This window comes from Lygodium microphyllum, chromosome 27 (assembly GCF_053477565.2).
Source record: "Lygodium microphyllum isolate KBCC chromosome 27, Lygodium_microphyllum_v1.1.10, whole genome shotgun sequence".
Taxonomy (NCBI): Eukaryota; Viridiplantae; Streptophyta; class Polypodiopsida; order Schizaeales; family Lygodiaceae; genus Lygodium; species Lygodium microphyllum.
Genome location: NC_141161.1, coordinates 85,523,723 through 85,666,466, shown reverse-complemented (window position 1 = coordinate 85,666,466; position 142,744 = coordinate 85,523,723). Strand labels below are relative to the sequence as shown.

General features: G+C 41.2%; 1 protein-coding gene across 2 annotated transcripts; it reads right to left on the bottom strand.

The window, feature by feature from the left end:
- Nucleotides 1–45,630: 45,630 nt before the first annotated feature.
- LOC148012559 (K+-H+ exchange-like protein) lies at nt 45,631–122,888 on the bottom strand. Of its 2 annotated transcripts, none has more exons than XM_087669002.1 (9): nt 122,605–122,888; nt 122,452–122,516; nt 122,205–122,303; nt 122,083–122,130; nt 109,256–109,325; nt 102,391–102,462; nt 53,286–53,381; nt 46,178–46,320; nt 45,631–46,042 (listed from the first exon to the last, which is right to left on the bottom strand). In XM_087669002.1, exons 1-9 carry the CDS (start codon nt 122,791–122,793, stop codon nt 46,039–46,041), a joined length of 786 nt encoding a protein of 261 aa, XP_087525128.1. In that variant the 5' UTR covers nt 122,794–122,888; the 3' UTR covers nt 45,631–46,038. The 2 variants fall into 2 exon arrangements, with proteins under 2 accessions (XP_087525128.1, XP_087525127.1); XM_087669001.1 differs by having other exon boundaries at nt 46,178–46,329; nt 122,605–122,885.
- Between the last annotated feature and the right edge of the window lie 19,856 nt (nt 122,889–142,744).

Sequence of the window (142,744 nt, the reverse complement as noted above, 5' to 3'; positions counted from 1 at the left end):
CGAAGTGGCTTAATCTGAGATTTCTGCACCAAAACCTGCCATATTTGACTCTTCCAGTAAGAGTAGTTGGTACCATCCAACTTTGTAATGTTAAAGATGGCACTATCATGCGAAGATGACGCCATTATGCAGGCTGGAAATGCCTAAACAGTCCAAAACTGCTTGCTGTTTTACTGCAGAAACTGCCCAAAAATGACCAAAACGGGGTCCAAAGGGTGAGCAAAGTGTGCCAAAAGTTGCTGCCCACTTAGTACTAGGTGCGGTACACCAAATCAGGATATTTGAGCATGAAAAGTACACCTCAGTCCACCAATAACTGCTTGCTGTAATAAATTGCAGGTATGCAGTCTAGAGAGCAAACTGTCCCAAAATAGGATCCAATGTCAAGCAAACAATGCTAGGTCCAAAGCCGGCATGAAACGGACATAAGCAAGGCCAATGACAGTGAAAAGAACATGAGCTCAACACCAAGCATGTCAAAATAACATCTGCCAGTGAAAGGCACACCCCAAGACACTCTAGGCAAAGTGTTCCTGTAACTGCCAAAACCTGACACAAATAGGTATCTGCTCAAAGAGAAAGATCCAAATATGAGACTCAGCTCATAAGCATCCTGTGAACCAAGAGTACATCAATGCATATCCATAAAGATCGGAGTATGATCCCAAAGTCTCAATGTGTATGTAGCTGCTCAAGACATAAACTGCTCCAAATACATGTAAGTGCTCCAATAGCATGCAACTGTCAAAGGTCAAGAAAGCATGTAAAATGCTCCCACTGGCACAAAAGGCGTATAAAGCGAGCTCAGAAGCTCAAACAACCCAAGAGAAAGCACCAGTGATAAGTGACCCTGTCAATGCATCAAGCGCATCCGAGAGAGCATGACATACATGAAGCACCGGTCGTATTAACCATGAAGCAATACATAAGCCCAAATAAGCTCTCGGTCAACTCAATGACATCCAAATAGCAACCAAGATCAGTGATCAAGTAAGCCGGGAATGCTCAAATACATCCAAATCCAAGCTCCAAATGTCGGTATGGCATACACGAACCAAATAGCATATGTCACGAACCAAAGCATGTAATGCAAAAGCCTAACTGTCAAGCAGAGACATGAGGCATAGGCGGTCCACGAGCATGCCGAGTCGGTCCAAATGCCAGTGAAGACGGAGCTAATGCGAAGCTCAAAAGCATCCCATAATCTCATACATATGCTCCAAGTCGTCCCCAAATGTCAGAGATATCATGCCAAAGCTCAAAGCATACATCCGGTATCGGTAGGTAAGTGCCAAAGCATGTAAAGTACCTTCAGCCCACTGTTATTCCAGCATGTATTTACTGTTCTAAACAGTAGATTTCAGCCCCAAATTCAAGCCAAAATCATGGTCAAACCAAATGCATACATCCCCAATACATCCGGGTAGGAAGTAGACCGCATACGGGCATCAAACAAGGTAACCGGAGTAGAGTATAAGCATTAAATGCCAATGCCAAGTGTGGCTGCCCTGTTTCCAGCACTCAAGGGCAAGGCCCTGATGAAGCTCAAGAAGGCCAGGATGGAGCTCGGGAAGCCGGGGAGAGTCGGGAGCTCAAGAGGTCGGCTATGGCTGCCGGGATGGAGACCCAATGCGTGAAGCGAGTCGATGCGAAGGTCGGGAAGCACCGAGTTGAGCTCAAGCAAGAGAATGCCAAGCTCTGATACCAGTTGAAAGGTGAGAAGGATCGAAGCTTGCACGCGAGCTATGGCGGGAGAGCAAGAGCAAGAAAGAGAGAGACAAGAAATGGAAACTCCAACAGTCACAATGTGTGACCGGGCCTTCCTTTATTCAAACTGTCACTAAAAGAATAAAGAATAAAGTGACGTGACGGGCGCCCGCCACCTGCAGTGTGCAGTGGCGGGTACTGTCAGTGTAGTAATACACGGGGCGGCACGGCGGAGGCGCCTTTACCCCCAACAGTTCTTCCCAAGGAAGCCTCTGAAGCGCATTGGTTTAATACAATGCTCAAAGGGGAAGGTACTATCGACTAGATTTACTATGGAAGTAGTGAGTTCTTTGAAGTGGTTTTCAACAAGAGAGAGGTAACATAGAAGGTGCAAAACAAGGGGTGTATTTTTGGGGAACTTGATTTGGTCTATGTCACCCCATGGCAACCAGTGGAGATGGGCCAAGATCACCTTAGGAAAGATTGCCCAATATGAGTTGAATTTCCTAACTTGCTTGAATACCTTTGGAATTTCCTTCTAGATTTTGCAAAACAATAATTGTTAACCCTCAAAAGAACAAAGTGGAAAATCTGAAAAATCTAAAGTAGAATACAAGGCCAAGGCAAAAGTAAAATGAAAGACGAAGGCATGCCAAGAAAAATCTAGAGACACAAGAAGTGCAAAAAAGTCCTAAATCAAGGAGAGAGGCACACGAGAAAAAGCGCAAGTCGGTACTTTTGTAAAAGAACGCAACACGCACCATGATTTATTTTATAAAAGAGTGTCAGGTTTTCACCCGTGCAAATTGTAAATGGTTAGAAGTATGGGTCGAGGCCATGCCAATAGGGAAAGAGGAGGTGTAAACCCCAACTCGAGATGGAAGCAAATGAAGTGGAATGCGGACGAAATGGAAGAAGCAAGATGAAGAAAGCAAAGGCGCAAGGGCGGCCTCTAAAATCAAGTGAAAAGCAAAAGCACATTTTTAAAGTGAAAGGCGTCCCGGAACTTTTGTAAAAGAGTGCAAGGCTCCCTCCTATGCAAATTATAAAAGGGTAAACAGGCATAGGCTAAAGAAATAGACCAAGTAGAAAGGAATGGGAAAGAGGACCTTGCCACAATGACACGTCATGTAAAAAAGGGGATGGGTGTCCATGGGATTTTTGGGCATGTATATAAAGTTCAAAAAGTGAATGAGAGCTTATTCTTTAGTGTGTGGCAACAAGAGACTCTTCTTCTTGTCTTCTCTTTGCTTGCTTGTGTGTGCTTGAGAGAGGGAGTGTGAGAGCGTGAGGGAGTGAGTATGTGAGGGTGAGGGATAAAGGAGATGAAGCTCTACACTATCTCCTCTCTTCTTCGTCTTCTTCTTCTTCTTGCCTCGCCCGAGGCTATGGAGGATGCAGCTTGGAGGTGGAGGCTTGAGGATGCTTGAGCTTGTATCAAGAATCATGGAGCTACCAATGTGCTTAAGGGAGAAGGCAACTCATTTGAACATCGATGTAAGCTCACTACACCCCAGTAGGATCGAAGGCACGTCGGCTAAGTGAGAGATAGATATAAGTGCTCGCTTGAAATGCTTGAATGAATAAGCGGTCCGTGGGCCTTGGTGATTGAGCGCGAGCCCCCTTCTACGAGAGGAGAAAGGTTGGAGGAATGGGCCAAGCACGAACCAAAAAGGGGAGACCGCCCAAAGGAAATTAGGGTTAGGGTTTTGTATTAAAAGGCAAAAAGTGAATGAAGAAGCTCATTATTGTGTGTAGCCAAAAGTACCTCTCTTCTTCTTGTTCTTGCTTTCTTGAGCTTGTGCTTGAGAGAGGAAGTGTGAGAGTATAAGGGAGTGAGTGTGTGAGGGTGAGTAACCGTGGTGGAGAAGCTCTCCATATTCTCCTCTCTTCTTCTCTTCTCTTCTCTTGCTCGCGACAATGGAGCTTGGAGCGTGGAGCTTGGAGCTTGAGGATCAAGCTTGCTTGGAGCTTGCACTTGGATCATGGAGCTACCGGAGTACTCGGGAGAGGAGGCAACTCAATCAAGCATGGATATAAGTTCACTACACCCATAGGTTGAGAGCACGTACACTAGGTGAGAGATAGCCATTACATTCAGCTTAAAACACTTAAAACAATAAGTGGTCCGTGGGTCTTGGCAGTCAAGCGTGAGCTCCCACTACATTTTGGTTTCATTGATGGGACCAATGGATTCAATTTGAGTCTTGACTACTTGTGTGCTCCGAATCGAGTATTGAAGTAAGGTTTTCCTCGAACCAGTGCTTGAGGTAGATAGGTAGAAAGCGAGGGAGTTTGAAGAGGTATTAAATCTCCTTAGCAAGTAAGTTTTTGGTTTTTTGGATTTGGAAAAGTGGGTTGGAGTAGTGTAGGTCTTTGCTTTGTGATTTGGATGCATTAGGATAAGAAAACATAAATTAAAAAAAGAAAAACAAGCATTAGGGTTTTTGCTATCATAATAGGATAAGGGGGTTTGATTTGTTTGTGGATTTGTATTTTGGAGTTTATTTGCTATTCCAGGTGTATACAATCCTTCATTAGGATCTATTCTTACATTATGGAGGTTTGTGTGACTCCTCATAACCAAAATCATTAGATTTGAGTTGATTTTCATCATCCTTCGAAACTTGTTTGTAGGAATCGAACACTGTTTCTAGAGTCCGATTCCCAGAATGGGACTCAGACGCAGGTCTGATTTCCAAAATCGGACTTAGACAGTTTGATTCCTAGAATTGGACTCCCAGAATTAAACACACCAAAATCGGACCAAACCAACCTATAATCGGACTAACCGAAATCGAACCACTCGGACTCGAACCATTCGATCAGTTGATCGGACCAACCCAAAATCATACGTCTGATTCTGATAATCGATGTCCAATTCTGATAATCGGACTCCTGGGAATTAGACCTCTAAGAATTGGACAGAAAACTGTTAAAATTGGACAGGTGAACAAAATAAAAATTTGACACGTCTAACCCTTGAAACTGACCCAGAGACCATATAGAGCCGAAAGTACATCATAGATCTATCACTAGGTTGAAATCTAGGGCAAGTAGTTCGAAACTTGGCTACAAACTATCCTTCAAATCGTGCATGGTATTTAGCGTAACGGTCTTACAGGCCGGGGGGACTGCCCCCACCCCCGCAGAGGGGGCTCTACCCCCTCTGCACCTTCCCTAAGTAGGCTGGAGAGAAAACATATGCCATGAAAGGTCCTCCAAATTAGATCCTAGTATGGTAATGGCTCTACACAAGCATAAATTCTCACTTGCAAAACAACAACCAAAGCCCATACCCAAACAAAGACAAAAAATACCCTTGAACCTCAATGGGCCAAACTAGGCAATAAGGGCAAAAAGGCCATACCAACATCAAGCTACAACTGTGAGGATAACTAGATATGACAATCCTGATGATAGATGCACCTTGAAGAACGATACTGCACAGATGACCCAAGACATCAGTAGAGAATCCACATCTAGTTGTGCAGTTGGGGACTCAAAGGCATGTATCAAAATGATTAAACTTATAAGCCAAGGCCCGGAAGATAGAGACATAGTACCACCTGCTAAACCACTTCTATCAATTGAAGGCTAGATCGTATCAAAAGCGAAGAAGCGCAAGAGGAAATCTAAACGAAAATCCAAGTCTTGAGTCAAAAACATTGGAGTGATTGAGTCCCTTATGATTGAAATCAAAAAACCAAACATGACTATTCGAAAGGTAGATACTTAGCCTAGAGTACTTAGTAAGCGGATATCATTAGATGTAACCATCAAGTGTGTATAAAGACCACTAGTGCCCAAGGAGGCTTTGACTTCCCAAGAGGATAATGAGCACCACAGATGCAATATTACTCATGGTAAGGCAGATTGCTCAACAAAGCAAATGGCAAAATCATCCAACAACCACGAGCAAATCTTCCAGCACTAGTGCCAAATCCATCTCGGAGTCCCAAATCTCCTACACCCTCTTTCTCTAAACGGACAAAAGAAGCACAATAATAGTTGACAAGTACAGCTGTTGAATCCCAATGTCTATCTCTATCTGAGCTTCCAAATATCTAAGATGCGGGACATGACACCACCTCTAATTCTTAGCCTTAAAAAATGCATGTGCAATACACTGTGACTAGCTCAATCTACACAAGTGAATGCGCAAAGGACAACAAAAGACACAACTGCTTCTAATTTGCTTAAGGACTTGACATCGTAGTCTACCAACAGTAGCCAATCAACTGAACTAGCCGCTACTACTTCCAATCACAACAATCATAGCCTTTGACCATGACGATACCCCTTGCGGAATGTGTCCTTAGCAATTCACATGCGGAAGAGATGTTGCAACCAACATCCTTGACACCTCTAATACTTGTGAAGCACCTAAATCCTAGGCTTGAGGAGAAATCTCTTGAAGATTTGGCTAAAGAGATAGCACATCTGACCAATGAACCAAAGATGAAGTGCATGATGAAGCTCGATCACAATTTGATAGCTATCACACGTGCGTACGTCCACGTGGACATCCAAAGGCCAACACTAGAGCACACAAAGCTCATAGATAAACCCCTGACATGGGATGAACAACAACATGTTTGCTCCCGCTATGTAGCTGTCTTGCTAAAGAAGTCATAAAGGACATCCCAAAAGCCACAACTAGAGAATTGTGCTTGATACCCTCACTCTATTCTACTCAATGTGAGACAAATAAGGAAAAGATCGAAGCAATTAAACGAAAAAGGAAAGGATAAGGTAACTTTGTGCAAAAATGGTACTCTAACCAACGTTTGGCAGAGCTGAAATTGGCCATCGACTAATGACACTTGCTGAGCACATGAAAGCCCTTTGGACATCAGTACATGATCCCATGTACGTTTCCCTAACCTCATTAAGAGTGTTGGAAATGGTCCATGAGGTCTAGCTTTCTGCCATTGTCCAAAAATATCCCTTGTATGATAAATTACTTCTAGAAGAAGATCTACACGTGGCTAGCAGGCTAGGAGTAGGGAGCATGGTACTTGATGTTAGCGCATATTTCTTCTGCCTCACTCAAGACCCTACAATCCTAAATCTCTATGTTTCCCATCAATATAACCCTGACTTCTTTAGTTGGTTTCATCAAAGCCTACATGACAAGAACCCTAAACCGTCCCTTGGTTCTACACTAGAGTCGCCTGAACCTCCAAAGCAAGAGAAAAACAACTCTAAACACAACACCCACTCTGATAAGAAACAATGGAGGCATGTTCCAATGGGTAAGGACAAGAGTTTAAAGCAAACACCCAACCGAAAGCAATTGCCAATGCAATTGGATGAGGGGCTAAATGGAGGGGGATTAGCTGAAGAGCTAGACTCTCCAAAAAGAGAGGCAGTTGCACCCTCACAACCTAGCGAAGTTGTTCAGTAAGTCGTGATTATGTCCCATGAGGACACACTAGAAAAAGAGAATGTTGAGGCCCAACCAAGCACATCAATGATTCACCTAGTTCAAGATCTTGAGTCTTAAAAGGATACACCTCAATTGCCCAATAAAAAGAGGAGAAAACAATGGCATGTGCAAGTGGCTATAGACGCCAAGAAGATTGAGACCAAGAGTGTTGAAGAGCTGAGGAATAAAGCATCGAGTCCACCCACAAATGAACCCATTCCCATCTCTCCTAACGGCAATGAAACCTCAAACACATTCGTGTATTCTAATAAATCAAAGCAACCATTATCATCAACGATTGCTTACAACACTCAATCCACTGATAATAAAACTTACATTGACCAATCAGGAGTGGATACAACATTGTCACAACAGGTTCATGAAACTATACCAATCACATTCGAGGAGAACCATGACACAATAGTAGCAAAGCCTGAGGAGAAACACAAAAACCTCGAGGACATAAGCAATCCTAGCATTGACCAATCTTGCTCATCTAGGCTTGAGCCCCCAGCTATGCTAAAGCCTAGGGAAACTCCCACAACCTTGCATGAGATAACAATTGAGGAAGCCCTCATAGAACATATAAGTGTCATAGAGTGCTTGACTGAGTTGGATACTAGACTCAAATTATTTGCATGTGCCTACATCCTTAAAGACATGGGCACATTCCCTAGGGAGCAGCTTAAGGAATCTTTGCCATATCTGCTATCCTAGGAAGAGCCAAAATATCTTAATGGGCACTATGACAAGCTCCTACATGAATGCATGCAACTCATCTTTGATGAGGAAGCCAACAAACTATGCTTAACTGTGACATTCAACGAAGTGCTTTGCTAACCAAATCTCTTAGAGATAGAACAACTAAAGCGACAATCAAAGGGTCGAAGTTGATTTGAAAATTTTTTGTTTGAAAACCACGCTACAATGGTCAAATTTAAAGCCCAAATTATGAGAGTCTCAAAGGAGTGACTGGCTAAATGGCAGTCTCAAAGAGACCCGACCTATGTGATGCCAACTTCCTTTTGAATATTGACTATTGTTCGAGGTATGGACTTAGCTGGAACTAGCCAAGAGAACTCTTTGATTGATAAATTCTCACTGGGGAGGAGCTACATGTTGCCAGTAGACTCAAATGAGGTACCATGCTACTTGATGTTGCAAAATCTATTGTTACTGAGTAGGCTCCCACGATTACTGGATATGTATGCCACACTCCAGTACAATCCTAAGTTCTACAATTGGTTTTTATCCTCATGAAGTGACATGGATTCATAAACATGTACATAAATAAACAATGTGTTTTGTGATGGTGTATAACTAATACCAAAAGAAGCAAAGCCAACACACACACAAGCAATGATAATCAAGCGCAGTGATATGCATCGAAGTCAACACTATGGGATTCAAATAAGTGATGTCTTTTTGAGCTACACCTGTTCATTATGGTTGAAGCATATGACTTGCATGTACTCTCACGAGTTGCCAATTGAATGCAGGACGACACATGTCTTTGTATGAAAGACTTCAATGTCCAAGTCACCAAAAGGCCACCAACCCCACAAAGAACCATTATGGAGAAAGTAACAGAAATACTAAGAAACAAAGAGCCATGATAGAAGCCCCGCTCTGGAAGAGAAAATCACCCCTTGTAGAAAGCACACATTGCATTTGAGCATGGCCCAAAGCATAGTCATTGGCTACTCTCTCTTTCTTGGCCAAACTCTACATCCAGGTAGGAGCCACACTCTCAATAATGACAAACGTTTCTTCATCAACTAGGATTCAATTCACCAGATGCTCTATCCCTTGTCCATGCACAGGTCACTCCAGTTGCTACCTCAATTGGTTCAAAATCTCACATGTTACAAAGAGGTTTGCAAAATCTCAAGTGTATCTCTTCATCTCAACAATCGTTCCTCTAGCATCAAGGCTAGTAACACAATCATCTTTGTAATATCCATTTTTCACAGCCTTTGGATCTTGCCTTTTTCAATCCAAATGAAAGGTTGATTTGCCTCAACGTATTATATTAATTGTATTCATTTTATCCAAAAAAAGAGAAAACAAAAAGGAAAAGCCTTTGGTCTCGGCTTAGCTTTTAGAGGTCATCTGTGTGTCTTTGCTCTTCTTCCATGCTTTTTCCGCTTTTTCCTTCATTTCTGCCATTTTCTGCCATCTCGACTAGGGTTAACACCCATGTGATCCAAAAAAGGTAGCTATGCATGTGTGCCTACCTATCCTTCAAAACTAATCATGATTTTCTACAATATCAATGCATGAGAGTGTGTCTGTGTTACAAGTGTGGGGTGCTTTTATTACACATGGACCAAATGGCACCTGTGTGAAGTACCCAATTGCATGTGGTGCACCTCCTTAGTCATGTGTGAATGAATTGATTAACCTACAAGGCTCCATTTGATTATATTTTGATTACATCTCCTATGAGTCCTTGACGCCAAATTGTTTGAATGACTCAAGCCTTGTTCCAAAGGCTCACAATATTTCACATAGTGAAGGAGGGACATGCACCCAAAAATTAAAGTTTTGGCTCTATGGCAACAATAGCATGCTACCTTATACAAGGATAGTGTATCAAACACATTATCCTTGATGCAGTAGAGGCAAGGCTAGTCCTCCTTACACAAGAAAGAGTGCACTAGAGGTATGGAAGAAGATTAGTGGTGGAGTACTTGAGTAGTGGTGGAGTACTCAAGTTGAGATAATAGAGGATGGTTGGATGCCCTTAAATAGAGGGTTAGGCATGTGTTGGAATGTAGCTATAGAAGGGCTAGAAGAATAAGAAAAAAGTTTCATTGTTAGAGTGCATATCAAAGAGATCCCATTAGTTTTTATATTGGGAGCCATGAAAAATGTGTGGAGACTACATAACACAAAGGGATGGCAACATATAGAATAACTATAATTAAGTGAGCTAAAACATAGGTGTGAGGGTTTTTGTAGTACACTAAAGTGGTGGGAACAAGGGTAACATGAAAAAAGCTATCATTACATTATTCATATGAGCTTGTGTTATGAATAGCTACACATATCAAGTGGGAGCAGCAATACCTTGCAATTAAGAAAAGGTGCTTCATATGAATGTGTAAGATCATCACAAAGAAGATCAATGTGCAACAATCAATTATTAAGGTGGTGCTAACAAGTGCCATTGACTAGATTACAACTCCATTGAGTTATTAAAAAGCTCCCATAATGAGCTTTTTAATAACTCATTATTTTCATGAAAAAAAACCTTCCCAAAGTGTGTTGGGTGTAGTACTGCCCTACAATTAAGCACAAGATGATTAAAATAAATGCACAAGATCATCATCAAGATGATCAAAGGGTAGTACTGGTCACAAGGACTGTACTAAGAAGCATCATCACTTGGATTAGGACCACAAAAAAGTAACATGTTGAAAAGTAAAGGTAGTGCTCTGAGCAAAACAAAGGGGCTCCTTCAATCCAGTGGTAGTGTAATAAGGGCATAAGCCTAATCAGTCTTAGAGGCCGCATCTCCATAGCATATTCAATCATAGTATATGTTTGTAGATTTTGAGTAGATCCACAAAATCTACAGATTGATAACTTTCAACCCTATACTGAAGCCATAAGTGCTTCATAATATTAGAGAGCATACATAAGAAAATACAATAATGCACTATAGTAAACTGTTTAATTTAGCCCATAACGAAATTACAGAAGTAGGCCTAAAGGGAGAAGTATATAAACAAATTTCCTAAAAGAGAGAGGAATGCTCATGAAGAGCACTGCTATCCGGGGGAAGGGGAAGAATAGCCCAAGCCATCATTACATTAGTTATTCATGTTCAATAGAGGGAGAAGGTGAGGGAGTTTATCAAACTCACCTCCATGTATGCTTCTCCAAAAAGCAACATACTATGTGATAAGATCTTTATAAAGGGATGAAACCCTAGGTTAGCAACAAAGAGGTTGTGTTTTTCTTTTAGTTTGACTATGCCTTAAGAAAGAGCTTGGATAAATAGGGTTTTGTAAGACAACCATTTTAAAAAAACCATGCAAAGGGTATAAGTATTTAATGTTTGTTGTCATGGAGCACACTTCTACATTGATAATATGCATTGTATCTCTTTCTTAGATATGAATTATATGGAATAACTTTATAGGAACTCTAAGGGTTCAATGCCTCACAAAGGCCCATGTATATTATGCTTTAAAGTAGTCATGTACAAGGTCGAAAACCTCACTATGCTAAGTAACCTAGGATAAACCAACTTGTCAAGTGTTTATATCTATAGGTTCCAAAGCATGGTTGAAACCAATAATGTGTGCAAATAAATCCTCTTTCTTGAGACTCAATAATGCCACTGTGCTCAAATCATAGGATCAAAAGATTTATCTTCAATATTGGGTGCTTCATGTCCACATGTTCCTTTTGGAGTACTAAAGTAGCAAGGTCAAGATGATCATGCCCACATGTTCCTTATGGAGTACTCAAGCCACAAGATCAAGATGATCATTTGCAACTTTAACCAAGTTAAAGAGTTTCATGAATTACTATATTTTATCCAATCAAATGACAAAAATGGTTATAGCCTCTGTATCCATAATACCCAACATATCTTTCAATCCCATGTAAAGCTTAGATCTCAAAACAAATAAATAATGGTAATACCAAGCCAATCTACAATGCTCCACATTGCAATATGCATGAACCACAAACTATTGCAAAAACTATCCACCATGTAAGAGAGACATAAGTCTATATATTCAAGAATTTGAAGAGGAAATATATAAAACTACAACTTAGTGGCACTATCCTATTTGGTCAATTCATGTATAGGAATATTGTATTGGAATAGTTATTGTATGCCATGCATCTTCACCTAAAGGGGAAAAAAAGGATATAGGGTTTGTGTGCAATATAAATTGTGGCACAAAACCCATGTTGAGTGTGCACACAATTTGTCCCAAATAGTGCTATGTAGTTTTCTTTAATGCTCAAGATCAAACAACTATAGCACCAACATAAGCATATGAATTGAAAATCTATGTAGAGAAGATGGGAGCTAAGGTTGAGACTAGTTTGGCTTATCTAGGCAATTGCAAGAAATCTGTATAAAATTTCACGTGGATTGAAAATTGCTAAAAGGTTTAGCTTATAGAATAAAATTTATTGTTTTAGAAAAATTATATATTTGGAATAGTCAGAGGACAAGTTTAGACAAAGCTTTGAAGACGCCAAAGTAAAAAGGTAAGAAAGCTAAACCTTGTATCGAAATAATACTTGATCTAGTTGGTGGGGAACCAAATAGAGATGAAATTGAGTTATGCCATATACAAGAAAATGTCAAAGATTAGGTTTCTTTAGTTTTCTTTTAGTTTTGAGTTCACACAATTACTATTTGTGGGAGCTTTCGCTCAACCGCCAAGACCCTCGGACCGCTTATTGTTTCAAGCGTTCCAAGCCGAGCACTAATGGCTACCTCTCACATAGCCGACGCGCCATCCATATCTACAGGTGTAGTGAGCTTACCTCCATGCCGTTCGAGTTACCTCCTCTTCCGCGCACTTTGGTAGCTCCACGATCCAAGTGCAAGCTTCAAGCAAGCTCCATCCTCAAACTCCACGCTCCAAGCTCCATCACCGCGAGCAAGAGAAAAGAAGAGAAGAAGAGAGGAGAAGATGGAGAGCTTCTCCACCCCACGGTCCCGCACCCTCACACACTCACTCCCTCACACTTTCACACTCCCTCTCTCAAGCACAAGCTCAAGCAAGCAAGAATAAGAAGAAGAAGAAGAAGAAGAGGAGAGCCACTTTTGGCCACACACAAGAATGAGCTTCTCATTCACTTTTCAACTTTATATACAAAACCCTAAATCCCTTTTGGGCGGTCATCCCCTTTTTCCCTTTTTTACATGGCCAGCCGTAGCCTAGGCCATTTTCCCCATTGTCCTTCTATCTTCCTAGCTTCCTTTCCACCGCCCATCTACATTTACAAATTGCACGGGTGAGAGCCCAGCGCTCCTTGAATCAAACCATGATGCGCTTGCGCTCTTTTACAAAAGTTTTGACTTGCGCTTTTCCTTGTGCGCCTTTCTCCCTTATTTAGGACTCTTCTCCTTGTGCGTCTTTGTCTTCCGTTTCTCTTTGCCTTGGCCTTTGTCTTTGTCTTCTGCTTTAGCTTTTCCGGATTTTCCACCTTTGTTTATTTGAGGGTTAACATTACCCCCTCCTAGACGAGTGCCAGTCCCATGGCACTCACCGGCGTAGGTAGCAGGCTGTAGCATGCACCGAAGACATGGTGACAAGGATGCCTATGGTTTTTGTGGAGGAGTGTTGGTGGTGGTGTGAAAGAAGGTCCTGGGGGCCTGTTGGTGGGTTAAGTGGTAGGTGGTAGGGCGATGGGAGTTGGTGGTAGGGTTTTTTTTTTTTGGATTGCACTGATGGAGTACAAGTGGCGGTTTGTTGGGGATTCTGTACATGCTGGTTCCCGGCAGGCTTACAGGGTGATAAGGATAGGAATTCAAAGTTGAGTGTTAATGAAGAGCGAACGACACCTTCGTTGGAGTCTTCAATACCTGCAATTGAGAACCTCTCATGTGGTCTCTCCCGAAGGGGTAGTGCTAGTTTTCTTTTCATGCACAAGATATATTTGATTAGTTTGGGGGACAGGTCGAACGCGAAGCCAGCTGAGAGTATTGTCCTGCACTTGAGGACTCAAACTATGTATATACTTCGGTGCAGATATTATGTTAGTGCTCGTACATACTTAGATATTACGTAGTTAGAAGACGGTGGGCTAGTTTCTCGTAACGATGTGTGGGTGAAGCAAAGTTGTCCATGTTGAGAAGAAGTACATGGAAGGTATATGAGACATCCTTTGCATTGTGACTGCACGTCGTAGCATAATTGAATACAGGGACACCACACTTTCGGTAGCTGGGAGCTATTGGACTTGCTTGATGATGACGGTGCACTTTTCATGGCTAATCGTGTGGTGCTTACCACCACTGATTGCAATGGTACTAAGACAGTTAGAATTGTGCAAGTCGGTCAGGGTGACAGGTCTAACCATAGACAAGACAAGCTCCCTAGGTATGTCCTGCCCTTGATGTGCCCTGAACAATTGTGGGTGATGCCAAAGGGCTAGGGGACTAGGGACGGAGCCAGTTGATCAAGGTCACTAGACGTACCTAATTTGAGGACCCCTAGGTGCAGTGTTGTGATCGTGGGTGCTTTTTTTTTTGTGTCTGAGTACAACCATTACAATATGTTGAGGCTATCAACCTTTCAATGGATTGGAAAATGTCAAGCTTCGAGGGCTTAGGAAATGGACATTAGAGTGATGATTGTGCCCTAGCCTCGTTGTTAGAGGAGCAGTTGTTGAGATGGGGAGATACACTTGAGATATTGCACACTTCCGTGCGACACACGCGATGTTGGTACAATTGAGGTAACGATTGTCATAAGCCAACTATAGAGCTTGACCCAGAAAGGGGCATGGCTAATGAATGTGCGTTGGGCCATGCGATGTGGTTGGTCGGCAAGGGTGATTTTTTGCTTTCGGCAGCGTGGCTTTGTCGCAGCTCTTCGTAGGGTCAATGGTCTGGCGGTGATCGGGCACTGAGCACTTTCGCACAAGGACCTGTATTATCCTGCATCCACTTATCACTTCATGAGAGTATATGCTCGCTTGTGTTAAATGCATCGAACGAATGCAATCATGATAAGACATAATTTTTCAGAATTCTATGATGTCCATTGGGATGCCTATTTCATAGCTTGTTAAGGTCGCATACATTAACGAGAAGTAACGAAAATGTGTACAAGTGGGGATGTCCCTTTACTCATCAAAAACAAAATTTTTTGGCATACTGACTTGTCGAGCTACTTGTACATTGAGGGATTCAGTCGATAGGTACGAGGCGGGGTGAGTCCGGTTGGCTAGGCGACCGGGACGGTGCTAGTGCGGGGCTCTCGTGAGGCTGGGCGGGGAATATGTCGGCCGGGACATGAATGGTGTAGTCCCAGGCCGTTGCCATTTCCAGAATGTCTTTAAACAATTTATTAAATTCTGCCCTATCCCTGGCCGCTTTGTCACTTCGTGAGCACCTGGTACCCGAGTGTGCGTTGGGGGTCTGTGCAACTGGCGTTGCCACATGCTGTGCGTTTCTTTGAGTCACGATATTCTTCGACCTTCGTCCGGGACGGTGTCGTTTAGGGCCTCGCTTCTTCGCGTACCTCTTGAGGGTGGGCACGTAGCGCACCGGTGGAGGGGCACGTGCCGCACGTTCCCGTCGACTGCTACGGAGAGCGTCCTTGCAAGCTAGCTGTTTTTTGGCTCTCCATGCCTTCCTCGTAGGGGGACCTGTAAGATGCGAATGAAGGATTAGGATTTGTTTCATGATAAGATCCTTTATATGTAAGGGATTATGTTGGGTCGTCAAGCGCATAGGACGAGAAGGGGAGGGTTAGTGCATGCAGTGATTGTTATAGAGGAATGGCCCCCGTGATGTATATTTAGCCTCCTGCCATTAGCAGATCTTGGTTCATGCCGAGTTACGTCGGCTGGCGGTCACGGTTCTAGGCAGGGCTCCTCCTCGGAAGGGTAGACCGGAAAGGGAAGAGGGTGCATAATAAGGGACTATACCCTGTCTACACCATCAGAGTTGTTGGTCAAGGCTCCCTAGGGCGGTAATGTGGGTTGCATGCCCTTCACTTGGAGATGGGGATGGTCACACGGCTTTTAAATGCGTGATGAGAGGAGGATTTGAGAAGCTTAGCCTGTCCGACCCAACTCTTCTCCCTGCGCTTGACTATCATTGCTTGTGTGTGTTGATGTTGTTTATACATGGTGACACAAACATCAGTGTTTATTTATATACATATTTATGGATCCATGTCACTTCACTAGGATAAGAACCAATTGTAGAACTCAGGGTTGTACTGGAGCGTGGCACATGCATCCAGCACTCGTGGCAGCTTACTTAGTACCGATAGATATTTTGCCACATCGAGCAGCATGGAACCTTGTCCGAGTCTACTGGCAATGTGTAACTCCTCCTCAGTGAGAACCTTATCAATCAAGGAGCTCTCCAGGCTAGTTCCAGCTAAGTCCATACCCCAAATGCAAGTTAGCACTCGAAGGAAAGTTGGTGCCACATAGGTTGGGTCTCTTTGAGACCGCCATTTGGCCAATTGCTCCTTAGAGACTATCATGATCCGAGCCCCTAGTTCGGCCATTGCAATACGGTTTTCACACCAACGCTGTTCAAATTGACTTCGGCCCTTTGTTAGTCACTTTAGTTGCTCTATGTCTATGAGATTCGGTCGGCAGAGCACTTCATTGAATGTGACCGTTAAGCGCAATTCATCGGCTTCCTCGTCAGCGAAGAGTCGCATGTGTTCATGCAGAAGCCAATCGTAGTGCTCGTTAAGATGTTCTTGCTCCTCCCAGGATAGAGGGAAGGGCAAGTAATCTCCAAGCTGCTCCTTGGGGATTGTGCCCACGTCCGCAAGCACGTAGACTTGTGCGAACACCTTGAGCTTAGCATCCAACTCAGATAAGCATTCTGTGACACTTCTATGTTTAACGAAGGCTTGCTCGGTTGCCATCTCATGCAAGGTTCTAGGAATTTGTCCAGGCTTTAGCCTAGCTGGGGGTTCAAGCCTAGATGAGCAAGATTGGTCAACGCTAGGATTGCTTATGCTCTCAGGGATTGTGCATTTTTCCTGAGGTTTTGCTGCTATTTTGTCATGGTTCTTCTTAGATGTGACTGGTATAGATTTGTCACCCTGTTGTGACGATGTTGCATCCACTCTTGATTGATCGACGTGAGTTTTATTGTCGGTGGATTGTGTGCTGAAAGCAACTGTTGATGGCAACGGTTGCTTTGATTTTTCAGAGCACACAGATGTGACTGAGGTTTCACCGCTATTAGGAGAGACATCAATGGGTTTATTGGTGGATGGATTTGATGCTTTGTTCCCCAACTCTCCATCGCTCTTGGTCTCAATGCTCTTGGGGTCCATGACCACCTGTGATTGCTGTTGCCTTCGTTGTTTTCTCCTCTTTTTCCTGGTCAGTGAAGGTGCATCTCTCAACGACTCAGGACCCTGGGCTAGGTCAACCGTTGATGTGCTTGGTCGGGCCTCAACAGTCTCTTTCTCTAGTGTGTCCTTATGGGACATGGCCATGGCCTGTTGAATAGCCTCGCTAGGTTGTGAGAGCACAACCACCTCCTTTTTCGAAGAGTCTAGCTCTTCAGCCCACTGTCTTGAGTTTAACTCCTCCAACCTAGGCTTTAGGCGCTTTGGAAGTGCTGGAGTTGTCAATGAAGTTAGTAGCGACACCTCCTCCACAGGTAAACTGCTAAGGACATGATCTGCAAGGGTCATTGTCACGGCCAAGGGTTGTGACTGCTGTGATCCTTGGTCAAAAGTAGTAGCCGCGAGTTTAGTGGGCTGGCTACCCTTGGTGAATTGCGGTGTCAAGCCCCTGGGGCGATCGGAAGTGGTCACGTCTTTTGCTGCCCTTTGATCACTCATCTGTGTAGATCGAGCATGAGTTGATCTAGTCACATTAGGTTGCTCAGGCATATCCTTGGGTTGAGAGCTACAGATGGCGTCATGTCCCTCCTCTTGGATATTTGGAAGCCTCGATGGAGATAGAGATTGGGAGTGAGCAGCCGCCATTGACGACTGCTATTGTGCTTCCTGTATCCGTTTGGAAAAAGAGGATGTAGGAGATCTAGGACTCTTGGGTGGACTTGGCACTAGCTAAATGATTTGCTCAAGGCTATTAGACGATTGTGCCATTTGCTTTGTTGAGCGAGCAGCCTTGCCATGAGCAATGTTGTGCCTATGATGCTTATTCTCCCCTTGGAAAATCAAGGGCTCATTGGGCACTAATGATTTTTGTGCATGCTCAATGGCTACATGTGACATCTATCTATTAAGCATGCTAGGTTGATTCTCTTTCTTTTGAACAATCATGTCTGGTTTGTTGCCTCGAGACCTAGAGTTTCTCTTGGATTTCCTCCTGTGCTTCATTGCTTTTGATGCACTCTGGCCTTCCGCTGATGGAGGCGATTTAGCAGGGGATTTTGGTACCCAAATCCCTCGGTTACCCGCATAATACCCTTGAGCCAGTAGCAACGCTTTGGATATCCATCGCGGCGTTGTATTGACTCTCCGTCGATGCCTTTTTCTATAAGGCATGGTCTTCTTTTGGGGTCTTCTACGATATTTGTAAGTCCAAAGCTCGTCCTTGGCATTGTCTCTTGACCTTCTTGGTTTCGGCATGGCTTCACTCACTGGTTTTCGTTGTTCGACTTGCGCTTGTATTAACTCTTCCAACAAGTCCCCGCTCTCGTCAGCAGGCTTGACTGTCATGTCAGCACCTTGCTTGCCTTTCCCTCGAGGTTCTATGAGGTCACCCTTGCTAAAGGTCGTGACTATTCTCACACCCGGTAGTGTCAGGTGTATCCTCTGTGCTACATAGTCAGCCTCACACTTGGTCACCCTTTTGAAGGGTCTTCCTAGGAGGGTTTCTTTCCCGCAGCTAGCACTATTTGGAGGAACATGAAATAGGATAGGCAAGCTTTCCGTTTCAATTGTCGCAAGGATTTTGCACTTTCCTATGAGTGCTTGTGGGTGTCCCCCATAAGGGTTAAGAGTTGCACTAGTCGGTGTAAGCTCTGGTTGGCCTAGTAGGGTCCATAATTCATAGGTCAAGATGTTAAAATCTGATCCTTCATCAATCAGAGCATCGATAGTATGCTCTCTTTTCGTGGTGAGTTTGACCCTAAGATAAGCAAGTGGTACTATGTCTTCATCTTCTGGGTCTTGGCTTGTCAATTTAAGCCTTCTGACAGATGCCCCTGAGCCCCCAACTACACGACCAGATGTGGATTCTCCACTGGTGCCTTGGATCGTCGGTGTAGTGCTATTCAAGGAGCATTTATCATCAGGACTGTCATATCTAGTCATTCTCACGATTGTAGCTTGATGTTGTTGCTTTTCGCCTTGACTAGATGCAGTCCGAATGCAACACGTATGTGTTTTTGCGGTGTGGCCTTTTTGCCCCTGTTGGCTAGATGGGCCTATTGAGGTTCTAGGGTCTCTGTTGGTCTCTGTTCGGGCAGGGGCTTTTGGTTGCTCTTTAGCCAGGACGAATCCATGCTTGTGTAGAGCTATTGCTACGCTAGGGTCCAATTTGAAGGACCTATCACGACGCGCGTTTTCTCTCCAACCTACTTGGGGGAGGTGCAGAGGGGTAGGGCCCGCTCTGCGGGGGTCCTCTCCTACTGGTGGGGTCCTTGAGTGGTTTATTTGAGTGAGTTCCTTCATCGAATACAATCCTCAATTTATGACCACTCAACGTGTGTGTCCTTTCCTGTGCGCTTGTGCTCAATCTGGCTTTCAGTTTCCTTAAGTGTACTTCAAGTGCAAAAATTCAGGGTGAGTGTGGCAACTAATTTCTAAGCGTCTTATGCATTCTCACGTCGTTTTAGCCTGATGGGTTTGTTGGTCAATTTTCTGGTCGTCTTGGCGGGTTCAGCGGCTTTCTAATATGTTGCAGCGTTCGTTTTTGGCCAATCAAGTTTTGCAACTTAGCGGCTTGCGTCTAAGTCTCTGTGTCTCGCAATTGCCTACCTTTGGCTGCTAAGTGGCTGTGTACTACAATCTCTCTTATCACGTGTGCCAGAATCAAGTTCTGAATGCCCGAAGGGTTTCGACAAGTTGCGCTAATGCGTGTTTGTAGGGTCGAGTCAAATTTCTGACAGATTTGACAAAAAGTTGCATTCGGACCAACTGGTCCAAATTGCAGGGTCCGAGTGGGTCACTCGGACGGGCCAAATGGCACAGGGTCAAGGGCCGAATCTCGAGATCTAACTAGGACGATTTTTATTCGGACGGGCCGAATGGCAGGTTCGGACAGGATAATTCGGACGGGTTGAACCACAGTTGGCCGAGGGCCGAATTTCGGGTGTGGCCACTGGCCGAATGTGCCACGTGGCAAAGAGCTTGACTCGGACGGCCGAGTGGGTTGACTCGGACAGTTGCCTCGGACGGTCTGAGGGCCGACTAGGGTTTCGGACCGAGTGGCCGAATGGTAAGGGGCCGAGGGCCGATTCTGGGACTCGGCCCAGAAGCGACCGCTCGGACGGGCCGAATGCAGTGCGACGAAAATAGCGCGATGCCGATCTTGCTCGATTCTTGTGATTTACTCAACCATTCCAAGCACGAACCTCTAGGTCCTATCTAGAATGATAGGGGAAGGGTTTTATGTACCTAGTTAGCGCAGTAGGCTCGTCAATGGCTAGATCGGGCAGATCGTGCAATGGCTCCCTCTCTCTCTCTCTCTCTTTCTCAAACTGAACAGTCACAAATGAGCTCTCCCTTGGCCTCCTGGCTCTTATACCCCTTCTCGGGCATGGTGTTGGTGCCCCCAATCACTCACATGCCAATCTTAGGCATCACTAGCAAGCGTTTTTGTCATGAAGAAAAATACAACATTAATATTTGCACCTGGATTAATTCCAGCCTTTGTAAATTCAGCCCTAGCCTATGTGTACATGTGTGAACAGCCCTTAAGTTTGGAAAGAGGGTTAGAACAAAAGGGACTAGAGGCCAAAGGCAAGACATCTTTTGATCATTCAATAATCTTGGCTTTACCATCTTCTTGGAGTTAGCTTCTTCTTAGTCTATGAAGCACTCAGCCATGGCCATCATGTATTCTTGAATCCCCAACCATTAATACATGATGAGGATGTCTTGGTGCAATAGATTTGTTAATTCTTTGTTGTAGCTTAGTTAATTTTCAATTTCAGTTAGATTTCATTCCATGGTTGATTGCTTTCTTACATTGGTATCAGAGCAGTAGCTTAGATCCTTGCAGAAGTCATTTTCAAGTACTAGATTCAGTTTCCTAGGCTAGGGAGAGCAAACCATAGTTAGGAATTTGAGTGACAGGACTTGACAGGACATGAAGGCTTCAAACCGGAGTTACATGTGAAGGTCTGCTACAAACAGGGATGAAGATGATGATTCTTGGCATTACCAATGGAAGAAATGGCGGGCTCCAGCCAAAATAGCAAGTCGTGATCAAGATTTGAGCCAAAAATTGGGGTAAGTGGACAAACTAATGGTTACAAGACTTAGAGGAAGGAAAAGTTAGAGTTACTTTTCATGAAACAAGGGTTTCTTCTCTTTTCCTTCAAGCTGTCCACAAGAATCCATGGCCAAGACAAGATCAGATCTTCTCTTTCTCACTCCTATCATGAGAATGGATTACATGACCTTCTTCCCTGTTTCAGGAGCTTCATTTGGAGTAGCTAATATAGCTACTTAGCATTGTTTTGGATTTTTCATACGTGAGTATGTCCTCACGCTGTTTGCGCCGCCTGCACACACTCCCCTACTGCATGGAAAATTCAGAGATATGATGGCCTTTGAGCATTGCTAATGATCCTACTAACCCTGGGCAAGAGGTCTCTCACAAGCTTCTTCAAGATTCTTACCATTTTGGAGTTTTCCCTCTTCTTCAAAACCCTGGCTATGGCAGTTTGGGACAGCATCAAAGATTCCTGAAATTTTTGAAGCAAATCATGGGGCTATTGTGGGTAAAGCATCTCTGAAGCTTCCTCAACCATTTCCCCTCAAGAATCCATCAACATTGGACCGACATTGAAGGAGATTGAAGCCAATGGAGGTCTAGGTATTCAATGGACAGCATGAAGCTTTTATGCCATTAAATTTTGGCATTCCCTCTCAAATTTCGGGATCTCTTGGACACATTGAAGCCCTCTCTATTACCTATTGCAACCTACTTCAAGTAGAGAAGGTAATCGGTCTTCATCAACCCTCATTTGGAGCATTCATGGAGTCATGGAGCTTTCATGGGATTAATGAAGCTGAAGCTTATCAAGGAAGGGATTATTCTTGAAGATTGAAGATCTCTTGGACTGATTTTAGAAAGATTATCAAGCTCAACTCACCTATGTTAAGCATTATGGATTGAAGGTCATTCCATCAACAATGCTCTTCTCCAATCAATCAAATGAGGTACTCTAATCACTCTTAATTTCTCTTTACATCCAATTGCTGATCTCGTTTCCAATTGTTGAAGAGAAATAAGAGGATTAATGAAGTTTTCATTCATAGCCTAATGCATTACATGAAGCCTATAGGTTATGTCAGTCATTGTCTTTACTAAACCTCTTCAATTTACTGAAATGGCCATCTCTAAATGTCTCAAACTCTTCCATAATGAATGAGCATTACCCATCTACTTTCATTCACTGAAATCAGTAATTTCTTGATCTTCATTACTCAATCTTTATTGCCTAACCCTGACATGAAATTGATTGCCTATTTTGCCTCTTGATCATAAGAAAATCATTACCCAATTGGTAAGTGAGAAAAGCTTTGTAAGCAGTGAGTCACTGCTGAGGTAAATACCTCTCCATTTCTCATTTACATTTCAGCCTTTTCAATTCCAATCTTGCATACCATGAAAGGGCAAATGAAAGGCAATTGTATTTCCTTCCTATTCCATGCATATCATACTGATTTTTAGAGCTAGAATTCACTTGCCATGTACATGCCCACGAGGAAAAGTGGATGCCGGGCGAGTTGGTAGGACAAAAGAGAGGTGACCCTCCCCTACCGACGAGGACCCTGAAGGGGAGCGCAACCCGGCTCGAGAGGGAACTTTGCAAACCCCTCGGGTCTCAGATCCCATGCATTTTTAAGTTTAGGTGCAGGTACAAATCTCAAAGGCACTTGAAATCAGCCTACAGCATGAGTTTATGGGCAGTGAGTTCTTGAGATATTGGCAAATGTATGGTACTCATGAATGTATGGCAAATGTATGAAGACATATGGCTACAGTAAAATGTATGCATCCTATGGTAAAGACACTATGGTTCAGCATTAAAGTTTGGGACAGAGTATGTATGCATACCCTCATTAAAGATTGCAGTCTACATTGAGTTAGATAGCCATTTTACTGATTACAGAGGTCATTTTCAGTATGGGCAGATGTATGAGACTCTCCTACAGGGTTATGAAGTTGGTACATGCTTGGTATTGATGGTACAAGTCATTAATTGACCAGAACAGGGTATTCACTGCCTGCAGGAATTTTCAGACAGCAACAGAAAATCCCTTACAGAAATTTTTGTACTCATCCATTTTCTGCACTTGATAGCTTGTTGGATAGAGGACTCTTCAAGCTTCGAATAGAGCCAAAGACCTCATAATTTGGATCTCTAGAAGTGAAGATAATCAAGTTTTTCTACTGCAGGAAATTCAGGACAGAAATCAACCCATGGCTAGGAATAAGAAGAGAGACCTTGTTTTGGATACTATCAATGAAGAATTGAAGGAATATCAACAAGAAAGGGGTGAACATCAACAGGAAAGGGGTGAACATGACACTTCTCAAGATGCCATTTACCGAATGCATTATGAGAACGAAGAGGTCGATGCAAGTTCCACCCACTCCCCTACCAATCAACCCATAGAGATGTCTCATATCTCAATGAATTCAAACAGTTTTCAACAATTGTCAAATGACATAAAGGATATGAAATCAGGCTTCGAGGGTATGAGGTTGGGTATTGACAAGCTTGTAGCACTTCTTGGTGAGAAAATGTTGCCTACAGCTAGTCTTAATGTCCCACATCCTCATATGGTTGAAGAACCACCTAAACCACCTACTCCTAAGGTGGTAGGTCAATTTGAAGTTGGAGAGTCATCTAAAGCTAAGGATTTTGTTCAGCCCACTTCACTTCAGCCACAATTCCATCAACAAAAGGGTCACTCTCAGCCACATGGGCAAGATCCTCAAGAGAGAGTGCAAACAAACTCAAAGCATGATGAAGACATCCATGGGTGCAACTCTTTCTACAAGCAATTTTACCCTCAAGCAAATGTTGGTGGCTATGAGCAAGGGCATGTTAATTCAGCCCCAAATGCTTATGGACAGCCACAACATAATTTCTCTACTCAAGTGCAGCCCAATAGGCCAAGTCCCATGTCAAATCATGGTTGGAATCAGCAAAATAATGGGCAGCAACCACCTTTCAACTCACCTATGCATGGACAACCTCCCAATGTGAGCAACACATACTTTCAGTCTCAAGGATATTATTTCCAGCCACAAAGTCATGGTATGCATTATGGACAGCAAACTCCTTATGCACAAGGGCATGGAAATAATGAATATCCTAGGCAAGGATCTTTTGGCAATTCTTTTGGGCCACAACACCATAGTGGGCAGCAGCACCATAATGGACAACCTCCTCAATACGAGAGAGAGTACAAGGAGAAAATAATTATCTCAAACTTCAAGGGAGAGAACCCTTCACCCACGGAGTTGGAGGAGTGGTTTGACAAGTTAGAGATGTATTTTTCCCTTTACCCAAGGCCCGAGAATGCCAAAGTAAAATTTGCAGCCCTTCATCTAGAAGGCTATGCTCACACTTGGTGGAGATATATGGCGAGGATGGGACATGACTTCTTGTCTTGGGATGCATTGAAAAATGCTATGATTGAAGTCTTTGTTTCCCGTATTGAAAAAGAGCGGTTAGAGAAGAAGTGGTATGCACTTGAGCAACGTGGTCTCTCGGTTAGAGAGTACTCAAATCAGTTTTTGAACCTTTCGATGTATGTTCATGGGGTCTCCGATAGTGCCAAGTTGAATAAATACATATTTGGTTTGGAACCTATTCTTTCTTCCGAAGTTGGAGCCATGAATCCTACATCCCTACAAGCTGCCATTCAATTGGCTGAACGTTATGGGCAGAAATACAAGGGTTTTCAGCCAAAAACAGGGCATTCTTTTCAGCCTACGTAGTTCCCAAGGACATCAGGCCATTATGCGCATGCTAAAATTGATTTTTAGCATATTGGGAAGCCATCAAATACTTTCAGCAATACCTACAGCAAGATACCCACTTTTCCTACTGTTTTGGGTCAAAACAAAGCAGTAATTTCAGACCTAATGCTGAAAATAGATTTGATGGAAAGAGGACTGATATAAGTGCCAAAACTTCAGCCCCTACTCAAGGCAAACATGTATCGAATGACAAGCTCAAAGATATGTCTGCTAAAGGACTATGCTATAAATGTGGAGAGAAATGGTCAGCCGATCATAAGTCCAAATGCAAGGCCAAAAATATGAAGATTAGCATGATCATCGAGGATGATTCCGATGTTGAATCTATTGAAGGAAGCTTGGCTCAGCTTGATGTCACAACAACTTAAGAAGAGGCGCATGAAAATGAAGAGAATGTCCATGATGAGTTCTATGATCCGATGGATGGGTTTCCTTTCGACCCGGGCGGTCATTATTTGGATGATGCATGGACTGATTTACATCCATCGCTATGTGCCATATCAAGTGATGCATGGAGTGGTTCAAGAGGGGATAATACCCTACGCCTTAAAGGTCAAATCAAGGGAAGGACCGCTCATATACTCATTGATACGGGAAGTACACATAGCTTCATTAATGCTAAGTCACTCAGTGGGCTGAAATTGAATACGCATGAAATGCCTACATCACTCAAAATCCAAGTGGCAAATGGAAATTTTGAGAAGAGCAATCAATGCTGTCCAAATGTACCTATCACCCTTTCCCCATTGTGCACTACATCGGTGAGCCTAATTGCATTAGAAATGGGTCCCATTGATATAATACTTGGCTGCAATTGGCTGAAATCTTTGGGCAGATTTACCATGGATCTCAACAACATGGAAATGGAGTTTAAATGGTGTGGACAACAAGTAACACTACATGGAGTTGAAAAGAAAAGAATGGAGATGATCAGCCCCAAGAAGGTTAAGAAAGAGATAAATGCAAAGGCATGTATGTTCACCATTCTTCTTTCCAAGATTGAAGAGGATCAACCCTCTTCTCCTACCAACAATATGGACCCATGTCTTTGTAAATTGCTGAAAGAATATGATGATATTTTTCAGCCACCTACCTCTCTTCCTCCCAAAAGAGAAGTGGATCATCCCATTGACTTGCTGCCCAATACAAAGCCCATCAACAAACCACCATATCGCCTCTCCAAAGTGGAAAGAGAAGAGGTAGAACGCCAAGTCAAAGAGCTTTTGGAAATGGGTCTCATTAAGGCAAGCCAATCACCTTTTGCTTCTCCAGTCCTTCTTGTGAAGAAGAAAGATGGCTCCTTTCGAATGTGCATTGATTACCGCGATCTCAACAAGGTCACTATCAAGAATAGGTATCCAACACCTAGAATAGATGATCTCTTAGATGAATTGAAGGATGCCAAGGTGTTCTCCAAAATTGACTTGAGATCGGGATATCATCAAATACGCATGAAGGAAGGGGATGAATTTAAAACAGCCTTTAGGACAGAGAGGGGTCTTTACCAGTTTATGGTTATGCCTTTTGGGTTATCAAATGCTCCAGCCACATTCCAGTCTCTCATGAATAAGATACTTCAGCCATTGCTCTTTAAAATAGTTTTGGTATTCTTGGATGACATTTTGATCTATAGCAAGAATAAAGAAGACCATTTGCAGCATGTAAAAGAGGTCTTTGACATATTGAGGATACACAAACTGTTTGCCAAGGCCACTAAATGCTCTTTTATGACAAAGGAAGTTGAGTACTTGGGTCATATAGTGGGAGAAGATGGAATCAAAGTGGATCCTAAGAAGGTTCAGTGCGTCAAAGAATGGCCTACGCCAACCAATGCCACTTCATTAAGAGGTTTCCTTGGTTTGTCATCCTTTTACCGACGGTTTATGAAGAACTATGCTCATGTTGCAGCTCCTCTTACCGATCGGCTGAAAAAGGAGGCCTTCTTCTGGGATGAGATCGCTGACAAGAGCTTTAATGAGCTGAAGCAATTGCTTGTTTCAGCACCCATACTAGTTTGCCCTGACTTCTCCAAGACTTTTACCATTTATGCAGATGCCAGTGGTAGAGGTTTGGGGGCAGTTTTGGTACAGGAGCATGGTGTCATTGCATTTGAGAGCAGAAAATTTGATGACAAAGAGAGAGAGATGCATGTTTATGAGCAGGAGATGCTTGCTATCTTACATGCAATCAAGAAATGGCACCACTACCTCTATGGGACACACTTCAAAGTCAAAAGCGATCATAGGGTCTTGAGATATTTTCTCTCGCAGCCCAATCTTTCTCCCAAGCAAAAGAGATGGTTGGCCACTTTGCAATCATATGATTTTGAAATATCATACATGGCTAGCAAGGATAATGTGGTGGCTGATGCGTTATCAAGAATGTGGGCATGCAGTCTATCTACTGTGTCTACCATCTATAAGGATTGGATTGAAGACATTCAAAAGGAATATGTGCTTGATGAGCATGCTGCCCATATTTTACAGAAATTACAGCAAGGGTGTGATGGTGAATTTCCTAATTTTAAAGTGCATAATGGCCTCTTATGGTTTAAGGGTAAAGTGTACTTGATTCCCAGCAGTAAATTCAAGCTGAAGGTGCTTCAAGAGATGCATTCATCGCCAATGGCTGGTCACTTGGGCCTTTTCAAGACGTTTGATAGAGTTCATCAAAGCTTTTATTGGAAAGGTCTATGGAAAGATGTTAAAGAGTATGTATCTCAGTGCTTGGAGTGTCAGCAAAATAAGGATTCCACTCTATTACCAGCCGGCTTACTTCAGCCTTTACCCATACCTACGGGCAAATGGACAGATATTTCCATGGATTTCATAACGGGATTTCCTACTACCAGTCATGGATGGAACAGTATCTATGTGGTAGTTGATAGATTGACCAAATCAGCCAACTTTATCCCAACTAAAGTCCAATTTTCAGCAAGGGAAGTCGCTAAGCAATTTATGGAAGGTGTGTTCAAACTACATGGTATGCCTATGAGAATAGTATCAGACCATGATTCGAAGTTTATGGGCAACTTCTGGAAAAGTCTATTCTCATCTATGGGTACTTTCCTCACTCCTAGCACGGCCTATCACCCTCAGACTGATGGGCAAACAGAGAGAGTCAATCATTGGGTGGAAGTGTACCTTAGGCATTATTGTCATGACACACAAGCTTCATGGGATCGTTGGATCCACCTTGCTGAATTTTGCTATAATAACACGCACCACATGAGCATTGGGATGTCTCCGTTTGAAGCTCTTTATGGGTATAAAGTCCAACTTCCATCAGTTTTATTCCATGAAGACATCAACCCACAAGCAAAGGAAGAGTTGGAAAGAATGGAGTTGCTCATGAGGCAATGCAAGGACGGCATAAGGAAAGCACAAGAGGTAATGAAGGTCTATGCAGATGAGAAAAGAAGACATTTAGACTTCAAGGTTGGAGATTGGGTATTTCTTAAAGTGCCCAAGACGCATTATGCTTCATTAAAGGGTGGGAATAATAAGCTTGCTCATAGGTTTTATGGGCCATACTTGATCTTGGACAAAATTGGAGAGCTTGCTTATAAACTTCAGCTACCATCTTCTACTAGAATACATGATGTATTCCATGTTTCACAGCTGAAGAAGTATGTTGGGCCCGATGTACAAGTATTGGAAGAGTTACCACCATTGGATGAGGCAGGACTGATCATATATGAACCTGAAAGCATTATTGGAAAGAGAGAGAAAGTTCTCAGAAATCGTACTCTCATTGAGTATCTCATTAAGTGGAAGAATTTGCCCATTGAAGAGTCTTCTTGGCAACCATCCACTTATGTCAGTAACTTTCCTTGGTTATTACAGGATGATATATGATGCAGTATGCAGTGACTGTGTAGAGACAGCTTGCTGTATGAAATTTCTGCAGACAATAAAATTGTCTTGACTTCATCAAAATTTGATTTTGATGTTATGAGGTGATGCTTGGGAGTGTATACTTCGTTTCTACACCTCATACGCCTCATTTGGACCAATATATCAAAAGTTATGGCAGTTTTAGTGAATCAGTCCTGTTTGGACATCAGCCAGTTTTCTCACAGTTTGGCATGCAAAAAGGTCTTCTTTTCATGAATAGTGCTTTTTTATCACTTGGAAGATGAATGGGCATGATTACTATCATCCTTGACTTGGATTTAGTCCATGACTTCTTGGTTTTGAGGACAAAGCCATCTTCAGGACGGGATGGTTTGTCATGAAGGAAAATACAACATTAATATTTGCACCTTGGATTAATTCCAGCCTTTGTAAATTCAGCCCTAGCCTATGTGTACATGTGTGAACAGCCCTTAAGTTTGGAAAGAGGGTTAGAACAAAAGGGACTAGAGGCCAAAGGCAAGACATCTTTTGATCATTCAATAATCTTGGCTTTACCATCTTCTTGGAGTTAGCTTCTTCTTAGACTATGAAGCACTCAGCCATGGCCATCATGTATTCTTGAATCCCCAACCATTAATACATGATGAGGATGTCTTGGTGCAATAGATTTGTTAATTCTTTGTTGTAGCTTAGTTAATTTTCAATTTCAGTTAGATTTCATTCCATGGTTGATTGCTTTCTTACAGTTTTGCTAATTCTTGCACGATTTTTGCCCTATTTTGCAACAGTAAACCCTGGTGCTTGTTTTCTTTATTTTTCCTTGTTTTCTCCTACTCTAATGCATCCAAATCACAAAGTAAATACCTACGCTACTCCATCTCTCAACATAAACCTCAAACAAAATAAAAACCTACTTGCCAAGGAGATCAAATACCATCTTCAACCCCCTCACTTCCTACCTATCTCAAGCACCGGTTCGGGGAGACCCTTACTTTGATGCTCGATTTGAAGCGCGCAAGCGCATAAGGCTTGAATTCGTTGGTCCCAGCAACGGAACCAAAATGTGGGAGCTTTCGCTCAACCACCAAAACCCTCTGACCGCTTATTGTTTCAAGCGTTCCAAGCCGAGCACTAATGGCTACCTCTCACATAGCCGACGTGCCATCCATATCTACGGGTGTAGTGAGCTTACCTTCATGCCGTTCGAGTTACCTTCTCTTCCGCGCACTCCGGTAGCTCCACGATCCAAGTGCAAGCTTCAAGCAAGCTCCATCCTCAAACTCCACGCTCCAAGCTCCATCACCGCGAGCAAGAGAAAAGAAGAGAAGAAGAGAGGAGAAGATGGAGAGCTTCTCCACCCCACGGTCCCTCACCCTCACACACTCACTCCCTCACACTCTCACACTTCCTCTCTCAAGCACAAGCTCAAGCAAGCAAGAAGAAGAAGAAGAAGAAGAAGAGGAGAGCCACTTTTGGCCACACACAAGAATGAGCTTCTCATTCACTTTTCAACTTTATATACAAAACCCTAAATCCCTTTTGGGTGGTCATCCCCTTTTTCCCTTTTTTACATGGCCGACCGTAGGCTAGGCCCTTTTTCCCATTGTCCTTCTATCTTCCTAGCTTCCTTTCCACCGCCCATCTACATTTACAAATTGCACGGGTGAGAGCCCGGCGCTCCTTGAATCAAACCATGATGCGCTTGCGCTCTTTTACAAAAGTTTTGACTTGCGCTTTTCCTTGTGCGCCTTTCTCCCTTATTTAGGACTCTTCTCCTTGTGCGTCTTTGTCTTCTGTTTCTCTTTGCCTTGGCCTTTGTCTTTGCTTCTGCTTTAGCTTTTCCGGATTTTCCACCTTCGTTCGTTTGAGGGTTAACACTATTGAAAGTGGAACCTAGAATAGGAAATATTAGGGACTATGGTTAACAGTTTGTGACTATCCAAGTAATTCCAAGCTTGTAACTCCTATTGTTGGGAATCTTTGGCTTCATTTGTAGAGCTGTGTCAATAAGCTAGGAGTTTCATTTTGTGACGCTATAAAGAAAAGCTATGTAGAGCACCATTCGATGCACAAACACATAAAAATACTCCCCATGGATTGGTAATTTTAACACCACAAAAACCAATGAAATTTGGCAACAAGATCTACTCTAACAAAAAAGCTTGTGTATACATATTGTGGACATGCATCATATGCTATAGCTCATGCAATAATTCAGGCCCAACTCTCTATGAATTGGTCGAGTCATGCTATATGTCATAAACATATAATTAAGCAAACCTTATTTTGTCTTGTCTCTTCATGTTAGGCAAAATTGAAGCTACAAAATGTTAAATAGATCCATGCACTCTAATACTGTAGCCATTTTCTATACTAGGCAAATGATCATCCATATTGGCCCCAAGTGACATAAATGCAAAAGGACCATTATATGCACATCCTTTTCAAAATAACACTATATCAATGCCATCCATCTAATAGATTGTGTGAAGGTTGTAGTTGAGATTGTGTTGATGATAAGATGCATGCTTTCATCAATGAGGGTGTGATAAAATTAGTGGCCAAAATTATGGAGCACACGAGGCCTAACCACTAGTACCCACTCATGATGCATAGCACTCCATACAAAGTGATGGCTAAATAAATAGTGATGTGCATCAAATGTCTGATGCCTAAGCTAGTTATCAACATGTAATATGGGTTATGCATGGCGAACGATTTCATGATGCTATCATGAACTTGGTCCTAGGGATCAATTGATATGAGAGTCTGTCCAATCCATAACATATGTCATAGGATTACCTAGTTGTTTGTTTTATAGGTCTTGCAATCAACAAGTGCTAGCACGTGCTTCAATTTCATGGTCATAGCACTGTCCTTAAATGTGCCATCATTTTTATATATTAATGCATTGAAAAGATCAATATGGCAAGATTTTCCCATTGCACCTCTCTTTTTTGTGCTAGTATAAAGCCCTTGCCTTGCACCCATAGTAGAAATTTGATTTAAGAGGGATGTAGTATATGGGGTGTTCTTGCTATGGAGATTGGTTTAGCATGTAAATGTTTTCTAATGACAATAACTCCAATACTTTTAGGGATGAGTGAATGTTCAAAAAGAATCTCTAGATGATTATGATGAATTTATTGCAATGTTCAAGTTCCAAAACTCATAAGAAAAAGACAGAAATTGTTATGCTTAGTTGGAAGTACACACTGGATTGAGTCAAAAAACTAGGTTTTAAGGAGTTCAAAAAGTATTCAATATTTGGTGTGCTTATTGGGGATAGGCATCCCCTTGAGTAGAGATTTGAATGGATGTAAGAAGGAACAAGTGGGAGGGTTCTTAGTTGGTCCAATATCTCACTTGGTTTCGGTGGCAAACAAATTATGGCAAAGAAGGGTAAGAGGACACCATGATGTACAAATCTTCTCATATCAAAGGAAAATATATTATATTCATTAATACTAATGATGGCATACACATTTGTAAATGAAGCACTTACCATCTTGTAGAACATGCTCCCAAAGCGACATCACAAATCTCCAAGTATGAAATTATAGCTTAGTCCCATTGTACACCTTATCTAAATTCTTGTTTTGACAAAAGGCAATAACCTCCATTGCTATCCAAAAATGATCACTGCAAGATAATAAGATGAGAATGGCATTATCAATCTTTTGAGAATGTGTGGAGCTATATTTCCTTCTATTATTTAGAATCTTTGGGGGGGGGGGGGGGGGGGGGGACAAATTTTTTCCTAAGGACAAGTGCTTGTTTCATCCTTATACGGGACACTTAACATGGTTGAGGCATAGTTAATGGCTGATACCACCTTGGCTTCCTTGTAGCTTTGTTCTTTGACACTAGCTTGATAGATAAAATGCCATAACTTCTCAATGCATTAGTACGTCAGCACATGAATTCCAACGATTTTACTAAAGTAATTAATCAATAGGCCATTAGGTCTTGGGGCTTGGTCCTTCTTTATTTTACTAAGGGTGAGTCCTTAGTGAAGGGTTTATCAAGAAGTAGAGCTACATCCTTGATTCTATTGGTTGCATAAGATCCAATAATTTTGCAACTCATCTTTTGTAGTCTTCTACCATCTCAAAAGAGGACCCGATGAAGGATGACAAATGCTTCATCTTCAATTGCTAGGATGGGATCCCTCTTATGCTTATCCTTTAGCATTTGAAAGAATGTTTGGTGCGAGGCCTCATTATGTAAGAGATTCCATGGCCTTAGTTGAACCTTTAACAATTGAAACTCAATCAACCTCCCAAGCTAGCATGAAATCTTTAATGTTCTGTAAGAGATGTAGAAAAATCCCATCCCCAAGATAGAGAAGACTAGAAGCAAGAATATGGCCTCTAATCAGCACTGATTAAATTGAAAAGATACCTTGCCTTTGTAGCTTTATGTCTCCCATGGCTCAAAGCCCATTGATAATAGAAATACATTGCCCCTAATTTGTAGTAGCTTGGTATCAGATAAGAAGCTCTTTCATGAATCTCTTTCATAACATCAATGAAAACAAATCATTGAGTTTTTTTTTTCCGTTTGGGGGGGGGGGGGGGGGAGGAGGGAACCTTTAAGAGTCCTTATATAAACTAGCCTACATGCCATCAATATAAGGACATAGTTAGAATCTAGGATCTTCCAAGGATATAACATACTTTATTTCAAAGGACAACCACTCACCATGTCCTCTTGTGTTGAATCAATTGAGTTTGGCTTCTTGCCATGTGTCACCTCAAGTGGTTACTGTACCACCTATGGTATTGATGCCTTGCCCCAAGAAATTAACCTCATCCACTAATTCCATTGTAGCATTTAATAATTGCCATTATGTCATGTCAATATCTGTCATGCCCCCTATTCCATGCAACCTATCAAATGAACTCTCAATCATGTTCTAGTCTACGTAGAGAATAGTTTTTCTCTGATCAACCATATTAGAAATCTATTCCTAGCAAGCAAACCTAATTTTGAGAAGTCTGCATACTATATTAGCAATCCACCATCATGCTAACTACAAAACACTATCTACATCATCTGCATAAAGAAAGATAGGCCTTTGAGAAGTCTTTGTAGCAATCAAGGTACCTCCCCTTCTTCTGCAATTGATGTCTATTATCAAAGGAGAGGCTACAAACATTTTGGCTCATTATTATGATCTTTCTAGAAGCCTATCCACAAATATATTGTTGTCAAACATTAGCATCTAGTTCACCCAAGGATGCATAGATTTTGGTGAAGTCATCTGCTTTCTTGCCAAATTCTTGAGGGAAATGTGTAACTCTTTAATGTCATGTTGACGACTTCTCTATTTTCCCTTGGGACCTTGGGAGTTTATCCCTAACCTTGAAAGGTTTGCTCTCCTTGAGGGAAGTGTGTAACTGTTTAATGTCACATTGTTGACTTCTCTCTTTCCCTTTGGAACCTTGAGGGTTCTTTCCTAACCTTGGAAGGTTTGCTCTTGACTCTATCATGCTCAGTAGTTTTGTTCGGGTTCAAAGGTCACCTATACCTATTCGCCTACATTTATTTTATACACAGTGCCACAAACCTATACACTATAGGTGGCGGTCGCCCATCATTGTCAGTTTATTATTTATTATTTCTATGACTATAGAATAAAGAACGATAGGTCACACATTGTGACTATGGAGTTCCCACATACTGCGTTTCTCTCTCTTACTTGAACCTCCATAGCTCTTGCTTCTACTTGGCTCTTACTTCTGCTCCACCTTTTCAGTATCAAAGCAAGCATTTGAGAAGCTTCACTAACATTCACTTTAGCCCAAGAACAGAGCTTCGTTTACAGTTTTCATGGTAGCCACTTAATGACGTATGCATCAATCCCATTGGTTCCCTAATCACTTCCACCCTTTCCAACATTGATTAAGACCCTTTAGGGATTTCTTTGAGCCTTGCCAAGTGATCATTGAGCTCATCCACATTGCAATGGATGATCAACAACCATCAATGTGATTTACACCTAATTTGTTGTCCTTGTTCTTGACATTCTTCATCTACTCCAGATCTCAAGGCTCATTGCTCACTTCCTTCCCACACTCCCTAACATTGAAGACTTTAACTTTGAGCATTATCTTGAGTATTTGAGGTTAGCCATTGACATATTGTTTAGGATAGACCTATGGTTCATTGTTGGGGTAGCAAGTAGTTTCTTGGTTTATGCATGATCTCATGATGTTTATGGGTCTTGTATATTATGCCTAAATGATGCATTGATGCTTAGAAACGGCTTTTGGATTGATTATAGCCTCTTTAGCTCAACATTTGAAGGGCTCTTTGCTATAATACTTTGTGGGTAGCAACCATTCACTGTGAAAGCTTATGTATTGAATGCCTACAAATGCTCTACTAATGCTGCATGGATGTATTGATGCTTGGTATTGATTATTATGCCTAGATATGGTTATGTTGAACTCTTTGGATACATATGTGCAATGGCCCTTTGCTTGAGTAATTTTCCACTTATGGGCTTGAAGACTTATTGTTGGTATATGTTCGTGGATGAATTGCTTTATGTCTTTGGGAACCCAGATGTTATGAGACATATGTATTGAGATTTACTTTGCTCTTAGGCATTCTAGATTTCCTTTCATGGGAGTGCTTTGATACTTTCATTGTATAGCATCTTGGGCTCTTGAATCACTGCAAGCCTCTTACATGATCATTGGTTTATGCATACACTGTCCTTGTTGTTGACATTGATGATTGTTGGCTGATTTAGCTTTGTCTTGTATGCCAGATCAAATGCATTTGTCAACTTGGGATGCACTCTTGGCTATGTACTTCACCTTCAATGTTCATATGCAGTGCTTTAGCTGTGGATTAGTGGATATCTCTTACTTTTGGAGATCTCTTATGCTTCCTTGAGAGTAGACACTTGTATGGCACACTCTAGTTCTTCTTTCTTGTGGAAAATAGTATGTTGGATCAATCTTCCCCCTTTTGTATGCTATTTAGCTTAGTTTTGAGATTGATTTAGTGTTATTTTAGTAGCACATACTCTCTTTGGTTTGGTAGATATAATGGTAGGTGTTTCAAATGCATCTAATGATAGTTCTATCTTTAACATAGAGAAGTTGGATGGCAATAACTTTTAATACTGGAGGACTCAGATTTGGTAGGTGTTAGTCATGGTATTATCTTTATCTTTTTTGCATTATCCTTAGTTTTTACCTTAGTTTATTTAGTACCTTAATGAGAATAGACTTTAAAGGTCATATGATATGTAATTATTGGAGGTTGTTCCAAGCATGGCCTAAAGGGGCACTTTCTCCATAATTCTTTTATGTCATTATGTCATGTTTTAGTAATATTCTATATTATTCAATTCTATTATGCTATCATAACTATTGCATGAAGTTTCCTTATGGTTTTGTAGTATTATATTTGAGTTTCATGTTCATTTCTTGAAGTTGCAAAGTTGTCCTCCACTACTTGAAATAGTAAGTTGTATTTTCTCATATAGCAAAGCATCCATGTTATGTATATGCATAGACTAGGGGCTATAACACTTGCCAATCCTGCCATTATCATCTTGAACATGTGGTTTGAAAACCAGTCAAAAACAACTTTATTTCATCAAAGAAATCTAGATTTCTTGTAAATCCTTGAAGTAGAATGATGCAATTATACTTTCCTATATTTCTGGTTTAAAACTTCATAAAAAATGGCCCTATTTCAAGCTACAATTGTAAATATCCTATGCAGCTTGAAGTAGTGAAACCTTTCCTAAAGTAGGAAGATGCAATTCAAAGGTTCAATTATGCATTTCAATTTCTAGGATGATGTAATTATTTTTTAAGATATTTTTTATTTAAAATTATAGCAAAAAGGACATTATTTCATGGTAGATATTTGAATTTCGTGCAAATAAGGTAACACTAGTAGCAATTATTGTAGAATGAAGGAGAAGAAGTAGCACAATCTTTATTCCTAGATGAGGATGAATTATCCATAGAGAGTTTCAAAATGCATTACCTTTGGAAGGATAGTGGAAAAGAGGAAGTAGTATTTTTTGCTTATTATACAATGGAAGGAATGTAATGCTAGACTAGTTTGATGAATAGCCTAAAGAATCATGTTTTCTTAGAGAACTCTAGTTCAAGTAGTAGCAAATTTGAAGCATGCCCTCCTATAGCGAGAAGCAAAAGTAATAGATGCTTATGCTTGCTATTGTAGAAAGTTTGGAGAAGCAGAGGTGAAGATTGATTATGGCATCTTGCAACGATAATGATGAAGAAAAAGATATAGAAGAAATAATTAAAAAGAAGAGGAAAAAAAACTCATTGCATGGTGAAAGGACATACACAATATTGATTGGGAAACTTGAAAAGAATAAGGCAAAGATAAATATCATACTTATTCACAAGCACTTGAAGGTTTGTACCTTATATTTTGTTACAATCATGATTTCTATGCATGGTTTTTCATGCAACCACACTCATCAGTATGTTTTGGGAAGAGTGCATATGGCAACAATTTTTTTTTGCAAAGCCTAAAAAGCATTGATGTTTCTGTAACCTTTAAGTTCAATACAATGGAAAAATCCAAGACAAAAAGGTGCAAAGTTTGCTTTGAGCATGGGTATACCTCAAAATTTTGTCCTTATGCTTATGAGCCTTGTGAAGAAGGAAAATCATGCAAGTATTTTTGCATGGTTGATTTATGCAAGGAGTTTAATGGTATCAATAAGAAGTTTTCAGCAACAACAAAGAAGGATTCAAGTTCCAAGATGGATAAAGCATAGGGAAATCTGATTTCTTTTGAGAATATTCTTCATGATGCTTATGAATGGCATGATGACTGTGAAGGAAAGAAAGTGAATTCTTGTTTAAGTGCTAAGCATATTGGGAGATTTCTTATACTAGTTGAAACGCTTAAGGAAATATATGAAGATGTTTGAGATTCAAGTTAAAGAGCCAAGGATCCTCGACTGCCCAAAACCCAACAAAGGAGCTTACCAATGGGAGAGTGGAACATTATATACCTTGCATCGAAATTCCTACAACAATAACAACAACCAACATTCTTATTGTTCCTATAGCAACAACTAGCATTCTTGTTGTTCTTACAATAGCAATCTATATTTGTGCAACTTGTAGAACAACAAGAAGTGCTACATTAAGCTTAAAATAACAAATACACTAGAAACTTAAAGATCAATAGCTTTTAGAACTTGAAAATCAATCATTACAAATTATTTCAGTTTGTATTGATGCTCAAAAATATTTTGTGAATGACGTAATGCATATTAAAGTCATGGAAGATTATGATGTAGATGAAGAAGCAATCGATGTGGCTACTTTTTACCATTGTAATAGTGATAAACTTATTCTATTATAGTTTTATACCTTTGCATGTTGAGATTGTAAAATATGTGGGACAATGTATTTTCATTTTAGTAATCTTGCAGGGAGACATTATCAAGCTTGCAATTAATGGTTTTAGGATTAGAATATTAACCAATCAGATTATGATGACCACAAGAATGATCCACAAGTTAGCAAGTCGAAGTCAATTTCCTTCAAGTAATCACTATAGTAATGCAAGCAAGATTGTAAGGTTTAATGGATATTTATGTGATGTGCTAGAAGTTTGGTGGGAACAACTATTAAGACTTTCAAATAATTAATTCCACTTGGTTTACTGACATACTGGTGGAAAAAATTGAATTTATTGACTTACTTTTATTAAAATAACTTACAATCCTACTGCAGGTAGTGTGGAATTTTCAAAGCATTACCGCAGTTCCATCGTAGGAAGTGCAGTCTTTTCTCATTTTGGAGAACTGTTCTCAAAATTGGTTGTTTTATGCTATTCTAGAAGATAACATTGGTCAATTTAAGGATTTCCTTCAAGTCTTCATTGTGCAACTAATGAATGTACTAGTTGGTCATGAGACTGAAGCTCTCAAAAGGCAAGTTGATAAGTGTGGATCTATACTACAAAAATGCATGGTAGAAAAACAAGTGCTCCATGATATGAATGTGGATCTTGATGGATCATTTTTTATGCATTCAAATACTACTATCGTGAAGAATTCTTTGGTGCGCTTATGTAAGACTAACTGATTGTTATGATGAATATAATGTCATAGGCGATCGATAGACCTTATGCTTTGGTGTAGTAGAGCTGTATGATTAAAAATTTAGAATCTTTTATCCATGAAAGGGATTCTTTGAAGGAAAGAAAGGATAGGTTAAAAAAAGAATATGAAAAAATGGTTATGGCTCTTTTTAATTGACAAAGTGGAAAGATAGTTTCACATGTTGCTATGCATGCTTTTGATGGATCCAAGTCTCATATTGATGAGGTGTTGTTAGATATAAACTAATAGGTGAAAATCAAATATTTAACTCTAGATAAGATCCATGAGGGGATTGTTATGACTTTGGCTATTCATGAGCCACATGGGGATGTTATGCCTCATGAGGTTTTAGTTTCATATTCTCCATGGAATGTATGAGTGTCATAGCTCATGAAAAATTTGGACAAATTGTTAGTGCTTGTTTTTTGTTTATCTCATCATTAGATGCATATGATTTTTTTTTTCATGGCAATCTCTTGAGTGAATTATGCAACTCTGTTAGAGGGCTATGAGCATCCTATTGGAAGGCTCCGCTTATTTTTCTATGTGTGGATTATTTCAAAGCACAATGCTTAGAGTAATGCATAACTATGTCTCATAAGATTTGTCTATGTTTTGATAAGGCATTTTATATTTGAAGGGTTTTAGGCATGGCTATTCTAGCCATCCACTAGGCTATGCTAGGTGTTAGGTATGGCATTAAGCATTATATTTATATTTTTTGTATTACCCTTAGTCCATTTAGTGCCTTTATGAGAATAGACTTTAAAGATCATATGACACGTAGTTATTGGAGATTGTTCCAAGCATGGCCTAAAGAGGTACTATGTCTATCTCATTTTTTTATCACACCCTATTGTAAAATGGGATTTTGCCACTACAAAATTGCTTTGACAGTTTGTGCCATCATTGTAATGTGTCTTTATGTCCTATTTCAATTTTTTGTTAGCTACCTCTATTATGGTGTCATAATTGTTACATGATGGTTTCTTATGGTTCTATATTATTATATTTGACTTTCATGCTCATTTCTTGAAGCATCAAAGTTTTCCTCTGCTACCTACAATAATATCATGTATTTTGTCATACAACAAAGTAACCCTATTATGTGTTATGCATAGACTACGGGATATAATAGTAGGTATTGGTGAAAAAGAAGCCAGTGCGACCATTGAAAACCAATGGTATAAAGCTAGAAGATTGGAATAAAGATGATTGGAAAGAGCTTGATGAGCTATGCAAGTCCACCATTATCTTGTTCTTGTCTAAGCAAGTTTATTTCAATGTTATTGCGACTAAAGGTGGTACTGATGATTTATGGAAAAATATATATGATGTCTATGACAAGCAAACTCCTACTTCACAGTTGTATTGGTTGAAGAAGCTTGTGGACCTTGGTATGAAGGAGGAAACTCTTATCTCCACTCATTTGAATGAGTTCGACTCCATTTTCAGCCAACTTATCTTGTAAGCCATTTAGTTTGAGGATAACATAATGTCTTCGTTCTCACTTGTCACACTACCTAAGTATTGGGAGACATCCATATTGCTATGAGTGCAAATCCTCTTGAAGATGGCTTTAATAGGATCATTAATGATAATTAGCTCAATCATTGCGAAGAAAGTAATAAAATAAGGAAAATATGAAACCTTCAAAGAAGCTTTTCCTACAAATGAAACACTACAAAACCCCATTCAATAAGCCCATTGTTCCTCATGTAGAAATACATCAAAACCACATGCGTTGGTATCTAAAAAACCAACCAAGGCAGGAGATTACATGGGTAGAATAGTCTACTAGAAACCATAAATAAAGTGAAGGATTGGGTAAAATAAATATAAAACTAGGTTTAGTAGGTGAAGAGATGAACAATAGGGATGAAGGGCTCTTAAGCTTGAGAATAGATCATGATAGAGCCAATCCTTTCAAAGACATTAGTAAAGAGCCTTACACAAGACATATCCCTTAGCACTACAACCATAGATGGCATAGATCAAATCAATTTCACATAGTAGAGACCAACTTGATAGTTCAGATTACTTCTACTAATGTCATTGTGCCATTAGGAATATTATTTAAGGGTAATCTAGCCATAGGCCTATAAAGTTTGGATAGAAAGTACACATGTAGTATAAATTGTAGAGAGAGAAATATGTTCTATCCTTCTAAATTCTAACACCAAGCCTAGGTGCATTAGTATCAATGCACTTTGGCAAGGTGTCGAGAGGCATATTGTACTTCTAGTCCTAGATTTAGGAGATACTACAAGAAAATGAACAATAGATTAAATTCAAGTGTTGGAGTTAGCATTGTCAAACAACGAAGTGCTAGAAGCATGGAAAAGTCTACATGTCAAGAAGTAAACTTTAACTTAACTATATCTATGGTTGATGGTTCAGATATAAAATATATATTTCCAATATTTTATTACATCCACATGTGGATGTTAAAACTTAATGCTTGGTGTATATTAATAAGACTAGGTTCAATTATACCTTCAAGTGAATTATGGGCGTAGCATTGATTGGTAAATGTGTGTTAACAATATTTCTAGTTGAGAGAAGTGGGTGGATGCTCAATGATCATACTAGGTATGACTAAGGTTGGACCTAGTAAATGGGATACTTCTCCGTTTTTATTCTACTTACAATTGGGATCCATGGATTTATCTTACTTTTCTACTCATATTATTGTGATACTTGCAAGAAATTCATTCATGAAAACCTAGAGATGTCATAATTTCACATGTTCATATTGGTAGTGATTCACATCAAAAGTAATTTTTGAAAATCCTTTCAAAGCTATCGTGAATCTGCTAGAAGCTTCAAGGGAGGAGTCTCAATGAGGAAACCTTATTGACTCATGTAAATCTTTAGGAATCCATAGAAAATGACTTGCATTTTTGTTTCACATAGCTTGTCAATTAGTTGAAAACCAATTGCATACACTTCCATCCTCTTCAAGCTACCTTAATGTTAAGATGGGGTAATCACCCTTAGATTACAAGAGAAATTGGTAAGCAAAAAGACCCATAGAGAAGTAGAACATGTGAGAGGTTTATAAGGAGAGATGGTAGAGGAAAACAAAGGATGGCCATGGCAACACCTCCCTCTATTATTGAGGATGTCACTAAATCGTGCTAGTATGACACACTCATTCTTATTTATTTCTTCAATTAAAAAGATTGAGTTGTCAATTTCTTTATTTAGTAAAGATGCTAGTAGAGTTGGCTTCCAAGAAGGTTACATATCATGATTAATTAGTAAATGGTCATTAAAGTTGGTTCGTCATTTTGTATAAGCTTCTTTTATGTGATTCCATGGGGTATTGTTTTTTTTATGCTTCAAATGAGTTAGCTTATTTAGAATCATGCCAAAATCACTTACGATAATGATAACTCAACACACATTGATACAATGAATGGATTATAGTGCAATAGTAGAATGCTAAACAAGAATCACATATTATTAAAGCTAGTGCATTTTTTGTGTGTATGATAGCAAGTTTCCTTCATCAAGATTAACAAAATTGATCAATCCTAGATGAGTTACTCTAAACCATAATGGTTAGATGTGTTTATTGATGGGCTAGCTAAGGAGTTAATAGAACTTCCATGAGGAGAGATACATCAAGACATTAATCAACACATGGTGCAACATTATATCCTAAGCAATCATATTGTATGATTGTACTTAAGAATCAAAGAGAAACTAAAACAATTGATTGATCAAGGATACATTCACCCTAATGCTTAATTTTGAGGATGTAATTTGTTTTTTGCAATGATTTTAATAAGTTTACTTCAAAAATGGCAAGCAAGTTACCACATTGGAGAGAGAGGGAGATGAGAGGTGGAGTCGAGAGGGATTGAGAGGTTCATGGCAATGGAGGGGAGATTGGCAAGAGGTCAATAGTAGTGGCACCACAACAAATGGCCCAGAGAAGCAAGATGTGGAGGGAGGTAGGTGGGGGCAAAGGGGTAGGAGGGTACAAAAGGGATTAGCGGGCATAGAGTTAGGTGAAGGGAGACAAGAAAGGGTACGAGAATGTAAGGACTAGTGATAAGATGTGGAGGAAGGTGCAAATATAGAGAGATGGAGGGAATCAAGAGGTAAAGAGATCTGAAAGAGTAAAGAAAGTAAGGTGGAAGCACACTAAGGGAGGCGATGGAGAGGTAGAGGAGGTTGGAGGGGGTGGAGAGCTAGGAAGGTGTAAGTAAAGGGAGCGAAGAAACTAGAGGGAGGTAGGTAAGGAGAGCAACATGTATGCATGGGCTTGATTCCTCTTGCTTTATGTGTGTGTGTGTGTGAGTTGTAGTTACTTAATGCTTCATTACTAATGGCACTACAAAGTATATGCGATTTCAAATTGGAAAAAAAAGAATACCATGTTACAAGGATATCAAACGCATGTATGGACCAAATGAAAGCACATCACGTTGAGCAAAGATTTAAAACTTTTTATATAGATAGTGTCTATCGAATTCAAGCTACAATAGTTCAAGGTAAATTCTACTATTCTACAAGCAATACATGAATGAGGCTTGCTTGTAGTCAACACTATATGGTGCATGTGTATGTGTTCATTTAAAGTATACCAAATACTCTTAACCACAAAATGCAAGTGCTTACATACTAGATATGACCTTTTCTTCTCAAGGCTTATGAGGAAGTCAAGACACGGTCTACTAGGGTAATTCTTTGTTTTTGCTTAGTAATGTGCACTATTTGCACCATCCTTCTTGGATATTACATTTATTTTATTTTTATGCACTTGAACCACAAGAACCTTGCAATCATTGTGTTGATTCTCTTTTATGCTTCCCTACATATTTCTACTCTAAACCTCACTCATCTTCCATCCATGTGTACTTAATTAGTGCTGATTCATGCCCTCTCCATCTCATTTTCAATTGTTCAAGGCATTCACACATGCACTATCTCTTAAGATCACTAGATCACACAAGATTTCAAATGGTATTTATCAAGATTGGATTAGCATAAGAGAAAGAAATAGATAAAGCTTCCATTATGCAAAGTGGATAACACCACATGGATCTATTCACAATTTTAGACTCTAAGGCACACAATGTACAAACTAGGTTTGTTGACTTTTTTAATAGTTAAACTCTATGTTTCCCTACACTCTTTATGAAATGAGAAGTAAAAGCTAAAACTTGCATAAACATCCAGTGAAGTATCAAAGCGATGATTATGATATCATGCAACAGCAAATCACAATTATATTTGTTTGCAATTGCAAAGCAACACAAGGCAAGTTTCCACTAAGCAAGTAATAGAGGCTTCAATGTTAAGCTTTATCACACAATCCAACATACTTTTAGTCAATGCCACAAACTAATTTTAGACTCCCCATGAAAAATGTACTCAATGAGAACCACATTCTCACCATCTTTGAAGCACAAGATGTAGATTATTAGCACATGATGCCTTATATATGTGGCCATCATCCAAATGCATATAGCTTGTCCATTTTGAAGGCCTCATGATTATTATTTATTGCAAGCAAACATCGATAGTTAAAGATCACCTAGTAAATGTATTAGAGAACCACAAAAATACAAATCGAGAATGGACCACTATTGTGAGTGCAATAAAATGCAATTCTCAATATCTATTACTTGCATGTATACATTGTATTTAAAATAAGCAATCTATATTCCAAATCATGTTTTGCATTTCAAAAATCCCAAAAACAATCTTGCATGTCACTATCAATACCTTAACAAGTATCTCACACATTACTTGCATCAACATAATATCATCTACATGTCAAAATGGGTAACATAAAGTTTTGTTCAATGGTAACAAGATATATGTTGAACTCCAATTTATGATATATTTTAGGCAATTAGTATGCCAAATTTTCATGATATTATCTTAAGAGGGGGACTTGGACAAGGCAAGAATTTCAAGATAAGATGAGTGAGTTGACATGGTCCATAGCAACAAACAATTCATGATAAGATGGATGAAAGGTTCATCCAACCTTTCACCCCTCGGTAGAAGGGTGGTAGTTTATCTTTTTAGACTCATTTACTGCCACCCATTGTGAACAAGGCGGTGATAAAAACACCTTTTTGTGTCACCCTTTATGAACCCACCTTTATATACAATATCAGCTAGATTCATTCACTAAAATGTTCATTTGAAATGTTCACAGAGAAAGAAAGAGAACTTCATGCACGTAATGGTCGTCTAGCATGCGTCCATGGCCGTGGCATGGGGTAATGAAAAGAAATACGTAAAATAAGCCCAAAAGATCAAGACCGTGCAAATTCGAGGCACGATTGGAATTTGGGGTAATTAAGGACGCCCAAACAATAATACTTGCATTCCAAATAAAACTGATATTGACACGTGGAGCGATTGCACGACGGCGAATATCAAAAGCACTCCCATTTTTCTTGTGTTAGTACTTGCTTCAAGTAGCGATGGCTTTGACTAACCGTTTCAAGATCATTTCTTGATTAACCGTTTTAAGATAGTTTGTTTTTGGGTGATCCTTGTGTCTGATCCATATCAAGATTTTGGAATTTGATTTCTGGGTTAACCAATTCTTGTTTCCAATGGTGGTATTATCACGGGCATTCCGAAATTGAGAATTTAGCTATTATTTGGAAACCTCCGATTACATACAGTATACCTCGCTCTTTTCTTTTTCGTAATGAGTAATTATATTATACCTCTCTCTCTCTCTCTCGCTCGCGCGCGCTGCAAAGCGCCTGAATCTGCCATGAACCACCTGGGAATATTGATAGCAGCGGGGTATCATCGTGTATGAACAAACGGGATTAGATTGCATGATAGCCTGCGTGTTTTGTATGGGCGCGCATGCAAATGGTATGTGTAATCCAGCATCTATTTTCAGTTAGCGATGGCTCAATCAGCAGCAACACCTTTTAGAACTCTAAACAAAACTTTTGAATGCATGGCGATGGTAAGCATTCCGTGGGGAGCCGCACTTTTTACTGTCTACACCTATCTGTATTCTCGAGTCATCTGTTAACATAATCACCCAAGACAGTGATGCGTTAGACATACAAGAACAGCACAGAGAGAGAGAGAGAGAGAGAGAGAGACCATTTGATATAATATAAATTACTCATTAAGGGAAAAAAAAAGAGACAGACTCACTTTTTCTCGCTATAGTCGCGCCACTTCAACATCTGTGTATAATCTAATCTTAACTGCTGACAAATGACTTCAATTGAAGAGTCACTTACAGCCTGCGTATGCGCTTGGGCTGGAGGCGCCAACCTTTCCAACGTCTCAGAAGGCTGAAATACCTTAAGGTCACAATGCAGGGAGTTATTTTCTTAGCTCATGTAACTCATGTTAAAATCCTAATTTGGGTTGGGTGGTGTTACCTATCACAATACATAAGAATTTTGAGTGCATAAGATGGCCACTACTGCTATAATTACGACGACACAATTTTGTAAACATGTCACGTCCTTAGCAATACGAATTATTGAGGTATCAACGACCTTAGATGTCCCCAAGGCGTTGCCCTCCACCTTAGGCTTTAACACACATCAAAGCAGATAGGACATTTTACAGTCATCTGTAACAGCACTGAATTGGAGCTCACAAGTTCAGATCAAGGTTGTCAGCTATGAACGGTACAATAAAATACAGTACTAATTGGTACCTTTAAGATTTTACAAGGTGCAATACAATATTAGTACCAAAAAAGCAATTAACTTGGTTATTTTGGCGTACAGATGATAGAACACATGTTAATAGCTAAAATAGCAATGTCACTTGAGTTTATAAGATAAACAGAAGTAGCCAGATGGGAGTATATGCATGATACATCATACAAAAAAGCAAGTGTAGGGTGGATGAAGAGTGAGGGTCTTAATTCTTTTTTCTTTTCTGTGCGCGCGCACGCATGTGAGAGAGAGAGAGAGAGAGAGAGAGAGAGAGAGAGAGAGAGAGAGAGAGCATTGGGGGGTGGGGGCAGCGCTGCTGATGCCTGCCCCAGGCCAGTCCTGCTGCCTTGACACCCTGCCCCAGGCAGTCAGTCCCACCGCCCTGCCCTGTAGTGGCCATTGCCACCCCAGGTCTGATCTAGCCACCCTGGGCCTCCAGCCTTGCTGGTTGCTGCCCCAGGCCTGTGATGCCTGTCACTCTTGTCTGCATATGGACTGCACGGATGTGTCTCCTGCGGTCAGAGATCCCAACAATGGATGTTGGAAGAAGACATGGTGCCCTACATTGACGAGATGGCTTCATCCCCCATGACATTCAGCCTTCTGTCAAACACAGCATGCATGAAGAGTTCTTGGCTGCCCTTGGGGCCCTCAGCCCAAGTGATTATCGGCTACACTCCTATGCTCGGGTGGCTTCTACTTTGCAAAATTTGCAAGAACCAAATTGGGAACAGTTGTTAGAGTTTGCTTACTCTCTTTTGGAGGAGTATGTCAAGCATAATCGTCGAGCTACCTACGCGGAGGAAGAGATTTTGGACACACATGTGAATAGTCAAGAGGTTCTTTGCTCCTTTCTTGCTTTTCATGAGCAAGGTGTCATTCTTTTCTTCACCAACTAGATTCCCATCCTGCCTAGGATTCATCAGTGGGGGCTGATGTCTCTTCTTTGGACTGATGGTGTGGAGGAGACATTCCCTAGTCTACGCCGTTTCTATGAGGTAGTGCTCCTTTCCCCTTCCACATGGGATTTTCTTCTCCATCAGCCGCCTCTCTTTTTTTATAAATAATTGGTGCATATTGTTTTGTGGCATCCAATGGTGGATTTCCAATGTTCTGCTCAAGCAAGCATGTCCAATGTTCCAATGGTATTTTGGTTAGTGGTGCTTCAGAGCATATTACATTTTGGGGGCTATTTGTCTCGTTGCAAGATGCAAGGGGGGGGACTGTTATTTGCGGCAATAATGCTTCTTACGCAATCAAAGTCATGGGTAAAATTCAAATTACTGCAGAAAATGTGGCATGTTTATGCTTAAGGATATCTTCATGTGCCTGGAATAAAGAAGAATCTACTTTCAATTTCAGCCAATGAAAAGAAGATAGCCAATGCAAATAATGTACAAGAACACAAGATCTGTTTGGATATACACCCACTTACGCATTTCTTGTTGGATGCTTATATGATCTTTCCTTGCATGTGCAATCCCCATTAGTGGCTAATGCCAAAGATACATGGTATTTTAGTAGTGGTGGTTCAAAGCACTATTTTGGGGGCTATTTGTTCCATTGCAAGATGCAAGGATTTTTTTTCTTTTTTGGGGGGGGGGGGGGGAGATCATTTGCAACAATAATGCTTCTTATGCAATCAAAGGCATGGGTAAAATTCCTATTATTGCAGTGAACATGGTATAGTTATGCTTAAGGATATCTTCATGTGCCTAGAATAAAGAAGAGTCTACTTTCAATTTCAACCATTGCATGTTCTAGTTTTATGGTTCACTTCCATATGGACAAATATAATGTCCATGATTGCAATGATGGGGATGGCATTGCTGTCTTGCACTTTGCTTCATCCTAAAAGCAAAGACATGATGCTTGATATTCGCTCTTTGGAAGCACCAACGAAAAATGTATGAGAGATGTATACTCGGGTGATGCATTGGGGTTCTTTCCCCAAAGGTGGACCTATGTGAGCTAATAAAAAATTACAGCTTGTTCACAATAATGTTTATAGCCCCATGTGCACTCTGAGTTACATCATTGATGCCTTAATACAACATCATTGGGTCTATGCAATGAAGCATAAGTCTAAAGTCTTTGCAAGCTTTCAATGCTTAAACATTTGGGTAGCAAGATGTAGTCATGTTATTGACCTTAAGGATGTACCCACATCAGAGACTCCATCAAGGATTTGGATAGAGATCATCCACACTCTCTGTGGGAGATGGGAGAGGATGCAAGGCAGCTTCGAGAGGATAATGAAGAGAAGAGAGAGACCTTCTTGTGAACATGGAACTTGGGCATTTTCTTTGATACTGCCCATCAAACGGTTTTGTATTTTATTCCACCAGATTGGTTGTTCACACAACCATCATACTTGTGATGTACCTAGTCAAACTTTGGAGATTTCCTCTACTTTTTGTTTTTTCTCACGTTTTTTCTCCAATGTGTTATTAGTGAATTTTTTTTTTCTTTATACAACAACAACAATGGGTGAAAGCTTGTCACTCTCCCTACTAGGGAAATAGGTCACAAGAATGCAATGCTTTCATGGTTGAGCACGTTATCTTATACCATATATACCTCAATGGAATGGTTGTGTTGAACACAAAAATAGGTCTCTTGTGAAGATTGCTATATGTATGTTTTCACACAAGCCACCACCAAAGTTTTAGTTACGTGGTATCATGCGCTCAATCATTGCCCCAACAAGGTATTGGGTGCATGTATTTGTATGAGGCTTGGGAAGGTCATAAGCCAATGTTCGCATACATGTGGGTGTTCAAATGTTTGGCCTATGCTTTTTAATGCGGTTACCACATGGACACACGCTTCCGAACAAAACTATCAAATAGATCATTCTTGTATACAATGCTGAAAGTTAAGGGTATCATTTGTACCAACCTTCCACAAACAAGATTATTGTGAATCAAATGTGGTATTCACAAAAATTCATCCCTTATTAGCAGCCTACTAAGGTGTTACAACAGCATAATCAGCAGCCTTTGCATGCTGATCAGCAGCCTGATTTGCAACCCATAGATGAGGCACTTGATAAGGATGTAGTCAAAGTCAAGACTCCATATGTGCAAAGTGGGTTTACAAGGTCAAACCCAAATTTAATGGTAGCATTGATCACCACAAGGCAAGGCTTATCACCAAAGGGTATGTCAGCATGGGATTGACTATGATGAAACATTCGCCCCCCCCACTTCATGTATGACTACCATTCGTAATGTTATCAATTTGGCTACTTGTTTTCAACGGCATGTGCATCAATTGGATGTTAAGACTACCTTTTTAAACAATGATTGTGGCTCCTAGGATATGCATTGAGGAAACACACAGCATATGACTATGTCACAAAACACAATGATACTAACACAAACATGCAAAACTCAAACCCTAAAAAGTAAAACTCAAAACTCAAACACAAAAACAAACACAAGGAAAAGGAGAGAGAAAAACACAGCTTTGAAGTGAATGAAAACTATAAATGAATAAAGAGCTTACATAGTGCCCAAGGCCAGAGCATTAGTGTCAAAGAGTGACATTCATCTGAGACACATCCCAAGTACTATAACCACCGGTCGAAGACGAGAGAGTGCTGAATAATGAAGGGCAGCAGATTGGTCACCAAAACACAGCAGTCGGAGGCTGAAATTTGGTGAATGTAGCAATGTAACACCAAAGAAGGCTGAAAACTAATCACTCGAGGTAGAGAACAATTAGACGACAACACGAGTGGTGTTTGCTGATCTAGATAGCCTATTAGCATAGTTGTTAGGTATGAAAGGTACGATACGGTACGGTACGATAAAATACGGTACTAAATGGTACCTTAAGATTTTATAAAGTACGGTACGATATTGGTACGATATTAGTACGATAAAAAAATAACTTGATTATTTTGGATAAAAGATAATAGAATAGATATTTCAAATCTAAATAGCAATGCTATTAGAGTATATAAGATGAGTACTTGAGGGTAACATGCCAAAACCTAATGCAGAATGCGCAACATGCGCTACTGCTACCTACAACTTATAACTACATAGATGGGAGTGGATACATCATACATGCATGATCATACAAATAAGAGAAGTGTGGGCCTGAGAGAGAGAAGGTTGAGAGAAATTGTTTGGATCTCAAATAACCTAATCTCATGGGAAAATCATATTAATATAAGGAGCATTTAGCTCGTCCCAAAGTGCAGTTCAAATGGGAAAGATACATCCATTAAGTTGGTACTTTATGGTACTAATATGTAAGGTATAGTACCTAAAGTATGGTATAGTATCGAACCTTTAAGTATGGTATAGTATCGAACCTTTCGTACGAGATACTAGTGCAACTAGAGAGAGGAAGAGGCTAGAGAGAGAGAGAGAGAGGAGAGGCTTGAGAGAAAGAGGGTGTGAGAAGCTTGAGAGAGAGAGAGAGAGAGAGAGAGAGGCTTGGGGGAGAAATAAGAAAGAAAGAAGAAAAAAGAAAATGAGAAAGAAAAAAAGAAAGTTGTAGACTTAAAGTAGTGGCCAAAAAGTGCCCATTTTTTCGTACTAAATCGTACGGATACGTATCGTACTGTACCGTACAGATCGTACTGTACAGATCAGTCCGTAGTACATACGGAGACAACCCTGTCTACTAGACAACAAAAACGGAGGTACTGTAACAATTGCCTGGTGGGAGAGATGGCAATAGCCTATTGCATGGCACTGGATGCTGAAACTGCAAGCTGATGAGGTGCTATGATGATGCAGCAAATGGAGACCTCCAAACAGTAAGGCAATGGCTAGAAACAGACCACCTAGGGCTGGACAATGATGGACTACAATTGATGAAGGTTGGATAGCAAATGGTACGTGGCTGATGGCTGAAATCTACACAATAAAGTGAGAAACTTGCATGAAAGGATGAAGATTGAATGGGGGCAGCCTATCTATTTGTAGATGTGGATAGACCCTCCTTAGGGTTTCACTGAAACTCTCCCAAACCGCACACCCTTTTTGTGTTTTTCATAAAATAAGCATGTTTGGGGTTGTTTAAGAGGTTAATCAGCATGTAGTGCATTACTTAGCTCAACATTTACATGAGGAAGTTTATCACACAACCTCCAAGGTTTGTTTAGAAAGGATAAGAGGGCAATGTTTGCCATTTACACAAGGCCTTATATGGCTTGAAGTAGGCACCTATGGCATGATATGAGAAGATACATGCTCATTTAATTGCTCTTGGTTTCAAAAATTCACCTATTGACAGCACATTCTATGTCCACAAAGATAGCGAGGGCTTACCGATTCTTATTCTTCGTATGGATCACGTATTGCAGCTTTAAGTCTGAATTACAGCACTCATTTGATGTCAATCTTTGGTCATTTGTACTATTATCTAGGGACTTGGCATTCAATTTGCTACAATTGAGGGGGGCATTGTCATAGCACAATCCAAGTACATTACACAGCTCCTTGAGCATTTTTAGATGGAAGACCACAAACCTATCTCCACATCACTTGAGACGCACCAAAGATTCACACTCCTAGATGCAAGAGATCAATTTAACATCTCTCTTTATCAATGGGCTATTGGTTGCCTACTCTATCTATACAACACAAGGCCAGATATTCAATTTGGGTATCTCAATTAGCACAATTTATGCACAGCCCTAGCACTAATCATTGGCAAGCAATTAAATGAGCACTTTGCTACCTTAAAGGCACTCACTCATTGGGCCTTCTATATCCTCAAGGCTCTTCTACTTGATTGCATAATTTTACCAATTGGGCTGGCTTTTTTGACAATAAAGTGTCCACCAATGGAAATTGTTTCATGGTTGATAATTCATGTATTTATTGGCTAAGCAAAAATCAATCTACAGTGGCCACATCCAACTGAAGCTGAATACAAGGCAGCATTTACAGCAACATTGGAATTTGGAATACATATGGCTCAAACACCTTTTGGCCAATCTTACTGTGGAATACCAGTCACCTACTCCTCTCTGAACTAACAAACAGAGCGCTATGGCAATCAAGAGGAACCCAATGTTAATGCTCGCTTCAAGCACATTGAGGTGTGTTACCACTGTGTCACAGAAAGGCTCTATGCAGGAGAGATCAGCTTGGTATATATGCCTATACATGACAACTTGGCAAATCTATTTCCAAGGCTCTTCCCAAAGAAAAGTTGAAGCCTTCCACAAGGCTTTAGGCTTACTACCATTTGGTGATTGATTTGTCATACCTTTACACCTTCATATCATTCACTCCAAGGGGGTTGTTACCCTTATTGTGTAAAGTTATTTCTACCATTTAAGCTACCAAAGAAGCAAGCCAAATAAACTCGATTGCATGTTCCGCAAATTTAGATTTAATTAGAAGACTGAAACTATGCAAGCAAGAAAGTATAGAATTGAAGGGCATACATGTATGTGCATACCTAAAGAGTCGTAAGGGGAAACTAGAATTATAAACCAGGTAAAGAAAAAGGATACAGGACTGATCATTTACCAATAAAAGTAAGCAGATAGAAAATTTTCTTTCATGCTATCCAGAAAACACCATTCTAGGTACGAAAGCATGCATATTGGATACCAGAATATAAGAGCTTTCTGATGTTGACTTTTCTGATGTTTCCTCCTCAGGCTTTGGTGAGTTAGATTCACAAAAGTTGAGAAGCCTCCTGCTACCCTGGACATCCAGCAATGTTATGTCTCAGCCATAAGCCGCTAATATTAACGTTTCTCATTCTATAAAAGTAGCATATGAAAACATAAAACATGATTCTCTACAGTTGCTCTAGATGAAAGTGCATTACACCAGATCAAACACTGCTGTCAGCAGGCACTGAAATGGAAAAGGAAAATATAGACCATACAGAAATACCACATTACGGTTATAAACAAGCCTCAACTCAGACAACATTGAAAATAGGTTTTATTCCATGTCCAACTGACCAATCGCTTCCCCTTCATGCCTCTTAGATAATGAAAAGGGAAATCATTCCCAATATGTATGCATAGTACCCCAAAATGGCGTTTAGGGGACATCGAAATAGTACAGCCATTTTGGACAGAAACAGTATGGCTGAAATGCAGTTTTTCGAAACACGCCCCCCCCCCCCCCCCCCCAGGCGGGCATGCACAGGGCCGCCCTAGAAGCCCAAATTTAACCCTGAGGCAAGACTAGATTGCCTAACTCCCATTTCTCCTCCATTCTTCACATGGCAGCCAGGTATCCCTCTCTCTCTCTCTCTCTCTCTCTCTCTCTCTCTCTCTCTCTCTTTCTCTCTCTCTCTCTCTCTCTCTCTCATCTTCCTGTGGATTGCCCTACACTTTCTCTCAACCCACCATAGTTGAATCAAGTGATCGGAGTTGATATCTTGAGAATTGAGATAGCGAGGAGATGGATCCATAGCACTAAGAAACATGTTTCTTTAAATTTGAAACTTACAAAATATTTCTTAAGTACGAAACGTTTCTAAGAGTAAAAAACGTGGGCGTTTTTTTATTTTTTTGGTGAGTTGGAACCCAAAACATGGTTTTTTAGACAAAAACTATTAGGCAATGTTAAACTTGATGATGATGATGTGTAATGACTCGTGAGGGTTCAAGATTTTTTACACGAGACTCATTTTTTTGTGATTTTGTTTAGTTATTGGACTTTGTCAATCTAATATCTATCCTTGTCTTGAGAGTTGAATATTATACGACTTTAGTCTCATTTATGAGTTATTTATGATATATTATGATTCATTATTGATTTTGACATTTTATCAATTTGTTTTGAAATGAGAATCATGATGTTGCAACTTGACTCTGTCCATATTGTAAATAGGCTATTTATATGTTAATTTCAATTTCTTTGTATGATATGTATTAATCATAACATTTGAGTTCTAAACCATAGTATAGCTTGTCCAAAGACTAACTTTGACATAAGTGACAAGTCAATAATGGATCATGGATATGTAACCTATTATCACTCAAGCTCAATTGGCCATTCTTTGTTTAAGAGAGAGTTCCGTAGAGGTTTAGAACCTCTTTCCCTAGTCAAAACTATGTAAAATCCCTATATAAAAAAACCCACGTTTCTTATTTTACCCCCTCTTGAAAGAAACTTACGAAACACGTTTCTGACGTTTCTAGCTACTATGGATGGATCCACCCACCATTCCCTCTAGGATTGAGGATGGACTTCTACCAGAGTCACTTCTTGTGTCTCTCTAATGGTGGATTCATTAATCGGCCAGCATACATGGACACCCATCTCTCCCACAGCATACGGGCTACTATTGAACAGATTTGTACCTCCTCTCATAGGCTACACATAGAGATAGGTAGATGGACAGATACCTAGAGGATAGGACCAACCAGCTTAGTGGCCAAGAACCTAAGATAGACAAGCATTACATACATAGATGTACAGTATACTATGACATATGAGGACAGTATCACTATCTCTTCCGTGATGGTTTTGAACCTCTACGTTGTGGCATGGAGTATGAGAGCCACAAATGCCTAGGTCTTTTCCTCTTGGACCTCCACAAGCACCACACAACACTTCTACAAGACGAGGTCAACTTAACCAAAGGAACCCACACAAAGAGCAACGACATACTCTTTTCACAAATCTAACTAAACGGTTGTTGTTTCCAACCAAACGACTATCGATGTCCACCCATCCAGTTGTCATACAGCATGCCACATCAGTATATTACTGTGTTTGCAAGCCCCATTTGCCGCCCTGCTAGTTTTCTCTCTCCTCTAGTTGTCACCATCATCATCTTAGCCTATGTTCACAGATTTTCTCTCCTCAAACTACATTTACAATACACACTATCTCTAGACTCACATTTGCATTAGATCTAGCCACACACGGGCTGTATTTACTATTGTTTGACACTCGAAGGCTGCCTTGCTACGATTTGAGATCCATTCTGAGTATGACACACTCTCCAACTCATTACCCCTACCTTGATCCTCGAGATATAGAAGTTTGAGGTTCACTATTCATTTACTGCATAGTATGTTTGCTACATAAGCATTGTATATTCAAGAGTCATATCACTTTTATTCTCTGTGTTCATTGTCTCTGAGTTACCCTAACCCTAAGTGTGTTCTTCTATCAGTTTGTGCTTTGTTGTACGGTCTTATTTGTGTTTCTGCGTTAGGAAATTTTCTTCACATGGTATCAAATCCGAGTTCTTTGAGAGAAACCTAGGCATTGATCTCAAAACTCTACATAAGAAGCAGGAACAACAAAAGAGCACATGACTTCGAACACTACTTCTGCACCACTTCTCACATATGAGCTTAATCCATGGACCTCACAACTTGCTTCACAAGCTCCCAACATAGCCGAATAGACATTGAACTACCATGGAGTTCCACGACCTTACAAAATCACTGTAGCTGAGTTTGATCTCATTTCGATGCATAGAGCCTAGCAACAGATAGAAGGTAAGTCTAAATTTCACCCTTTAGATTCGGTGCACCAATCTACTGACCGTGCAAGAAGGGTGAAATCTCCACTTAGGACTAGCCATCTGCAAGTGGAAACTCGCATAGAGTACACTCTATTGCCTTCATACTTATTCTCTTTAGTGCTAGGTATGTCTACCATTTCAAATTTTGTTAATGATGATTCTCCTTCTCCTATTGGTATGGATGATTTTGATGATGAAGCACGTATGCAAAACAGTTTCTGGTTTATGAGTAATGAGTAATAAGAAAGGCAGATATTTCTTTATAAACTCAAGACTAAAATAGGTAAGTAGTTGAAACAAGAAACTATGAGTACTCCTTTTCCTTTAAACAATTTTATCTTGAAATGTCAAAATGAAGTAGGTGCATCTTCATTATCGTCATTTCAATTTAATGCATTTAATAGACAAAAGCAACCCACATTATTTTCCATATCTACACCTATCACAAATCCATTTAATCTCCCTCTCATCCCACCCTCTTATTCCGCTACCACATCCTTTCAGCCTCCATTAAGTGCACAGCATGTTGCATCTCATATAGAATCACATGTGTTTTCATTCACCACACCAAGGAGTTTCTTCAAATTTAAGCACAGCCATTAGGACCTCATCTCTTCCTCAATCACGTGGTGTTCCGCCTTTTCCTCTTACACTTTTGAGATCATTGTAGCCTCGGTATTTCCCCTAATCTCTCCCAAATGTGGATCAATTGGTGCCACTGTTTGCCTCCATGGCATTACCTAATGGACCCTCTGGTCATTATGTTGTGTCCCAGTTGACATTTGGACAGGGCTTACGTGTCCTAGTGCCTCCACCTCCACTGACACCTTATGAAAACATTAATGTTCCAATGCCTCTACATCAATCGACACTCCTTGGACACTCACAGTCTATTATTGCCTATCCACCTTTTCCCTCTCCTTGTTCTTATCAAACACTACCACCATCTTATCCTCCACATCTTCCGCCAAGTATGCATTCAATGACAAGACTCATTTTAACAAGTCAAACTTTACAACTTGGTCAAACTTGATGAGAGATATCATTGACTCACAAAACCTATGGGATCTTGTGCACGGGTTGGAACCCCAACCCGATCTTGCACTTGTTGCATACAAGGTCGTCCGCTCATGGAAGGCTAGAAATATTGCCAGAGTTTCATTCTCAACTTCAACATTTTGACTTAGTGTCAGAGCGACGGGCACACTTGACTAACCGCTATGTAGCTCACGATAGGACCCGTCGAATAAATCTTGGCCATGAGCTTCAGAACTTCAAAATCTATGACTGAGATAACTTGAAACTCAAGTTAGCTGAGTATCGACGTCTCCTTGTTGAATTCTCCACTACAGGGACTTCTAAGTTCTTTGACGATCAAGTCACATTGTTTCTTAACAAGCTGCCACAAAATACTTCAATTTAGTGCAACAAGTGGTTTCTCCGCCCAATTTATCTACATTCTATGAATTTAAGTGTCATCTATTGTGTTATACACAACTGTTCCATCAATTTCATATGAATAATCTCACAAAGGGAGCTCTTGTTGTTGATTCTCTAAAGGGGTAGCAAGGGGAGGATAAACAAAATCAAACTTCAAATCAAAATCAAGCAAGGGAATCGCAAGGAAACTCCCAGTCTCAACTCAAACTCGGGTGGCAAAATATACCTAAGAAAAAGAGGTATTGTCAACATTGTCAAAAGGCTAGCCATTTTGATGATGAGTGCCGATCAAAGGCGAAAGGTGCAGCACCAAAACCCAAGTCACAGACCCCCTCCCTCAATCGGGCAACCCCCATCAAGGGAGACAGGGTGATGGCAAGGGACAGTGAAAAGTTCACAACCACACTACCACCGGTTAGCCATGTTAGTCAACAAAATTCTCAACTCCAAAGGGCTTGTCTGACTGGTCTGCAAAGGCCCACATCGTCTCTCTAGAGACATCCGATGCGAGTCTCATCCACATCTATGAGTTGCCTCTCAACGAGATTACCGCAAAGGCCCACCCGTCATAGCTGAGCACATCAATACCTGTTTGGATTGTGGACAATACACATCACATGACTCCTATAGAGGACATCTTCTGTACCCAAGCCTATATAGCCGAGCGAGTCCATGTAGAAAACAACTCCTCCATCAAGATCCAAGCTTAAGGTCGCATCATTTTTTCCACTGACAAAGGTCAAGATCTAGCTTCGTTCGACAATGTATACTATATCCTTCAACTTGGGGTGAATTACCTGTTCAGTAGCTTTGCTAGTTGGGGCGAGCAGTTTTCTTTATAGCAACCACAGTCGAGGCCCTTTGCTCTCATACTAGTTTAGTGAATCTCGTGGTGAGGCACAATCTAATGGCGTATACCACATGACTCATTTTCTTACCAAGTCGACAACCGAGAGCTCCATGTTCTATAGCTTCCAAGTATTAGCCACATCTCGGAAGCTTGCAAACAATGAGCATCTTTGGCATTTCAGCCTAATGCGTCTTGGCTATAACTCTCTTTATGAGTTCTCACTGTGAGATGGTTGGGGACCTTTCTCGTTTGAAGCTAGCTCAAGATGTCTATAAAGCATGTCAGCTTGGGAAGCAGCACCGTATCCCATTCCCTCCACAATCTAGACAGAGAGCTAAGGTGCCTCTTAGATTGATTCACGTTGATCTTTGTGAGTCAACATCCACTCCCATCGTGAATGGTACAATGTACTTCTTTTTTATAGTGGATGATCATTCGAGATACATATAGATATACTTTCTCAAGCATAAGTCCGATGCTTTCTCATATTTCTTTGCTTGGATGCTACTAGTTCAAAACCAGACGGGTGGTCATGTTGGTTGCCTAAGAAGTAATAGCAATGATAAATTCATCTCCCACGAGTTTTCCAAGTTTCTCCAACAACATGGCGTCTCTCGCAAGCTCACCTCTACCAACTCTCCCTCTCAGAATGGAGTCGTAAAGCGTAGGAACCGGACACTCATGGAAATGGCACACTCTATGTTTGTCGTAGTAGAGCTGCTTGAGCACCTTTGGATTGAGGTTGCTAACACTGCAATGTACATCCTCAACTAGTACCCAACTAAAGCTCTTTCTCAAAAGACCCCATACGAGGCATTCTTTGACTCTCGGCCTATCATATCCCACTTCTCAGAGTCTTCACGTGTCATGCATATACACACGTCTGATGATAAAATAGAAAAGCTCACTCCCTGAGCTGATCTTGTTATCTTTGTCAGATTTTCCTCCTAAGCGAAAGCCTATTGTTTGTTCAATCCTCGAACGAACAATGTGATCGTTAGGAGGGACATCATTTTTTACGAGAGGGATATCATGCAGTCCTCGGGGATTCTGATCCAATTCCTCCTTCCACATCATTAGAGATTGTGCCTACTGAGCCTAGTCTATTACCTGCTCATAACGTACCTGCGGATTCTTCAACTCCTAGGTTTCCCCTCCGCAAGATTCGTTACCACACTGGTACTAGTAGACCATGAGGGATTCGAGGATCTTACCACCAAATTTCACTCCAGAGGGACCCAAAAGATTTCCCTAGCTTGCACCTCAAGTATCATTTGCATCGCTATCTATAATTGATTACATAACGTATTCCGAGCTACATAGATGGCGAGAGGCTCTTCAGCACCCTCAATGGCAAGAGGCCATGATGAAGAAGCTAGAGAGTATTAATCGAAATGAGACTTGGACATTGACAGATTATCCGAGCCACACAAAAGTGTCGAGACAAGGTGAATTTTCAAGGACCAAGCTAAAGGATGACGGGACTTTAGACAAGTACAAGGCTCATCTTGTCATGCAAGGGTTTCAACAAAAGCGTGGCATTGATTATGAAGAGACCTTCGCATCTACTACACGGTTGACATCTTTTTTATTATTACTTGCGCTAGCCGCTCACCATGGTTGGCCGATACATCAAATGGATGCCAAGAGTGCCTTCCAGAATGATTATCTGGATGGGAAATTCTACACAAAGTAGCCAGCAAGATTTCCTTCTGCAAACCCAAGGGATAAGATATTCCGCTTGCAAAAACTCTTTATGGGATGAAGCAAGCACCCGGTCTTGGTTTCATAGGATGGACGAGTTTTTACAGACTCACGGATACTATTCTACCCCTTATGACCCGAACTTATATGTTCTATATACTGCGAAGGGGGTCAACTACATCCTACTGTACGTTGATGACTTACTCATCACATGCTCAGATTCTACTACCAGAGCAGAAATCAAGGCAAAGCTTAGTGCTACAGTTGAGATGACAAACCTCAATTTATTGTCTTACTTCTTGGAGATGGAGGTAGATTGATCTCGAGATTGTATTTTTGTATCACACCAAAGGTACATACTTCAAGTCGTAGAACCATTCACTATGGATCAAACACGACCAATGGCCAAGCCTCTCAATCCTATTGTCCAGTTGTCAAAGAATACCCTAGATCAGCCCTTTGATGCGCATATCTATAAGTCTGTTGTAGGAAAACTTCTTTGGTTAATTCATACTAGGCCAGACTTAGCTTACTCAATCAACATTCTCAATCAGTATTCCACAGCACCTAGGATATCACATTGGATTGCATGTCTTCATTCGTTGCATTATTTACGATGTACTTCTTCTTATGGCCTCACTTATGGTTATAGTTTATGTTTGTAGTGATACATTGATTCTAATTGGGTAGATCCTGACACCCGGTGTTCTCATGGTAGCTACCTCTTTACCTTGGAGATGGCTCCCATTTCTTGGTCCAACCGTAAGCAAGAGATGATGACAACTTCCACGGTCGAGACTAAGTACAAGACTCTCTTCAATAGCACCACCAAGGCCATCTACTTGAGGAGCTTACTAGCAACGCTTCACTTCCCTTGTGACTCTCCCACTGTTGTCTATTACTACTACTAGCATGTCATTACCCTTGCGGGCAATCCGATCATCATACCACGGATGTGCCATGTGGAAATCCACTTCTACTTTTTTAGAGAGCAGGTTGAGCTAGGTACTATCCGCCTAGAGTTTGTGCCTTCATTAAACAATTTTGCAGATATTTTGACCAAAGTGGTCGACTGGCTAGTTGATCAATATCTTCTACCCAAGATCGGCTTAGGTACACCCTCTCCCACTTCTTCAAATTGACAAGGAGAGGATGCTTTCCCTTCTAGTTTGAGAGAGGGTGGCTATTTCTCTTGCTAGTGATAATGATGATGCTTATAGTCTTTAGATTTTCATTCATTCATTTATTCTTTTTTGTATTATACTTATGGGCATTTGTAACTTCATCCGCATTGTCCGGATGACATGATTGTAAAAGGACACTTGGACAAGTGCACAAATCCCTTGCAAGGACACTATCCAAGTGATATTGTTCCATTGCATTTTGCGTGAGCATGACATCTTGCATCTCCCTTTGCATTACCCCATGCATTGGCATTCTGTTCATGTAAACATGCATCTATGCATATTTATCACTTTTCAGTCTTTTGAAATGATCAACTCTGAATCCACTATATTCATGGCATTGCACATAGCAATCTCCAAGGCACTTCTCCCTAGCTTACTTGCCTGCTTTGCTGTCTTGCTTGCTACACATCTTTACTATATTTGTACCACCCACACCTTAACCATTTTCCTTCTTCACCAACACCCAGTAATGGTAGGGATAGTATATTTATTTTGTGAAGGTCTTGGGTCTAACCATTCCTTATTGATCTCGGTTTGGGGCATGAATGCTCAATAGAACAAAAACTAATTTGAAACCCTCACTTAATGTTAAATCTATCAAAACTACAAAGCCCTAAAAAAAATATCCACAGTTGATTCCATCCGCTTTTGCAAGACTTAGTAGGCCACTAGGCAGCCGTCGTGCACCTTTTGTTCGATGCCCTGGCCTCTCTAGGGTGATCACTTGGGCTCCCTTGGCAAGATAATCATCACCTCTGTAATCTTAGTAGGCCATTGGGTAGTCGACACGTACCCTTTGTCTGATGCTATGGCTGCTTTGGGATGGGACGCCTTGGAGAAAAAGATAAAGGGAGGGGAGAAGGGGGAGAGGGGGGAGAGGCGAGGAGGGGAGGCTTGGCTAGTCTACTTCTTGTGGCACCATTGTTGAACCTAAGAGGGGGTGTTGAGCTAAAAATGCATTAGCTTCACTTAAACAACCCCAAAACATGCTTAATTAAGAAAGACACCTTGCTTATTTAAAAAAAATGCATTTCTATAGTGTCTATATTCCATAAGCGCAAATCCACTTCAGAGGGACCAAACTTTCTATAAATAGGTATATTGCCCTCCATTCAATCTTAATCTCGTTTTTGCAAGTTTCAAGTGTTTTCAGCTTGCTGCCCACATCCTGTTTGTGAAGGATATCGCTGTCCAAGCTGTCCACTGGAGCCCCAAGAGCAACACCAAGAAAAAAAGGATTCTACTGCAAGAAAATATATCTTGTAGCATCAACAAGCTTTTATTTCATTCTTCTGATAACCAAAACAAAGAAAACACCAAATCTTCACGCAGCATCATAGTAGATATCTCCCACGGATTTGATAGAATCAACCATAATCTTCAACATCTTCATAGAATCCATTAATAGAACAATGAACATGAAAAAATACACAATTTTTTAATGAAAATCAATCACATAGTATTCATTTCCAATGTCTTCATAGTTTTCTCTCTCAATCTCTCATATATAGTTACACTGTTTTGATAGAATTCGCTATCTCTGGCTCTCTCTCTCTCAATAATACATCATCTCCTCACTACAATGCTCTAATAATGACTCTCAATAATCCTTCTTAGATCGTGGATACACCTCCCAAGAGGTATGTCTGATGTGAAGAGGCACCAGAGCCACTACAGTGTCTCTTCATAGCTCACTACTGTCACTGTCACTCCAGTTTTCTCTTTAATCTTCAACAGCTGCTTCTTCCATTTGTTTTAGCTCTTTTGAACTTAGATTCGTCCTTTCCAAAAGTTAAAAAACTTTCCCTATCCACCCATCCAACTGTCGTACAACCTGCCACGTCAACATACTGCTGCATTTGCAAGCCCCAAATGTCGCTCTGTCAGTTTTCTCTCTCCTCCAGCTATTGTCGTCATCATCTCAACTTGCTTTTGCACATTTTCTCTCCTCAACTTGCGTTTACAGTACACTCTCTCTCTAGACCACTGTCTGCATCAGATCCAACCATGCACATGTTGTGTTTACTGTTGTTTGACACTTAGAGATTGCCTTGCTGCGATTCGGGATCTCCAACTCATTACCCCTACCTTGATCATTGAGATACAAAAGTAAGCAATCTTTAGTATTCATTCACTGCATAGTGTGTTTATTGTATGAGCATTGTATATTCACTAGTCATATCACTTCATTCATTCTCTATGTTCATTGTCTTTGAGTTACCCTAACCCTAACTGTGTTCTCCTATCAATCTGTGCTTTGTTAGGCGATGTTATTTGTGTTTCTCTGTTAGCATATTTTCTTCACAATGTATACATGCCACATGAGAGACACGTAGCCATTGGCCATCTTAGAGTATCCTCTCACCAACTTGAGATCGAGACTGGAAAAGCAACCCACATCCCTAGAACTGAGTGGATCTGCAAATTATGCTAGGAGGAAATAGAGAGCAAAAAGTACTACATCTGCAAGTGTAGAGCCTATAGCAGAATCCGAGCTAGATACGCCATGCTATTTGGAGGAGACACCTCACTTGGACGAGTTATGGAGTCCCTATACCAATGCCAATTGGGCTACTTTCTAGTTCAAATTCAAAGGCTCTATACATCACTACTACAGGCTTACACACGTGGAGGGGACATCAACCACAACTTAATGATTTTTTCTAAACAATGACCACATATACGGCACCTACATAGAGAGGGATGACAGTCCAAAGAGATGAGGAGATCAAAGTAACACACCACCTGCGAATACAAGGATACCAATCACAAATGCTACATCCAAGAAAGATGAGGGAGATCCATCCGTAGTACAAGCAACAACTAACAGAGTTTAGGGGCCAATCTAGATGCTACTCTCATACTATTTTATTTGGGATATATGACATACTCTACCCACTAGTCCTAATTGGGTGGAACTAGATATATGAGTATCATTCAACCACACAACTAGACATGTACTATCTCATCCTCCCATTGTATCCTTATATGAGCACTATTTTGTCTCCTATACCACCTTAGCTTCTTTTACAGTATATCACTGATCATCTTCCATCATGTCATATTTTGATGTTCGCTGACTATCGACATTGTACATGATTTTGTCTCATAGGCTGATTTTGGCCTCACAAGATGTTAATGTATCTTTCTTTCTCTCTCTCTCACAGCCTACCTTATACGTTGAAGGCCCGCAAGGAGAAGGAAAGAGTTGAAAGGAATCAAAGATACATTAGGATCAATGGCCTCCCTCTCAAGTGGGACACAGTCACACTTCCACAAGAAGAGCAGCGAGATTATATTCTTAGCACAAATATACTCAAGGAACAACTAAGAAAGGTCATCCCATTTGTTGAGTTGGAAAATCCAATGTTCATTGAACTAAAGGGAAAGCAGGCAAGAGTTGGGTATTTTGATCTTAAAGAGAAGATAAACTTTAAATATCATGAAGCAAACCAAGTCATTAGTGGAGACATTAGTGTGGATATCAAATGAACTCACACCACTCCAACTCAAGAATAGAGCAATAGAACTTAACAAAGTTAGAGAAGCCTAGAAGGAAGGAAAGTGAGCTTTTTACAAAGGAGGAAAAGCTATCATTAGAAAACTCCTTGTGAAAAGCCCCTGACAAAGGGGCAAGTCTTTAGTTTTCATCTCTCTTGACTAGGGATCATTTGTAATGTAGTGGCACTTCTTTAGAATCTCAAATTTTACTTTTTCTCTTTATTTTACTTTTGCCTATATGATGATGACCCAAACTGAAATGTAAGTGGAAGCGTCCATATCCTCTAGCTCGAGTTTCATCTCCCATGGACATTAATATGACTTTCTTTTCTTTCTTTCTTTTCCCTCTCCCATTTTTTGGAGCAACCAAAGTTTGGAGAGCTATAACAACAAAAGAATATTCATGCTTCCTGATTTTTTGTGATGAATAGCAAGAGTATTTTGCAACCATCCTAAAGTGTTGGACGACCATGAATCAATCTCTTTCTTCTCATTTCTCTCTCTAGGCTCTGGAAGCTCTATTTTAGAGCAAATAAAAATTATAGGTTCGTTGTTCACAACAAATAAATGACTAGGGTTTGCAAAAACCACTCTTTTTTTTATGTGGAACTGCTTGCTGAAGACATTCAATGAAAAACCCCAATTTCCCCCTTGTTTTAGATCACCAAATCATTGAAGATTAAGAGCAGACATCATGGAAAATGCATTCAAACATGTACGTCTAGACTTCAAGCCAATTGAAAGCACTAAATTCAACATCCTCTCTCATAGCAAATGCATGCTAAGATTCGCGATTAGGGACAGCAAGTTTACAGGTCTCAATTGCTTCAATTTGACAGTGAATTGACGATGCATTGGTTAGGGCAAAGCTCTAAGACTGTTGAATAATCAAACCTAAGGCCTCATTTAACAAATAGGATGTCTAGGACTAAGATTCGTGCAAATTCCTCATTAATTGTAGTGTGGCAGCAACAAGAGACCATGAATACATTTCTCAATGCCATGTTGGTCAACATTGGAGTGATTGCAGCTCTGTATGCTTGAAGACACACTAGTTTGAGTGCATAGTTGACACAAATTCAAAGCTTGTTGGTCAAGGTTGGTGGGCAACTAAGCAATTGGAGCAAATATAGTCCATTGAAGAGCCCTGCATGCGAGGAATTGTTAGCAAAGACAGTGTTACCCTTAGGTGCCTCAAGTGGTTCGTGTAAAGGTTCTTTTTCAAAATTAAAGAAATACCCTAAGGGGCGCTCACCTTTAAAGCCAAGCTGATGTGCTATGAGTTTCTATTCTTTGCCCTATAGATCAAATCTACATGCTAGTTTCATGGTTCCCTCCCTAGGACATCACCATCTTTCCTAATGGGGCGAGCTTTGGTTGTCTCAAGCTGCACATACAAGTTTTGGCTTGCTGTTATTCAGTGTATAGCAGTGAATTTCTTGAAATTCAGCAAGGATGTGTCTCACAGGGAACAAGATGCAAGTGATCCACTCATCATCCTCTGCTAAGGAGCAATTGTTACATAGTGCAAATTCAATTGAAGGTTATGTCAATGTTGGACAGCAGCACACTGATGCAACTGATACTATACAAGTGAACATATCTCCTTCTAGTAGAACTTTTAAGTCGCCGAAGAAAGATGACACAAATGCAATGCCTTTGGTGCACTTGACAAATGCAGTGAATGCATTAATAGAGGTTGCTCAACACCCAGAATTTTCTGATATAATGCCTGGACCGCAAGAGTCAAAGCACAAGAAGAGGCATTCACATTCTAGACGTGCTAGAAGAGCACATGGGCAGCAGCCTCAGCCTATGCCATTTAATCAGCAGTGGCCCAATGCACACAGGTATCCAATTTAACATCCTGTACATGGGCATAATCCTAGTATGCATGCACAAGGGAATAATTTTCAACATGCATTTGGGCAACAAACTATGCACCAACCATCTACACATACAAGTTATTTTTCAGGTGGTTCAATGTTTCAGGCCAAGGATGGCAATGCATCAAGTGGTCCTAGTATGCAAGAAACTCATGATGTTGGTTTAGAGCCGGGTTTGCAGCAATTACATGGTAATGCTTTTGGTGGTGGACAACCACGAATGCAACATGGCATGCAAGCTGCCTTCCTTCCATGGATGGGTGGTAAATCCCTAATTACAACTTAATTACAGCAGCAAACAATAAATGCAAATCTGAAAATACAAATTTATCTATTAATCTTGGACAATGCACACCTGATTGGCCCTGAAATTGGTGCCCCTTTCGGTATTTCTTTAGCTTTACTGAAGAAAAAGTTGATTTACAATAGGATTCTCCCGATCCCCTTCGAATCCAAACTCTCCTTGTTGTCCAAAGCGACCAACAGGTCTTCTGATTTGCCCCTTGATTCAGGCACTTAATTGGCCTTCACCCACTTCATAGACGATGGAAATGCCCCAATTTCAATGGCTAGCAAGTCCTCCACCTAAATTTAGCTGAAAATCACCTTCAGCCTTGAAAAATCCAAGTCTTGGAGCTTTCAATTTCTGGCACACTTCCTGAGGCTGCTACTAAACCCTAATTTCTGTTGTAAATTAGGGTTTATAGTAAAGAAATTTGCAATTTCTCAACCTCCAAGGGTCCAAATGCTGAGATCTTTGGAGCAAGGCTGTGAAATGGCTAGAAGATGAGAGAGAAAGCTGTAGAGAGAGAAAATTCAGAGTTGTCGCAAAGAATGACTGAAAATCAGTCAAATGCAACTGCTGCCCTGCCACAACAGCCTGTAGATGCAAATAATTGAAGAAAAATTAGTCATTTACTACTGCTGCCCCATCTCAACAGGCTGTAGATGTTGTCAGCCTGTAGATGTTGTCACCTGCCCCATCTCTTGCCCTTGTCTGCCTTAGAAGGTCCTATAATGGAGGCAAATCAAACCAACAACCTCTCCTCCCTCTCTCTTGTAGGCTAAATCCACTAAAAATGCCTCTCCAGCCTCTAAAGACGTTTTTTAATCTTGTATGGGCATTTTTGACACGTGGCAACTTTCCCAAATAGTTTTTCTAGTCTTATCCATAGTTAAATATTAATTTTCAGTCTTTAAATACTGAAATTTAATCTAATAATTATTTCGGTGCCTTGAAAATTAATCTGACTAGCCAATAATTAAATTGGCTAAGCAACTTTCATTCTCGAGTGTGTCTGCATCATCTTTGACCATCAAATTGGCGTTCGGTACCATTAAACGCCACTTCTCTAGTGTCACAAACTGACACTTAAGGCCAAATGAATGACCTAAGCCAACAACTGGCACCAGATACCACCAAGTACCTGTACGGCATAACTTATAGCAACTTTTGCCTTTGACATCCCGTGATTTCCTTTGGTCCCAGGCTCATAAAATTTACTTTAACCCTAGTTACACCTCACATGTGCAACATTTACTTAACCATGTGATTAAAAATTAATCCACATATTAAGTGAGGTTTCAAAAATGCATGTCCTCATAACATGGCATGTATGGGAATATTGACATGCAGCCAAGCATTGCAATCACACTTGTATGGACATATGGAGGCCTTGCAAGATAGTGTCGAATGCAAAGTTTAGGGACTGGTCCTAATAACCCAAGCATGGGTGTGGTCGATGCAAATGCAACAGTGGTACCTCTTGTGCCTTCATATTTGCAGCCACTAGTTTACGAAAATCTAATGCCTAAGAAAAAGGCTAAATATTACAAGGAAGGTTAAAAGTAAAGTTACCCATCATTATCTAGTAAAGTTTAATGACTATGAACTATTGGATGCAAAGTGGATGGAAGAGGGCAACTTAGCAAATTCACCTAACTTGTTGCAACTTTACCTTGAGGCATTTCAATTGGAGCCAAGTCCATCAAGCTCAACAAAGTGCAGATCTCAAGCATTACCTAATGGTCAAGAGCAAGGTAGTACTTCCACTCCTAGTCAGATACGCTTAGTTAGCTTCTGGTCACTTGGCAAGATACGATATTCTAACCATATATGTCCTTTGGGACCTAATATGATTAGTGTTCTAGACGCTATGTTTTTATGCGGTTGCATATGAATGCTTACCATGGCAATGAGTATCATGATTTTTGGGCAACTGTGATTTGGATTACACTTATGGACATGTTCATGGCAACAGCGTACAAAATGTTGCTCTTCAAGTCATTTGTTTTACAGTCAATGTATTTTGTTTGGTATGCAAAGTACAAGGCACTAAATGCATGCTTGATTACCTTGAATGGAATGCTTCTATACTTAAGATGTGTCACCAATGTGGATCTCTTGGGATGGCCATGCCTATAAGTCTTATGAAGGAACATGGATCTCTGGGGATGGCTATGGGCATAAGTCTCGTGAAACAACCATAGCCATCAGCATAAGTCTTGTAAAGCAGTTGTTATGGGCGACTACGGCATCTAGTGGAGGATAATGTTTGTGAAAGCATTAAAGTGTGGCATGTGGATGCATGTTGTCAAAAGTGGATGCAACAATGGAAGCATAAATGAATGTTTAAGTAAACTACTGAACAAAAGAACAAAAGAGAAAAACATAGAAGAACACTGCACAGAAGAGAACTCTAAAGAATGCTCGAGAAACGGAATCTCTATACGAAACATAAGACAATCGCATACAATAATCAGTCACTAGTTACGTGGTCACAGGCTCCCTCCAACAAAACCTCACGAGATGAATGACTGACTAAGGAGGGAATCCAGAATATAAAGGACAAAAAAATGCCATAAATGACAACAAGTCAGCCTGCATTTAATGCTGGTCGCCAATATAAAATGCCTAAATATCACTAATGTCACCACCACAGGGTTCTCCACGTCAGACGGACGAGTTGACCCATCTGTTCTATCCTATCCAATATGACCCATCCTATCCAAAGACGTTCGATGGCTTCACTGTGCCAATCAACTACGTCCCATCCGAGGTTAAACTCACTATTTGGCAACCGTTTTTTGCACTTTTCCCTCCCATTTTCTCCAACGGTTATCTCTTCTTTACCACCTAGTCTCCTCCAATAGCGCTCGCACACACACACACACACACACTCTCTCTCTCTCTCTCTCTCTCTCTCTCTCTCTCTCTCTCTCTCTCTCTCTCTCTCCAAAGATGGATCCAACATTAAGTATAGACTTTAAATTATATGTTAAAAATTTTTCATCAAACGTATGTCCAAGATTTATTAGTCCGATTAGTACTCTACTAGTATCAGACTCCAATAATTAGATGCTATCAAACGTGACAACCTTGCACCACCATAAAATGCCTAAAATACCTAGTAATGCTAGGCATAGGCCAACAAACTCACACAAGCTAACTAGACTACTAACACCATCTCTCGAATCATGGGTAATCTGATACAATGACAATGACTTATTATAGTCTATACAACACAGACCACCACAATAGAACCATGGAAACCCAAGAAGTAGGTAATCAAGCCACCACCAAGGTGCCTTGGAGAGAACCTAAGTGTCGATGTTGATCATACCAAAACCTAAAAATAGAGAAGAATCATAAGAGATCTCGTAGGAGGCAATCCCGCTCTCTATCAAGTAACAACCCATCATGAACCTAGAAGTCAATTCCACCTCCAGGATTTGAACCTACCAGACTTCAATCAATGCGTCAGGGACGTCTCTCTCTAAAACTTGTGTACCTATATACATGTATGGATGAGGTCTGCCCCACCTCACAACCATCTCACACTCCCTCTCTGGAATTAGAGACTCTTGAGGAATGACTGCATCGCCTAAACTAGAAAGCAAAAGAAGAAGGGGTTGCCAAGCCCTCCCGTAATCCAAAGAAGATATCCTTGACTGTGGCTTGGTGGCCTTGGCCTTGGTTGGAGGATCCAAGTGGGAGTCAGAGGTGGCAGATGACTCGGTGGAGGAGTCTATATCCTGCTACTGCTTCTTCATCTTCTTCTTCCACAAAGTGGCTAACTCTTTGCAATCTTTGCGCAAATGTCCATTCTTATCATAGTGATAACATTAGGCCTTCAACTTCTTCCTATCACCTCTCTCTAAAGTTGTAAAGGCCTCACTAGAGTCGCCAATCTGTGATGGAAGCCTCCCCTATAACTGCAAAAGCATCTCACGCTCAAGTAGCATTGAGGAAATATGCAGAAAACTAATGGGTGTCAATGATGTCTGAGCCCTCAAAAACATTGACCACTTCAAACACTGGAGGCAACTTACAGAGCACAATTCCTACAAGATGAGCCTCTGGAAGGACAGATTGCATGTGTCAAAGTTGATCATGTATCTGTGTTGCACGAAGTAATAATGACTGAATAGTATCCTTCACATCAAACTTTATTTGGTGGAGCTGTCCATAAAGAGTAACCGCACACATAGCCAAAGGAGCCCTCATACAACATATGAAGCTTTGCCCAAATCGTTGGAGAAGTCTTGCAGGAGGTGACCATCGGAAGGACGTCTTCAGAGATGCCGCGAATAAGAGAAAAATATGCACAGGCATCATCAATATTCCATGTAAGCATAGCTTCTTCATAGTTGTCATAATCAAAATCAACTGGAACAATAGGACCTTCAAAACGCTCACAAGCTCTCAACACAACGTCCCATAACCACTTCTACACAAACCATACTTTTATAACAACACTCCTCATTAGATAATCAAGACCATGTAATTTTTCATCAATAGAACAAAAAGGAAGAGCCATCTGGGGAAGATAGAAAGAGAAGAGAAATAAAAGAAGAGAAGAGAGAGAGAGAGAGAGTATAGCCAAACCAACAGCACATACTACACTAAACAGAGTTCAAACATAGTGTAGACAAGCTGATAACAAAAATATAATGCCAAAATTACAAAAATCTGCATAAAACCAGCCACAAGATGTCGCCCAACACTATACCAACAACAGATGCTGAAAATGCACGTATGCTGAGCAAAAGACAGCAGTCGCCAGCAACTCGAGTTGCATGGGGCAGCACGTGGAAAGTTGACTTAAAACACAGCTGCTGAAGTACAAAACACAAGTTGACATTGCATATGCAGAAAACGCGATCTAGAGGACTGGAAACAACACGATTTGCAGTGGGAAAGGGTTGCCTAATCAGCAAAGAGCAGTGGAGGACCTATAATCAGCCCAATATAGCAGCAAGAGCATAGATCCCAAAATCTAATACCATGTTAGAAGTGGATGCAGCAATGGAAGCATAAACAAATGCCGAAATAAACTGTTGAACACAAGAATAGAAGAGGCAAACACAAAAGAACACTACAAAGAAGAGAATTACGAAGGATGCTCGAGAAATGGAATTCATATACCAAACATGAGATAGTCGCATACTACAGCAAGTCGCTAGCTGCATGGTCACTAGTGTGAAGAAATACCTTGACACAAAAACACAAATAACATTGTACATAGAAGAACACAGTAAGGGTTAGGGTAACTTAGAGACAATGAACACAGAGAATGAATGAAGTGATATGACTATTGAACATACAATGCTCATACAACAAACACACTATGTAGTGAATGAATATTGTACCTCGAACTCGTGTATCTCAAGGATAAGGGCAAGGGTAATGAGCTAGAGAGTGTGTCGTACTCCAAACAAATCCTGAATCGCAACAAGGCAGCCTCCAAATGTTGAACACCAGGAAACGCAACCAAGGAAGGCTGAATCTAATGCAAATGGCAATGCAGCAAAGAGAAAGACTAAAAACGCAGGAAAAACCAGCAACAGCAATCAACATGCTGAAATCGGCTCCGAGCAGTGTGTGGTAGACTGAAAATATATGCCAGATTGTTGTAGACAGAAATAGCCAACTTGGACAGCAATGTCCTCCGCATCCCGGATATGGGCAACAAGCTGAAATACCTGAAATCTATAAAAATGAGATTAAGGCTGAATGGAGGGCAAGTTTGGGCCCTCCCAAGTAGGTTTGTGCTTATGGGATATAGACACTTTCTAGGAACACATTTATTTTTAAATAAACAAGGTTTCTTCCTTAATTAAGAATGCTTTAGGAATGTTTAAGTGAAGCTAATGCATTTCTAGCTCAACAACTAGCACCAGCTCCCTCTCTCCAACAAAACCTCACGTGATGAATGACTGACTAAGGAGGGAGCCCAAAATATAAAGGGAAAAATATTACCATAAATGGCAACAGGTCGGCCAACATAAAATGCCTAAATACCTAGTATTGCTAGGCATAGCCCAGACTCACATAAGCTGACTAGACTGCTAACACATATATGGTATTCTATTTGGTTCTTGAAGAACAAATAAGAGATGTGTGTCACTGTCATGCAACACTTTTGTCATATTCGCTACCATTGCTACGCTTTTCGGAATGCAATTAAGGATATTACTTCCATTTGTGTTATTGGCAAATGCATGTTTGCACAAAATATGGCTTCGGGATGGCCTCAAGATAGAACAATGGCATAAAATGAACTATTGTTTTGCAATTGGTTATAGCTTTCTAGAACCTTTGTGTTTATGATCTGATATGCCTCGCTCATGGACTTCTATGAAGGACCTTTGCATATGTTGATTGGCTATTGTTGTACACCCAATCTGCTAATCGTAGGTGTGAGCTTTGAGGATGATACACACTTGATATGGGAGTGGGTGAATCTCTCATTATAGCAACTTGGTGTGTTTGGAACTCTAGCAAGTAAAGCATATCCTCCACTACCTTTGACAACTAAATGGGATGGATTTAAGTGTATGGTCATCTTTGGTGTCAAAAGAAGTTATGCTTTAAAGTTCCTAAGCATCCATGTATTGATGCTACTAAGAAAGCAGTTAAGACTTTCTTTGGCCAACGTTGAGTAATGCATTCAAACTTGAAGTGCTCTATGCATAGATTTTTTTTAGGTAAGAAACTCAAAATTGTATTGAGTATATGCATCTCTCAAATACGAAAGCCAACAATGAAGTAAAAAAGATGATAATTCTCCATGCCTTCATCTATTCCATTCCACCCACAGAAAAATAGCTTGTAGACCATGTTATCTAATACATCCTCCTCTAAGACCTCATATTGTAATGGTGAAGGGCCATTATCACCATCAAACAAGCCACCCACCTATGCAAAATGAAACGGTTGTTAGCAGATTAGTCAGTTCATGGTTGAGTTTGTACTTGTGGTACAACACGCTAGGCACAGAGACATTTTAGACATTTTATTTGCCATTGTTTATTATGGTTTAGGCATTATTTGCAGCCAATCAGCCAGCATTTAATGCTGGCCGACCTATCATATTTTGGGCATTTATTTGTCCTATATATTGTCTGCCTCCCTCCTCCACTTATTCATTCATCACTCGACAGTTCTTGGAGGGAGGGAGCAGGTGCCAGTGTCTCCACAGCTCGTGACTCACATTGTATCTATACTGTCTCGTGTCTTGGTATATGGATTCCATTTCCCGAGTATACATCTAAGTTCTCATCTGTATTGTGTTATCCTTGTCTTTTCTTTTGTCTTGTGTTCAGCAATTCATTTCAGCATGTTGTTTATGCTTCCATTGCTACACCACTTCTGACAACGGTTCCATCTCATATCATACATACTTAGACCTCTAACAATGAGCATATGGTAGCATGTATGGGTAAGATCCTTTTGTAAGGAATGAATTGCATGAATGAAGCTATTAGGTTTGTTACACCCTTTTGTCTTAGTAGACAATGAGCTTTGAGACTTAAAATGATAAGTGTGGCAGATACTCATATTTCTACAACTCTACTTCATTATTCACTAGTGCAATGAGTACCACTTTGATAGCCATGGATTTGTACAATTCTGATTGGTTGTTTACTAGTGTAGTGTCTAGCATCTTGCATAATTGTACATTACGAGTATATGGAGTAGCAATAGTATACTTGATGAATTGAAAACATATATGGATAACTGTACATTGAGAATACATATAGTAACAACAGTATGCTTTGTTATTGGAAAACATGTATTAAACATTTTGTATGCTGAATGGGTTGGATATGAATCGCATGCAATCAAGGTCACTCGCAATTATACAAGCGAAGGGTATGTCACCAGAATGAGAAACGGGCTCAATGGTACAATTGAAATGAACTCTATTTCAAGTAACCCTAGCACTTGGCATGGCGAGCGTGCCATTAGTAGTGAGCGATTTGGATCGGGACATGCCATAGACAAGTATGCAAGCTAGGTGATATAAGGACAGGGAAAAAGAAACAAGGTACAATAGAAAACTTTCATTAAATTCAAAGTTTCCACCTTCTAATTGAGTTACATTCAAAGTTTCCCGCCCAATGACCTCACTTAGAACCTCCAATGATGGAGAAGCCTAATAGGGCGTCATAAGATCCCCTGAAAAAGGTGTGTAAGACATTATGAGTGAGAATTGAGTCATGTGTGTCTCTCGCACAAAGACTAGTCTCCACAATTAGCACAGGATACTCCTTAGAAGAGCACCAGCTCTAATACATTGTGAAGATCTACGAGGGTTTGTATTGAGGAAACATAGCATGTATAACCATGACTAAAACACAAAGACTCGGACAATGACAAGCAAAACTTAAACCATAAATGCAAAATGCAAAACACAAAACCCAAAATTCAAACATAGAGAGAAGAAACTCTGAAGTGAATGAATGTTGCAAATGAATGTGAGAGTGTACAGAATGCCCAAGGGTAGAGCAATAGAGTGTTGAAGAGTGACACCCATCGAAGAAGGATCCCAAGTGCTGTAACCATGAGTCGAAGATGAGAGAGTGCTGAATAATGAATAGTAGTAGGTTGGTCACCAAAACATAGTAGTCGGAGTGTGCAATTTGGTGAACACAGTAGTTAATGTCTCCAAAGAGACTTTCATTCCACTAAAGAAGGCTGAAAACTAATTGTCAGAGGCAAAGAATTGTCAGGCGACAATAGGAGAGGGGTTTGTTGATGTAGACAGCCTATTGGACAACAAAAACGCAGGTATTGCAGTAGTCGCTTGATGGGAGAGATTGCAACAGCTTGTTGCTTGGCATTAGATACTGAAAACGTAGGCTGATCAGGTGCTATGATGATGCAGCAAATGGAGACCTCCAAACAGTAGGGTGATGGTTGAAAACATGCCACCTAGGGTTGGATAGTAATGGGTTGTGAAAAATTCTTTAATGATTTGTTTTTTGTCTCAAGACAGTGATGGTTGGATAGCAGATGGTAGGTGACTGATGGCTGAAATCTGCATGGTAGAGTGAGAAACGTGCACAAAGAGGCAAGGCTAAATGATGGGAAGCTTATCTATTCATAGATGTTAAAGGGTGCCCCAAACATTAGGGTTTTGGGGGACCACTGAAATCTCTCGAAGCGCACATCAAATTTGTGTTTTTCATTAAGCGTGTTTTCGGGTTGTTTAAAAATGCTAATCAACTGTAAAGCATGTTTTAGCTCAACAATTGTTATATGCGATTGCCTCGTGTTTGATATATGGGTTATATTTCTCAAGCACATCTCTGAGTGCTCTTCTTTTGCAATGTTCTCTCTTTCTTTCTCTTTCGTCTTGTGTTTTGTAGCTTATTTCAGCACTTGTTTATGATTCCATTGCTGCATCACTTCTAACATGGTATCAAATTTCAGAATCTGTATTCCTACTGTTTGCTTTTTGCTGATTTCAGGACCTTTCCTACCTCCTGTTGATTTGGTGATTGTTGTCTCTTACCATTGCCATGTGTGTCACTCTTACGAGGCTGCATCTTTTCTCTAGTTGATTGTGTCTCACTGTGTTGCATCTAATGTAGGTCATGAATAGAGTGCTTGCATTTAACGGTGTCTAACCTATGTTTTCTCCTTGCATTACAAAGTGTAGGTTGGCTCTAGACCATCATGTATGAACCAAATACAATGGATTCGACAAGTACAAAAGGACGGAAGCGCAAGAGGCACCTAGGACTATAGCTGCAAGTAGGAAACATAGGTTAGACACCGTTAAATGTAAGCGACCTATTCGTGACCTACATTAAATGCAACACAGTGAGACACAATCAACTAGAGAAAAGACGCAACCTCGTAAGAGTGACACTCAGGGCAATGGCAAGAGACAACAATCGCCAAATCAACAAGAGGTAGGAAAGGTCCTGAAATCAGCAAAAAGCAAACAGCACGAACATAGATCCTGAACTTTGATACCATGTTAGAAGTGATGCAGCAATGGAAGCATAAACAAGTGCTGAAATAAGCTACAAAACACAAGACAAAAGAGAAAGAAAGAGAAAACACTGCAAAAGAAGAGCACTCAAAGATGTGCTCGAGAAATGTAACCCATATATCAAACACGAGGCAATCACGTATAACAATTGTTGAGCTAAAACATGCTTTACAGCAGCTGATTAGCATTTTTAAACAACCCGAAAACATGCTAAATGAAAAACACAAATTTAGTGTGCGCTTCAAGAGATTTCAATGGTCCCCCAAAACCCTAATGTTTGGGGCACCCTTCAACATCTACGAATAGACAAGCTTCCCATCATTTAGCCTCGCCCCTTTGTGCACGTTTCTCACTCTACCATGTAGATTTCGGCCATCAATCACCTACCATCTGCTATCCAGCCATCACTGTCTTGAGACAAAAAACAAATCATTAAAGAATTTTTCACAACCCATTACTATCCAACCCTAGGCGGCATGTTTTCAACCATCACCCTACTGTTTGGAGGTCTCCATTTGCTGCATCATCATAGCACTTGATCAGCCTACGTTTTCAATATCTAATGCCAAGCAACAAGCTGTTGCAGTCTCTCCCACCAAGCGACTACTGCAATACCTGCGTTTTTGTTGTCCAATAGGCTGTCTACATCAACAAACCCCTCTCCTATTGTCGCCTGACAATTCTTTGCCTCTGACAATTAGTTTTCAGCCTTCTTTAGTGGAATGAAAGTCTCTTTGGAGACATTAACTACTGTGTTCACCAAATTGCACACTCCGACTACTATGTTTTGGTGACCAACCTACTACTATTCATTATTCAGCACTCTCTCATCTTCGACTCATGGTTACAGCACTTGGGATCCTTCTTCGATGGGTGTCACTCTTCAACACTCTATTGCTCTACCCTTGGGCATTCTGTACACTCTCACATTCATTTGCAACATTCATTCACTTCAGAGTTTCTTCTCTCTATGTTTGAATTTTGGGTTTTGTGTTTTGCATTTTGCATTTATGGTTTAAGTTTTGCTTGTCATTGTCTGAGTCTTTGTGTTTTAGTCATGGTTATACATGCTATGTTTCCTCAATACAAACCCTCGCAGATCTTCACAATGTATTAGAGCTGGTGCTCTTCTAAGGAGTATCCTGTGCTAATTGTGGAGACTAGTCTTTATGCGACAGACACACATGACTCAATTCTCACTCATAATGTCTTACGCACCTTTTTCAGGGGATCTTATGACGCCCTGTTAAGCTTCTCCATCATTGGAGGCTCTGAGAAGGCATTATGGTCTCAAGGAGGAGATAGACACACCTTCACCTTTGACACCTTCTTCTCTGTGTTGATCATCTTACAAATGAGGAGTTTGAGGAGTACTTATCCATCATGGACAGTCAGATTTACACCCCTCCAAGGAGTACTACTACTTCATCTAGATCAATTCATGAGGCCATCTCTTTGGTCTTGGAGGAACTATGACATTCGGCGCACCTAGCGATCCATCTCCTTCATCACAACCACGCCTTATGTCAAGTTCTTATAACCCTTTTGAGTCATATGAGCCAAAACCCTCTCCTGTTTCTTCTTTTGTTGTGCAAGATCCGGATGACTTTCAATATGTTAAGTTTAATAGAGGAGACTCTCAAAGCAGATACCCTTTATCAAGTGTATCTCTACCATATATTTCATTTGAGCAAGTAAACCATACTTCTCAACTCCCTTCCATCCCTCCACTATCTTGTCCACATCCTGATCTACTCACATCTTTCTTTCAAAACCTTGGATTACACTCAACTTTCGCTCAGGGCACACTAGGAGTTGAATCTTCCATCTTCGCTCCTAGCACTTTCTCTTTTCCCATCCCACCATCTACCTACCCTCCATTCACTACACCTCCTAGTGCATCAATAGGGGGAATGCCACCCTTTAACATTGCAAGAGTTGTTGCTGCAATTTTCCAGTCATTGGTGTCAAGTGATCAACCCAAACATTAGAGGCTATCAAAGAGCTGCTTTCAATTGATCAAGAGGCCATTGGAGTCAACTACTAACATCCCTTGTAGGATGTCTACAAGCAAGTGGCAGCAAGTTATGGGCCCACAAGGGCATCTGACTACATATGGGGCTCCTATGGATGTTGGGCTTCGATAAACCAATCATTCACAACAGTGCAATATTGAATTTCAGCCAATTTTAGTGATGATACTATGAGATCTCTCTCTCTCTCTCTCTCTCTCTCTCTCTCTCTCTCTCTCTCTCTCTCTCTCTCTCTCTCTCTCTCTCTCTCTCTCTGTGTGAATAAGACTCCCAAGGATGTATAAGAATCCACATACTCCAGCTCCTCAAATCCATATGTGAATTCAGGTGTTGATCTCCTGACCCACTGTGGTGTAGTATTAAATACCAGTGCTCATGCTTGACAGACTAGCTAGAGCTGATGCAAATCACAAATACATAGTGTATACAAGCCTCTCAAGGTGGTCTGGGGGGGATTGGGGCAAGAAGCCATGGAGGGCGGGTGTATCGCCATTTGGGGTTGCCTGCCTACATCATGAAGAACAAGTCCTGGCCGCCCCAAGTGCACAGAAAGTGAAAACGGAGCTCCTAACGAGCTCAAGTCTCACCCTGCACCTGATCCCACAAGCCGCGGAGGGAGTGGATGATGGAGGTCCAAAGCTCTATCAAAGTCGCCTATACTGAAAGGCACTCCCATCCAAAAACCTCTTGACAATGTGCCTTCTAGATGTGCCATCTTGTAAGACTCCCTACAATCTCGCATACCTCTAAGTGATCTGTTGCGGCCCCTAGTACTTAGCGGTTGGGTAAAGCCTCCAAGCCAACCACTACACAAGACCTGACCTCAATGATGAAAATCGTGTCCTGCATCCCGGCCTCATACAAAAGGTGACAGCCCTGGCTGGCTACCTACCAGCAAAAAAACCCCCCACGAGATACATCCAAGGCTGGGTGCCACACGACGGATAATACGGCAAGATCGTCTCCACACGAGCTATGCCACCTCGCAAGACCAAAGGCAATGCTTTGGGGTTTCCAAGTGTTGCTCTGGGCAGCACTTACACCCTCCATCTTGCTACATCTGGGCCAATCAACTCCCAACAGCCAAACCTCCATGTGCCAAAAGCCAAAGAAAATACGACACCCTCCTTGGCCTCCAGTTGTCCCATAAGCGGCACAAGAAAGCCCAACGGAAGGCATCCATGTCCTCCTAGATTAGAACATGTCTATCGATCCTAGCTATGTACTCCAAGAACCTCAGTGGCTTCTTAGCGACCGCAGTGGCCGGCCATAGCCACTCTCCAAGGTTCCACTCTAGCTCATCAAGTGGCCTACTCTCCCATATCCAGAGGCGCCACTCTCAAAACTCCTCCCAGAGCACATAAGGGTCCAAACACTAGGTCAGCCCTAGAGACCAACCACACGAATCCTCCACCAAGAAAGGACAACGATCTCCTTATCCTGCTTCCCTCTATCAAGGACCAGGCAACCCCCATCCTCCACGGTGAAGAAAATCCCATAGGAGGCACCACCCACTCTACGTGTCACCTGTAGAGGGATACCTGCCGGTGAGAATCTAGCAACCCACACCTCACCAAGCTCCACTGGCTCTCAAATCGGGGGGTCAAGCCACTCCTGAGGGATCGCTGACTCAACCTTCCTTCTTCTCACCTCAGTCCCTCCCTAACAGCCCGATGCACTGCCACACCTCCTTATCCACCATCATGTACACCTCCCGCCACGTCCTAATAGTACAAGCAGGGCCAACCTCCCATCCACCCACTAGATGTGGGGGCACTCTCCTATCTATATCCCGTCCTAATCTCTGACCTGGAGGTTCCATACCACCGAGTGGTGGTCTATCTCCTCGCATCCTGGGGGCCTCTGAATTAGAGCCTTGCGGAGGCCATGCCACGCACGAAGTAGGTGTCAGAAGTGGAGCAGCGGTGGAAGCATAAACATGTGCTGAAATAAACTGCTGAAACACGAGACAAAAAGAAAAAAGAAAAGAACACGATACAGATGAGAACTCAGATGTATGCACGGGAAATGGAATCCATATATCTGAACACGAGACAATCGCATACAACAGTGAGTCACTGGCTGCGTGGGCACTGGCACTGGCACTGGCTCTGGCTCCTCTCTCCACAGAGTCTGCAGATGGTGAAGATGATAATACTGACTGAGGAGGAGCACTGAGTATAAATAGGCTGAAAAAGTGGGGAGCAATAATGCTGGTCGGACAGCATCCGACTGGTGCATAAAATACCCCAATGGCATAAAATGCCACACCAGAAAATACCTAAAATACCTAATAAAAATGCCCAGCTCAGATCAAGCTCAGACTCACACATGAGCTGACAAATACTCTGCTAACACCCTCTCTCAGATCATGAGTGATCTGATACAATACAATAGGATAATGAAAAGGGATCAGAAACTATACAACATAGAACCACCAAGTAGAACCATGGATACCCAAGCAGTGGGTGATCAAGCCAACCACCAAGGTGCCTCGGAGAGAACCTGATGTCGATGTCGATCGTACCAAACACCTGAAAATAGAGAAGATCATAGAATGTCTCTGTGTCCATCACCAATGTCTCGCAGTAGCATACAAGACCATCCTGGCAAAAATGCCCCTGAACATAGGTGACCATGGATTCCCCGCCTTTGGCCAGACTGCCAAAGTGTCCCCTCATGTGAGCTCCAGACGAAAGCCTCCCGCTCTTTGTCAGATAACCAGCTCATCATGAACCTGGATGTCAATCCCAGCTCCAGGATTTGATTCCGCCAGACTGAAGTCGATGCGTCAGGGACGTCCCTCTCTGAAACCTGTGCACCTGTATAAAAGTATAGATGAGGCGCAGCTGCCCCATTTGAACACCCGCTCACACTCCCTCTCTGGCACAAGAGAGTCGTGAGGGATGACCTCATCACCACCACTAGAAAGCAGCCGAGGAAGGGGCCACCAAGCCCTTCCCGCGATCCGAAGAAGAGGATCCCTTCCGCGCCTTGGACTTCACCTTGGTCGGAGGATCTGAGTCAAAGTCTGATGAAGGAGAGGACTCATCGGTAGAGTCAACATCCCGCTTCTTCTTCTGCTCCTCCTTCCTGGAAGCCGCTAACTTCTTGCAGTCCTTCCGCAAATGTCCCTTCTTGCCACAGTGGTAACACTCGGCCTTCGACTTCTTCTTCCCGTCACCCCTCTCTGAAGCTACATAAGCCTCGCCTCCATAATGTGCCGGAAGCCGCCCCTGTAATCTTAAGAATGTCTCATGCTCAAGAAGCATCGAGGTCATATGTGTAAAACTGACAGGAGTCGATGATGTCTGCACCCGCAAAGCATTGGCCACTCCATCAAACTCCGAGGGGAGCTTGTATAGGACCGTCCCGACGAGATGCGCCTCGGGAAGAGCAGATTGCATGTGCCGAAGCTGGTCCTGTACATGCGTAACACGAAGAAGAAAAGACTGAATAGTATCTTTCGGCTCAAACTTCATCTGCTGAAGCTGGCCATAAAGTGTGACCACCCGCACGGTGGAAGGTGCCTCGTACATCTGCTGCAACTTTTGCCATACTTTAGGAGATGTCCTACAGGAGGTAACCGCCGGTAAGACCGCTTTAGAAATACACCGAAGCAATGCCGAGTAAGCACGGGCATCGTCCGAGTCCCATGTGAGCACCGCTTCCTCATGGTTGTCCTCATCAAAGTCTTCAGGAAGAGGAAAAGGACAGAGAGGTCGAGCAATAGCTCCACAGACGATGTACCATAACCGCTTCTGCACAAACCAAGCTTTCATGACAGCACTCCATGTGAGATAATCAGGTCCATGTAACTTATCATCAGTGGAAGTGCACGGAGGAGCCATATGGAGAGGATAAGAAGAGAAGTAGAGAAGAGATGGAATTTAGAGAGGAAACACAGCCAAAACACAAGCACAAACTACAGAAAATGAGAGTTCACATGCAATAGAACCCAAAATCTGAGCAATAGAAGACAAAATCTGCTGCAGAAAGTCAAAAAATCAGTCAAAAACTGCCAAAAACAGCAAAAACGGCCTGAATTAACAGTCACCCAGTCACGAGAGACGCTAAATCAGCAAAACGCAGGCTGTAAACTGCAGAAAAACAGGTAGAAAACTGTCGCCAGCAGCTACAGATGAAAAACGCAGGCAGTAGAGGGTGCGTAGGCAGCAGGCGATGGCAAAACTGCAAAAAACGCAGGCTGAAAACAGCCCCAAAACAGGTCGCCTGGCGGCGACAGCAATCGTCTGATCAGCAGGGGTACAAAACAGTCCTGAAATCAGCAAGAAAACACAGCAGAAACACAAATCCTGAAAACTGATACCATGTCAGAAGTGGAGCAGCGGTGGAAGCATAAACATGGCTGAAATAAACTGCTGAAACACGAGACAAAAAGAAAAAAGAAAAGAACACGATACAGATGAGAACTCAGATGTATGCACAAGAAATGGAATCCATATATCTGAACACGAGACAGTCGCATACAACAGTGAGTCACTGACTGCGTGGGCACTAGCACTGGCACTGGCTCTGGCTCCTCTCTCCACAGAGTCTGCAGATGGTGAAGATGATGATACTGACTGAGGAGGAGCACTGAGTATAAATAGGCTGAAAAAGTGGGGAGCAATAATGCTGGTCGGACAGCATTAATGCTGGCCGACTGGTGCATAAAATACCCCAATGGCATAAAATGCCACACCAGAAAATACCTAAAACACCTAATAAAAATGCCTAGCCCAAATCAAGCTCAGACTCACACATGAGCTGACAAATACTCTGCTAGCAGTAGGCTGCAGAGGAAGGAAGATCTGGGTCGCATGATCTAGGCAGTCGTGAAGATCCATCTCAAGGATTGCCTCCAACCACCACCAAGCCTCGGTCTGCACTCTTGGAGACCCTCCTACAAAAGGACCTTCCAGGTCTGCCCTCATGGTGTGAGCCCACAGATTACTAGCTTGCCCAAAAGGGCCAGGCTTTGGAACTCTTGCTCTACGATCCCAAGCCCTCCCTCAAACCGATGCCGGATGATGATCGCCTTTGCCACCTTGGCCCGAGAATTCCTAGAACCATCTAAGCCAGCCCAGAGAAAATTTCTCACTAGGCGGCGAAGTTGAACTACACAAGACGAGGAGAAGCACCAACACGAGGCAAAGTACCAAGCCGTCGCTAGGAGGACATGGTTGATCACCAAGGCTCGACCTGCTAAGAAAAGGCAAACAATACTCCAGTAGATTAGCTTCCGCCTAATAGAGTCAAGAATTGGAAGAAATTGTTGTCCCCCTCCACACCCATGTGAACCCCAAGTGGATGCCCCACTCCGTGCAAAAGTCCAGGTCTGTAAGAAAACCAACCAACTTTCGCTAGTTGATTTTCACTCCAGCTGCAGTGCAAAACACCTCCAGAGCTAGTCTCACTCTCTCCAACATCAGCTCATCATCCTCTATATAAAGGGCGGTATCATCTACATACTCTAAATCTAGTAGCTCCGTCTCCTCCCTCACCGAAAGTCGAAGGCCACATAGCCTGCTCACACGTGACCGGCGGAATTAGAACATCACCTCTGCAAAGAGTAAGAACAAATACGAGAAAGGAGGACAACCCTGACGGACAAATCTCTCCAACCGAAACTCCTCCCCCCTCCTACCACCTATGAGAACCCTACTGATAGCCGATCTATAAAGTGCAGAAACCCCACAGATCCATGACTGGGGGAAGCCCAATCTCACTATGGTGCCCTCTAAGAATTCCTAGTCAACCCTATCATAGGCCTTCTTGAAGTCTAGGAGAAGTACAACCAATCCCTGACCAATGTGTTAGGCCCACTCGGTCGCCTCGAAGAAGGTGAAAACATTGTCTAGGATGCTCCTATCCTGGACAAAACCTGTCTGTGTGTCATGAATGATGTCTAGAAGCACGGGGCGGAGTCGCCTACTGATCATCTTGGCCAGTGCTTTATAGGCCACTGACAACAAGGTGATCGGTCTCCACTGGGATAGCTCCAACCAATGTCCCCCTTTGGAAAGGAGACTGATAAAACCTGCCGATAGACTCCCTGGCATCTGTCCTGAGCTAAAAAACTCCTGAAAGGCCAACAGTAGGAGGTCCTTCACCACCTCCCAGTAGGTAGTGAAGAAGGCCTTAGAAAGACCATCCTCTCTCAAGCATTTATGCCCGTCCTGTGCATGGAAAGCCTCCGCTAATTCCTTCTCTGTGAAGGGATCTAGGAGAGAGCATCCCATCTCCTCTATGACGAGGGATGAAATGCAATCCCAGACCTACTGTCTACAACGTTGTCCTCTGGCTGAGACTACGTCCTGCTGAAAAAGGTGTCTATAATAGTCAGTGGCAATCTCCATCACCACATCTGGGCTAGAGCGAATCCTCCCATGCTGATCACCGAGGTTGCGAATCTAATCTCTTGAGGTGCGAGGCTGATGCACCTGAAAAAACTCCTTGCACATTGTGTCCCCCTTCTGTGCCCAAAAGGCTGCTGAGGTATGGAAGGAAAACTCTGAGTACATGTCCTCGAGACCGGCGAGGGTTGCCCGTGCACACACCTCCTGCGTGTGGAGAGTGGGATCCCCTAGTGCCTCTTGGACTAGTCTCTATGTGGCTGCTAGGTCTCACCTAAGTGCTCTCTCCTCCTCCTAGCTCTATTGTCTAGCTTGTAGGTCTGCAACCTGGCAAATCCTGTTCGACTCGGCTAAGTCCTCTGCAACCTCCTCTGCAATCCAGTCCCTCCAATCCCACTCTCTAGTCCAAAGCTGCTCAGTCTGCCTCCTCACCTCCTTGCTCCTGTAGATCGAGTCAGGGATCCGACAGGATCACGTGTCGAGGGCTGAAGCTGAAGCATCAAGTGTGAGAAGAACCGGGCAATGATGACAAGGTGGTGCTAGCCAACTGCCTTACCTGGCCTCCTTGAGAGCAACCCCACTCTCCCACATAAAATCGGAAGCATCCAACAATCCAAGAGTCCACCTCTGGAAGTCCTGCTACAATCTCCATCTAGAACCTACTGCATGCCCTAACCTCCATAGGAGTGTAGACATTGAGGACTCCAAGGTATGAGTCCCCCATGTCCAATCTAATCCATAGGACCCTCCCTTACACAATCGTCCCATGGCCACGCACACAAGCAGTAAGCCTTGGGATCAAGGAACAGCAGGGGGAAAACCAAGCAGCCACCAAAATACATAGTTATCCAAAAAGAAATCTAAGTAGATATTTTTGTCTAGATCCCCAACTCTCCACTTGGCACTTTCTTGAAGAAGCTCAATTATTTTCCATGTCCTAATATTATCCATCCCTTGATGGTGGCCTTAAACTCCTTCAGGATGTACCACAATAGCAGCATAAAACGGCAGCCCAAGGTCAAGAAATAGCAGGGGAAAAAGCCATAGCCACCAAGATTGGAGGTTACAATCACAAGCTTTTATTGGGGCTATCTTGAAAATTCATGTGGATTCTTTATGTTTTAGTTTATCACTTGTTTCTATGGTGAAGGTTGAGATGACGCTATGCCTAAAGTTGGAAAATCCGTTGGTTTCTAGAAACCCTTTCATAAAGGGAGGCTCTCACATCATCACAAAATTCTTTAAAATTTGATCTCGAGCCATGGTCTTGGTCTTCCAACATTGGTGGCTCATGCAGCAGTCTAGAAAATCCATATAATGAGTGTTTCTTATATGGGATGTATTCATCTTTTCGAAGATAGAAACTTTTACTCACATGAGAGCCCCTCAAAATCTCCCTAAAGGTGTAATTGATATAATTTCCTATCTTAAGCTAGTCTAAAATATGTCCCTTGTATATTTTTTTGTATCTACTACTCAAGCTCATAACCTTGTATCTTATCTTGGCTCTTGCACCCACGATTTAGGCCATGATTATCCATGGTTGTTGTGCATGGTTTCCGAAGAGGAGTTTACCCTCTAGTAGGTGGCTCTTGTATGGGGTTATAAAAGTGTACAAGACTATGCACTCTAGTGTTTGGATATTCAACTCCGATTATCATGAAAAAACTCGACGTAAGGTAGTGTGGCGTTGTGTTTTTATTTGAATTGTATAGAAGGGGTTATAAAAATGAACCTCATCTCAAAATGTAGATTTACAAAAGAAATATAAATATTGCCTTCAAAATTCACAAAAGGGGTATATATAAAATGGTGCTAAATTTTTAAAAAGGGGTTTTAAAAATACCATTTGAATGCACTTTATACAGAGGGTTAACCCAAGGTGGACTCCTCAAGGTATGTAGTGTCAAATAACACTTGATAAGTATCAATAGATAGTATGCTTTCAGGCACTTCAGTTTGATGCTTCGATGCTTGGATTTCTCCCCTCCTTGCTAATTTGATGGGAAATGCTTTCTGAGAACTTCATATTAGAGTGGCATTGGCTTAGTTTAAGTGGCAAGAGAGAGAAAATGAAGGAAAAATGCGCTTGAAGGTAAGTGACTATGGCTACGGTTTCAGGACAACAATATGATATTTTGGCTATAGCAGCTCACCCACTGGACCATTTGAGTTGAAATTTTGTCAAGAGGTAGCCCGTATGATAAATTTCAAAAACCCTGGCTTCCTACAATACCACCTCTAAGTGATATTCTAATATTTCTCTTTTGGAGTGGAATTTTCTCAAGCCCTCTTAGCTGAAGTAAGTCACGTATATGACCAACAAACGCCCTATGATAACTCATGGAATAAAGCTCACAGTAGGGTGAGAGAACATATCCAATTTACAATAGTGAAATTTGTACCAGATCTGTGTTTTTCAACAATGGCAAGCTATATGTTGCACAATGTCAAGAAATTTTGAGTTGGAAAGATGCACCTTGACCTAAGGAACAACTCTTGAGAAAAAATCTCGAAGAGATATGGCTTGGTTGAAGAGATATGGCTGCTCCAACAGAGGTAGATAGGTGTTGTCTATGGCACCTCTAAGAGAGATAGAGTGAAGACAGAGGTGGAAGATGAAGGGTTTATGTCAAGCTAAGCTAACCAAAGGTTGAGAGGAGCTGAAGGAGTGATTTGTAGAGCTCCGACTGGGCTTTGATACCATGTAAAAATGTTAGATCTAAAGCATGGCTATGGAGGTTGAAAGAGGAAGAGTAAGCTCATGAGGTAACAAACATCAAGACCAAATGTCACACAAGTGAATTAGGTTCCAAGATGAAAGCTTGGAATTAGAAACACAATCTTGAGTGTTGACAATGATATAGACACTTTGCTGGAAGTACAAAAGTACTATGACATTGCATTAAAAAAGAGAGCAAGTACAATGCTTTATACGAATAGACTAGGCTGCACTTTTCACCACTGTGCATATGGGATTCCGCATTCTGAGCCCACACTTCTCCATACAAAGAGGCTAAGCTAGGTGTGATTGCCAATATCTCAACACCTTACACAGAGTAAGGCTTCAACTTATTAAAGTTTACTCTAGTTTTAATCTCTAACCCTTGCAAATCTGCTAAAAGTTTTATGAAATCTGAGTAGATATCTGTCCAGATTACTAGCTTTCCACTTGGCACGCTCTTGGAGAAGCTCGATTATTTTTCATCTTCTACTAAACTATATTATCCATTTCTTAATGGTGACTTAGACTCCTTCTTCAGGATGTACAGCTTATTGGAAGACTCTTAAGATGGTGCCATCGTTAAAGTTCAAGATCTTCTTTAGAGAAGCTGAGGTTGCTTTACACAATGATGATGACTAGATCAAAGAATATCACAAAGATCAAATTTGAAGTACCTTGTGAAGACTTGTTTATTTTCTTCCTTTGCTTATTGACTCTTTTTCATGCCATTATTTATCTTTCAAGGTTTATGCTATCTTTCTTGTACCGTTTGTTCTGAGTCTTCTTCTGATTTTGGTAAAGAGACGAAAAAAAACATGACTTTGTGCAAGAGCTAAAAGTTCACTAAATCTAAGTAAAATGTTAGGTGATTACTGCAAAGGATAAGTTTAGAATTGACAAAGTTACTAAGGGAAGCTTAAAGGAGAAGTGGATATGGTGCACAATATGACAAGTAGTTGGAAATTTGATGGTACATAAAGGAGAGAGAAGTTTGTCAAAAGATAGCGTACCAACGAGACAGTAGGGTTTGTGGGGAGGAACACAGAGTAAACTCGGCAAACATGGATAAGAGAAGAGAAGAGAGAAGAAACTCCGATGAATGGAATGATGAGGTTTTGAAACATGGATTGAATGTGATACAAGGGAACAAGGGTGTTGTAGCACAAGGAAGATGATGAAGACAGCCACAAACCGCAATGTCCTCCTAAAGGGGTGTGAGGATAGAGGAGAGGCTGGAGAGAAGAGATGATGGACTGAATGAATCAATCGAACGGAATGAATGAGAGTGGCCTATAAATAGGCATAGTCAGTCTAGGATGGCGCCCCTTTTTGGAGCTACAAACCCTAAACACAAAAACGCAAAAACTCAAACTACGAGTGAAGGGTGAAGGGTGAAGAGTTTCACAGCACCCCCTCTCAGGCCCAAAAAGGGGAACAAGAGAAGAGTGAAATGGAGATGCAATGCTATATGCTGAAGAATGCTCATGCAGCAAGTGCCACTTGGATAGTGTCCCTCGTAGGGAAATTGTTCACTTGTCCAAGCGCCCTAGTACAAAGATGATGAAAACATGCAATGCATAGGAGAACTGTCGGACTTTGTGTGGTGCCAAGAACCATAAGGATATGCCCGTACTCAATCTTGGGAGTTGGCTCCATGTTGAACAAGGGATGAAAAAGATCCACCCTGTAATCTAAGAATACCACCTAAAAGGAGACCTTTAAAGATAATCAGGAGACAAGATGAGCTCTAGAACCCGAAACTCAACCTTGGGAGAGAAGCCACTAGCTTCATGACTCCATGTTGAAAGGAATATAAAGGCCTAGCCACCAAGTCATTGCTGAAGACCCAAGGGCTCCGATCTAGGTGGATCCTCTAGATCCTCGGTATAAGTAGAGGAAATGACTGCTCAAAGAAGAGCCACTCATCGAAGTGAAAGGTGGTAGTATGTGAAGAACTTCATAGCACATAGGGTCCGAACCCTCTTTGAATCCCAAGGAGTAGAACTAGGAGTCCCTCTCTCAAGCCGAAAAAGAATTGGAAGCCCTCTCTAAGGGCGAAGTAAGAAAATCCCCCTCTGAATCCCAATCTGAGAGAGAAAGGGAATCCAACCACTCATGGCTCACGAATTGTGAAGCATCTGACGACGAAGAAAGTGCTGCCGGTTGTGCCGAAGAAGGTATCTAGGCTCGGAAGAAGAAGCCAAAAAGCACCCAGAAGTGGCCTCTCGAACCTGAGTGGAAGAGGGTGGGGAAGAAGGAGGCTCGGGATGAGCCAAGGGTAGGGAACAGTTGTGGGCTCTCACAAGAGTGGACTGTCGAGATATGGGCCGTGGAAGCCACTATACCCCGAAGTGGGTGGGGGAAACCTCCACGCAGTGGGGTGGTCTCCACAAGGGCTTATCGCCTTGGAAGGTCTTAGAGCCTCCGTATGCTCAAAAGGACTTAGTACGTGTCAGGTGCGGCTTATTGCCTCAAGCATAATACTCTGATAGCCGATGCAGAACGATCTCTGTGGCCCAAAAAGGAGAGGTGGCACAAGGAGTGTCTGGTGAAAGACACATACTTCGGAAGGGTGGGGAGCAAAGGTTGATATCGACAATCATCGGTGGAATGACCTTTCGTGCCGCAATAGAAACACCCAGTAGAAGGGCAATCTGTCGGGGGAGACACCATGGTACCAATGTGGTAAACTAGATAAGGAAGGGTGGGAGGGAGAAAAAGAATATCTCCCAATGCTTAGTAGAAATGATAGAGAAATCAAATGTTGATGCTGAATCCGCCACTGGTCTTTTTCTCTAATGAGGAGGATCTTTGTGGGCAAACGCAGCCAAGCAAGGCTAGATCTAATGCAGACAACAATGCAGGAAAGAGAAATACTAAAAACGCAGGTTAGGAGAGAGAAAGACTAATAACGCAGGCTGCAAGAGAGAGAAAGACTAAAAAACGCAGGAAAAACCAACAATAGTAATCAGTATGCTGAAATCAGTTCCAAACAGTATGTGGTAGGCTAGAAACAAGCGCCAAACTATTATAGACAGCAATGCCCAGCTTGGACCGCGATGTCCTCCGCATCTGGGGTGTGGGCAACAAGCTAAAATACCTGAAATCTGCAAAAACGAGATTGTTTTTTGAATGGAGAGTGATCCGCAAGAGTCGCTCTGCTGTAAACAGCTGCAAACTGCGGGTGGAAGGCTGGAAACGAGTGCCAGATTATAGATGACAGCAAGGGACAGCTGAGGCTGCAATGTCCGCGAAAGGGGCGTGGACAGCAAGCTGAATACACCTGAAACCTGCAAAAACGAGATTTTGATGCAATAGAAGAAGAAGAGAAGTGGATGCCAAACCCGCCACCGGTCTTTGCCGTCACTGGAGTGGAGGATCTTTGCCGCTGTTTGAGTAGATCCAGCTCCGATACCATGTCAAAAGATGACGTACTAGCAAGATAGTAGTGTTTGCAAGAAAGAACACGGAGTGAACTCGGCAAACATGGAGAAGAGAAAAGAAGAGAGAAGAAACTCCGATGAATGGAATGATGAAGTTTTGAATCATGGGTTGAATGTGATACAAGGGAACAAGGGTGTCGTAGCACAAGGAAGATGATGAAGACAGCCACGAACCACGAACCACAATGTCCTCCTGAAGGGGTGTGAGGGCAGTGGAGAGACTGGGGAGAAGAGATGATGGACTGAATGAATCAGTCGTAAGGAATGAATGAGAGAGTGGCTTGTAAATAGGCATACTCAATCTAGGATGGTGCCCCTTTTTGGGGCTGCAAACCCTAAACGCAAAATGCAAAAACGCAAACTGTGGGTGAAGGGTGAAGGGTTTCTCAACAAAGTTAAGATGAGCCCTTAGAGCCAGAGGTGAATGACAAATAGGGGAAGCAGAGCCCTAAAGTGGAAATAATTAAGCACAAAGAAAACTACTAGCTCGCTAAAAATGGATATCCTAACACTACTGGATCGAGAAAGTGCTGAATGAATCAATTGTTACAATAGTGAGGTGCATTATAAGCTGATAATTAAGTCCATATTCATTGTGTGGTCAAATTCAAGCTGTATTAGGAGCTCCAATACTAGAAATTGGTAGAGAGGACTATATTAGGCAATGCAATAGAGAGGTAAATGAAGAATAAAAAGTGTAGAATGGGTTGCTATGCACACACTAGAGTGAGCCACTTGTACACGTGCCTTTGAGCCACGTAACTTGATACCAAATAAGGGTTGTGGAGCACCCAACATTTACTATCATCAACACGCTTTGCAAACAAGGAGGTTCAAAGTGAGTGTACATAGTCATTTGGTGTGTGCTTGTGATATTGTGTGCACACTTGCCACTAAGTGTGACAATGGAAACAACATGCAAAGGAAAACTGAGCTCATCATTGATCTCGAAATGAGGTGCCTTTTATATAAGCTTACAAAGAGAATAAGCCAAGAGCCTCATGACATCGCTTGTGAAATCGAAGAGGATAAGATAACACATCACTCTCCTATCCAATCAAAAGGGATTTCACACAAAACAAACCAAAGAAAAGGCATAATACCAACACATGAGGGTTGTGTCACACCCAACATTTACTGTCATTGACACACTTAGTAATCAAGGAGGTTCAAATACAATGCATGTACCCATCGGGTGTGTGTTTGTGATATTCTTGTGAGTGCTAAGGGTGACAATGGAAGTATTATGCAATGAGAAAATAGGCACTTCACATTGATCCAAAATGGGATGTGTGTTAAATCAGCTTGTAAACAAGATAGACCACTTGCCAAATAGCATCACTTGAGAGGTGAGATTCTGAAAAAGATAAGATAAGAACAAGGTAGCACATCACCCTCGCATCCACTTAGAGGGTTTTCACAAACAACATGTGGAGGAACTAGCATAATATCAAGAAATCTTGGCACAAACTAGGCTTGTTTAAGGAAACACATACCATATAACAAAGGATGTGTACCATCTCAACAAAACTTACTAAAGCCACTTGACACTTGGCTTTATCCTTGAACAATGAGAGGAGATATGAAGTGACATACCATCTATCTCAAAGCACAAAAATGGGATGAAATTGTGAGAGTGCGCAGCGAAAGAAGAACACGAACACAGAGGAGAGGAGAGATGAAGCAGAGAATGAAGGAAGAAAATCTGCACTGACTGAGATGAATGCTGAATACACTGGAATGGACAGAACAGTCCCTGCACGCAGCCCGGAGCGTCAGTGAGGGAACCAGGACAGACTGGAAGCAGAGGCAGCACCAATGCCGGAGACGGAGACGGAGGGAGCAGTGCTGAACCTGCAGAGCACGAATGAGATGAATGCTGGACTGACTGGGGGGCAGCTATAAATAGCCCCCAGCCAGAAAACTGGCCGACCAGCTAAACTGGCCGACCTGGCCAGATCTGGTCCGACTGGCCAGATCTGGTCCGACTGGCCAGTTCTGGTCCGACTGACCAGAACTGGTCCGACTGCCCAAAATAATGGGCAGTCACCCCAAAAACAGCCCAGATCTGGGCTGTAAAATGCCCAGGGCTGCATACATACTAAGGCAGCCTGAAAACACACTGACAGAGCTCCTCTGTCTCCTGTCAGACTCTGACAGGAGCTCACAACCAGGAGATGACAGACTGAGACTAAATAAGAGCAGGCTAACACCCCCTCTCAACTCCTGGGAGAGACTGAAGACCCAAGAACCGCATGTGATGAAGCAAAGAAGCCTGAGGCAAAGGCTTCGTAAAGAGATCAGCTGCATTGGCCGCCGTAGGACAATAGACCACCACCAGCTCCGAATCCACGATCCGCTCTCGAACATAGTGATACTGAACCTCAATGTGCTTCGTACGAGCATGAAACACCGGGTTCTTGGCCAGAGCAAGAGCACTCTGGTTATCCACGCGCAGCTCCGTAGGTCCGGTCTGGGAAAAGCCAATCTCCGCGAGTAAGCGACGGAGCCAAACTGCCTCCATAGCGGTCGAACATAGGGCCCGATACTCAGCCTCTGTAGAAGAAAGTGCCACAGTAGGCTGCTTCTTGCTGCTCCAAGAGACAGCACCAGATCCAAGGGTGAAAGCATAACCTGTAGTGGATCGTCGCGAATCCACATCACCTGCCCAATCAGAATCACTCCATCCAGAAAGGGTAATCCCATCTCCATACATGATCCCAAAGGATCGAGTCCCCTGCAAATAGCGAAGAACCCGCAGGGCCGCCTGCCAGTGATCCTGGGTAGGAGTCTGCATAAAGGAAGACAATAAAGCCACCACAAAGGAGATATCCGGCCGAGTGTGAAGCAGCCAGATAAGAGAACCGACAAGGCACCTGTAACGGGTGGGATCGGTAAGAGGAACTCCAGCTGTCAAAAGCTTGGACTCAGGGTCCATAGGGCATGAGATAGGCCGACACTCAGCCATATCAAACTCCGAAAGAAGCTCGGAGATGTACCTGTGCTGCGAGATAAAAATGCCCTGTGCCATCTGATAGATCTCCAGACCTAAAAAGAAGTGAAGGATCCCTAGATCCGTCATGTCAAACTCCTGCTGTAGAATGGACCGTGTATGCTCCACCTGCTGAGTGTCGCTCCCTGTAATAATAAGATCATCCACATACAAGATGAGAAACACCGAAAGAGAATCCACAACCCGTAAGTAGAGGTTGGGATCATAAGCGGAGCGCGCAAAGCCACTCTGTAGAAAGAAGCGGTCAATCCGCTGGTACCAAGCACGAGGGGCCTGCTTTAGGCCATAAAGAGCCTTCCGCAGCCTGTAGACATGATCCTCCTTCCCCTGCACAAGAAAACCAGGAGGCTGTGAAACATAAATCTCCTCCTCAAGAACGCCATTCAGAAAAGCAGACTTGACGTCCATCTGATAGACAGGCCAACGGTGATGTGCAGCAAGAGCCAAAAGCACTCGGATGGTGGACATCCTAGCTGTAGGAGCAAAAGTCTCAAAGTAATCCAACCCTGCACGCTGGGCAAAACCCTTGGCAACAAGCCTAGCTTTATGCTTGTCCAAGGAGCCATTTGCAAGATATTTGGTCTTAAAGACCCATTTCACACCAATCACCTTCCGTTTCGCGGGACGCGGTACAAGCTCCCACGTATGGTTTCGCTCGATGGAGTCGAGCTCGACCTGCATAGCCTGTCTCCAAATATCCTGTGCAAGAGCCTCCTCCACTGTGGAAGGCTCAGAATCCTGAAGAATCTGTGACATAAGAGCATAGTTCACACATAGTGAACTGTCCCGCTGGGCCTGTAAACGGGCTGATCGACGAGGACCTGTAGAAGAAGCAGGAAAGTGAGTAACACCTGAATCCTGCATGAGCCGGCGATACCATAAAGGAATCCTGAGAGACTCCTTCTGTGAGGGAGACCGGGGGGTCTCCGGAACCTGTAAAGCACCCGAATCGGAGAGGGACTCCCCCTCACCGAGTGAAGGTAAATCCTCCGCATCTGAAGAAGGCTGTGTAACCCGTGAAGATCCCGAAGAGGCGGGAGAAGAGCTCGTAGAAGACGAAGGCACATCCACCAAAGGGGTAAGGGAAGCCGAAGGAGGAGGAGGAATAGGGGGGGTGCTAAGGATGATCCTGGAAGGAAGTGAAGGGAGAGACGGTGGGGGGGGGTCCGTCGATGACGAAGTAACATCGGAAATAGAACCATCAATTGGATCCTCAGAGACCGAAGCCTCATCAAAGATCACATCCCTGCTCACCTCAACCTGCCGCGTCGTCGGGTCGTAGAGCCGATATCCCTTCGTGGTCGTACTATAACCAACGAAGATAAGCTTTCTCGACTTAGAGTCGAACTTCGTCTTCCTCTTCTTCTTGTCCACATGGACAAAAGCATCGCACCCAAAGATGCGAAAATGGGACACGGAAGGCTTCTTTCCAAAGAAAGCCTCATATGGAGTCATGTCCTGTAACGCCGAAGTCGGAGAGCGGTTGCGTATATGCACCGCTGTAGCCACCGCCTCACCCCAAAGGAAATGAGGAAGACTCCTATGCTCCAGCATAGATCGGGCCATCTCAATCATGGTCCGATTTGCACGCTCCACCACACCATTCTCTGATGGTGTGTTCGGATGGGAATACTCCACCCGAATACCATGATCCCTGCAAAACTGAGAGAAAAGGTGAGAAGTGAACTCTCCACCGTGATCAGCTCGAACACCACGGACTTTGGAAGTTGTTTGGGTCTCCACAAACACCTGCCACTCACAGAAACGGGAGTACGCCTCGCTCTTGTACTCCAAGAAATAAGGCCACACATAACGACTAAAGTCGTCCACAATCAGCATCAAATACTTGGCCTTCCCAAGGGAGGCCGTGCCCATAGGTCCGCAAAGGTCGGTATGAACCAACTCAAGCGGTGAAGTAGCCCTCCTAGAAGCAACCTGCGGGTGAGGCTGCCTGTGCTGCTTGCCCCTCAAGCAGCTAGGGCACACAGTGTGAAGAGGAGGGAAATCAGGAAGTCCCTCCACCATCTTCCTCCTAGAAGCCCGGCGAAGTGAATCAAGGTTCAAATGACCATACCGAGCATGCCAGAGTAGCCCAAGCTCATGGGAAGTCCGCGCAGCCAAGGCTGTGAGCGTATAAAGCCCACCCTCCTGTGTACCTGTCCAAAGGGCATCACCTGTAGAAGCATCCTCCACTGTGACTGCATCCTGAGTAAAAATAACGCGGGTACCTAACTGAGTAAGACCATGCACAGATAATAGGTTAAAACCCAAATCAGGCACATAGAGCACTTTGGCGGAGGAAGACCGCCTGTCGGAAAACATAGGTAAAGTCCCCACTCCATGAACAGGAACTGTAGAATTGTCACCAATGGTGACTGTACCCCCTCTGGAACGAAGATCCTGAAGCCAATCCTGACGGAAGGTCATATGTGAAGATGCGCCACTGTCGACGAGCCAAGGCTTCTCCGGAGTGGTAGAAGCTAGGGCAGTGTCTTCCTCAACAAAGAGATGCACAAACGCAGATTCTGTTGTGGCTGGGGCCGCCTTCGAGTCCTTCTCCTTAGGCTTCAAATGGGGATACTTCTGCCAACACTTCTCCTCGGGATGAGTGCCCTTCCCACAATGGGGACACTTGGGCTTCTTCTCCTTCGCATCCTTCTTATCTTCCTCCTTCTTGTCCTTGGACTTCTCCTTCTTTTGTTTCTTCTTCTTGCCACCACCTGTGGCAGCCGTAAATGCCTTGGTGGAGCCACTGGCTCCCACCTCTTTGAGTCGCTCGTCATGCTCCAAGACAAGCGGGGAAAGCTCCTCCCATAGGAGAGTCTCACGGGTTCTCGTAGTGATGAGGCTGGTGTAGAAGACATCATATCGGGGTGATGGCAGCTGAGTCAACAGAATCATCGCCATATCCTCAGACGATATCAGACGACCAAGAGAGGCAAGCTCGCCTCGCATATCCTCCATCTTCGTGATGTGCTCCTTCATGGAAGAAGAACCATCAAGACTGAGCATCCGCAACTTCTTCTCCAGGGAAATCTTGTGGGCAAATGTCTTGTGCTGATACAAAGACGCAAGCTTTGTCCATACTTCCGCCGCGGTCTGTAACCTGTGAACATGTACAAGAACTGAATCATGGAGACTCATAAAAAGAAAGGAACGGGCTCGAGAGTTGAGCCGATCCCATAAGGCTGCACGGTCCATAGAGGTGCCATCGGACGAATCCACGGGGGGTCGGTCGATGGGCGAAGAAACAAGATCCCACAGATCAAAGGTATCAAGGATGCAAGCCACCTTGCATGACCATAGGGAATAGTTGGAACCATCCAACTTGTCTTCCTTCGGAAAGGAAGGGAGAATCGGCACCTGGATAGAGGGAATCAAGGAAGGCATCCGCACAGTAGATGCAGTCTTCACTGAAGAAACCTTCGCAGTAGATGGAACCCTCTGAGATGCATGGACTGAAGAAGGACGAGTGCGAGGAGGGTCATCCCGTTGTCGAACTTCACGATAGTCCCGCCTCCGCTCAGAGGAATGATGAGAAAGAAGCTCATCCTCTGAGTCTTCAAAGCCTGAAAACTGGTAAGACATCTTCCAATCTGCAAAATACCAAAGAAAATTGTGCCGCTGACGAAATAGGACCAACAGTGTGGTCACCAACCACCAAGATGCAGGCAGAAAATGCCTACAGCCACCTGGATCTGCAAAACGCAAATAGATCTGATGGCGAACACCAGAATCGAGACCACCAGCACCGGGAACTTGCCCAGACAGAGGTCGCCTGCAGGATAGGAGCAGCCAGGGTAGAAGCGACCTGCAAAACAGCAAAACGCAGGCTGTAGGAGGGTCGCCCTGCAGCAGAGGAGGTCGCCTGGCAGCAAACGCAAGGTTGCTGCGTCACTGGATGACGTGGCAGCCCCTGTGTACAGCAAACGCAGGCTGTACAGCCTTCTGATGCAGTCGCCTGGCTGGTGTAGACCTGTTGGCAGCCTCCTGAAGGAATCGCCTAGCTGTTGTGGGACTGTGAACAGCAGCAGTAAGGTATTTCTCGCGTCCTCCGTGCTCTCAATCAGGCGATGATACCATGTGAGAGTGCGCAGCGAAAGAAGAACACGAACACAGAGGAGAGGAGAGATGAAGCAGAGAATGAAGGAAGAAAATCTGCACTGACTGAGATGAATGCTGAATACACTGGAATGGACAGAACAGTCCCTGCACGCAGCCCGGAGCGTCAGTGAGGGAACCAGGACAGACTGGAAGCAGAGGCAGCACCAATGCCGGAGACGGAGACGGAGGGAGCAGTGCTGAACCTGCAGAGCACGAATGAGATGAATGCTGGACTGACTGGGGGGCAGCTATAAATAGCCCCCAGCCAGAAAACTGGCCGACCAGCTAAACTGGCCGACCTGGCCAGATCTGGTCCGACTGGCCAGATCTGGTCCGACTGGCCAGTTCTGGTCCGACTGACCAGAACTGGTCCGACTGCCCAAAATAATGGGCAGTCACCCCAAAAACAGCCCAGATCTGGGCTGTAAAATGCCCAGGGCTGCATACATACTAAGGCAGCCTGAAAACACACTGACAGAGCTCCTCTGTCTCCTGTCAGACTCTGACAGGAGCTCACAACCAGGAGATGACAGACTGAGACTAAATAAGAGCAGGCTAACAGAAATACCATCATCCTTCCACATGCAAAAAATCCTCTTCTTACAACATAGGATAGTCAAGGCCCAAAATACACTACGGACAAAAGTTTAAACCAACCAAAATTGGTTTAGCTAAAAAAGTAAAATACTCCACAAAAGCAAAGTTTTCTATGCGATTTTTATTCTCATCGCTGATTTGATCATACTTGGCTTTTTTTCGTCATGCCAACACCATTGAGAGATATGATTGGTCTTCCCCCAATGCTTGCATGGGTTTTTGGTTTTTTGGTGAAACGTTGATCTCAAGAATGGTTGCTTTTTCAACAATCTTTGCATCCTTTCCCTTCATATTTCATTAAATATGCAATGTCTCCACATTGGCTAGCTAACATACTTTTCTCCCTTCCAAAAGTAAATAAATCACACTTTCAAGGCTTGGCACAAGATCTCTCTCTTTCAATATATTGGCCCGTTAGTCAAGCTCAAGAGTAATACTCGAGTGTTGGAGCAACCACATCAACATCTTTAATAGGTTTATTAACATTTGTCAATTGAGTCTTTAGACTCTCGAGAAGGTCGACAACAGTAGTAACATTTTCTAATAATTCCATATTTAGATGTCATAAGGACATGTATTTTTGCAAGCCTCACTAAACATGTGTGTTACTTTTCAATCACATGTTTAAGTAAATGTTGCACATGTGAGGTGCAACTAAGGTCAGTGCAAATTAATAAGCTTGAGACTCGAGGGAATCAACGAATGTCACATGAAAAATTTGCAGTTAGTTATATCGCACAAATACCAGGTGGTATCTAGTGTCAATTACTGGCTTAAGTCGTTTATTTGGCCATAAGTGTAAATTGGTGACACTAGAAATGTGACGTTTAATAGTACTTAATGCAATCTCATGGTCAAAAATAGCACAGGGACACTCAACAGATGAAGTGGCCTAGCCAATTTAATTACAGGCTGGTCTGACTATTTTTTTAGAAACTTGAAATAATTATTATATTAATATTCACTACTTTTAGACTGAAATTGAATATAATAATGTGGATAATGCTGAAAATTCATTTGGAAAGGCTGCCACTTGTTAAATTTTCTAAAGGGAGGCTAGGAAAAACATGGGAAAGACTGGGAGAGCAAAAAAAGGCTTAGAGAGACAATCATTCATTCTTGTTGGAAACACATTGTGAGGAGCTGGAGCAGCCATCAGGAGCTGAGAGCAAAAAAGAAGGCTTAGAGAGAGGGAGAGCAAAAAAAAGGCTTCGAGAGAGACAATCATTCATTCTTGTTTAAAACACATTGTGAGGAGCTGGAGCAGCCATCATGAGCTGAGTTTCAACCATTACCAACAAGTGTTTGCAAATTCGGAGCAGCCAACAACCTGCACAAGATCCTAGGCAATTGGGCAACGGCCTCACGCTGAAGGTACCAGCTGATTTTGGGTCTCCAAGTGCAAGTGACAGCATTTATTGCTGTTGGGACAGGCTAGCAAGCTGCATTTGACTGACTTTCAATCATTTCTCGCGACAAAACTCTGAATTTTCTCTCTCCTTAGCATTCTCTCTCATTCCCCAGCCATTTCACAACCTTGCTTCGAAGATCTCAACATTTGGACCCTTGGAGGCTAAGGAATTTCAGCTTTCTTTGCTGTAAACCCTAGTTTACAGCAGAAATCAGGGTTTAGCAAACACCTCGAGAAGCATGCCAAACATTGTAGACTCCAAGAACTGAATTATTCAGGACTGAAATTGATTTTCAACTGAAATTGGGTGGAGAACCAACAAGCCATCAAATTTGGGGCATTTCCACTCTTCTTGCAATGGGTGAAGGCCAATTGATTGCTCAAACCAAGGGGCGAATCAGATTCAAGACTTGTTGGTCACTTTGGACAGCAAGGGGAGTTTGGATTGCGAAGGGTATTGGGAGAATCCCATTGTACATCAACTTCAACTTCAATAAAGCTTAAAAAATACAAAAAGGAGTGTCAATTTTGAGGCCAACCAAGTGCCCAATGTCCAAAGACTAGTAGGTGAATTTGAATTTTTGGTTTTGCAATAAATGCTTAGTTCTATAATTAAGTTGTAATCAGGGAATTACCACCCATCCACTAAAGGAAGACTAGTTACGTTAAACCACAAAGGTCAATCTTCAAGTTGGTAATGGAATGTCTATGTTTTATATTGAGTGATGTCATCTGACCTCATAAGTTCAGTCTTCAATCTTTTGACTCACAAGTGATATCCGGTTATCGACCTATTCTCTCTCTAATCCTATATAAGAGACACCCCATTTCAAGATCAATGAGATGACCACACTTAGCATTCACAAGAATATCACAAGCATACACACAATAAGTAAATGCATTGTATTTGAACCTCCTTGATTCCTAAGTATATTGATGATGGTAAATGTTGGGTGCTCTGCAACCCTCAACTCCTACCCAAAAACCATAAAAGTTCATCAGTAATTCTCTCCATTCATCACATTATAATGTGGAGTTGACAACTATTCAAAAGCTAGCAATGGTGTAAGCAACTATGTCCATGGTAGCTATGCCATCATCTAATCTCTCATTACATTTCGAGCATCTAGCATGCCCCACACCTCCTATGTCTATTAAGGCCCCATGTGTCCAAAATATCAAATTCTGTCTTTACGAAAATCAAACTTCCTACATGACAATGCTAAGAAACAAAGCCTCAAATTCTCAATAGTACTAAATGAGAGTGCCTTGTCCACCCTACAAGGAATATGTACAAGGTTACATTTTGCACATTCAAAGCACAATTACCTTACCCCATGCTACAAAGATTTCACTAAGAGTCCAAAATACTTGTTATTGATACATGCAATGCATTGACAGATTTGAAAAGAATCTACAACAGCTTACCCCTTACACCAGCCATATCATCATTAGCCCATATTGTACAAAACTGATGTGTTTAAAAATGCTCAAAACATTGAAAACCCAAACTAGTTTGATCTCTCAATTATTCATAGACATATCAAACAAGTTCAGTTACTTTTTAAGGCTTTCTTTAAACTTCCAGTCTTCAAACATGACACACGCACCATCAAACAAACAATAAGATGGAGGTAAACTTCTGTCACTTTTCATAGCACAATGCTTACCTGAAGAGCCTTCCAGTTTGCATGTGCTCGAAACAAGTTCCAAAATAATGGTATGTTTGGGACAGGAACTATCTGAGAGGCACACAACATAGAAGGCATAGAGAGAAAAATATTCTTAGCTAAATGGCTATTGCATTAACAGCAACATAAGACCTTCCATGCCATAAAACCTTAAATATTCAGAAGAGTAGCCATTTACATATACTATAATGTTTATTGGCACACCCTCAATGAACCCACAGAAATATATAACTTTTTGGATCGGATCACAGTAACTAAAAACATCACAAATGTTTAGAAACGAGACGTCGGAAACGTCTTTCATAAGTTTCCTTCAAGAGGGGGTAAAATAAGAAACGCAAATTTTTAATAAATGGTTTTATTTTTAGTTTCAAACTAGGAAAACAGATACACAAGAGGGCTTAGGAAAGATTCAGGAAGAAAGTGAAGAAGAAAGAGAAGAGAGAGAAGAAGAGGGTAGAAGAGAGGTAAGAAAATAGCAGAAAGAAGAGGAGAACTTAGAGGAGAGGGAAAAAAGAAAGGAGAAAGAGAGAGGGAAGAGAAGAAGAAAAGAGAGGACAAGGAGGATAGAGAAGAGAGGGAAGAGAGGAAACAAGTGAGGAGGCGGGAGCTGAGAGGCACCTGCTACAGAGTGACGGGAGGAGTAAGGAGTGTGGAAGATGAAAAAACAACCTGGATTAAGGCCCTGCAGCATCACATGACATGTTCCTAAAGTTGGGCTTCACCTTTTCTTTTGGTCAAAAACACCTCACATTTTTTTACTATTAGAACATTTCTTATTTGTAGAAACGTTTTGGAAGTTTCAAACTCAAGGAAATGCATTTCTTTGCTGCTATTCATTGTGAAGCATGTTCCTATTAAATGCATCATTGGGAATCCCTCAATGGGAAGGAACTCATATCAGATACACACTAAAACGGTAAAAAACAAAGCAGGTCTAAAGGCTCAAGCTGCTCAAGCTCCACCCTATCAATCAGTGGCCACCTCAGTAATTGACAGCAGTAACAGTAATATGGAGATCAAATTGCCAATTGCTGAGATATGTGACAGAGAAAATTCCTTCTATCCTGGCAGTTCCATAATAGATGGCATATAATTTTCTTAAGGGAGATAGGTGGGACTCATGGTATGTCACTCACTGTCTAGCAGCTACCCCAATGATGCAACACCATAAAAACTCACTTTGCTTGAGTGTGCTTTCCAATTTTCCAGAACTCTTCTCGGAGACACTTTTCTTTCCCTTAGTTACCGAACTAAAGACTTCTTTAGCCCATTTGCATGCAAGTCAGTCAAGGGGATGGGACAAAAGGGTGATAAGCATTCGCTGTTGTAACCTTTATAAGCAGACCTGGGATACTGATTGTTATATTTCCTTTCATTAAATACAGTATGATAACTCACCACCTGTTATGCATAATGGCTAAAGCCCTTTAAAATGTGATGTCAAAATAACCTGAACTATGTTTCAAAATGCCACTAAATTTGCAACCCAGAGCACTTATCCATCCTGCCCAATGGCATCATAAGCAAACAATTACATGCCTGACATAGTTTTAAATTACCAAAGCTGAAAAGCTCTACCCCCTTTCAAAGTGAAGAGTCTACAGGCTGACCAAAACGACTGTAGATATCTTAAGAGAAGAGTATATAAAATAATCAACCAGCTAGTGTAAGGGCAGGCTGGAATGTTCCTTTGAATATTTCCAAATAATACCATGAGTATGTAAAATGCCAATGGTGAATCCTTTCATATATAGGGCACATAATACCAACCATAATTGTCAAATGTTGCTCTAGAGCGGACACGGGTGACAGGGCAAGTGAAGTTAGAGGTAAAGTTTCCATACGCTACTTGCTGAAATTTCAAAATTGTTTCACCTATGGATGGATGCAAATGTATGGAGAAGGGTGACTTGGCAAATCATCCTCAATGTTGCACTTTACCTTGATCTGTTTCAGTTGGAGCTCACTTTGGATCCAGTTCCTTCAAGTTCAGCAGAGCAAGAGGGTCCAAAGTATTGCTTGATGCTCAAGACGAAGGTTGCACCTCCACTTCCATAGTGATGGACAACTCTCCTATTCTCGAGCTCCAATGTACTTGGTTTGCATCCAAGGTACGGTATGTTGACAATATTTTTGCCATTGGGATGACTATTCAATGAACTAGTCACTATGAGTTTGTATACAGATGTATATGGTTTGCATATAGGCTTTTAAAATATACATTTGCAAGGTTGTTGACGTGTATGGAGTACATGGAATACATGGAATGTGCATTTGGATGTTGTGTGCATTTGCAACGCATGTCTGGGATACATGATGGTACGCAATGTACATTTTCAAGTGATGCAAGAGAAGTACACTTGCATAAACATGTGATATAGCATTGCTATAAGGCACTGTTTATGTTCGGTTTATGCATTACTTTGCCTTGGTACTTAGAACAATTGGGTTTTGGCATGTGGATACATCCCTTATAGTTCTAACAATGGTTATGATTCAGGGTAGTTAGGTACAAGTTGTACAATGTGTCCAGTACACACACTTTGTATGGCACTGAATGTACACAAAAATTTATCGGACAAAATAGGGTGTTCCATACAATCGTCGTTACAAAATACATAAGAAATAAACAATTATCCTTTCCTATTACAAATAAACTTTAAACTTTATGTTTTCAATGTGATGACCCATGATACAAAACTAAATAGAGTGAAAAGGCAAATAATAATAATGATAGATGCAAGTTCCAAATAGAGGAGTTAAAGAAAGAGGAGAGCTTGAGGTAGGGGATGAGAGAGGGAGGTAAAAAGAGGAGATGGTAAAGGTAGAGAGTGAGGTAGATGAAGGGAAGAGAGAAAAGAGAGAGAGAATGAGGGGTGTGTGTGTGTAAGAGAGAGAGAGAGGAAGAGGAGATGCTAAGAAGGGTATAGGTAGAGGTAGTCGAAGAGAAAGAGGGAGAAGAGAAAAGAAGGGAAGAGCTTACAATTTGTGGTGATAGATAGAGGTGAGAGCTTTGAGGGATCAAAGACAAGTGTGCGAAACAAATAGCTAGAAAATGGTCATAAAACACTCAAAAAGTAGGTAGGAAGGAACTTTTTAGAAGCTCCAATGGTCCAAAAGCTAGACAACTTTTTCACCAGTCTAGACCATGCAAATCCCGTACGGATCATACTAGTACAACTAGACTAGACAAATCATACTATATGGATCCGTGCAACCATATTATGTTCATGTGTATAGATTGTAACTAGTTTAAGTGGCTAGCATTATACATGTTAAAACGGCATGAGTCTAGTTAAGCAATAGGTGCACATATTTGACTATGATGCCCGTATATATTTCCAATAGTAACTAATACCTTGGTCTCATTGCAATGCAATCGAGGATGATTGCAAAGATTTAAGGGGGAGGTCTATCAAGAGGAAGTAAATTTTTAACTTAATGCTCCTTGGATCCTTGAGTTGAAACACTTAGGTTGTGCACATGTGAGATTTAACAAATAATTCTAGCATTTGTAGCAGGGGAACAATGCTAAAAGTTTTTGTGGATAGGTGCTTGTGGAGTACCTAGGACAAATCTTGGGCAAGAACATGGAATTTCCCCTTGGAAAAGAGTTTTTCTATCAAAGGCATTAGGGTTTTAAATGATTTTACGTTCTAGACTAAGATTTGTGGAAAGCTTTGATACTCTCAAGTTCAAAGAGGTTAGAAATCTAAAATTGAGGTTGGGCACTATTTAATGTTATTTTGAATGAGGGCAAGCCCAAAGGGCTAGGCAACTTGTTTTTAAATGTGGAGGCCCCAATGAAAATGTAAGTTTGACAAATGTCAAGTTTGCATCAGATTTAGGCTACATGCAAGTGTATATTCCACGTTAGGCTGTTTTTCTCCCATTCTGGGCTGTTTGGGGCAAATTTGAGGGGGGAAGAACTTAGCTATGAGCTGGGAGTCAGCTATTAAATATTCAGATAGCAAGGCAACCTGATCTAGAGCAGATTCTGGAGCTGTAAACACCAACCCTAAAAATGGGCTCACTAACAATTATTGTACAGAAATTAGGGTTTCAAACAACAACAAAACTCTAAAAACAAGCAGCTGATCTCTCTCTCTCTCTTTTTTTTTCGTAAAAGGTAATTGTATTAATTACGCAAAAAGTACAAGTTTACATGATTACAAGATACACGGTGGCTCTACGCCATCGCGTGCAAGAACTCTCTTCTCTCTCTCTCTCTCTCTCTCTCTCTCTCTCTCTCTCTCTCTCTCTCCAAGGAAACAGGATTGCTATTACAGCGCTTTCTTGGCATCAAATTGAAGGTTTCTCTCTCTTTAACTGTCCTCCCTCATCTCAGCAAATCTATAATATTCAGCACTATTTTGCTGAATTCAGACTTAATTACTGCTGTAATTAGGGTCTATTAGCTGTCTTGAGAAGCATGCCGTTGAATCTCAACCAGACAAGAAGAAGATCTGCTGCAAATCTGAATAATAATAGCAGATCTGTCAAAGATAGCCCATCTTACAGCTGAAGTGACTTACATGCAACTGGAGAAGGCCCAATTTGTGCCCCCATGTGCTCAAACCAAGGGGCAAATTTGGGGATTTTGATGTTGATCATTGTTTAGGGCTGGAAATGCCTAGTTTTCTCTCTCCTCAGCCATTTCTCCCTTTCTTTGCTAAACACTCAACCATTCTCAGCTATTCCCAAGAGATTGCAGGTGGAGAGCAGTGGATTTGTTGCTGAAACCCTAATCTACAGCAGAAATGAAGTAGATTTGTGTGCCCATTAAACAAAAGCCCAATGATCAGAGCAACTGCTGGAAATGAAGTATTTACAGCAGATCTGGTGAAACTTGGACATCCACATTCAAGCTGGTCATCCATGAAAGCCAACTGTATTGGAATTTGTAGAGAGATCGATCTATATCTCAGTATACTACAAATTCAAGCAATACAAGTTAAAGAAATACCTCAAAGGCACTGCCAATTTTGGGGCCAATCTTGTGTCAGCTGTCCAAAATTAATGTGATAATATTTATTTCATATTTGTGAATTTATTTGCTTGCTACAATTTGTGTTGAATCAAGTCATCTACCACCCCATCCGAGAAGAAAGGCTATTTTCAAATCTAATGGAATGGCCATAATGCCCCAAGTACATGCCTTAATCGCCTTACAAGTGAGGAGGAGTATTATTCCACACATTCAATTATGCTACTCAACCAAGCAAGCATGGGATCAACTTGCCTACTTGTATCAAGAGCGCAACGAAGCACACGTTGCTTACCTACATAAGCAACTAGAAGACATTCACATAGAGGGAGGTAATATGAATGCTTATTTTACAAGCATCAAAGATCTTATTGAGCAACTATTAAATATTGATGAAGTGGTCCTAGATGATCAGCTTGTTTCCATCACTCTTAATGGTCTATTAGAGTTGTATCAAGGTTTTGCTATCACTTTGTGGTTCATAACTACAGCCAGTCAAGTTACCTATACCTACCACCAGCTTGTGTCTCTTTTGTTACAAGAAGACCAAACCCGTATCAGCCACAATGCTACTTTGGCGACTAAACGAGTCTTTTCCACCCATCATTGTGGAAAGGGCGAACCGGTAGAAATAAACCTACTAATCAAAAATCAGCAAGCTTTCATGTTGGTCATCCTTCTACTTCTGCACCTTCTACATCGAAGACCTCCGCCCATGCTGGTCCATCCTCTTCTGACCCTTCAAAAGATAAATCTACTAAACCAAAGAGGTGCAATTACTCTTGAAAGATGAGGTGTGACATCACTGAATGTTGTAAGTGCGTTGCATCAGAGAAGAAGAAGAAGAAAAAGAAGAAGTCCGGTCTTGTTGTCATCAGCAATGAGACTAACAACCTTAACAAGCACAAGGAAAATACTTTCTTCATGGAATGTCAATATAATCCTTCCATTCATGATGCTTGTTTCTCTCATTGATGCGGCCTCTACTTTGTATTTCCACAGAGGTGTTTCTAAGCACATCACTTCTTGTCAAGAATTATTTGCATCTATTTCTCATGTACCTAGGTGGGACACAATCATACGTGCAAAGTTAAGGCATTCGTAATATGCAAGTTTACTACTATTTTTGGCACTTCCCTGACATTGCAAGATGTCCTCTATGTGCTAGGCATTAAGAAGAACCTTAATTCCATCTCAACCATTGCTACTTCGGGCTTTTATGTTCTTTTATATGGCCCTCAGTGTGTGGTTTATGATGATTAGACACCTTCTTCTATTGCATTCACTGACACATCCACATCAAGATTGTATTGTCTTGAGTCTTATGATCAATAGCATCCTAAAATTTCTCTTGATCGTGCTACTCCAGCAAGTGATCCTTTTACGGCACATGTTTCTTTAGCGCAAGATATTAGGGTTTGCACAAAGAAAACACAGAATATACAAAGCAAAAGGAATGTTACAGCTCCTAATGTCCTCATCTAACTCAAGCTAAGGCTCATAAGGAAGAGATGACCGTGCATGACAGAAATGACTACTAACATAAACAAGGATATCCAAGTCATGCTCAATTAGTGTATCAATAATCACATCCCTGCAACATTTGCCCAAGTAAGGTTCTTGTCATTTTGAGAAAACATCTCTATAAATAGCTTTGCATAATTCCATCAATCATATCATCAAAGCACAATAAGTTAATGTTATCCAAAGCAAAGAAAGAAAGAAGTAACAACATGGGAATAACAAAAGCCATCACATTGGAGTTCTCAATAGTTAAATTTACTATACAATAACAATATCATTATCTTTATGCCTTGTGCAAATACAATCCAAAGATAAAGCAAGAAGACATACCCCAAAGATAATTGACAATGGAAGCAATACAAATGAACCATACATGTATTTTTCATGACGTTGTGCTCCACTGCAAGACAAATTTAAATAATAAGCACTTGCATGATCTTGTTCAAAAGGAAATGTCCACTATAGGAAGAGCCATGATAATGAATTTATTTTCTTGGTGCTTTTCCCATAATATATGTTCTATATGATGCATGTTGCTTTAATCATTGATTTACAACGTATCATTAAAATTGATTCCACAAACTCGTCATGCAAATAGAATAAAGATAATTCTAGTGTTAAGGACCTAGACAAGGTCGCACATATCTCTAACTCAAGGAGCAAGAGTTAGCCTACATAAAACAAAATATTGGACGCAACTTAATGAGTGCACACTCCAATTCATGAAGCCAAATTCTAGAGAGCATAGATTATTCACAAAGAACACCAAAACTAGCTAGCATAAAACAAGAGTTTCTTATGCTAGCGGCAAGCCGAAAGGTCAACATTGTCAACAATACCCCTAAAGGTTAAACAAGTAAAACGTAAAAGATGACGAGAGTAATAGCAACTTGGCATCAAAACCTACACATTGACAATTCAACTCACATGGGAGTAGAAACATTGTAACAATTCTTTTCTAGCAACCATATGCAACTATCTAGCTCCCTACTTTCAAGAAATGCACATTTCTAAAACATCTTATGCCTTCAAATAGCAATATGCACATTATTGAGTGCTCTTCAAAGGTTTGTGTCTAGCCCTAGAACCAGAACCAAGGTGGAATATCAACTGAGCTACATGGGATTTCCATTGCACGCTTCAAGAGATATCAAGGGTTGGTTTAGAACCGAGGTGGAAAATCAACTGAGCTACATGGAATTCCCGTTGATAGCAACTAAAGAGACCTAACCTCACCAAGACACATGAAGGTGTATCATGATTGATGAATACTTCTATCAATGAGCCTCCTACGAAATTCAAAGACATTAAATGAATCCTACCACCACTAGGCTACGAGCAAAACTACTAGATGGTTGATGCCATCATTTCTAGCCTCCTAGCACTCCATACCACCCTCTTGTCATAATATTGCTAAACAAAAACTTGTCTTTTGCTAAACTTTGCATATTTAATTGATTGACCTGATGTCTTATCTAGATTAGTAGAGTTTCCATGTAGTGCACCTTATAAGGTGGCATGTCTCTCTAGTGGACAAGCGACATAGCAATGTGTCGAGGGCTAGCTGTCATGGCAGCAAGTTCTCTAAGCAATTAGCAACATGCAACATGTGCACTCAAGAACATAAGTTAGGTCAGAAGCTTCATACTTCATGGTAAATCGTGGCTGGTGTGGAAGACCTATCCTAGACAAGACAGCAAGGCAGCTTTGAGGACTACAAGTGAAAAGTGATGGACCATGCTTGGACTGGTAACCAAAATTACTTGTATAGATCTATTTAACTATTGTAACATAAGAATTGAAAATCTCTCCCACCTTCCAGCTCCTCGTCTTTCTTGAGTTGTGCATTTAGGACCGAGTATCTTTTGTATTTCTTCTTCATAACAAGTACAAGGATCCTAATACCATGGAGGCTTTGCACACAAAGCCAATTCCCAAGGTGTGATGGGCAGTCTATAAAGAGCTTGTGATGCAAGGAGAGGCTATGAGGTTATGCTAGAGCTTGCAAATGTTGGGCTATCTATTGAGGATAGAAGTACATCAAAACCATACAAGACTTTGTCGTAAGTGGATTGTATCCATTGTGCAAAAATAGGTTCAATAAGAATTTGTTTTTCCGGAGTTCCAAAGGCTAGCATGACATCGTTATGTACGTAAAGACCTAGAGTGTGGAAACCTAGAAATAAGCTAGCCCAACTTGGATGAGATATTATTGCTTCTTTATGCTCCAACATTCTTGACAATATATTGTCTTTGTTTTGTTCTGGATCATAATTCCTAATGAAGAATATAGCCCCTACCATGATAAACCCAACTATATATTGGTGATGGGTATAATTTCGGCCATTGCTTTGGGTAGGGACAAAGTTGTTGACATTATTGGTCCTTGCTTTCTTTCTTTGTCCCTGATTTTGACTTTCAACTCTCTTTGCTTGGGGCCTATATGCTCCTCTGTTCTGGTCATTATAAGACCAAGTCTTGTTACTTCTTGGCCTAGACTGCACCTCCTGAATTATGGACGCAGCTCGAATGAGTGCGTCCTGTAGATCTGTTGGGCGCATAGATTTGAGGCGGGTATTCACTGGTGGGTTCAAACCAGCACAAAATTTCGACACTTGCTGTGTCATATCCATCTATGCGCATACTTCAGAAATGAGACGAATTTTGAGTAGTATGCGTCAAGAGTGAAAATATTGTGCTATATAGCGCACTCACTATTTTAGATATCCTCTCTTTAATAGGATTGTAAGTCAAGTAGAGAAATTAAATGAAAGTCAACAACAATAATAGCCAATAGGTCAACACAAAACCGACGAACAACATTCATATCATGAACCAATGGCCACTTTTTCGATCGAAGAAAATGTCTAATAATAGCCAAATACCGCAATCTTGCTTGCCTGATTCTTCCCGATTTTTGCAACTTTCATGATCAATTACCCTCAACACATGTGAACTCCTAATTGTTTAGTCTATGTTGTGCATACACACACACATACGCACACACACACATGTATATACATGTGTGTTGTGTGTGTGTGTGTGTGTGTGCGCGCGCGCACAACACACACACACACACACACATATATATATATATATATGTATATATATGTACATGTATACATATGTATATATGTATATATATTTTATTATTATTATTATTATTATTATTATTATTATTATTATTATTATTACTTACATACATACATACATACATACATACATACATACATACATACATACATATATATATATATATATATATATATATATATATATATATATATATATATGTACATGTATACATATATACATATGTACATATATATATGTATACATGTACACACACACACACACACACACATATATATATACACACACATATGTACATATATATACATATATACTTATGTACATATTCCTTATTTTCTCTTGCTATCCTCTCCAAATGGCTCCTCCTTGCTATTCTACTAATGGCAAACTTCATGGCCCTAACTACCTAACATGGAGTGCTGTTATGAAAGCTTGGTTTGTGCAGAGCGATTGTGGTACATTGTTTCTAGGGCTATTGAGTGTCCTCAATGCCCCACTCCTCTTCCAGCTGATTTCAACGAGGACACTCTTCCAACTAATTTTGACGAGGACAAGCATAAGGAAGTTATGCTTACACAGGATTTCAATGATGCCCATGCATATTCTGCTCTTCTTGATTGCATCTCTAAAGACGTTTTTTCGACGATCACCTCCCGTAGAACAACTTCAACAATATGGACAAAGCTTCAGATGTACGAGGATCCCTCAACTATGCATGCAATTACCCTTTATGGATAGCTCCAACAAATGAAATTTTAGGCGAAGGATACTATCCAATCATTCTTGCTTCGCGTTACACCGGTATAGGATCAACTTCGTCGCATGCAATCTACCCTTCCAGAGGCTCATCTTGTGGGAATTGTGCTCTACAAGCTCCCTCTAGAGTTTGATAAGAGTAGCCAATGCTTTGGGGGCCCAAACATCTTCAACACCAATGAGCTTTAAACATATATCCTCGATGCTACTTATGTATGAGGTATCTTTGTGGCTACAAGGGAGGCTTCCATCTCAGTATGGTGGCTCCAATGACACATTTCCGCTTTAGAGAGGGGCAACATAAAGAAGTTCGAGACCCAATGTTATCAATGTGGAAAGAAGGGACATTTGCTCGAGCATTACAAAGAGTTGGTAACTTCAAGGAAGAAGAAGCAGATACAAACTCCTCCATTGAGTCATCCTCCTCCTTCGACTCCGACTCAGATTCTCTGATCAAGGCTACGGCCAAAGTGCAGAAGGGATCTTCTTCAAACAAAGGGAAAGACTTGGCCACCCCTCCTTCGACTACTTTCCAGTGTAAGTGACGTGATCATCCCTCACGACTCTCTAGTGCCACGTAGGGAGTAAGGGTAGTGATGTGGTACAAGTGAACCTCATCTATACAAATATGCATGTACACAAGTTTCAAAAGAGGGACTTTCCTAACACATCAACCAAAGTCTGGTAGGTTTTGAAATCTTGGAGCTAGAATTGACTTCTGGGTTCATGGTGGATTGATACTTAACAAAGAGAGGGATCGACTCCTAATTCGAGCTCACATGAGGGGATAGTTTGGCGGTCTTGGCCAAAGGCAAGGAATCCATGTTCACGTATGCTTAGAGGCATTTTTGATAGAATGGTCATGTATGCTGTTGCAAAGAATTGTTAACAGACACAAAGAGGTGCTATGATTCTTCTCTATTTTTAGGTTCTGGTACACTCCGCATCTACATCAGGTTCTCTCCAAGGCATCTTGGCAGTGGCTTGATCACCCATTACTTGGGTATCCATGTTTTTATTCTCTGTGTTCTTTGTTGTATGGACTATAATGAGTCATAATCATTGTATCATTGTATTGTATCAAATCGCCCATGATCTGAGCGAGGATTTAAGCAGAATAGTCAACTCATGAGTGAGTTTGGGCATGCGTAGAACTGAGCCCAACATTATAGTGTTTTCTAGGCATTTTTTATTTGTCATTATGATGGTGATTTGAGCATTTATTGCTGGTTAACCAACATTAAATGTTGGCCGACCTGATCACATTATTGGCATATTCCTTGCCTATTTATTTGGCCCCCTCCTCCTAGTCATTCATTCACCACTTGTGAATTCCAATGCAAGGTCCTATTGGAAAGAGGGAGCCGATACCACTGCCTATGCAACCACTGACTCACTATTGCATATGATTGTCTTGTGTTTGGTATATTGATTCCATTTCCCGAATATATCCCTAAGATCTACTTTGCAATGTTCTTGTGTTTTGTCTTTTCTCTCTCTTCCGTCTTGTTGTTCAGAACTTTGTTTCAGTATTCTTCAATGCTTCCATTGTTGCATCCACTTCTAACATGTCCAAGATAAGAGGAAGTCTTGGAGAAAAGAAAATACAAAGCTAGATTGGTTGCAAAAGCTTTTACATAGAAGGAAGAAGTTGATTTTGAAGCAACACCCACTCCTACGACAAAGCATTCTTCAACTCATGGTATACTTGATTTAGCAACACGATGAAGTTGGCTTGTTTATCAAATAGATGGCATTGGCTTGTTTCGTACATAGATGTAAAATTGGCACTTCTTATATATAGAACAGCCTACTAGTTTTAAAACATCTTCGACACCACTGAGCTTTAAACATATATCCTCGATGCTACTTATGTATGAGGTATCTTTGTGGCTACAAGGGAGGCTTCCATCTCAGTATGGTGGCTCCAATGACACATTTCCGCTTCAGAGAGGGGCGACATAAAGAAGTTCGAGACCCAATGTTATCAATGTGGTAAGAAGGGACATTTGCTCAAGCATTACAAAGAGTTAGCAACTTCAAGGAAGAAGAAGCAGATACAAACTCCTCCTTTACGAAAAAAAAAGATACAAACTCCTCCATTGAGTCATCCTCCTCCTTCGACTCCGACTCAAATTCTCTGATCAAGGCTACGGCCAAAGTGCACAAGGGATCTTCTTCAAACAAAGGGAAAGACTTGGCCACCCCTCCTTCGACTACCTTCTAGTGTAAGTGACGTGATCATCCCTCACGACTCTCTAGTGCCAGATAGCGAGTAAGAGGGTAGTGACGTGGTACATGTGAGCCTCATCTATACAAATATACATGTACACAAGTTTCAAAAGAGGGACTTTCCTAACACATCAACCAAAGTCTGGTAGGTTTTGAAATCTTGGAGCTAGAATTGACTTCTAGGTTCATGGTGGATTGATACTTAACAAAGAGAGTAATCGACTCCTAGTTCGAGCTCACATGAGGGGATAGTTTGGCGGTCTTGGCCAAAGGCAAGGAATCCATGTTCACGTATGCTTAGAGGCATTTTTGATAGAATGGTCATGTATGCTGTTGCAAAGAATTGTTGACAGACACAAAGAGGTGCTATGATTCTTCTCTATTTTTAGGTTCTGGTACAATCGGCATCTACATCAGGTTCTCTCCAAGGCATCTTGGCAGTGGCTTGATCACCCATTACTTGGGTATCCATGTTTTTATTCTCGTGTTCTTTGTTGTATGGACTATAATGAGCCATTATCATTGTATCATTGTATTGTATCAGATCACCCATGACCTCAGAGAGGATTTAAGCAGGATAGTCAACTCATAAGTGAGTTTGGGCATGCGTAGAACTGAGCCCAGCATTATAGTGTTTTCTAGGCATTTTTTATTTGTCATTATGATGGTGATTTGAGCATTTATTGCTGGTTAACCAACATTAAATGTTGGCCGACCTGATCACATTATTGGCATATTCCTTGCCTATTTATTTGGCCCCCTCCTCCTAGTCATTCATTCACCACTTGTGAATTCCAATGCAAGGTCCTATTGGAAAGAGGGAGCCGATACCACTGCCTATGCAACCACTGACTCACTATTGCATATGATTGTCTTGTGTTTGGTATATTGATTCCATTTCCCGAATATATCCCTAAGATCTACTTTGCAATGTTCTTGTGTTTTGTCTTTTCTCTCTCTTCCGTCTTGTTGTTCAGAACTTTGTTTCAGCATTCTTCAATGCTTCCATTGTTGCATCCACTTCTAACATGTCCAAGATAAGAGGAAGTCTTGGAGAAAAGAAAATACAAAGCTAGATTGGTTGCAAAAGCTTTTACATAGAAGGAAGAAGTTGATTTTGAAGCAACACCCACTCCTACGACAAAGCATTCTTCAACTCATGGTATACTTGATTTAGCAACACGATGAAGTTGGCTTGTTTATCAAATAGATGGCATTGGCTTGTTTCGTACATAGATGTAAAATTGGCACTTCTTATATATAGAACAGCCTACTAGTTTTAAAACATCTTCGACACCACTGAGCTTTAAACATATATCCTCGATGCTACTTATGTATGAGGTATCTTTGTGGCTACAAGGGAGGCTTCCATCTCAGTATGGTGGCTCCAATGACACATTCCTGCTTTAGAGAGGGGCGACATAAAGAAGTTCGAGACCCAATGTTATCAATGTGGTAAGAAGGGACATTTGCTCGAGCATTACAAAGAGTTAGCAACTTCAAGGAAGAAGAAGCAGATACAAACTCCTCCATTGAGTCATCCTCCTCCTTCGACTCCGGCCTAGATTCTCTGATCAAGGCTACGGCCAAAGTGCACAAGGGATCTTCTTCAAACAAAGGGAAAGACTTGGCCACCCCTCCTTCGACTACTTTCTAGTGTAAGTGGCGTGATCATCCCTCACGACTCTCTAGTGCCAGATAGGGAGTAAGAGGGTAGTGACGTGGTACAAGTGAGCCTCATCTATACAAATATACATGTACACAAGTTTCAAAAGAGGGACTTTTCCAACACATCAACCAAAGTCTGGTAGGTTTTGAAATCTTGGAGCTAGAATTGACTTCTGGGTTCATGGTGGATTGATACTTAACAAAGAGAGGGATCGACTCCTAGTTCGAGCTCACATGAGGGGATAGTTTGGCGGTCTTGCCCAAAGGCAAGGAATCCATGTTCACGTATGCTTAGAGGCATTTTTGATAGAATGGTCATGTATGCTATTGCAAAGAATTGTTGACAGACACAAAGAGGTGCTATGATTCTTTTCTATTTTTAGGTTCTGGTACAATCGGCATCTACATCAGGTTCTCTCCAAGGCATCTTGGCAGTGGCTTGATCACCCATTACTTGGGTATCCATGTTTTTATTCTCTGTGTTCTTTGTTGTATGGACTATAATGAGTCATTATCATTGTATCATTGTATTGTATCAGATCGCCCATGATCTAAGAGAGGATTTAAGCAAGATAGTCAACTCATGAGTGAGTTTGGGCATGCGTAGAACTGAGCCCAGCATTATAGTGTTTTCTAGGCATTTTTTATTTGTCATTATGATGGTGATTTGAGCATTTATTGCTGGTTAACCAACATTAAATGTTGGCCGACCTGATCACATTATTGGCATATTCCTTGCCTATTTATTTGGCCCCCTCCTCCTAGTCATTCATTCACCACTTGTGAATTCCAATGCAAGGTCCTATTGGAAAGAGGGAGCCGATACCACTGCCTATGCAACCACTGACTCACTATTGCATATGATTGTCTTGTGTTTGGTATATTGATTCCATTTCCCGAATATATCCCTAATATCTACTTTGCAATGTTCTTGTGTTTTGTCTTTTCTCTCTCTTCCGTCTTGTTGTTCAGAACTTTGTTTCAGTATTCTTCAATGCTTCCATTGTTGCATCCACTTCTAACATGTCCAAGATGAGAGCAAGTCTTGGAGAAAAGAAAATACAAAGCTAGATTGGTTGCAAAAGCTTTTACATAGAAGGAAGAAGTTGATTTTGAAGCAACACCCACTCCTACGACAAAGCATTCTTCAACTCATGGTATACTTGCTTTAGCAACACAATGAAGTTGGCTTGTTTATCAAATAGATGGCATTGGCTTGTTTCGTACATAGATGTAAAATTGCCACTTCTTATATATAGAACAGCCTACTAGTTTTAAAACATCTTCGACACCAATGAGCTTTAAACATATATTCTCGATGCTACTTATGTATGAGGTATCTTTGTGGCTACAAGGGAGGCTTCCATCTCAGTATGGTGGCTCCAATGACACATTTCTGCTTTAGAGAGGGGCAACATAAAGAAGTTCGAGACCCAATGTTATCAATGTGGTAAGAAGGGACATTTGCTCGAGCATTACAAAGAGTTAGCAACTTCAAGTAAGAAGAAGCAGATACAAACTCCTCCATTGAGTCATCCTCCTCCTTCGACTCCGACTCAAATTCTCTGATCAAGGCTACGACCAAAGTGCAGAAGGGATCTTCTTCAAACAAAGGGAAAGACTTGGCCACCCCTCCTTCGACTACTTTCCAGTGTAAGTGACGTGATCATCCCTCACGACTCTCTAGTGCCACGTAGGGAGTAAGGGTAGTGACGTGGTACAAGTGAACCTCATCTATACAAATATGCATGTACACAAGTTTCAAAAGAGGGACTTTCCTAACACATCAACCAAAGTCGGGTAGGTTTTGAAATCTTGGAGCTAGAATTGACTTCTGGGTTCATGGTGGATTGATACTTAACAAAGAGAGGGATCAACTCCTAATTCGAGCTCACATGAGGGGATAGTTTGGCGGTCTTGGCCAAAGGCAAGGAATCCATGTTCACGTATGCTTAGAGGCATTTTTGATAGAATGGTCATGGATGCTGTTGCAAAGAATTGTTGACAGACACAAAGAGGTGCTATGATTCTTCTCTATTTTTAGGTTCTGGTACAATCGGCATCTACATCAGGTTCTCTCCAAGGCATCTTTGCAATGGCTTGATCGCCCATTACTTGGGTATCCATGTTTTTATTCTCTGTGTTCTTTGTTATATGGACTATAATGAGTCATTATCATTATATCATTGTATTGTATCAGATCACCCATGATCTGAGAGAGGATTTAAGCAAGATAGTCAACTCATGAGTGAGTTTGGGCATGCGTAGAACTGAGCCCAGCATTATAGTGTTTTCTAGGCATTTTTTATTTGTCATTATGATGGTGATTTGAGCATTTATTGCTGGTTAACCAACACTAAATGTTGGCCGACCTGATCACATTATTGGAATATTCCTTGCCTATTTATTTGGCCCCCTCCTCCTAGTCATTCATTCACCACTTGTGAATTCCAATGCAAGGTCCTATTGGAAAGAGGGAGCCGATACCACTGCCTATGCAACTAGTGACTCACTATTGCATACGATTGTCTTGTGTTTGGTATATTGATTCCATTTCCCGAATATATCCCTAAGATCTACTTTGCAATGTTCTTGTGTTTTGTCTTTTCTCTCTCTTCCGTCTTGTTGTTCAGAACTTTGTTTCAGCATTCTTCAATGCTTCCATTGTTGCATCCACTTCTAACATGTCCAAGATAAGAGGAAGTCTTGGAGAAAAGAAAATACAAAGCTAGATTGGTTGCAAAAGCTTTTACATAGAAGGAAGAAGTTGATTTTGAAGCAACACCCACTCCTATGACAAAGCATTCTTCAACTCATGGTATACTTGCTTTAGCAACACAATGAAGTTGGCTTGTTTATCAAATAGATGGCATTGGCTTGTTTCGTACATAGATGTAAAATTGCCACTTCTTATATATAGAACAGTCTACTAGTTTTAAAACATCTTCGACACCAATGAGCTTTAAACATATATCCTCGATGCTACTTATGTATGAGGTATCTTTGTGGCTACAAGGGAGGCTTCCATCTTTGTATGGTGGCTCCAATGATACATTTCCGCTTTAGAGAGGGGCGACATAAAGAAGTTCGAGACCCAATGTTATCAATGTGGTAAGAAGGGACATTTGCTCGAGCATTACAAAGAGTTAGCAACTTCAAGGAAGAAGAAGCAGATGCAAACTCCTCCATTGAGTCATCCTCCTCCTTCGACTCCGACTCAATGTCTCTAATCAAGGCTACGGCCAAAGTGCAAAAGGGATCTTCTTCAAACAAAGGGAAAGACTTGGCCACCCCTCCTTCGACTACTTTCTAGTGTAAGTGTCTCTAGTGCCAGATAGGGAGTAAGAGGGTAGTGACGTGGTACAAGTGAGCCTCATCTATACAAATATACATGTACACAAGTTTCAAAAGAGGGACTTTCCTAACACATTAACCAAAGTCTGGTAGGTTTTGAAATCTTGGAGCTAAAATTGACTTCTGAGTTCATGGTGGATTGATACTTAACAAAGAGAGGGATCGACTCCTAGTTCGAGCTCACATGAGGGGATAGTTTGGCGGTCTTGGCCAAAGGCAAGGAATCCATGTTCACGTATGCTTAGAGGCATTTTTGATAGAATGGTCATGTATGATGTTGCAAAGAATTGTTGACAGACACAAAGAGGTGCTATGATTCTTTTCTATTTTTAGGTTCTGGTACAATCGGCATCTACATCAGGTTCTCTCCAAGGCATCTTGGCAGTGGCTTGATCACCCATTACTTGGTTATCCATGTTTTATTCTCGTGTTCTTTGTTGTATGGACTATAATGAGTCATTATCATTGTATCATTGTATTGTATCAGATCACCCATGATCTGAGAGAGTATTTAACCAGGATACTCAACTCATGAGTGAGTTTGGGCATGCGTAGAATTGAGCCCAGCATTATAGTGTTTTCTAGGCATTTTTTATTTGTCATTATGATGGTGATTTGAGCATTTATTGCTGGTTAACCAACACTAAATGTTGGCCGACCTGATCACATTATTGGCATATTCCTTGTCTACTTATTTGGCCCCCTCCTAGTCATTCATTCACCACTTGTGAATTCCAATGCAAGGTCCTATTGGAAAGAGGGAGCCGATACCACTGCCTATGCAACCAGTGACTCACTATTGCATATGATTGTCTTGTGTTTGGTATATTGATTCCATTTCTCGAATATATCCCTAAGATCTACTTTGCAATGTTCTTGTGTTTTGTCTTTTCTCTCTCTTCCGTCTTGTTGTTCAAAAGTTTGTTTCAGCTTTCTTCAATGCTTCCATTGTTGCATCCACTTCTAACATGTCCAAGATAAGAGGAAGTCTTGGAGAAAAGAAAATACAAAGCTAGATTGGTTGCAAAAGCTTTTACATAGAAGGAAGAAGTTGATTTTGAAGCAACACCCACTCCTACGACAAAGCATTCTTCAACTCATGGTATACTTGCTTTAGCAACACAATGAAGTTGGCTTGTTTATCAAATAGATAGCATTGGCTTGTTTCGTACATAGATGCAAAATTGGCACTTCTTATATATAGAACAGCCTACTAGTTTTATTGAGCTAGGACAAGAAGACAAGCGGTGTCATCTGTGACAAGATTTATATGGTCTTACAAAGGCACCATGTGCATGGTATCACGAGATACCTTTACTCTTGCTTGATAATGGCTTCAAATGTTCACATATTAATTCAACAAGTTTTACATGTATTAAACAGCTGATATGATTTGTATTCTAGTGATGTCTGTAGGCAAATCACTATTTAATCATTGCCGGATCAAGTGATCAGTTTATTCAACTGTTAAACAACATTGAAACAAAAATTTACAAAAACTTGATATGACTGGCTAAGGTTCTAAATTTCTTCCCTGGGCTAGAAATTTGGCAGCATTCTTCTAAATCTTTTATTCCAAGCACGGTCTTGAACTCCTGAGCATGACATCATCATTTTCCCGAGGGCATGCAATGTGATAGCTACAAAATGCCCATTGACATTCCTAGCGGCCTAGCCTTCCATCTTCCATTGGCTTGAGACAATTCCAAGTGTTGAAAGGCCATGCCATACACAATCAGTACAACAACAATCTAGGTTTGGCCAAGACATGTGCTTTCACAAGTAAGGATCCACAAGCTCAAGAGAGTGCATGCCACGAGTAAAGAATATCCAAGCCTCAAGAGAGAATGACTGCCACCAGGGTAAGGTTCAACCTATTATGAGCCTCTCGTGCCTACTGCAGCCTTTATTCTGTTCATGATAGGATGAAAGACTGGGCAGACAAATGCTGTTGATTGTTAGACAGCAAGGCGAACTCTGTTGTGTACTTACAAAGGTTTGAATTTCTTTGCACCAAGCAGAAACGAAAGTAGTAGAAAAGAACACGAAAATACCTCATTGCTAGAAGTCTCACTCTTCTTCGCACTAACCTTGGGTTCAAGCTGCAGAAAACGTAGAGACTGCAACTTAGAAACGTTCAGATTGAAATGTTGTCCAAGAAGCATAACAGACTTGCCTTGAAGGATAAGTTATTTCCAGATTCGTTGCATCCTTCGAAATCGACTTTAAGAAGTACTCGGAAGGGTTTATTTTTGACAGTAACTTTTCGCCTAGACTGCATACAAAGAAACGAATTATAATCAGACACTTTAACGAAATGGGAAAGCAACAGGAGTTTTGTAGCCACCTGTGCAAACGGCTTTGCATATGCTACCCGCAGAAGCTTTTCCGAAAAGAAAAAGAAACAGGAGTATCGTAGACACCTGTGCAAACGGCTTCGCATGCTACCCTGCGGTGCCTCTCCAAGTGCAGTCCATTTTTGTTCCATCTGCAAGGATATAAAACTGATCACGGTTAACAAATGGAGGGCTTTCTTTGCAGAGCGTTAGCGTAATGGATTGCATTGCAATATAGACCTTATCGGAGACGTATTGCGTAACTAACTCCATCCGTTTGCTAATGTCTTTGACTTCACGAACGTGTTGCCACAAGTGTCGCAGCGCGGCAGGCGCTCGACCGCCATTTGTAGAGGAGGAGGGGGAGGAGCAGGAGGATACACCAAAGGCCCACCGACGCCCTCGAACCGGAAACACTGCTATGCGCATTGCCACGGCGAATTGCGAGGCTGGAGGGAGAGAGCGAGAATGTACCTTGATAGAGAAAGAGAGAGAAAAAAGGACCCGGGACCCGCGGGGGGGGGGGGGGGCCGGCGGGGGGCGCGGGGGTGGAAGGCAGCAGAGAGAGAGAGAGAGAGAGAGAGAACCTTGGCAATTTTGAACAACCGACTGAACAACCGACCGATAAGTCAACACAAAGAGGTGCAGCTTCTCTACGATGTAAGACGTGGATACTAACTAGTTCATTGCAAACTTCCAAGAGATGCAGCTTCTCCGTCGATACAAAGTTTTTTGAACCATTACAAGTAAATGTGAGAAGGAAAAACGAGCTTCTCACAATCAATTCTAGCTTCTATCTCTACCACGTGGAGCCACTTTGAGAGTCAAGTCCCATGTAAGTCCCTTGATTTGCGTTGAACTCACCAATTTGAGGTAAAACATCTCCATTCTAGTCAGCAAAATGGTTAGGTATGTGCTTTCAATAAGGCGAGATAACAAGAAAAAGCGTGCCTAAAGTGGAATATAAAGAAAGTCGAACACAAGAGAGAATGTAAAAAACAAAAGATAATATGATTGGGGACGAATCATGATATGCCAACTCATATGCACTCTTACAAGTTAACGGAGTACCCACCATTTGGAGGGTACTCCATTTACTACACCAACTTCCTTATTTTGACAAAAGAAAAGCTAAATCGAGTCAACATTTTTCACTACACAAGCAATTCTATCCACTCAATTGACTTGCACAGGTCACTTAACCTACCCGTGTCCTAGCTCTAAATGTGAAATGTGGTTCCAGGCACTAACAAAATATTTTCCCATAAGTACCAAAGTAGGTAATGTTCATGTATCCAACTAGTGCAAGAGGAAAACCTATGGATTTCCAAGTTATGGCAATGTTGTTGTCTCAATATGTAGAAGACTGACAATGCAAAGAAGTAGTCGGCTCACAAAAGTTGTTCATAACACTAGTATCTCATTGACTATGTAGTCTATTTGTGTTAAAATTATGATTTTGCTACTTGTACTTTGCTATTCTATTTGTATGGGCAGAGTGTCCTCTGATGGAAAATTTAGTAAATGGATTCCTAATACCTAGTAGGCCCCACTCTTATTTTGCGTATCACAAATTTATTAGGAAGGGATTTTGTCGAGTTGTCTCAAGCTCATAGCAAGAAAGAGATTGGGTACTTTGATGCTCAATGGGATTTAGAGAAAATATGGTCCATTGTTTACCCTTGTCAACAAGCTTCTCATCCAAGGATCTTCCAATAGATTATGTTTGGATTTCATTCCTAAACTTGCATACTATCTTTGAGACAAAGGTACAAGGTATTACATCTTCCCTTGGTAAGGTCCTTTATGTCTTGCCTCTCCTTATTAATCCCAAAGGTGAGAGAAAAGCATGCATCCTCTGAGATTGCAATTCCAAGCCTCCCAAGGTTTTGGAACTACATGACAATAGGGGATTGGAAATTATCTATGAAATTAAAATTTTACATTCTCCAAATGCATAAAAGGTGGAGCATAGAGCACAAACAAAAGCAAGAGAAAGTAAAGATCTATGGAGGTTCAAGTAAGAGGGAGCAAGATGGTATATGGAAACTCCAATAGTCACAATGTATGGCTTACCTTCCCTCATTTTATTGTCATAGAAACAATAAAGAATAAAGTGATAGTGATGGGCCATTGCCACCTGCAATGTACAAGTGTGTAGGCATTGTGTATAAAGGAAATGTAGGCAACTAGGCATAGGTGGCCTTTAACCCCCAACAATCTCCCACTTAAAGGCAAATGTGCCTAAGTATAGAAAAAATAAGAAAAAAGTGACAAAGTACAATGTGTTTATATAAGTACAGTAGGATGAGAAATAGACATCATTGCATCCTACTCTATCAACTTTCTAAGGAAGACATAATGTTCTACTAGGAGACTTTTTATGAGCAAGTCAATAGGGTTCTCTATTTGCTTATTCTCAATCACCTCTTTGATGAAGTAATAATAAACCTCAATGTGCTTGGTCTTCACATGAAAGATTAGATTATGTGCCACCAACTAGATGGCCTTTATAGAATTCGAATGCAATGTAGGAGTCATAATCATACTAAGGTTTTGCAACCAAAAGACCTCCTTGCAAGCCTCAGTGTGGCTATAGTATACTCAATCTCAGTATAGACGAGGCCATGCATTTCTACACCTTAGACATCTAAGAAACAACACCTCCAACAAAAGTGAAGAAATAGCCAAAGATAGGCTTCCTACTGTATGCATATCCTGCATAATTAGAGTCTATGTAGCCCATGACTCCAATATCCTGGCTACCATAAAAATGCACATATTTGCATTACCCTTGAGGTATCTTATGATACCCTTCACAACATCCCAATGTCGTCAACTAAATGTCACCATATAACAAACCACAACTCCCACTACGAATGTTATATCAAGTTTAGTCGCTATCATGGTATACATCAAGTTGACCATTATGGATAAATATGCTATCTTTGCCATCTTGGTCTTCCCATCATCTAATTGGAGACAATTGGTCTGACTAACTTTCACATGAGAAGGTAATGAGTAGCCAATAGGCTTACCACTCTGTATATGGAATCACTCAAGTACTCGATGGATATACTCCTTCTGGGATAAGTAGAGAAGTCCCTTAAAGCAATTGTGCATAATGCAAATGCCAAGTATGTGAGAGTACCAACCCTATATATGGAATTGCTCAAGTACTTGGCAGATGTACTCCTTCTAGGATAAGTAGAGAAGTCCCTTTGAGCAATTGCACGTAATGCGCATGCCAAGTATGTGAGAGTACTCCAAGCAATAAGCATATCATCAACATGAGTACCATCCACCTCAACATGAGTACTCCAAGCAATTAGCATATCATCAACACATAGAACCAAAATGATAAGGTTACTATCATGGGCTTCATTTGTAATGACATCAATCCATAATGTTGTAGGAGCAATCATGTGAATGCATAAAAGCATCAAACTTGTGGTACCATTCCCTAAATGCCTACTTAAGTCTATATAGACTCTTTCTCAACTTGCACACTAGGTGTTTCCTATCCTTTTACACAAAGACTTTGTGTTGCTATATATAAATGTCCTCGTACAATCCCTCATGTAAGAAAACTATTTTCCCATTCATATGATAAAGCCCCAGATCTAACTGTGCAACCAAGGCCAAAACTGAGCATAGGGTAGTCATCTTGATCACATGTGGGAATATCTCATCAAATTCAACTCCCTTTTCTTGGTTAAAACCCTTTGCAACCAAATAGGCCATGTATGTTAGCTTAAGGTGGCCAAGGATGCTCTTCAACTTGTATAGATACTTGCATGGCAATGCATGTTTACCAGTTGGCAAGGAAACCAAGTCCCAAGTATGCTTTTTCTATAGTGAATCAAACTCAAATTGCATGGTCCTTTCCCAAAAGTGACTATCACACGTGCACATAGCCTGCTCATAGGTAAGGGACTTATCAAAATCTATCACCAAGACATAATGCATAGAGGGTTCAAGACAATCAAGAGGGTGTAAGGCTCTAGCAAAGCATCTCAAAACTAGCTATGGGACCTATATTACGTATACTCTTTGTCTAATATCATGATTCTATACAATAGGTGGATCCTAGGCCACTACATCATAAACAAGCTATAAACTATCTAACAAGGATTGGTTATATTATAATATCATGATCCTACACAATAGGTGGATCCTAGGCCACTACATCATCAACAAGCTATAAACTATCTAACAAGGATTGGTTATACTATAATAGTAGGCTCCTTGTAAAAGGATCCCCATGCGTGCTTTAGCCACATGCTTTGGTCTCATAAGCACCTTTTTCTCATGAAACACAACATCATGGTTGTGGATAACCTTTTGAGCCTACCGATCCTAAAGGTGATAGCCTATCTCATCTACATTACCATATCTAAGATTTAGATCCAACCTGTTGTGGATAGAAAGTCTCACATCCAAAGATGCACAAGTGTGTATACGAGGAAGGTTTACCATGCCATACCTCCTTTGCAATTCTACCACCAAGAGTAGTGCATGGGGATCTATTAATCAAATGAACATTAGTAGTAACTACCTTAGCCAAAAAATGATGTGGTAAGCTTGCCTGACTGAGCATATTGGAGATTCTATTCCTAAATAGTCCTATTCAGGAGCTTTGCAAGACCATCCTAGGGTGGGATGTATGGGTGGTCAACTAACACTTAATATACCTCTCATTGCAAAACTCCTCAAATGTCTTAGAGATATGTTCACCCCCATTGTTAAATCATAAGCATTTCAACCTATGAACCTAGACCAATTCTCAACCATAGTAAGTATTAAAATGTAGGGAAAACTTTTGACCTTTACTTTATAGGATAGACCCAAACTTTATGCAAACAATCATTAATGAACATAATAAAATACTTTGAATCACCTAATGATTGACAAGACATGGAACCACAAGCATTTGAATGCACAAGAGTCAAACTCACTTATGTGTGTAGAACCAGACTTTTTATGCAAGTTATAAGTCTACATGCCATATAAACAATGATCACATGAATTAAAACATGAGTAGTCAAGAAGATACAATAAATACTAAAAATGAGTCAAGAGTTTCATTCCTTTAAGGGTCATATACCCTAGACGGTGATGCCAAAGAGATACATGTAAAAGATTGATTACGACCAAAACATGATAAACAAATCTAGATACAAGGAAGAGATATAGGCTACTAGCCTTGCCACCTCTAGCAAAAATGAGATTGCCATGTACAAATTTCCACAGAGAATCACCAAAAGATATATGATACCTATCATAATCCAATTTGTCCAACTAAGATAACACTACAAGGAAATGATGACATTGTGACACTCATTTCCAAGGTAAATAAGTGGTGTCACAATTTGCGTCACCATTTGCATCAATTTTTTCTACAGCGACACACATTGCCATGTTTATTGTGATGCAAATTGTGATTTGGGTGTTAAGCACAGAAAATGCAAGCACATAAATTTTACAAACCAGTTGCACAAAAGAGAACGGAGAGAGCTCAAAACAGGCATAGAGAGAGAGAGAGACACACACACACACACTTGGAAACATAATGTCCTAGTCTTGTGATGATGCAGAACTAGTGTATGGAAGCTTGGCATGGACTATAACATCATTTATATATGTGTCAACGATTATGTGCTATTTCGAGGAGAATACAAGTCCATGGAGACATATCCAAAGTGCGATGCTCACATGTATTGACAGAGCCTACAAGGACAAACTGTCCCTCAAAAGATTCTCAAATACTTTTCACTTATACTACATATCTGTCACATGTTTCACACATCAAGCATGGCAAGCTTGACAATGTGTCATGCGCAAAATGAATCCACAAATGGAATCCAATGAATACCAAAGTAGAGTTACGAGCATGGAGTCACATTGCCTCCACCTTTTAAAGCTTTACATAAGAGCCAATGAATCTTTGGCTTAGTCTTATGAATCCATTTGGTCTCCACTCAACTTCTTATTACAGAGTGTGCAATAGTCCTTGTAAACTACAACATCCCGCCATGGATTTTTATGAAGAAAGAACATCTAATCCTTAGCTTGCTCATTCTTAGGTATTATAAGTCAACAACACGGATGCCTATCTCCATCCATTAGTTGATGAGCTCAAGATTTTGTGGGAGGAGGAGATTGTTGTGGAAGACATGAGCAAGCATGTTGGTAGGCAGTCCATTAATATATGAACCATTCTTAAGTGGACCATGCATGACTTTTCAAGGTTTGAGGAGTGCTCAAGTAAACAAGCTTCCATTCTCATTACTAATATCTAACATGGATAATTTATGTTTGTGTTGACTAGATATGGATATTGTGACATGCATGGTTACCTCAAGTTATCCTGTGTATCCATTGTGTGAAGGTTGTGGACCATGAAGAAGATGGTTTATCAAGGACACACCACATTCTCACTTGAGGGCCATGATTTGAGAGTAGGTTACCTTGGATAACCCCTAGCACAAATGAGTACCCAAAGCTTGTATGAGTGGAAGATGGTCCACAAAGAGTCACTTCTAAGCAGAATGCAACAATTCTCCGTTTTCTACGAGTTGCCATATTGAACCCATTTACAAATCAACCATTCATTGGATCCCATGCTCATTTGCAAGAATGTTGGCAGCTTATTATGGGACCATATCATAGGAAAGAGAGACACTATAGGGGCACGGATGGATTTTGAGATAGCTAAGATGGAGGTGCTTTGGCTGTAGATGAGCTACGATAGTCATATGCAACTACCTCATGCTCCTTGGGTCCTATCCACTAAAGAGGAGCACATGGTGAAGCAAATTATCAGGTCTATTTGCACACCAACGAGTATGATGCTTTTTCTCAGGTCCACATTTTCTAAAGATGACTAACTAACATGACTAAAATCCCATGATTGGCACAATATGTGCCAAGTTTGTCATGGTCTTGATAGTAAGTACAATCGGTATCTCACTACTCTATGTCGATTCAAAGTTTGTAATGCTTTAAATTTCTAGCAATTCATACTATCGATTGCAATTGTGGGGTGTCTCACTCTAATAATGATTTATAAGTTGTCAAATTTAGTGCAATGGATCTCACAGAAGGAGATAAAGGCATCCTCCATTGAATCCCAAGGCAAGGAGCAGTGGAGACAATCTATCTCTTTGAGAAATACCTATGCATGAGCATGCTTACGATACAAACTCACCTCTTAGTACATATCATGGATGAAGTGGAGATTGTAGGACCCATCCGTACTCAATGAATGTTCTTCTTGATAAAAACCCTAAAGGGCTTTGTGCAACAACAAGCTCATCCAAAGGGTAGCATGGTTGAAGGTTGGCTAGTGTTGGAGGCATTGGTGCATATTTCGGAGTGGTTGCCAATAGTGGATTTAGATATCAAGATGTTGTGGATGCTAAAGGATGATGATAGGCTAACAAGAGATATGGTGGTCAAAAATGGGATGAAGAAGAGGATGGATGGTGCCCTGGAGGAAAAAGTGAATCGGTCTTGTATGATGCACCATGCATGCGTGAAGAAGTGGCTCAATAGATACGAGTAGGTCAGAAGGGAACATGAGGTAGTATGATCAAAATTTTAGCATAGCACACATTAGCAGTAGTTGGTTCGATATCTTGAGGGCATAGAGGAGTTACCATGGTTCATGCCTACGAGGTGGTTGCATGATGCCTTGACCGTAACTTCACGCAAAGGGGTAGAAGTCTCTAGGGAGGAGTGGAAATTTTCAAGATGATCTAGCAATTGTATGTGATAACTAATCTAGCCATTTCAATGTACAATATATAATAAATAGCATGGCGTGGTCACGTGGGCAACATTTTTGAGTTAAGCATATAAAAAAAATGCACTCCACGATGGACTGTGGTGTCATGGCGAAGTTTGAGCAAGAGAGTCGACAGTAGGCCTTAGATCCGAATACTATAGTAGATGAGGATGGAGCATTTTGGCAACCTGCAAAGTATTATTTAAGTAGATTACTGTAGATTCTCCATTATCATATTTTATATACAATAGTTTAAAGTGATATTGAAAGGAGCACTTTGACAAGGATCATTTGGATTCTTGGAGGTAAATTGAGAGAAAATATGGAACGATTTGCATGTCACGTTTGTCTTGCCAGGTCACTATAAATAGGTGCATGACCTTTTTTGTTAAATTTTTCACAGCAAGAAATAGTCACGAATGCTTTTTCATTATTTAAGAGATAGGCTTATATATGATATTTAGTAGTAATCTTCTATCCAAACCCTCAATAATCTCAAACCAATGTCCCTAGTGTAGATGAGGAGAGTATGTAGGTAGACGAGCCAATGTTGCGGGGGGTGGAGGATGAGGAGGGCTTGGAGCATGCAAAGGAGACAAGCACAGGTAATGCAAGCGAAGAGATAGGAGTACAAGAATTTTTTGAGAATGAAGTAAACTTCTCTTTTTGTGGAGACCTATGCATAGACCTTCTAGTGTATGCTAAGCTATACCAAGAGCTTAACATGGAGCCATAGGACTAGTCGTATTTGCGTTCGCTTGTCAAATTCATTGATAATTTGCTTTTACTTGTACTTTAGTATTATGGTTTTTAACTAACATCCTCCTTTGCAAAGTTATGTTATCGTGCTTTACCTTCACCCTTATATCGACTATGCTAACGTCGTTTTTTGAATGTGCAAGTTAGTATAGATGATCCAAAGAGTAGGATAAGCTAAGGGATGATAGATGAGGAGCTACAAGAGGTCTTCATGTGTATGTCTTTGGATCAGATAGCACGCTTCAGAGATATGGTTGACTAGAAGTCTCGGTCATCGTTCGGGTGTTTTACGCATTCTATCTCAATATGCTCCGATGTATCGATCTCTAGTAGGCAAAGTCAATGCTTTAGGTTGGCCGTGGAGACAGGCTCAAGGATACATTGCTTGATCGTTGGAGAGGGTGGTTATGCTAGATACCTCGGAGAGTTGTAGACTTCCTCTCCTTGTCATTCTAGGGGTGGTTCTATGGAGATGCAAATGTTTTGACCCTATGGTCGGTTGCTACTCCTCACTTCTATATCAATTCTAGGGAGGGTGGCTTAGATGCATGTTATGGAAAGAGTGATGTGGTATTTCCATCTCATTGATCAAGTGGACAGTAACCATCTACAAGGTATGCTCCACCTATAGGAATATCTACTTTCTTGACTCTAGGTTTTGCTTAGTCGTCCATAAGTGGCACCCCTATGGGTGCTAATCCAAGAGATATCACCCCTACAGGTACACCAGATGAACAAGGGTATCCTAGTTATGCCTAGGACCATAGCCGTAGGTGGGAGAAATCACACCTTAGATAAATCCCACCAAGGTATGGATACCTAGATGAGAAAACCCATAACATGCTCATGAATGAGGAGGGGAGGAAAGTGATGGTATGCATGAGGGAGTTATGCCAATAAGTATTTATGCACAACATTCTAGACTACTGGAAAAATATACTAGAGGGAGAAAGGACTATGTGGTAATATCCTTGCATGGGGAGTTACTGATACCTACAGCATTGGATCAACTTTCCACATGATGAATGATGGATTGTATGCATGCATACATGTCACATAGATGGTCTAATGCACACAAGGCAATCAAGAGTGGCGCTCCAAAGCCTAAGTGGTTGGATGTAGAGGATTGGCGAAGACTCAGGGAGGAGGCCACAAACTCTCCAAGACGATGGTGACAAAAGCACGAGGTAGCAAGTGTACGGTTGGAGGCAAGGATCATGCATTATCTTGGGAGTGGCACACATAGAACTTATTTGGAGAATTTTATAGGTTTTCTTTTGGTTATGTTCACTTTCTTATTTGGTATACTACTTGCACTAATAATCTTATTTCTAACAATACTACTTTTGTTTTTCTTATAGCATTCGATCACAAATTATGATCCTGCACAGGTTCAGAGACTCAGTATGTAGAGAGGCATGGTCTCATTGCACTCATCAATAGATTATATGCACGGCGGTGGTGTAGCCCAATAAGTTGTGCCTCTTTCATGTTTTCAATTATTAGTTTTTTTGTGATGCATTATGTATTGTGGATCAATCTTTGGTTGTTTATATTGCAGAGTCTGTTTAATGCTTTATTGCGTCGAGATGAGCTCTGAAACAATGAGGAGTTATAGGAGGCGCTTGGATTTGTGGAGAATACGCTCTTTCCTTTGTGGGCCCTATGGTTTATGTAGACTATTTCTATATAGCTTTCCTTAGATATACTTCTCATCCTTTGTAGTATGGACTTACATTATGTGATATTTATAGACACATTTCTCTATTTGTTTTGGACTCTCCTCCCTATCAGTCCATGTAATTTTATGAGATATTATCATCAATATTGTACTTATCTTAATATTGAATCTATTAGCATTGCAAATAAACTTGTATGCGTCATTATCTATGTTGTTAGATGCATTAAAAAACATCGCTATCTACGTCGCTATCTATGTCAAAATAGTGACGAAGATAGCAATGGATTTATAAAGACGTATATATCGACGATTTTAACTATAATGGGGGTAAATTTTTTAATTAATATTTTTATCATTTTAGACATCGATATATGTCCTATATCTTGTAGTATAAGGATTTTAACCAAAGCATGATATAATGTATATCATGCAACACAAATGGACCACTAGTACCAAACTATAGTCTCACATCATCTATGCCAAACAATATCACATGTGTGATCATCACCTAGTTTGATTAAAGCTGTGACAGTATGGTAGGTATAAAACCAATGATGATACATGGTAACATAGAAGGAAGTCTCTCAAGCAAGAAGCTAACATTGAGAGTAAGTAAATTGAACATCAAGCAATTGAGTAGCATTAAGTGAAGAAGCAACAAGTATGTAATTATTTAAATTGTACTCCAAGGCATTTATCTCCTCAATCTTAATAATGGACTCAACAATGTTATGATAGTTAGAAGACTTAGAATTATCCTAAACTTTTCCTTTATCTTTTTCACACCTGTTATTGTGTATTTTATGGCACTATGGCCTCATGTGACCATGATGCCTACAATAATTACAAGTAAGGGAGGGCTTAGGACCATCGGCCTTACTGTGTGACTGTCCACAAGACTTAGACTTGCATCTATTGGGTTGTGAGTCTCTATCATGATGACCATTCCCTTTATCATCATGTCTACATCTAACTATAAGTATATGAGAAGTACATGCTACATCAATATTCTTTTTGTTCACTTCTTTTATAAATAATGCATTCTCTATGTCAGTGTGGATGGTATCGGGTACTGTGCCTTTGCTCCCAAAAGCTCTCCCTCTATTAGCTAGGGTACTTATCTACATTTTGGGCACCTTTGATATGCCTTTTTCACTCTTCCCACCTAGTGATTTTTTGAACATGTTGAAGAGATGTGACCAAGTTGGCCATAACTCCACCACACTAACCCTTCTTGAGGTTGTCATGTGCCTCTTCCTTTGCCTTGACCTAGTATAATGACTACCATGGAATGTTAGTCTATAAGAGTCATATTTCCTTCATTATATGTGGACATATAAAGATTAGTATGTGTATCTTCTTTTAAGGATTCTTTTCACATAATGGGTAGGGACATTGCTAAGGGGATGTGTTATATAAGTTTTCAATGGTCTTAAAATATGTGAAGGATTCCTTATTATTCTTGGTGCTATTGGTCTTGAATTGTATGCTATAAGTAAAGTTAGCAAAGCTCCTTATCCATTCGGGACTCTCCTATTGGTCAAATAGTGGGTTATTAACATAAGATTAGGGTAGGGTAATCTCCTAAAGCATTTCTATCAATGGAAACATCATGGCCACATTTTCCATAATTAGTGCATACTCTGTTTGTAGGCTTCAGGCATTCTGATGGTAGACTAATTCCACCACAATGAATGGAGTAAAAATGATAAGGAGGCCTATGTTTTAAGCTTCTTGTTATCTTTATTAGCTCACTTTAGGTTTGCTACTTGCTAGAAAGACTAAATTCCTTCTCTTTTTCATTGTCACTTTCGCGTTTATTATGAGTTGGAGTGTGTATCTTATATTTTCTTCTTTTTTAGACTAGATACTCTATCACTTCTTTTACTACATTGTGTAGATGTATCTTATCTAGGTTAGGATGGCTAACAATTGCACTATAAGGCTCCTAATCCTTAATCCCATTGATGAAGTCTATGGAAGCAACCCTCTAATTGGATTGCTCAATGGTTGGTATTCTTTTGAATAGATCTTGAATGCTTATCATATAGACTTTAATCTATATCATATGAGATGGTTTACATAACTTACTTAAAAACTTTCTTGATGAACAAGTCTTTTGGGGTGCAAAATATGACCTTCTTAATTATGTCAAGGCTTATGAACCAAGTCTTGATTTTTCCACCAAAGTATAATCCAAAGTCTTCAACCTTCTTATGTTCTAAATCCATGCTATTTGCTTAGAAAAAATGTTCCAATTACTCCATAAATGTATGATAATATTCTCAAGCATTGTATTTATCAATGTACTTGTGACAATTAGGGATATTCATTATTCCTTGGTTGCGTTTCTTACTTCCACTTCAGTTAGCAACTTGGTTGCTAGTCTAGTATGTTAAGGGCAACTAGTTGCTTTATCTATCAAAAGTTCTCATTAAGAGATTCATCTTATACTTTTGAATCAAGTTGCTAGGGTTGGAGTATGGACTAGAAGATCTATTGAGTCCATGTACTAGTATCGATGCTCAAGTTCATAAACCACTCTTAGTCACATATCCCATTGGAGTAGCTTTTGAGGTTAGTAAGTTCACACTAGCTTACATTCTCGTGGTTTTGATTGATGGTCTATAATTTTTTGTTGGGTTGAATCTAAAGCCACTTTATAATTGCAAAACTAATATGTTTACTTGAGGAGGCTGTAGGATGTGATCGGTTTAGCTCCAAATTTTGCACATTGAAATCACCTTGGGAAGGTTGGGGGTTGGGAAGGGGCTCTAGCTCTTCATAGTACACTATTATTAATGTTATTGACTTTGGAGTTCCTAGTTTATGGCTAAGGCTTAGAGGTTCACTTTAAAATTGCAACTCAATGTTCTTAAGAACTCCATGAATATTGACCATAAGTAGCTTAGTTAGGCAGTAGTTGTGGTATGATGAGCCACTCTAGTCAATGTAAGTTTAGTAAGGTCACCTCTAGATGTTCTTAGCGGGGTAGTGTCGAATGCCCGAAAACCCAAATTGTTGGTCTTGTCTCCCTAGTCAAGGTAGGGCTAGAGTGTAATGATGACTTGGGCTACCTTCAATTTCCTTGAGGCATTAACTTTCAGTTTAAAGATAATGAATTTATTTGAGGTAAAGGAGGGCCTATGCATTCCAAGAAAATTGAAGCATGATAAATACATTCAAGCATTGACTACAATTAAAGTAATTAGTTAAGCCATCTTAGTTTTGAGATGGTATGCCTTGTCAATGGTTTACTTTTGCCACAAATGAATTGCTACCATACATAATTTCCAATTGATGGGCTTGGAATAAATTCTAAATTTTTGAAACTTTGATGTGAATAAGCAAGGCCAACCTGAAGGAATTAGCCTTTTGTGAAATGAATATTGTCATTTTATGAGCATACTTTTTAGGATTTTACCATTTTGACATTAAAAAGAGGCTTTGACCTTACCCTATATGCTTTTATTGTGGTAGATAAAATATTGGTGAGGTGTTTGGCTTAATTATTGAGGCATGTACTATAGAATTAACATATTGATTAGAGTATTGCCACACTATTGTATCAATGTATTGATCAGATGCATTGCTGAGGTAATATGGCTATGAGAGGTGCTATCTTTATGGTTAAGATCAAGTTATTATGATATTGGTGAAAGGTCAAGTTTTGTGTTAAAGTAAATATTGATCAACATGTTGTTTTTAGAGGAAACTATTTGTTATTGAGATACTATAGTGTCATTGAGGCAAAGTGGTACTCACCACATATCACAATATTGGCCTTAATGTATTCATAGCATTGTCCTTGGATTATTACCATCGAGGAAAGATGGAGCTATCCATCATAGGATTACCCAATCATCATCGTAGCATTATCCATCATTGATGGCAATCATAATGAGCTTTTGATAATTTCATACATAGGAAAACATTTGAAATTGTAATGAAAGCAATCAACCATGGAATGAAATCTAACTGAAATTGAAAATTAACTAAGCTACAACAAAGAATTAACAAATCTATTGCACCAAGACATCCTCATCATGTATTAATGGTTGGGGTTTCAAGAATACATGACGGCCATGGCTGAGTGCTTCAAAGCTAAGAAGAAGCTTACTCCAAGAAAAAATGGTAAAGCCAAGATTATTGAATGATCAAAAGATGTCTTGCCTTTGGCCTCTAGTCCCTTTTATTCTAACCCTCTTCCAAACTTAAGGGCTGTTCACACATGTACACATAGGCTAAAGCTAAATTTACAAAGGCTGGAATTAATCCAAGGTGCAAATATTAATGTTGTATTTTTCCTTCATGACAAACCATCCCTTCCTGAAGATGGTTTTGTCCTCAAAACCAAGAAGTAATGGCCTATATCCAAGTCAAGAATGATAGTAATCATGCCCATTCATCTTCCAAATGATAAGAAAGCACTGTCCATGAAAAGAAGACCTTTTGCATGCCAAACTGTGAGAAAACTGGCTGCTGTCCAAACAGGGCTGATTCACTAAAACTGCCATAACTTTTGATATATTGGTCCAAATAAGGCATATGAGGTGTGGAAACGAAGTATACACTCCCAAGCATCACCCCATAACATCAGAATCAAATTTTGATGAAGTCAGGACAGTTTTATTGTCTGCAGAAATTTCATACAGCAAGCTGTCTCTGCACAGTCACTACATACTGCATCATATATCATCCTGTAATAACCAAGGAAAGTTACTGACATAAGTGGATGGTTGCTAAGAAGACTCTTCAATGGGCAAATTCTTCCACTTAATGAGATACTCAATGAGAGTACGATTTCTGAGAACTTTCTCTCTCTTTCCAATAATGCTTTCAGGTTCATATATGATCAGTCCTGCCTCATCCAATGGTGGTAATTCTTCCAATACTTGTACATCGGGCCCAACATACTTCTTCAGCTGTGAAATATGGAATACATCATGTATTCTAGTGGAGGATGGTAGCTGAAGTTTATAAGCAAGCTCTCCAATTTTGTCCAAAATCAAATATGGTCCATAAAACCTATGAGCAAGCTTGTTATTCCCACCCTTTAATGAAGCATAATGCGTCTTGGGCACTTTGAGAAATACCCAATCTCCAACCTTGAAGTCTAAATGTCTTCTTTTCTCATCAGCATAGACCTTCATTACGTCTTGTGCTTTCCTTATGCTGTCCTTGCATTGCCTCATGAGCAACTCCATTCTTTCCAACTCTTCCTTTGCTTGTGGGTTGATGTCTTCATGGAATAAAACTGATGGAAGTTGGACTTTATACCCATAAAGAGCTTCAAACGGAGACATCCCAATGCTCATGTGATGCATGTTATTATAGCAAAATTCAGCAAGGTGGATCCAACGATCCCATGAAGCTTGTGTGTCATGACAATAATGCCTAAGGTACACTTCCACCCAATGATTGACTCTCTCCGTTTGCCCATCAGTCTGAGGGTGATAGGCCGTGCTAGGAGTGAGGAAAGTACCCATAGAGGAGAATAGACTTTTCCAGAAGTTGCCCATAAACTTCGAATCACGGTCTGATACTATTCTCATAGGCATACCATGTAGTTTGAACACACCTTCCATAAATTGCTCGGCTACTTGCCTTGCTGAATATTGGACTTTAGTTGGGATAAAGTGGGCTGATTTGGTCAATCTATCAACTACCACATAGACATTGTTCCATCCATGACTAGTAGTAGGCAATCCCGTTATGAAATCCATGGAAATATCTATCCATTTGCCCGTAGGTATGGGTAAAGGCTGAAGTAAGTCGGCTGGTAATAGAGTGGAATCCTTATTTTGCTGACACTCCAAGCACTGAGATACATACTCTTTAACATCTTTCCATAGACCTTTCCAATAAAAGCTTTGATGAACTCTATCAAACGTCTTGAAAAGGCCCAAGTGACCAGCCATTGGTGATGAATGCATCTCTTGAAGCACCTTCAGCTTGAATTTATTGCTGGGAATCAAGTACACTTTAACCTTAAACCATAAGAGGCCATTATGCACTTTAAAATTAGGAAATTCAGCATCACACCCTTGCTGTAATTTCTGTAAAATATGGGCAGCATGCTCATCAAGCACATATTCCTCTTGAATGTCTTCAATCCAATCCTTATAGATGGTAGACACAGTAGATAGACTGCATGCCCACATTCTTGATAACGCATCAGCCACCACATTATCCTTGCCAGCCATGTATGATATTTCAAAATCATATGATTGCAAAGTGGCCAACCATCTCTTTTGCTTGGGAGAAAGATTGGGCTGCGAGAGAAAATATCTCAAGACCCTATGATCGCTTTTGACTTTGAAGTGTGTCCCATAGAGGTAGTGGTGCCATTTCTTGATTGCATGTAAAATAGCAAGCATCTCCTGCTCATAAACATGCATCTCTCTCTCTTTGCCATCAAATTTTCTGCTCTCAAATGCAATGACACCATGCTCCTGTACCAAAACTGTTCCCAAACCTCTACCACTGGCATCTGCATAAATGGTAAAAGTCTTGGAGAAGTCAGGGCAAACTAGTATGGGTGCTGAAACAAGCAATTCTTTCAGCTCATTAAAGCTCTTGTCAGCGATCTCATCCCAAAAGAAGGCCTCCTTTTTCAGCCGATCGGTAAGAGGAGCTGCAACATGAGCATAGTTCTTCATAAACCGTCGGTAAAAGGATGACAAACCAAGGAAACCTCTTAATGAAGTGGCATTGGTTGGTGTAGGCCATTCTTTGACGTACTGAACCTTCTTAGGATCCACTTTGATTCCATCTTCTCCCACTATATGACCCAAGTACTCCACTTCCTTTGTCATAAAAGAGCATTTAGTGGCCTTGGCAAACAGTTTGTGTATCCTCAATATGTCAAAGACCTCTTTTACATGCTGCAAATGGTCTTCTTTATTCTTGCTATAGATCAAAATGTCATCAAAGAATACCAAAACTGTTTTAAAGAGCAATGGCTGAAGTATCTTATTCATGAGAGACTGGAATGTGGCTGGAGCATTTGATAACCCAAAAGGCATAACCATAAACTAATAAAGACCCCTCTTCGTCCTGAAGGCTGTTTTGAATTCATCCCCTTCCTTCATGCATATTTGATGATATCCTGATCTCAAGTCAATTTTGGAGAACACCTTGGCATCCTTCAATTCATCTAAGAGATCATCTATTCTAGGTATTGGATACCTATTCTTGATAGTGACCTTGTTGAGATCGCGGTAATCAATGCACATTCGAAAGGAGCCATCTTTCTTCTTCACAAGAAGGACTGGAGAAGCAAAAGGTGATTGGCTTGCCTTAATGAGACCCATTTCCAAAAGCTCTTTGACTTGGCATTCTACCTCTTCTCTTTCCACTTTGGAGAGGCGATATGGTGGTTTGTTGATGGGCTTTGTATTGGGCAGCAAGTCAATGGGATGATCTACTTCTCTTTTGGGAAGAAGAGAGGTAGGTGGCTGAAAAATATCATCATATTCTTTTAGCAAATTACAAAGACATGGGTCTATATTGTTGGTAGGAGAAGAGGGCTGATCCTCTTCAATCTTGGAAAGAAGAATGGTGAACATACATGCCTTTGCATTTATCTCTTTCTTAACTTTCTTGGGGCTGATCATCTCCATTCTTTTCTTTTCAGCTCCATGTAGTGTTACTTGTTGTCCACACCATTTAAACTCCATTTCCATGTTGTTGAGATCCATGGTAAATCTGCCCAAAGATTTCAGCCAGTTGCAGCCAAGTATTATATCAATGGGACCCATTTCTAATGCAATTAGGCTCACTGATGTAGTGCACAATGGGGAAAGGGTGATAGGTACATTTGGACAGCATTGATTGCTCATCTCAAAATTTCCATTTGTCACTTGGATTTTGAGTGATGTAGGCATTTCATGCGTATTCAATTTCAGCCCATTGAGTGACTTAGCATTAATGAAACTATGTGTACTTCCCGTATCTATGAGTATATGAGCGGTCCTTCCCTTGATTTGACCTTTAAGGCGTAGGGTATTATCCCCTCTTGAACCACTCCATGCATCACTTGATATGGCACATAGCGATGGATGAAAATTAGTCCATGAATCATCCAAATAATGACCACCCGGGTCGAAAGAAAACCCATCCATAGGATCATAGAACTCATCATGGCCATTCTCTTCATTTTCATGCGCCTCTTCTTGAGTTGTTGTGACATCAAGCTGAGCCAAGCTTCCTTCAATAGATTCAACATCGGAATCATCCTCGATGATCATGCTAATCTTCATATTTTTGGCCTTGCATTTGGACTTATGATCGGGTGACCATTTCTCTCCACATTTGTAGCATAGACCTTTAGCATACATATCTTTAAGCTTGTCATTCGATACATGTTTGCCTTGAGTAGGGGCTGAAGTTTTGGCATTTATATCAGTCCTCTTTCCATCAAATCTATTTTCAGCATTAGGTCTGAAATTACTGCTTTGTTTTGACCCAAACACAGTAGGAAAAGTGGGTATCTTGCTGTAGGTATTGCTGAAAGTATTTGATGGCTTCCCAATATGCTAAAAATCAGTTTTAGCATGCCCATAATGGCCTGATGTCCTTGGGAACTGCGTAGGCTGAAAAGAATGCCCTGTTTTTGGCTGAAAACCCTTGTATTTCTGCCCATAACGTTCAGCCAATTGAATGGCAGCTTGTAGGGATGTAGGATTCATGGCTCCAACTTCAGAAGAAAGAATAGGTTCCAAACCAAATATGTATTTATTCAACTTGGCACTATCGGAGACCCCATGAACATACATCGAGAGGTTCAAAAACTGATTTGAGTACTCTCTAACCGAGAGACCACGTTGCTCAAGTGCATACCACTTTTTCTCTAACCGCTCTTTTTCAATATGGGAAACAAAGACTTCAATCATAGCATTTTTCAATGCATCCCAAGACAAGAAGTCATGTCCCATCCTTGCCATATATCTCCACCAAGTGTGAGCATAGCCTTCTAGATGAAGGGCTGCAAATTTTACTTTGGCATTCTCGGGCCTTGGGTAAAGGGAAAAATACATCTCTAACTTGTCAAACCACTCCTCCAACTCCGTGGGTGAAGGGTTCTCTCCCTTGAAGTTTGAGATAATTATTTTCTCCTTGTACTCTCTCTCGTATTGAGGAGGTTGTCCATTGGGGTGCTGCTGCCCACTATGGTGTTGTGGCCCAAAAGAATTGCCAAAAGGTCCTTGCCTAGGATATTCATTATTTCCATGCCCTTGTGCATAAGGAGTTTGCTGTCCATAATGCATACCATGACTTTGTGGCTGGAAACAATGTCCTTGAGGCTGAAAGTATGTGTTGCTCACATTGGGAGGTTGTCCATGCATCGGTGAGTTGAAAGGTGGTTGCTGCCCATTATTTTGCTGATTCCAACCATGATTTAACACGGGACTTGGCCTATTAGGCTGCACTTGAGTAGAGAAATTATGTTGTGGTTGTCCAAAAGCATTTGGGGCTGAATTCACATGTCCATGTGGCTGCCCATAAGAGTTTGGGGCTGAATTAACATGCCCTTGCTCATAGCCACCAACATTTGCTTGAGGGTAAAATTGTTTGTAGAAAGAGTTGCACCCATGGATGTCTTCATCATGCTTTGAGTTTGTTTGCACTCTTTCTTGAAGATCCTGCCCATGTGGCTGAAAGTGACCCTTTTGTTGATGGAATTGTGGCTGAAGTGAAGTGGGATGAACAAAATCCTTAGCTTTAGATGACTCTCCGACTTCAAATTGACCTACCACCTTAGGAGTAGGTGGTTTAGGTGGTTCTTCAGCCCTATGAGGATGTGGGATATTAAGACCAGTTGTAGGCAACATTTTCTCACCAAGAAGTGCTACAAGCTTGTCAATACCCAACCTCATACCCTCGAAACCTGATTTCATATCCTTTATGTCATTTGACAATTGTTGAAAACTGTTTGAATTCATTGAGATATGAGACGTCTCTATGGGTTGATTGGTAGGGGAGTGGGTGGAACTTGCATCGACTTCATCATTCTCATAATGCATTCGGTAAATGGCATCTTGAGAAGTGTCATGTTCACCCCTTTCCTATTGATGTTCATCCCTTTCCTGTTGATATTCCTTCAATTCTTCATTGATAGTATCCAAAACAGGGTCTCTCTTCTTATT

Coding starts and splice junctions, on each gene's coding strand:
- LOC148012559 (XM_087669001.1), bottom strand. CDS start 122,793: ATGCGCATAGCAGTGTTTCCGGTTCGAGGGCGTCGGTGGGCCTTTGGT. Junction 53,382..102,390: donor CAAACTGGAAGGCTCTTCAG/GTAAGCATTGTG, acceptor CTGGATGTCCAG/GGTAGCAGGAGGCTTCTCAA. Junction 46,330..53,285: donor CAGAAAGCTCTTATATTCTG/GTATCCAATATG, acceptor TGTGACCTTAAG/GTATTTCAGCCTTCTGAGAC.